The sequence below is a fragment of the Oryctolagus cuniculus genome, chromosome 5 (genome assembly GCF_051225735.1).
Source record: "Oryctolagus cuniculus isolate XC-2025 breed Fujian yellow rabbit chromosome 5, ASM5122573v1, whole genome shotgun sequence".
In the NCBI taxonomy this organism is placed as follows: Eukaryota; Metazoa; Chordata; class Mammalia; order Lagomorpha; family Leporidae; genus Oryctolagus; species Oryctolagus cuniculus.
Window position 1 is genome coordinate 53277957 of NC_142871.1, and position 144179 is coordinate 53422135.

Genomic DNA, 144179 nt, shown 5'->3' on the forward strand with positions numbered 1-144179 from the left:
CCGAATTGCTTCAGTGCTGAATTCTTCCAGACTTTTAAAGAACTAATTCCAATTATTCTCAAGCTATTCAAAAACAACTGAAAGGGAAGGAATACTTCCAAACTCCATCTATGAAGCCAGCATCACCTAATTCCTAAAACAGAGAAACAGAACTATAGACCAATATACCTGATGAACATAAATGCAAAATTCTTCAACAAAATATTACCTAATTGAATCCAACAACACATCAGAAAGATCATCCACCCAGACCAAGTGAGATTTATCTCTTGTATTCAGGAATGGCTCAAAATTCACAAATCAATAAATGTAATTCACCACATTAACAAACTCAAGAACAAAGCTATATATTATTTCAATAGATGCTGAGAAAGTATTTGATAAAATATCCTTTCATAATGAAAACCAGAAGCAAATTGGGTGTAGAAGAAACATTCATTAATACAATCAAGGCAATTTATGAAAAACCCACCACCAGCAACTTATTGAATGGGAAAATGTTGGAATAACTTCACTAAGATCCAGAACCAGACAAGGATATCCACTTTCATCAGTGCTATTCAATATAGTCCTGGAAGTTTTAGACAGGACCATTAGTCAAGAAAAAGAATTCAAAGGGTAGCAAGTTAGAAAGGAAGTCAAGGGACCGGTGCCATTGTTCACTTGGTTAATCCTTTGCCTGTGGCGCCAGCATCCCATATGGGTGCCAGGTTCTAGTCCTTGTTTCTCCTCTTCCAGTCCAGCTCTCTGCTGTGGCCCGGTAGGGCAGTGGAGGATGGCCCAAATGCTTGGGCCCCTGTACTCGCATGGGAGACCAGGAGGAAGCACCTGGCTCCTGGCTTCGGATCTGCACAGTGCCAGCTGTAGTGGCCATTTGGGGAATGAACCAATGGAAGGAATACCTTTCTCTCTGTCTCTGTCTCTCTCTCACTATATATAGTCTATAACTCTACCTGTCAAATAAAAAATAAATTAAAAAAATGAGGAATTCAAATTATCCCTATTTTCAGATGACATGATTCTTTATATATGTGAACCAAAAGGTTCCACTAAGAGATTATTAAAATTTATAAAAGAGTTTAGTAAAGTAGGAAGATATAAAATTAACATACAAAAGTCAATAGCCTTTTTATATACAGATGGTGCCATGGCTAAGAGAAAGCTTCTAATATCAATCCCATTCACAATAGATACAGAAAAAAAAATACCTCTGAATACATTTAAACAAAGAGGTAAATGATCTCTGTAATGAAAATTACAAAACAAACATTAAAGAAATAGATGACACAAAAATAGAAAAATCCATCCATAATGGGAAGAATTAATATCATCAAAATGTTCATACTACCAAAAAGAATTTGCTGATTCAATGCTATTCCAAACAAAATACTAACGACATTCTTCTCAGCTCTAGAAAAAATGATGCTCAAATTCGTATGGAAACACAATAACCCCTGAATAGTTGAAGCACTCTTTTTAAAAATATTTATTTATTTATTTGAAAGGCAGAATTACAGAGACAGAGTCAGAGAGAGCAAGAAGTCTTCCATCTGCTGGTTCACTCCCTAAATGACCAAAATGGCTGGAGCTGATCTGCAGCCAGGAGCAGGGAGCTTCTTCTAGATCCCCCAAGTGGGTGCAGAGGCCCAAGAACTTGGGCCATCTTCTACTGATTTCTCAGGCTATAGAAGAGAGCTGGATTGGAAGTGAAGTAGCTGAAACTCAAACTGGTGCCCATACAGGATGCCAGCACTGCAGGCAGCAGCTTTACATGCTATGCCACAGCGCTGACCCCTAGATAAAGCAATTTTATACCACAAAAGCATAGCCAGACACAGCACAATACTAGATTTCAACAAATATTACAGGGATTTTATAATCAAAACAGCCTGAAACTGGCACAAAAATAGACATGTAGACCAATGGAACAGAATAGAAACTCCAGAAATCAATGCATACATCTATGACCAACTAATCTATGACAAGGAGCTAAAAGCATTCCCTGGAGCAAGGACAGTTTCTTCAACAAATGGTGCTGGGAAAATGGGATCTCCACGAGCAGAAGTATGAAACAAGAGACCTACTTTACACTTCATACACAAATCAACTCAAAATGGATCAAGGATCTAAATCCAAGACTTGATACCATCAAATTACTAAAAGGGAATAGTGGGGAAACTCTGCAATATGATGGCATAGACAAGGAGTTCTTGGGAAGGGCCCCAGAAGCATAGGAGATCAAAGCCAAAATAGACAAATGGGATTATGTCAAGCTGAGAAGCTTCTGCACTGAAAATAAACACTAAACAAAGTGAAGAGGCACCTGACAGAATGGGAGAAACTGTTTCCAAACTATGGAACTGATAAAACTGACACATAGAATATATGAAGAGGTCAATAAACTCAACAACAACAAAACAAACAACTCAGTTAAGAAATGGGCAAAAGACTTGAACAGGAATTTTTCAAAAGAGGAAATTCAAAGGGCCAACAGACACATGAAAATACACTCAGGATCACTAGCCATCTGGGAAAAGCAAATAACCACAATGAGGTTTCACCTCTTTCCAGTTAGAATGATTGCCATATAGAAATCAACAAGTAATAAGTGCTGTTGAGGATATGGGGAAAATGGTTCTTAATCCACTAACAGTGGGAATGTAAACTACTACAAACATTCTGGAATACAGTATGGGGATACCTCAGAAAGTTGAAAATAGACCTACCATATATCCCAGCAATCTTACTCCTGGGAATTTACCCAAGGGAAATGAAATCATCATATAAAACATTTGTCTGTACCTCCATGGTTATTGTAGCTCAATTAAAAATATGTAAGATTGGAATCAACCCAGATGTCCATCAACTGATGACAGGATAAAGAAATTATGGTATGCATACACTATGGGATACTACTCAGCCATAAAAAAGAATGAAATCCTGTCTTTTGCGACAAAATGTATGCAACTGGAAACCATTATACTTAATGGAACGAAATATGCCAGTCCCCAAAAGACAAATACCATGTGTTTTCCCTGCTCTGTGGTAACTGAGTACTAAAAATTTGATATAGCACAATGAAATTGACATTTTGTGCATTTATGATTTGTGGTCATGAACAGTGTCTTTTTTTCTTCCTACTATTGTTGAACTCTTTACTTAGTGTAGGGTTAATCTTTTGAGTATAAAGTAAAGCAAAGGTAGGTCATTAAACAAACAACCAAAAAAAGAGAATTGCATTGGCATAAAAAAATCCATAGAGCAAGGTACCAGAATGGAGACCCTAGAAGTAATCCATATATAGCCAACTGATGTTTGGCATAGGTATACTGGAAAAGAATAGTCTTTTTAAAAAATATTGACATGCACATGCAGAAGAATGATACTAGACCCATACTTATCCTCATGTACAAAAACAACACCGAGTGTATTCGACATAAATGTGAGACCTGAAACTTTGAAACTAACAGAAAACAGAAAAAAAAACACTTAATAACATTGAAATGGGCAAGAATTTTTAATAGCAGACTCCAAAAAACAGGGAATGATAATAAAAATACACAAGTGAGATTTCATTAAACTAAGACCTTTTCCACAGTAAATAAAATAACCAGCAGAATGAATAGATGACCTACGGAATGGAAGAAAATATCTGCAAACACTACATCTAACAAATAGTTAATATTCAGAATATACAATAAATTCAATTCAATAGCAAAAAATCTAAATCATCAATTAAAAATTGTACAGATCTAAAGAAAAATTTCTCAAAGACCTACAAATTGCCAGCAGGTATATGAAAAAAATGTTCAACCTCACTAATCATCAGGGAAATTCAAGTTCAAACCACAATGAGATATCACCTCATTCCAGCAAAGATGGCTATTATAAAATAGTCAAAAGGTAACAAGTGATGGCCAAGACTGGAGAAAAGAGAAACTTTCCACACTGTTGATGGGAATGTAAATTGGCACAGCCATTGTGGAAAACAGTATTGAGGTTCATCACAAAATTAAAAATAGAACTACCGTATGATCCAGCATTCTAACTTCCAAGTACTTATCCAAGGGAAATGAAATCCATCGGTGGAAGAGACATCTGCACTCCCATGTGTATTGCAGCACAATTCACAGTAGCCAAGAAGTGCAAACAACTTAGGTATCCCTCTACTGATTAATGGATGAAGAAAATATGGCACATATATACAATGGAATAAGAAATATACACCTAACCATAAAAAGGTTCAAAACAAGTCATTTGCAACAACATGGATGGAATTGGAGATCATTATATTAAGTAAGATATGATGAGCACACCAAGACTAGTATCACATGATCTCATTCGTATGTGGAGTCTAATAAACAGAGATATCATAGAAGTTAAGCACATAATAATGATCACCAGAAGCTAGGGATGAGGCAATCGGAGAAGGTTAACTCAGAGTTATAACTAGATAGGAGTTATAGCTAGAGTTATAGCTAGATAGGAATAAGAAATTCTAGAGTTCTTTTACACAGTAGACTGACAATAGCTACTATTAATATTCAGTTTATTTTTCTATTACAAAGGAGAAGACAAAGGGAAATTAAAAATTAATTGAAAGGAAATGAAACTACAGCACATCAAAATTTGTGGGATGAAGTTAACACAGTATTCACAAGGAATGTTAAAGTACTAAAAATTTATTTTGGTGAAAAGCAGAGATCTCACGTAAATGTCCTCAGATTTATCTTAAGAAACAGGGAAAAGAAGGACAAATGAAATTCTGAATAAGTTTTTAATTATTTTTACTCTTTTCCATCCTCATGAAATATTTTCAATCTCATTGTCATCACCATATTAATTATATACAAGTTTGGAAAATCTGCTTTTTCCTTTATTGAAGAACCAAATGGCCGGCACCTTGGCTCAGTAGGCTAATCCTCTGCCTTGTGGGGCCGGCACACTGGGTTCTAGTCCCGGTGGGGGCACCGGATTCTGTCCCGGTTGCCCCTCTTCCAGGCCAGCTCTCTGCTGTGTCCAGGGAGTGCAGTGGAGGATGGCCCAAGTGCTTGGGCCCTGCACCCCATGGGAGACCAGGAGAAGCACCTGGCTCCTGCCTTCGGATAGGCGCTGTGCGCCAGCTGCAGCGCGCAGGCCGCGGCGGCCATTGGAGGGTGAACAAACGGCAAAGGAAGACTTTTCTCTCTCTCACTGGCCACTCTGCCTGTAAAACAAAACAAAACAAAACAAAACAAAAAAGAACCAAACACTTAAATTTACATACTGAAAAACATGACACATTATTAAATATTTAAAATTTTAAATTTTTATTAAATTTTAACCACCTCCTCTTTCTCTTTCTCCTCCAATTAGCACAGCTATGTAGTGATTTCATTTTATAGCAATATCATTGATGTCTCATGTAATTTTAGTTTACTGATTTTTCTCAAAATATGTTTAATAGTCTTTTAGTTTCCATTCTGAAATCAAAAATGTTATTTAGAAATGCCTATTTCAGCAGGTAATTTTCTGGTGATGATTTTAAGTAGGAAATTAGTCCCACTCATTTTTGGTTCATTCCTCATAACATATATTTTATGAAATTATCTTAACAGCTTTTTTGAATTATAATTGACACTCAATAAGTGCACATACTTAAAGTATACAATTTGATAAGTTTCCATACTGCTATATTCCAGACACTATGTTGAGCACTTTGAATGTGTTATTTGCCACAAAAATCTTCTAAATGGACAATATTACTATTATCATTATGATATTATATGACATTATATTATATGGATTATCAATGCTAATATTAACAAGTGCTAAAGAAAAATACCCTTAACATAAATTGCCTTTATAATATAACTCATTTTTATATATTCACTATTTGTGGTTTGACATAATTTATGCCCTAATAAGATAATTCTTATAAATTCTATGTTATGAGATTCTTATGAAATGAGGAAAAATGTAGTGAAATTTTAATGCTCTGTACTGCATAACTCAACATAAGGGAGTAACTTCTTTTTGATTGTTAGTGGAAATTGAAAACTTCAGTTGCAGTTTCACATATGAGATAAGAGGAAAATTTTTCCACATACTGTGTTCTAGTTCTAACAACTGAGACCTTGTTTCTCCTGTACCATGAACCACACACTCAATGGCATCGAAGGACATACAGATTTGTTTCCTGAAAGCAGGTGGTTCGGTTTGAAATTTCCTCTGTTCTTGGCCCTTTGTATCACAAGCATATAGGCATAAAACACAGAGTATCACTATAACTTAGCTATACTCAAAAATGGCTGCAAATCATATTACCTGCCTCTTACTAAAACAAAGCTAAATATGTCAGGGCGGCGCCGTGGCACAGTAGGTTAATCCTCTGCTTGCAGTGCTGGCATCCCACATGGGTGCCACTTCTAGTCCTGGCTGCTCCCCTTCCAATTCAGCTCTCTGCTGGGCCTGGGGAAGCAATAGAAGATGGCCCAGGTGCTCGGGCCCCTGCACTCACATGGTAGACCAGGAAGAAGCACCTGGCTCTTGGCTTTGGATTGGCATAGCTCTGGCCATTGCAGCCATTTGAGGATTGAACCAATGGAAGGAAAACCTTTCTCTCGGTCTCTCCCTCTCACTGTCACTCTACTTCTCAAATAAATAAATAAAATCATTTTAAAAAACTAAATATGTCCTCAAAATAACTGCCTTTCACCCAAATGCCAAAAATGCTCAGATACCCCAATGACCTGCAACATGAAGGGAAGTATGACCAAGAAAAAGCAGAGTGGAAAAGCATGGCTATCTTATCCATTGTTATTAAAATGTCTTACTTTTGCTAAAATACAGATGAGATGTGCACATTATTAGTTTACCCGCTGATCCTGGAAGGGATCTGAGTAAGTGAGGGACCCTGAGGTTTAAGCTCATGTAGCTTGCAGCACATCTACCTATGGTCCCAAAGAGGCTTTGGAATAGTAACCACTATTCATGCACACAAGCCATTCTGTTACCAAAACTTTGTGTTCTTTTCTTCAAACTACCATGTCACACAACTATTTTTCTCTTGCTCTTTTGTTGGTTTATCTATATTTACAGAGCACTTGCTATATACTGGGTTCTGTGTTCAGCCCTAGAAATATAACTATGCATGAGAAATGCATGCTGCCCCTATTCACAGAGTCAAAGGCAATGCCTACCACTTGTGGGCTAGACCACCTCAGGCTTGAAACCAGCTGTCAGGCTTCCTAAGCTCTGTCCCACTGTGACTAAATCATCAGGCTATCTTCAGCCTAAGTCTTGGCCTGTGTCTTAGTTCATTGAGCTGCTATCATAAACAAAACATTTATTCCTCACAGCCTGGAGACTGGGAATTCCAGCATCAAGACATGCACAAATTTGGTATCTGGTAAAACCCTGATTCCTGACTCACAGAAGGCTATCTTCTCACTGTACCCTCATTTGGCAGAAGGGGCAGGACCCTTGCTGGGGCTGCCTTTACAAGAGCATTGGTCCCATCTATGAGGGCCCCTCCATTGTGATCTAAACATCTACAGAAGGATTAGGTCTCAATATATGACTTTAAGAGTTAGGGGACATAAACCTCAGTTCACCAGAGTTCCAATTTTCAGACCCAGCTATGGCTTCACACCACAATGGGCCCCAAGGTCAGATTCCCTACCCACACTTACAGGATCCTATCACATTCTCCTGGGGCCCATTTCATTGTTCCCATTCCCCTGACTCCCATTCAACTCATGAGAACATTCCTCTGTTGTTTGCTCTTTCTTCCCAGTTACCTCTCTTCCAGACTTCACTGCCTAACCTGACATTTTATGTCAAATGCTCCTCACACACAATGCAATTGCTTCATTAAAAACTACCCATAACTTGCACAAAATTCTTCCTGGGTCAAGTAAGGGTTTATGCCATCCCTTATCACAATCATTTGGGGACAAGCTACAAGTTTAGCTTTATACATGAAATCAGATTACTTATGTTCATTTAATCTTGAACATGAACACAATACTATAAAGCATGCTATTTTAAAAAATATACATTGTTTTAAGTAATTCTTTAAATATCAATATCAGTTCAGGATCCACTAATTCTTTCATTGGGAATTTGGAGGATAAAAACTTAGAAATGATGATATTTGGTAGCATTCATACACAATGCCAAATTTATTTTGTGATTCAAAGCTAGAACACATTTAGGTGGTGTATGGCTGGCAATGGTAGGCCTGCTTCCCAAATTAACTTTGCTTTTGATCCAGATGTAAATACGTGAGATGATCATCAGCCAAATGCAGAAGCACACACCAGTTGGCTGTAAAACATGATGACCTATCCAGTGGAAAGACGAAACCTGACAGATACCTGGAGATGGGCTCACATTCCACCTTGGGATGCTTAGGAATCTGGGAAGAAGCACATTCAAATCTTGAAAAAGGGAAATGGCAAACATAAAAATGCACTGGCTCAAAGTTATAAAAGAGTCAACCCTACCTTCTTTGGAAAGGTAATCCCATCCTTGAGAATTTCATGGAGCTAATCTACTATCCCAGTCATGAAACATCAGTGCCAATATAGCCTTGCTAATGACAATTTAGTCTCACATGGTCTGAGCCATAATCAATTATGCAAAAATCAAATATTCCAAGCATATAAACAATTTGTGTGAATTGATGTGATATGTGTTGTTCTGATGATAAGGGGATAACAGGTGTATAGTTGCTGTTTTCTCTGAGCTAGTCACATGAAAGGAGACAGCAGTGATGCCCACAGCTTTATTTATATCCTGTATTCAATTATGGAAAAAGCAGCATTCAAAATCATTATCCATTCAATTGAAAGGAAGTCTGGAGTAGTTCTTTGGGGGATCTCACAGGTTATCTGGACACAGAATTCAGTCTTTAACAATGTGTCAACTCTGCAGTTTTAAAATGTATATACTGGGGATAGGAGCTATGTGGGATTTCTCTGAGTCTTCCTCTTAATTTTGCTGTGAATTTAAAGTGTCCCTTTAAAGTCTTCAATAATAAATGTACATTTATACAATATATATTATGTATGTAATATATATCATTTTCAATTAAATTTGGATCAGAAAATGTGTTTTAAAATTTTTAAAGCCCAGGTACTTAAGATGTATGTTTTGTGAGTCTCTTAGAAATAGTGGCGCCATCCTATCAGAGCAGGCACAATGCCTCTTTCAACAGATGGCTGGAAGAGAAGGCAGCCAAAAGACCATGTATGAACAACAAATGTGCTTGTCGAGGGCAGATGTCCAAATAGCGCATGTTGAAATTTTTTTTCCATCTTACATTCACAGGCTTGTGGCAAAGGTACTGGGGAGTCAGTTGACTCTTGTGTGCTAAAGCCAAACTGCCAAATAGCTCCCATGACTATAGGAAAGACCGCAGGGTGGCGCAGAGTGTTCCAAACATGGAATTAAAATGCTCATTGTTCTTGGACCCTTATGTTGAAGTTCCCCTGGTATCTGTTAACATTGTATTTTATCTTTTTTTCATTTGTTCAAGCTAAAGTGTGATGTCATATGTACACAGAGTGGCAATTTAACTTCTTTAGAGACAGAAAATATTTCCACCATGGAGATCAAGTACAAACTTACTTTGCTTGAGAGGAGAGATTTTGTAAGAGGAAAGTTGTCTTTGACCTTTGCTGCCTTTCTACTGTGCTTTAAACAAGTTTCAACTTGTTGGTAAATATGACCAACAAGTTCTCTAAAGATGTTGTGAAATTTCTTGTTCATATAAAGCCCAGTGGCACTGGGTAGTGAGTGCATATCAGTGTGTGTGAGGGTGGGTTCTATTATATGCAAATGACCATGTACAGAAACTGTTGATTTTGATAAGCTTAGCTGCAACAGTTCAACTAGATTTACTTAATACCCAAAGCAACAAAACACATTATAAGTCCCATTGTAAAATAAGGCCCTTGATTTTTAGACTGCTCTTGTGGGACATTTCAATTCTCAGAAGAGAGCCTATTAAACTATTATATATTCACAAGTGAAGGTAATAGAGAAGGAAGACCTCCTCAGTGTGATAAATCCTTGTAGGTAAGCCTAATGATATGTCTCCAATAGCACTCCAAGTCGACACCCGTGTCCCCTCTTCCCTGAGAAGATTTGGGGAATAAAATGCTTAACTTAATTTTTATCAACTCAACTATATTATTAAGGACCCCACTCACATAAAATACAGCCTGGTAGCAAAACCATTAAAGTATTTTTTTTTGTATTTAAATAAATGAAAATATTTGTATAAAATCAGACTATTGACTAAACTATTCTTTCATTTACTGAATCATGAGTATAGTAGACTTTGTTTGTGAAATACATTTTTAGCTATTATATCCTGATTTTTTGCATAATTTTGTACTTTGAGACCCTGCTGACAACATAGATTATTTAAAACATTTTAAAGGGGCCAGTGCTGTGGCTTAGCAGGTAAAGCCACTGCCTAAAGCACCAGTATCTCATCTGGGAACCAGTTCAAGCCCTGATTGCTCCATTTCTGATCCATCTCCCTGGTGGAGGATGGCCCAAGTGCTTGGGCCCATGCACCCATGTGGCAGACCTGAAAGAAGCACTTGCCTCCTGGCTTTGGCTTGGCCCAACCCTAGCCATTGCGGCCTTTTGGGAAGTAAACCAGTGGATGGAAGGTCTCTCTTTTTCCTAGATTCTGCTTTTCAAGTAAATAAAATAAATCTTAAAAAATTTATGACTTGCCAAATGTAGAAATATTTCCGGTTATTTTCATCAAAAATTAAATGTCATGGAAATATTTTTTGAGTGGTTTATCTGTAGTTTCAAATAATATTGGTTAAAAGTTATATACTTTAGTGAAAGTGCTGGACTATCAGTCTATATTAAACCTTTGATTTTAATAACTCAAAAGGTATAGATATATAAAAATAGAGTTAAAGCTTATATAGCCCTGGAACCCAAACCAGAGTTTTGCAAAAATACATTTATTTTAAAATGAAGAAATAATTATATCAGGTTAGTGCAATTAGACATTAGTGTTTTAATTTTTGAATTTTTGGGGCAGTGCTGCCCTCTAATGTTAGTGTTGAAGAACTCACTTTATTTGATTGTTACCATGGATTACCACAAAGCCTGTGTAATTTATATTTGCATTTGCAATTTTGGTTGCACATTAGAATCACCTAGTCCTCATTATCATCATTTGGTGATTCTGATGTTTGCATCAGTAGTTTTGTAAGATTCTTTGGAGATTCAAATGTGCATCCTTAAGAATTATTAACTTAGGAAGTGAAATAAAATGTAAACAATACCAAAGGCTGAGGCCAATCCCCAGAACATCTGAAACACCAGTGATCACTAGTCTCTGTCATCTCTTCTGCAATGAAAGTTTCAGAAATATGACTTTTGGGCCCCAAATTCCTGATTAACCACTGGTCACGTTACCACCCATGGGTCACAGTCTATATAAACAGATACACAAAAACATGTATGCATTCACAATCTCAGAAACCAGCTCTTCTTCTACTTTTCCACATTCCAATCTTCTGTCAAATTCCAATAAAAAATCAACCAAATTATGACAAATCATAAGGCCCTAAAACTGATGCTGACCCTGATGAGAAGAAGGGCAATTGAGAAAGGAAGGTAGCATTGAAAACAGGATGAAAGATTTTTTTTCACTTGTGCTTGGTTTTCCTGATTTCCTCATTCAAATGTGATTCCGAGAATAAATTTCTTGTCTGTTTTCAGACAATGTACATCATGTATATCGATATACATCATTTAGAACATCAATGCCCTCAATAGGCATTGCTAAATGAATGAATTTATGAAGGAATAGACTCATGTGAAAGAGCAGGTGAGAGAGAATCTGAGCATCATCATCCTTTAAGGTTATGTAAGAGAGTGTGGGTAACTCCAAGCTGAGAGAAAGAAGGAGCCTATCCAAATGAAAGATTGAAAATATATGTCATTGGAAGAAAACAGAAGATGACAGAATGAGAATAATGAAATTTGTAGAATCTGAGTGGTGTCAAAATGAAACCATTCTAAAACTGGCCTCGAGGTTATTTAAGAGCAAATAACTAGAAACAGAACAAATTGGTCAATTTTGAAGGAGTTTAGGGGACCAACTTATTATTTTATTTATTTTTTTAAAGATCTATTTATTTACTTTGAAAGTCAGAGTTACACACAGAGAGGAGAGGCAGAGGCAGAGAGAGAGAGAGAGAGAGAGAGAGAGAGAGAGAGAGTGAGAGTCTTCCATCCACTGACTCACTCTCCAATTGGCTATAACGGATGGAGCTGTAATAATCTGAAGCTAAGAGCTAGGAACTTCCTCCAGATCTCCCACGCGGGTGCAGTAGCCCAAGGGCTTGAGCAATCTTATACTGCTTTCCCAGGTCATACAGAGAGCTGGATTGGAAGTAGAGCAGCCAGGACTTCAATAGGCACCCATATGGGATGCCGTCACTGCAGGCAGCAGCCTTACCCACTGTGCCACAGCACCAGCCCCCCAACTTATTATTTTAATAACTAGTAAACAAATTCAAAGTTTTAATCATTTAGCCCTTCCTTCACAAACCAAGTCATCATTAGAAAACGAAGTACAAGGAATTTTTTATGGGAGTATCCCAGTTAAAATGTGAATAAAAGATATAGAACCAGAGCATCATTCCTCTCCAACCCACAATGCATTAATTATTTAGTCATTAAGCATCAAGAGCAGGTAAAAAGACAAAGGAATGAGAATAAAGCAGTGGAAGCTTCTAAATGTAAGAAAACACCATTGCTTATGGTCTTCAAAAAATAAAAATAATAAACCTACATCTGGCAAAGCTTTAGGCCCAATACCATGTACAATACTAACATACAAGTATACAGAAGACAAAACACTCCAACTTATTAGAATATTCCACAGAGATTCAATTAGGAAAGTCAACAATGATGGAAATTCTATATAGCAAACAACTTGGTATCTTCAAAAATAAACTATAAAAGAGTGTTGCAGAAGAAGTTTGTAGATTAAAACAAAAGACATGCTAATCAAGCACAATGTATGTATTTTATTTGGAAATTAACTCAAACAAATTATCAAAAATGAATGAGACGTATGGGGTAATTGTTATTAAGGACTTGTGTTAATTTTATGTATAATAATAATATTATAGTTTTGTTCAAACATAGTCTTAATCTTTCAGAATGAATACTATAACATTTACTAATGAAATAATATAGGGTAGACACTTCTGTTGTCCCTGTGTTGAAACCAGCGAGTACTTGGAGGGGAATACTGTACTTTTCTGTAGGTTTGAAACTATCCATCATAAAAATTTTTTAAATTACCTCATGAAGAAATGGTTCCAAACTAACTTTGGATGGGAGCACAGAGAGTAATGTCTATCACAAATTTTCAGAAAAGGAAAACAGATAAGAGTGAAAATTTTCAATTGATTATACTTTCCCATGGTGAATTGCACATTCTTCTTATTATATTTTTGTGAAAGTCTTTTAAATAATACCTATCATTGAAGCTAGCATGACAAGAGCATTTTCTTTCACCAAGACAGGGTAGCACTTCCTGTCCTTGCTGTAGGGTTTGTGGAAAGAAAAAGGGGAGAGTAAGCTGCCCAAATGTTGCTGTCTGGCACATGAAGATACTTGTTGTCTATTTCTAGGAAAAATTTTACATATTTGTTACTCTTTTACATTTTTTTTATTTGACAGGTAGAGTTATAGACAGTGAGAAAGAGACACAGAGAGAGGTCTTTCTTCCGTTGATTCACTCCCCAAATGGCCGCTATGGCCGGTGCTGCTCTGATCCGAAGCCAGGAGCCAGGTGCTTCTTCCGGGTCTCCCGTGCGGGTGCAGGGGCCCAAGCACTTGGGCCATCCTCCACTGCCCTCCCGGGCCACAGCAGAGAGCTGGACTGGAAGAGGAGCAACCGGGACTAGAACCCAGGGCCAATATGGAATGCCAGTGCTGCAGGCGGAGGATTAACCAAGTGAGCCATGGCACCGGCCCCTCTTTTACTTTTTTGTATCTAGGGATATTTTGCATAGTCTCCACTGTGGACCTTTTGTTTCTATTTTTTTTCTCCTGTGAAAAACAAGTGATGTTGGACTTACTTTTTCATAGAGGAAAAAAACTGTTAGGAATGTAAATTGGCTTTTCTCCACTCTTCTCACCAAAAGGTCACTTGGAGAACAGGTGTTCAGCGCAGGGATTAAGATACTGCTTGAGATGCCAGGATCCCCTATGCCTTTGTTCAAGTCATGGCTCTGCTTCCTATTCCAGATTCTGCTAATGCACACACACCCCAGGAGGCAACAGGTGATGGATCTAGTACTTGGAACTCTCCAACTCGGTGAAGAAACCCAGACTGAGTTCCTGGTTCCTGACAAGTTTGGGTTCTTGAGGATATTTGGGGAGCAGATGAAAACTGTCTCTGCTTCTAAAGGAAAAATACTTTTTAAAGTGTGTTCTTTACTTCACAGTAGATGTTTAGTTTATAGAGGACCAATGAAATGATTTGTTTATCCATCTGGTAATTTATTTTTTGTAGATCCAGCAGAGGGAGCAGTGAGCACAGATTTTCCGACCTCAAAATGCGTAAGGCTACAGCAATCAGATTGTATTTAGACAAACGGCTCTTTAGAGAACCTTTCTTGCTTCACCTCTACTTTGTGTTACCTGGAGCTCAGGGTTGATAAGTGAGTATATGCAAGCAGATGCGAATTCTTCCTTACCTCAGAGTGATGTAACAATTCTTGTGATAACATGGAGGCAGGGGCATGAAGTCAAGATTCTCCTTTCTGTGAATTTGTCCCTTTTCAAAGCTAGAAACTTCCTTTTAATTTTCTCTTTTTATTTAATTCACCCATATTCTGATACTCTTCTCCCATTTTCTCTTTTTAATATTTATTTGAAAATCAGAGTTACAGACAGAGAAGGAAATACACAGATAGATTTTCTATCCTCTGGGTCACTCCCCAAGTGGCTACAATGGCCACGCCTGAGCCAGGACAATGCCAGGAGCCAGGAGCTTCATCCAGGTATCCCAATAGGTGGCTTGGGCCATCTTCCACTGCTTTACCCAGGCCATTAGCAGGGAGCTGGATCGGAAGTGGAGCAGCTGGTACACGAATGGCACCCACGTGGGATGCTAATGTGGCAGACAGCTTTACCCATTATGTTATTATATTGATACCTCTTCTATTCTCTACTTCCATTCCTTCAAAGCCTGCAGATAGTGAAGTAGGAACAGTTCTATTATTTCTGTACTGCCTACATTAGATTAAAGACAGAGGTTTAGAGCCTTTTCTGTTTTCAATTCTGGTGTCCTTTTACATGCCCCCACAATAAAGATTGGGGGTATAAATCTTTTCCAGAAAGACCTGGAGACAATTGTCAGTGATTCCTTTAAAGGACTCAGGCAACAAGGTGGAAGAGGTGTCAGAAGGGGTGGTTTTTTCACTCAGAGCTGAAGGACAATAGGCTTGGATGGATTGGCAGAGGCCCTACACAGACTCTTCTTCTACTTGCTGTCTTTGAGGACGAACCAGGTCACAGCTGGTCCACCCTTGCCTAGCAGATAACATTCTAAGTACACAGCTGTACAGCTGTACCAAATCCTCCTTCTATAAAAAGCTAGGGACACAGGCATCAGCTTAGCTACCTGAGTACAAGTGAGAGCCCCTCCCAAGTACTGGCTGCCTTCTGAATTGACCATTCATCCTGTAGAACACAAAGGGGAAGGAACTCCAGACAGTATGCCCCATTCAAAGCATCTTCTGTTGTCATTTACAGCAACGTAAATTTATCTTCACAGATTGCCTCACAGAAAAGACGCTCCCACTTGGGTCAGAGAATATGCATTCTAGTTTTGTGTTTCTCACACCATAATATGCATGGGGTTCACTTGGAGATCTTGTTGAATTCTAGTTAAGAAGGAGGACCAGAGATTCTGAAAGTGTTTAAAGTTGACCTCTGAAAATTAGCTCCATGGAACAGTCCCATCAACATCACCTAGGAGCCTATTGGAAATACAAAAGTAGTGCTACCATATATTCTTTTTATATATGTCCTAAGATCCTTAATACTGGGATATAGTAATAATAATGATAGTAATTTTAAAATACCATTCTTTGAGTGTTTATTGCATGTCAGCAACTAAATACCTATTAATTCTAATAAAAATGTTCTATTTTACACATTAAAAATAAGTTGAAACTCACAGAGAATGGGTAACTTATCCAAAATCAGAGTCGGAAATGCCCAATCCTAATTATTCAATTGCAAAGCTATAGCTAATGAGATCCTTATTGCACCACTACCTCCCCCCAAAAAGACTCCCTATTTCTTCAAACTCACGCAATGCTTGATCTTCTCACAGATTTTTTTCATTGTACTTATTTTGTTTGCAATGTTTCAATAGATCTTGTGAACACATGTGGTTAACACGGTCATTCATTCTTAGGGCAATTTCTCTGTATTTCCTTAAGTTGGGAAAAATCATTGTGTCTTATTGAGTTTACCGGCAGTCTAACCTCTATTTTGGGGGGAATAAGATTCTCCAGTATTTTAATAAAGTATTTAATTTCATTCTATTCATGCCATATTACCCTCTATTTGTATTGTCCTTTATAAATGGAGATTTTCATCTTGTAATATCTGATTTAAGATAATTTTCCTGTAATCTAATTGTTAAAATTGTATTTAAATTTTTGGAAAAATTAGACAAATAAATTGCCTGACTGAAGACTTACAGATTTTTAGGAGTTGACTACAATAGTCTATCTCAAGAAGCCTATACACATTTATCCAATAAACACATTTTTGATGCATACTATGTGCCAGTCTTAGAAATAGTTTTAGTAAAATATCTAAGGTCCTACCTCTATGGAGCTTTCTTAGGGCTGGTCTGATGGTAAACTGGCTTCTTCTGTTCCTGTGAACCTTTTCGTATGACAGTAGAATTATAATATCAAGGGTGAAGTCTAAAAACTACAGTAGAGTAGTTTACATGGAGCATGATATCATAAAAAGAATTGATTGAGGGCTTAGCGATTTATCTATCTCTCTGTTTTCCTTACTTCCTTTCCTTCTTTGTATTCATCTCATTACTCTTCACTGCCCTGACTCCATTTTCTCATCAAATATATGCTCAACCTTAGGCTTCAGCAGAAATAAGACATAAGAGGTCCCAGGAATCTTCAGAGTTGAGTTCAATGTGGACAACAGACTTGGTCACTTTAGTTGCTCTACACTGGATGAAGAAGTGTAATGTGATATAAGGACAAATGATAAGTGGGCCTGCCTTAGAAAAGACAAAACCTGATTCTGCTCTCAGAAAACTGTATGAGAAGTCATTCATTTTCTCTAGGCCATTTTTTTTCTGTAAAATTGTGTATGTGTGTGCATCTGTGTCTGTGTATATGTGTATGTATATATGTATTTATCAGAGTCCTTAGGTTCAAACCCCAAGTCTGCTTCCTATTCCAGCCTCTTGCTAATGCATACTGTGGGAACAACAGGTGATGGCCTAATTGCTTGGCTCTCTGCCACCCACATGGGAAACCCAGATGAAGTTTCAGCCTCCTACCTTCAGGCCTGGTGCAGACTGGCTGTTGTGGGCATCTGGGGTTGAACCAGCAGAAAAGATGTCTTTCTCAATCTCTTTCTTTCTTCCTCGTTCTTGAATAAAATGATAATAAATAAAATTGAAAAGATCTTAGAGCACTGAAAGTTTGTGTCAATGCAGTTTGTTTTCTATGTTATTGAATTACAAAGTTTTAAATAAAGGGGAAAGTCAGACGTCAAATCAGGACTGTAAGATGGATGCCTAATGATTTCCCATTAAAACTATTGCAAAATTGGCCTTATTTTATAAAAGGAGTGAGTAGGATCCTTTTCATAGCAAATGACTGTAAGGAAGCCATCATTTTACTGTTCTCCAGCCGTTCAGAAAGTCAACAAGTGAAATGGGTTGAGCATCTCCAATAACTGATGCCATGACCTGTGCTCTGGATTGATCAGCTTTTACTTTTACTGCAACACTTTCCACCTTATAGAGTCCATTGCTTTGATAATGCTTTGTCTTAGGATTGTAAAGTCATGTTCCATTTCCTATCCATCTGCAAAATGCTTCAAGATCTTAATACTACTTACTTGATCCTTCTTTACTCTCATCTGCAGTTGCCTTGGGCATAATAGTTTTGACACTTTGCATAGAAAATTTTCTCAACTTTAATTTTTCAGCCAGAATGTGTAAACTGAACAAATTTAAACTTTTCCTGTTGCTAATTATTGGTTCTATTAACTTATGGCATAAAGAAGATAATTATTTTCCTTGCCCATTGCTGTGAATGATCTGCTGCAGCAGAATTCATCATCAAATGGATAATCCATTTGAAAACTGCTGATACCCTTGGGGTATTTTCCCCATGAACTTTTTGTGTAGATATAAAACATCAATGATTTCACCATTCTTTGACCCAAGTTGCAGCATAATTTGATGTTTGGGGGTGGGCCTTTGGTGCAGCTTTTGATGCATGCATCCCATGTGGAAGTGTTTCGCTTTGAGTTTCTGCTCCACTCCCAATTTCAACTTCCTGCTAATGCACACCCTGGGAGGCATCAAGTGACGGCTCAAGTCACTGAGTCCTTGCTACTTACATGAGAGATCCAGAGTGAATTCCAGACTCTTAACTTTAGCCTTTCCCAGCCCCAGCTGCAGCTAGTATTTGGAGAGTGAGCCAGCATATACGAGATCTGTCTGTCTGCCACTGTCTCTGTCTTGCTCTGCCTTTCAAATAAAATAAAAATAAAATTTAACATTTGTATGTTCTTGCTTCAATTTTAGTGGGTCACGTTGCTCTGACAAGGGTTGTTTTCAAACTGGTGTCTTATCCTCCTTAGTGCCAGAGCTAGATCTTATTTCAGACATGTTTTAATAACTTAGTATGAATTTATTTGGGGGCAAAAATGTTTGAAATCCATGATAGTATTTTCCTGATATGCTCTTTCCTTGGACATTTTTAAGGCCCTTCATAGATTGTTTATTGTAAACAAAAATATTATAATGTTTTAATTCATATATAAACTTTAAAAATATGTAACATAATAAGATACTTGAATTCTTGTAGCAAAGAATTGCTCAGAATAGAGGATGGTTCCTATGAAACTAGATAATCTCTCATTCCAATTCAGATTTTTTTAGATTATGGTTCTCTAAGTAACTCCACTCTCTTCTCTCAATTATTATCACTGCAAGGGAATCACTTGTCCTGTGAAGCACAGTAATCAAAGAACTGAAACAACAGAGTTGCACATTGAAATGTGAATAGATAGAAAAATATTCTCAAGTAATGTTACCTTGAATTGATTTTATAATAATGTTGTTTGTATATACAAAGTCACAAAACTAGATAAAAACTTATTTAATAAAATGAAATTTCAAATTATATGCTCCGATAACAAAACTACAAAACCAATACCCTTCATACTATTATCTAACATAATGTTACACATGGTTTTATTTTGCTGAAATTAATATGAAGGGATGCTGACTGCTGGAATCTGGGCACACCCTCACACTGAATGCAGCATGATGACTCACTTTCCCAGAACATTTTGGTTTTTGATCTACTGTGATAATGTCATTTATACAGCATGTACACATTATTTGGTCTTCACTTGGCACCAGTGAATAAGCCAGCGCTCATCCACACCACTCAGCTTCTGCAGGAGGCATTCTTTTACTTTAAACAAGACAAGACCAACTAATGGGTACCAGCATCAAAAACAGAATATTTCACTTTCCCCCCAGTAGGATCTCAAAGTGTCTGCAAGTCTATTTTCTCAAGATGGGATAGGTGTCATAAGACCTTAGTTGGTTATAATTATTCCAGAACCACTGGTGAATGAGGAAACAACAAGAGGACAGCTATTCCTACCCACAAGAACACCACCCAGATGAAGTGTCAAGGTCAGGATGGATTCCATTGTACCCCACCTCTGATCTTGGATTCAGTGAGGCAAAAGTCAGCAGCAGGAACATGGGCTACATAAGTTTGGAGGTTAAAGTGGACAGCCTTGCTCTTGCTCATCAATAAGTTTTTGATCTTCTATCTGACCTGAACTTCCTTAAGCTGTATCTTAACCAGGCCTGTGTTCCCCTTCATGATAATTTTTCCTTCTGTCTTTCAGCAATTGAAACTGTTGTTCCTTTCATTGCAGTCATAATTCCCTAAACTATAGGGGCATCAATTCTACCCAGGATGAACCTTACTCAACTTATTTGGGATTTCTTATAGGGGAAAAACCCACTGATCTCTGTTAAGACAGCTTTCCACTTTAATTTTAGTTTATAGCTACTTTATCAGCGTCATCTCTGGTTTATGTTTTTGGGAAAATACTGACTTCCTCTTCTCAGCTTACTTTGTAGCTTCTAATAAATTCCTTTGCTCTAGACCACATTTTCTTTTTTATACCTCTATTCTTTTTATGTCCAACTTTTGGAGTGCAATAGTGAATAGAACCCTCAGAGGGAATCCCCATCCAAAGTTATGGCCCCTGTTCTGCCACTTGCCCGTCTGTCTTGTGATCCTGAGAAAGGCTCTTCCTGAGCCCCATGTATCATGTGCCAAATGAGGAAAACTTGAGCAAGCCTACATCAGGGATTTTTCTACTGTGGTGTACAGGAAATCATCCAAAGGGTTGATTTTAAAAATGTGAATTCTCTAGATCATGATCTATATATTTTTAAACAAGCACAAAACAAATCTAGTAAAAATTGACCATTAAACCTCCTGGAGTAACAGATTGTAAAGTTGCCTGTGACCATAGAAGAACTCCTGCATTCTACCCCAAGCTTAAGTACTTTCAAATTCCCCATATTTAAATCTCATTGCTTTCTTTCCCTTCCTTCCTCTTGAGGACAGTCTTTACAGCTGCACACCAAAATGTGCATAGCTTTTTAAATTCTTATGGATTTTTTTTTGGTAGAGTTGACCTAAGTCTAAGATTCTATGAAGAATGTCATGTAGTAATATCATGATCGGCACTCCTTAAGCTACTGCTTGACACAGTAGACTCTTAAGTGTATTTTATTAAATCAGTTATCAACTTAATAAACAGAAATTATGGGAGAGAGAGCATTTTAAAAAGGAGGATGCATTTTCATTAATATTGATCTCTATGTGGGAAAATTTTGGGTATAAAACTAAATGAAGATATTCAGACATTTATGAGTGAGATAATTTGGTAGGATCAGTTCATGGTCATACTAGGAAATAAGAAATCATGGCTCTGAGTCTTCTCATGCTACTAAGAGCACTGCATATTTTTTTTTGACAGGCAGAGTGGACAGTGAGAGAGAGAGACAGAGAGAAAAGTCTTCCTTCCAGGACTTCCTGGCCTCCAATGGCCACCGCGGCAGGCGCGCTGCGGCTGGCGCAACGCGCTGATCTGAAGGCAGAAGCCAGGTACTTCTCCTGGTCTCCCATGGGGTGCAGGGCCCAAGTACTCGGGCCATCTTCCACTGCACTCCCTGGCCACAGCAGAGAGCTGGCCTGGAAGAGGGGCAACTGGGACAGAATCTGGTGCCCCGACTGGGACTAGAACCCGGTGTGCCGGAGCCGCAAGGCAGAGGATTAGCCTAGTGAGTCGCGGCGCTGGCCCTGCATATTGTTTTATACATACCACTTCCATTTCTTCACTTGTTATATTATAAAAGTTTTCAACTATACTTGATACAATTTCCTCTGGTTCATAGCTGATTCAAATTCTTTCCTGTGGTCCATAAGACCCTTCATTATCTAGCTTCTACTCATCTCTCTAGTCTATGTTCTGTCCTGTACCCTTCCAAACATTCTGACAGCCATATGAAATGAATGGCAATGTCTTTCTGATTTTCTTACTCTTTTTTTCCCATTGCCTGAACTGTTCTTCTCATCCATCATGCCTAGCAAAATCCTAATTAATTTGGAAGATGTAGGTTAGGCATTTCTTCTATTACAGGCAGAGTAATGTTTTCCCAAATATATCCATGCCCTAATCCTCCAAAAGCTGTGAATATTTTATGTGTTACTTGTCTAAACAGATTCATCAGATAGAATTTTTAAATACAACAACAAAATCATCCTGGGTTGTCCAAGTGGACCCAATATCCTCATGTGGTTTATTATAAGGAGACAAATTTTCTAGATAGAGCCAGAAGAGAGATACAGCAGAGGGAAGTAATAAGGACTTGCAACATGACAGAGACTTGACCCACCAATACTTAGGTGGATTGTGTGGAAAGCTTGAGAAGAAATGTGAGTGGTATCTAGTAGCAAAGATTGGCCCCTAGCTCAGGACTGGCAAGGAATGGAGACCTCAGTCCTATTATACCCTCTTCTAGAAGGCCTTTTCCCAAACTTTCTACAGCCACCACAGGTTGTGTGTTACATGTCCCAACAGCATGCTGACATGGTTCCTGTGTGCACCTCATCAAGGATTTAGCTCACTGTGCTCGACTTCTCTTTTTATTTGACTGTTTCTTGCATTACATTTTGAGTGCACTGAAAGTAGAAGCCACGTTTTATTAGATGCTATTTCCAGCATATATTCAGGGCCCATATAAAAATGGTGCCCAATAATTGCTTGTTAAGTTAGTAAATATAGTAGACATTCAATTCAGTCAACTGTTATTTTTTGAGTAGGTACTATGGGTCAGACATTGCTTTAAATTCTAGAGTTACAGCAGAATTTTTATTAGTAAAGTCCCTGATTCAAATTGGGAGTAGAGGAGGCAAACACTAAAAGTGAAAGTACATAAATGAATATTTTCTGATGGTTATAGTTTCTAATGATTTAATAAAACAGATATTGGAACAGAGGGCTATAGAGTGGGAGGTGAAAGTACCTCAGTTATAGTGGTCAGGGAAGTTCTCTTGAAAAAGAAGCATTGAGCTTTGACTTGAGTGACAAAAAGGAGACATCATTTAATGATTTGAAAGAAGACTGTTCAGGCATTTAATGGAGAAGTCCTTGAGATGCCCTGCAACAATATAGTATACAAGAACATGCAGGAGACAAATTAGAAAATTTGGACAAATTAGAAGTCTTGCAGACTATCAGGAGAAGAGTTTCTGTTACATTATAATGTAGTGAGTATTCTTTTTTTTTTTTTTTTTTTGGTGAGAAGTCATGGAGGAATTTAGTTGACATGATCTTACTTATGTTTCTTTATAACTTACTTTGATATCAACGTGAAGAAGAGACAGAGGGGAAAGATTGAAAGCTGGAAGACTACCAGTCTAAACCAAAGGTGGTGGTAGTTTGTACTAGTTTTGAGCAGCAGACGTGGCATCAAGAGGTCATACATGAGATATTCTTTGCAGGTAGAGGTTACTGGCCTTACTGAAGGATGAGGTATGAGACATGAAGTATTGAGAGTAATTGAAGTTGATTTCTAGATATTTATCCTAATCGTCTTGGAAAAAAATTGGAGGTATATACATATTTTGGAAGATATGGAAGAAAATCCAGAATTTTATACTGGACATGTTAAATTTTTTCTTAAAGATTTATTTAACTGAAAGTAAGAATTACACAGAGAAGGAGAGACAGAGAGAGGTATTCCATCCATTGCTTCACTCTCTAATTAGCTGCAATGGCTGGAGATGCTCTGATCCAAAGCCAGGAGCCAAGAGCTTCTTCCAGGTTTCCCAGGTGGGTGCAGGGGGCCAAGAAATTGGGATATCTTCCACTGCTTTTCCAAGCCATGGCAGAGAGTTAGATCGGAAGTGGAGCAGCTGAGACTCAAATTGGCACGCATATGGGATGCCGGCATTGCAGGCTGCAGCTTTACCCCCTGTGCTACAGTGCCAGCCCTAACATGTTAAATTTGAGATTACAATTGGTTATCCTTAAAGGCAAATGGATAGGTTAGTAGAAATCTTAAAGGCAAGTGAATATATGAGCTTAGAATTTGGAGATGTAAACATGAGATTGATGGAATAGCAGTGATATTTTTTGTCAGCAGATAAAACATTAACTAGGAAGACTAAGTTGGCAGGGTACAGATTTAAAAAGAGAATTCTAGGATGTTCTGGAATTTAGGGGTGTACAGAGTAAGAGGGGTCAGAAAATGAGATGAAGGAATTTTTGCTAACATGGGAAAAGGAGAATATGATGTTCCCCAAACTTATTGGGAAATACTTCAGTAAGGAGAGTGAAATGATGCCACGAGGTCCCAAATATGGAGATAAAAATAAGTAGCCATAGAATTTTACAAGAGATCAGTTATTGTATTTTTTTTGACAGGTAGAGTTATAGACAGTGAAAAAGGTCTTCCCTCCGTTGGTTCACTCCCCAAATGGCCGCCATGGCCGGCGCTGTGCTGATCTGAAGCCAGGAGCCAGGTGCTTCTTCCTGGTCTCCCATGCGGGTGCAGGGGTCCAAGTACTTGGGCCATCCTCCCTTGCCCTCCTGGGCCACAGCAGAGAGCTGGACTGGAAGAGGAGCAACTGGGACTAGAACTCCAAGCCCATATGGGATGCCGGTGCCACAGGCGGAGGATTAACCAAGTGAGCCACGGTGCCAGCCCCTATTTTTGTTGTTAATATAATGATGTTCTTAGCCAGGTCTCTTCAGTAGCCTATTCAATTTAATTCACTTTAGTTTTTCAAAACACTGTGTTGAGTTCTGTAAGGAATGAAGAAGAGATGAAACAAGAATTTTTTCTTCAAAAAATTTTACAACTCAGTTAAAATGACAGATACCAGAAGTTAAAAATGTATTATAAGAGACATAGTTAACAAGCAATTAGTTCTGAGAAAGAAGAAATGGAAATCTCCAGAGAAAATATGATCAGTTGAGTCTTGAAGACAAGTAGTATTTCAGCCTGCATAAAGAAAGGAAAGTTCTTGTATTTTTGTTTATTTTTAAAATTAACTTAAAAATAACAATATAGTTAAGTTTATAAACTAGAATAGTGACATTGGGAATTGGAAGAGAGATTCAGAAAGTTAACAGACAATGTTATAATCCTTGCCTTTGTATTCATGCTTCAGGCTACATTTTGTTTCCATTTTATGCCTACAATCAATTAATTATATAACTTAGGTAACATTATCCTCATTTTTTTTTTACAGAGAAGGAAACTAAGTTATTCACCAAACCTCCAAGAAAGTAAATATAGTTCATTGTCAGGAAAGCCAAAGACTTTTTACATCATTTTACAGTAAGAATGTGAAAGAGATGCCTTTCATAGCTTTACAATGGTAAACCAGTCAATTATTAAACCTAGGTCCAAGACATATCTCTGAGTCATAATATTGAGGCAGATGTCCGACCATACAGCTTCCTAGTATCTAATAGATGGTACTACATAAAGAAGAGATAGACGGCATTGCTTTGTGGAGCTAAGCAGGACTAGTTTAAGGGTGACCACATATCTATGTGTGTGGAACTACAGAAGCAGTTGCACAGAAAAATTTAACATGGCTGAGGATGTTCTTTTTAAACACAGGAACATAATTCAATACATTTGTTCATTCCATGAACATTAATAAACCTCAAATGGCCAAACTAGAAAAAGAACACTTTACAGAGGAACTGAAAAGTGACATTCAGATCCTTAGACCCTTTGCAGCACCTTTGCCAATTTGGCGAATCTCTTTAGTAAAGTTTATTTGTATACAAAGAAGTCATAATATAGGGGAGCCCAGAGCTAGCAAACAAAGAAACCTGAATTTGTTGCAGAGTTGAAAACATGCTGTCTCTTGATAAGCATGTTTCATGCAAGACAAAGGATGAGTGGACCATAAACCAAGATAGCCAACTGTCTTTTCAGGAGAGAATTTTCTGTTCCTCTGTTTGAACTCTGTAAATCTGAGGAGCTCTCAAAAGAAACTTTGTCACATACTTTTTCCATGAAAGAAGAATCAATTCAGGCTTGGAATTAGGGGAAAATGGAGACATCTTTCTGTAAGATACGATTTATTCTGTTCAGCTCCCTAAGATCCACTGGAATTCTCTCAGCTGAATAACATGATTATACCAACTCTACTTGCTTTCACCTCCATATTCTCTTTTAAGGACTTCCTTTCATGGCAACCGTAACACAGCTAGCTTGAGATGCTAAGTGACATTTAACCCTTGTCACTTTCTTATTGGCATTTGATTTTTGCTGTAAGCAGGTCTTTTTTTGTCTCAGTGATAACTGGCTGGCACTTATGTTCCACTTAATGCAGTAGTAAAAGATTTAAAAGAAGTGGAACATGATTGCGACAGTATATTTTCAGGTACTAAAGTTCGAGCAAAATGGAATAAGGGCCAGGTGGCAGTATCTACAAACTGTGCTAATGGCCCCATCAACAGATGTTTAATGTACTTAGAGTTATTCTCCACATCCTACTGTTGCTAATACATTTCCTCCCATACCTCCTCTCAACACAAAAATTTTGAGAGGAAAGGAAACATTAATAGCCTCAAAGTGTTTAATTTTAAAGGATATTTAAATCTTAATACTCGTCATAAGGTGACCAATTTGACCACTGGATAGCTTATTGCTGGCTCCAATAATTTTGTTGCCATCATCAGAACAAGTTGTTAACCAAGAGAAGCCTTAAAAATGCTTGGCTCTTCTCCTTTATTTACGCTTGGATGGCATACTGCTTCCAAACTATTTTTCAAAGGATCAAAAATACAGAGACACTATGTAGCCATGTTTTTGCTTTAAAAGCAGGTGAGTCTAGATAGCTGCCTCACTGTGTGAAAAAGGCACCGGTTTTCTCATAATAGACTTTGCTTTATGTCCAGAGTTTAAATTTCTACAGTGAGTCCATCAAGTCAGATGGCCAAGGTGGATCAGACCACATTGCACATATGTCAACAATGAATATCAAGGCATGTGCTTTAGCCACATGGAAGAAAAGAATGAAGAGGTGACTTTGATGTACAGAAATATCTTCTCCAAGGAATATGTTGGGAGATTTCTTTATATGATGACCCAGCCTCCAGGTTGCTAGAGAACAGGGAACAGGGTAGTGAAGGGATGAGGTGCAGACCAGAAAAGTTTCTGTGGCAGAGAAAGGTAAGCAGGCAGAACAGTATAAGAAAATGGTGGTTGTGGATTTCTGAGAAATCCCTAGAACAATCTCAAGGGCATGAGGCAGGATGGGCTATTAATCAATGTGGATCAGCCCAAGAGAAGGACTCTCATCCATGAAGCTTTGGGGACAGATTGTTCTTGTCATATCCCTCATTACCATTTCTCCATTTCATTTCCTGTGTCTTTTTTTCTCTATTGTATTGAACTTTTAAACTTGCCAGATTTTTTATGCAAGAAGGGGAAGATGAAAAGTGCCTTAGACCCTTTGAAGTCATGCTGCAGCCCTGCTTATGTATTCTCATTTGAGGGATTTTAATTTGTTCAGTGATTAAAGTAGTCTCACTGTGGGTTGCTTATAATAATTTGAACAATAACAAGAAAAGCCACTTGTTTTTGAATAGCAGTTATTTACTTTTAGTTAAAAGGAGGGAAGGAGAGATTTTGATTTCTCATCCTGTTTCACTCCCAAATACACACAGCAGTCAGATTTGGGCCAAGCTGAAATCAGGAGCCTGGAAGTCAATCCAGGTCTCCCACATGGGTGACAGAGATCCAGTTACCTGAGCCATCACCTGCAACCTCCCAGCATGTGCTTTACCAGGAAACTAGAATCAAGTGGAGCTGGCATTAGGAACCAGGCATTCCTCTATGGGATGCAGGAATCCCAAGTGGCAGCTTAATTTCTATGCCAAATGGCTGCCTGAGGAAAAGCGTCTTAAATAAAAGTTATAGAATATGGATTTATATAATAATGAAAGGCCGGTGTTGTGGCATAGCAGGTTAAGCTGCAGCCTGTGATGACAGCATCCCTTATGGGTGCCAGTTGCTGCCCTGGCTGCTCCACTATCTATCCAACTCCCTGCCAATGCTCCTAGGAGATCAGCAGAGGATAATCCAAGTATTTGGTGTCCTGAACCCAACTGGGAGACCTGGAGGAAGCTGCTAGCTCCGGGTTTCAGGCTGGCCCAATCCCAGGCCATTGCATCCATTTTGGGACTGAACCAGCAGATGTAAGATGTCTCTTTCTCCCTCCTCTCTTTGTCTCTGTGCTTTTTAAATAAAAGGCTACAAATCTTTTTTGAAAGATGTTCTTTGATTCTAAAGTGTTGACTTCTTGTTTGAGGGAAAGTCTACTCTCATTTTCATTTATAGCCAAGAACAAAGAACAGGTTCAAGTAGAAACAATAAGAAATCTATCTTATGTGACAGCTTGTTTCTATTTAGTAAAATTAACAATTATATTTAAATATTCTCCATGCAGTTGATATAATAATTCATTAAAAATAAACTTTAGAAGAGGAAAGACATCTTAACACAAAATTACAGGACATAGATTTTCTTTTATATGCTCAATAACATGAAAAAATCAACTCAGTTTTGAAGAGATATAGCTGTTCCCTTGAGAACAGAAAGCTATGCTACCTTCTGGTAGGTCTCTTTAATGAAGAATGGGGAAAAGTAGAAGGTACCAAATAGAGAGGAAGGATGAAGACTTTACAACAAGGTACTAAAAGGGGTGATGAGAATGATGACCTGCTATGATTATGAATAGCGACTATAAAAACAATATGATGTATAATGAGAAAACACTTGATCATGATATTAAAAAGAATACTATTAATTCACACAGAGACAGTAATCTATTTTATATCTTGTAGGCTACATATTTCTTTTTTTAATTTGTCTTTTCTTGGTTGTAATTGTCCTTGAAAAATGAGGATTCTGTAGAAAATGTGTGGAAAGTGGAATTAAAAGATAATACTAGGGCGAGTGTTTGTCACAGAGGTTAAGATTCACATGAGATGCCTGCTTTCCATATCTCCAATCATACGTTGAAGTCTGGAATCCGCTTCTGATTCTGGCTTCCTGCTAATGTGCATCCTGGTAGGCAACAGGTGATCATCCAAAAAGTTGCCTCCATGTCACTCACATGAGAGTCTCAGACAGAGTTGCTGGCCCCTGGCTTTGGCCTGGCCCAGCTGTATCTGTTGCAGGAATTTGAGGAATGAATCAGATGATGGGAGATATCTCTGTCTCTGTTTCTCTCTCTCTCTTATTCAAATAAAATGAAATGATATTTTAAAAAGATAATGCAATTTTCCATAAGCTTTTTGAAGACCCCATGCACAGCAAAATATAAAGAAAAGGAAGTCAGCCTAAATCCAATACTGTTGTAACTAATATTGATATCTGCTGTGTTTCTTTCCAGATACATATATTTAAAAACTAATTTTGTATCATACTTGATAGTTTATATCTCCTTTTTACAAATATTAATTTTCACAAATATTTTCTCATAGCATCAAATAATCTTTAAAATTGTGAATTTAAATCAGCCTATGGATGTAATGATTCTCCTATTGTTATGTTTTATATTATTAAAAATGTCCTAATCCATTATATGGTAGCTAAAATTAACAGACTTGGTATTCATATAGAATACACAGATCATATATATTCAATTCTGGTGAGAAGAAAGTAGAGAACAGAATGAAATGTCGTATAACATAAACCATTAATGTAGATAAAATTATGTTCATGCAAAACAAAAATTCACATTGTACAAGAACATAAAAGCAAAGGACTCAGCACACACTTTTGACCAACCTGTGACCATGTCAACTAAAGGAGAGCATATAATATACCCTGTGATTTAAATCTCTCATTCCTAGGTGTACACCTGACAGAGATAGGGGCATGTGTTCAACCAAAGGCGAAACAGAAGCTTCCTAGCAATGCTGTTAGCAAGAGCAAAACTGGAGCTCCAAAACTGAATTACCAGTAGAATGGAAATAAATATGGTGTTTTCACAAAATGAGTTATTGTACAGCAGTAAGAATAGGCAGTCTTCGAGTGCACACAAAACTTTATCTTAACCTAGTACTTTAAAACTGTACCCTTTAAACTTATTTCATTTTTAGAACACAGCATTTCTTCCCTCAATTTTCTCCACATTTTAACCTCAACTCCAACCTTTCCAAATTTTGTTGAATATAGTTCCAACTATATCCTGCTTAAATTAGGCAGTTTCCTTTTAAGAGAAATCTAAATGTATTAGAAATTTAATTCACTTCTGATTTTTTAATTCCCTCCAGAGAGCTGCTTAGAAGAGTTCTTTTAGGTTATCCTGGTGACATTTATTAAGATCAGAAGGCACAGAGATAAGACCATCAGAAATGTTTGCTTTCCTTAACTATTTAGATCCTCCCACATCTGCTTAGCCCAGTGACCCTAACTATCTTGTAATTGCTGGTATTGCATCTACAGAGAATATGAGGCAAGAATACTTTAAGGAAAGTGCACATGCTTTTCTTGCACATCAGTTTACACAGTTTAAAATTTTATGCAAAGAACAAACTGGAAAAAAAGTACTAACCAAGTTATTTGAACTATTGGATATATTGTTAAGCATGTAGAAACATTTTTACCAGAAACTCAAATTTTTTTCAGCATTGAAAATTTGATTAGAATCAAGGTTTAATCTATTATTGAATTTTTGTATCTGCTCATTCTTCTGTTTTAGAAAAAGATAATTTTTATAAAGAAAACCAATTTAAATTTTGTAGGTTACATGATTAAAAAGGCATATTTACAAGGGCCCAACCATTGAATTTTTTCTAAGTAAGTTAATTTTATTTTGGGTTTTAAGCAAAAACTATTCCTTAATAATTTCAGGGGTTGGCCCTAATGGCATAGTGGGCTAAGCCTCTGCCTGCGGCACCGGCATCCCATATTTGCTCTGGTCCATATCCCAGCTGCTCCTCTTCCCGTCCATTCTCTGCTATGGCCTGGGAAAGCAGTAGAAGGTGGCCCAAGTACTTGGGCCCCTGCACCCATGTGGGAGATCCAGAAGCTCCTTGCTCCTGGCTTCAGATGGGCTCAGTACTGGACTTGGTGGCCATTTGGGGAATGAAACAGTGGATGGAAGATCTCTCTCTGTCTCTTCCTCTCCCTGTCTGTATTTATACCTTGCAAATAAATAAATAATCTTTTTTTAAAAAAGAATAATTCAGGATGATATCCTTTTATCCTTTTTAAATAAACTGCAAATACATTCCTATGACAAGCTTTTTTTTTTCACATCTTTAACTTTTCCTAATTGCTCATTTTGGCTGATACTGAAGCTTGTCTCATAATACTGGGTTCCAGTAAACCTCATCAGACTTGTTTATGTACCTACATATATTGCATAGTAGAATACACGTGTGGACGCATCTTTAATTCTTGGCGCTGAGGTCATTTGATGAATAGGAACCCAAAATCATGTGCTGTGTAGTTTGCTAAAGCCCCATGGAAAACCCTACTGCAGTAGCAATACAAAGTTCTGGTTAAACATTGTCTTGGCGTTTGCACTGCTCCACTGCTCCGTCTGTTGTTTTTACGCTAAAGACTCAGCCCAGGTTGGAGGCAGTATTGACTTTGTAATTAAACCATTTTACCTTCAGAATTTTGTAATCACTGCATTTAAAACCATCTGTTGTGGAGAGAAGGTAAACTCTTTTCCTCTCAAGGTACAGAAAAAATTCTACAATGGCCTTTCTTTCTAGGGTCCTTCTTTTTTAGGGCTTGAATTTACTAACACATCAGTAGAGAAAAAGGGGGAAATTCTCTCTAAGACATGGAAAATGAAAGCTGTCATAGAATTCAAAATAAATGCAGATAAAAGGGCTTTTTACCTGCTGCTCCTTTTTAAAGGTGTTTTGTTTCCTCTTGTATATATAGAGCTTTCACAGTTTAACAGAGAATCAAAGTGGGGACATTAAAGACAGGATTTTTTTTTTTTTTGATTTATTTTGTTTATTTGAAAGGCAGAATTACAGAGAGAGAGAGAGAGAGAGAGAGAGAGAGAATCTTCTTCAACCTATTCATTCCCCAGTTGGCCACAATGGCCATGGCTAGCCACACAGAAACCAGGAGCCTGGAACTCCCTCCATATCTCCTACCCAGGTGCCAGGAGCCAAAGTTTTTGGCCATCTTCTTCTGCTTTCTCAGACACATTATTACAGAGCAGGATCAAAAGAGGAGCAGCTGTGACTTGAATTAGCACTCTGATGTGGGATGCCAGTGTCACAAGCAGTAGCTTAATCTGCTATGCCACAACTTAAACCCCCTAAAGTCAGGTATTGATATGATTCCCAATATTGGATAATTTCCTGCCAACTTGTCATGTATTACCACGGATCTCAGAGTATGCCTTTGAGACGGGTGCTATAGTGCTTATTACAGAGTTGAGGGGGCTCATGGAACATGAGCAGAATGTTCAGCAAAGGGAATAGTGTCCTCTGAACTGGATTGACTGTACTGTTGTAAAATCCCCAGTCCTTGCCTTTCTTGTCGCAGAAACAAAAGATAGGGAAAGAGTGGCCAGATTCGTACCTCTGTTAAAGTTCTTCAGACATCTTACTTCTACAATGACAGATTGATTTAACTGAAAACAAATTTTTGAGGAGTTTCACATTTAAATCTCAATGGATCAACAAAAATAATTGAATATGTGGTTTAATAGTGGGCTTTTAAAGCAATTTCATAGTTCTCTTTGTCTGATATCTATTACATATTTCGAATTTTATAAAAGTGGGGAAATAAATAACCCCCAACTATTTCAAACCTCATTGAAGGTATTCTCTTTTTCTTTCTTTTTCTATTTCTTTCTCTTAGTCTTTTTCCTGTCCTCCTCTTTCTTTCCTTTCTTCCTTCCTTCCTTCCTTCCTTCCTTCCTTCCTTCCTTCCTTCCTTCCTTCCTCCTTCCCTCCCTCCCTCCCTCCCTCCCTCCTTTCTTTCTTTCTTTCTTTCTTTCTTTCTTTCTTTCTTTCTTTCTTTCTTTCTTTCTTTCTTTCTTTCTTTCTTTCCCACTCTCTCCCTCCCCCCTCACTCTCTTTTTCTTCCCTCCTTTCTTCCTTCTACCTTTCAAATAATTTAAAGACTTTGAGCAAAAGTTCAAATTCAGAGATGTCTCCTAAACAGCCTTAGCAAGCTATTAATAGCTGATTCTAATATGGGACAGGAGTGATCTGGGTCAAGGAGAAGGGAGGGTGGGTGGAAGCAAACCACGATGTCAATCCCAGGCAGAACTGTCATAGTTCAGAAAGAGATCTTCAATCTCAAGGTGCTGAACTCTTAGCTTATGCTGCTTACTGGCTAAGTATATTTGGGAAACCCGTATGTCTTTATTGTATAGTTTCCGCATCTGAAAATGGAGATAACATACCTACTTCATGGGGCTGATATGAGAGTTTACAAGGGTAATGGATATAACACACTTAACGTGGTGCCTGACACATAGCAGGCACTCAGAAAATTTACTATTTATTACATAGTACTTTAATTAAAATGTGGTAGCTGTTTATTTTACATTGGAATTCAAGAGAGATGTCTTTGATGTTATGCAGATTCAGTAACAGTTAAGAGGGGCTGATGTTGTGGCATAGTGGGATACGACACCATCCGACAAGCTAGCATCCTGTATCAGAATTCCAGTTCAAGTTTTGGCTGCTTCACTTCCCAATGCAGCTTCCTGCTAACGTGCTAGGAAAAGAAGCAGAAGATGGCCCAAGTACTTGGGTCCCTGCCACTCATGTGGGAGACCCAGATGGAGTTTCAGGCTCTTGGTTTTGGCCTTGTCCAATCCCAGTGGTTGTGGTCTTTTGGGGAGTGAACTAGCACATAGATCTCTTTCTCTTTGTCTCTTCCTCCCTCTCTATCAACATTGCCTTTCAAATAAATATAATCTTTAAGAAAAGAAATAGTTAAGAGCATCCAGTTTCTATAACAAGTTTACTTATCACATGCCAAACTGAAGAATTATTATTTTTTTCTTTTATGGAGTTATTGTAACCAGATTAATAAGAACTGTTATTGAAACCATGTTTATATCAGGAAAAATGGATAAATAATCCTTTTTAGCTGTATTGAAAGATGAAGAGTAATTGTCTTTTAAAAGCACACACACTGTCCTAGGCAATTATAGTCATAAAGCTTACCTAGTGAGCATTCATTAAGTTAAGTTTTGTCAGTGATGTATGTTTTCCTGAAACCATTAATGTGAGAGTATATATGTACACTAGTTTTGACTAAACATGGTATGAAAAGACAAGCAAAGCCTTCATAAAATTCTACCCTATTTAGGAAAACAAAACATGTATAGTTCTATTTTTTAAATGAGCACATGAATTTGAAAGCATTTATAATAATTCCATACGTTTTCTATAACAAGTATCACATAAATGTAGAATCCCGGAGCATGTTAGGTTATAAAATTGTTACAACTGGGAGAAAAAGTATAGAAGTTGTACAGAAAACATAAAAGCATGTAGGCTTATAAAAGAACAAAAGGTAGCTTGAGATAAAGAGTTTCGAAAGAATGGTGACTATTTTCTAATGTAGGACTTCCTATTCATTGCTTAGCTATTACATAAAACAGAAAATTCTGTTTCATAGTCAGAACTGAAAGCAATATATTCAAAAATTCTGAATATCACAGGAAACTTTCTTTCATACATCTTCATCTGGCTTACAATCCCATGAGATAAGAAATTCCTGTTGGTGGAGAAATTAGGTGCTTTTATGAGCCAATGTCTAGCTTCCTACCATGACTTAGTACCAGAAGTGGTGGATCACTAGCGCATCCTTGATCTATGAACAAATTCCTTCTTTTTGGACATAAGAGGTGGGAAGAAGTGGGATAGAAGCCTTAAAATCCCCCTGGATAGGGAACTGTGGTAAACATAATTCACAACTGAGCAATAAACCTGATACTGCTTAGGGAGTTCTAATTATTACTTTAGATTTTATATGAATACAAATATATTAATAATATCCTGTCATTAGCCTTTGTCCAATTCAGATACTTTTCTCAATCTTATCAGCATAGATAAAATGAGGGAAATCAGTTGTTACAAAAAGCACTGGGAACCCATCAGCTGTGCATGGGCCACCCAATTGTTCTCCTCTGGCTGTGTTCATCTTGCCAGTCAACCAGCTCACAAAGGCTTCAGCTTTGATCTCAATCTGACTCTGTTTGACAAAGCCAGTTGCAGATGCTGTTTATGGAGACAGCAGATTACAGACAATAATGCTAAAGAAACACTATCTTCTTGCCATGTATACACTGAATGCTATCTCTTTATTTGGGGATATGTCTGTTTCAAGGAGTCCCAGAAATGAGGCAACTGTGGAATTGGAGGTATCTGTTTATCCGAGTTACAATCTCCCTGAGAAAGACGAAATCTAACAACAACTAAGAGACAATTATATATGATGTAAAATCGTATCAATTCATTTTAAACGAGTTATTAACAAAATGAATGATACATTTCAGCAGCTGAAAATGCTCCTCCTTATCCCAGAACACCTTCAGCTTTTGAAATTGGACAATAACATAACCACATTGAGAGTTAACATGCAAGAGTGTGATACAAGTCTTTAAAATTCATTAGGGAGATTCTGATTTCTGAAAGAAGGACGCCATTTAACAATTTAGCTTAAAATAATATTCAGGCTTTCAAGTGGCAATGGAACTTTGTTGATACCCAATGAGTGGAGTTTGAGTTTTAGACTCATGTTTCAATTGGTGAATTGCTCAGTGAAAAGTCTCTCTTTAATCTCCATAGCCCTAAAAACATAAAATTATGTTGCTTCTAATCACTTATTTTTCATAGCTAGACTTGAAAATTTTAGTCTTTAATCTTTTATGGTTAATAAATAGAACTGAAGCTCTTATTCAGCTTTACTTTGCTTGAAAAATTGAAAGAAGATACACTTATCTTCAAGACCCACTCAATCTTGTGCTCAGAGTGACATCACTCTAAGCTGTAGTGGTGCTTTTTATGTCCTCTCATCATTCCAACTATTCTTATCATTCAAACGTGAGAGCTTCCCACATTCTGAGTCTATTCATTTACCTCCACCAAACACATTCTTCAAAAACTTTTCCTTTTTCAGATTAAACAGCTATTGTTTAAATTCTTGTTTGTTTGTAAAAAGTACAAGTTGTCTGCTCTATATCTCTATATTGTTTTTTATCTTGCCTTGAGCAATTGCAGCAATATTTTTAAATTTACTGTGTGGTTATCTGTCATTAACCAATACAAAGCCTATTATTTCCCCTTGGGTTTAAACCAATAAAATGGGACAATGTGAAGAAGTTCCTTCAAAACAATGCAAGTATGGAGCCGGCGCCGTGGCTCAATAGGCTAATCCTCCACCTTGCGGCGCCGGCACACCGGGTTCTAGTCCCGGTCGGGGCACCGGATTCTGTCCCGGTAGCCCCTCTTCCAGGCCAGCTCTCTGCTATGGCCAGGGAGTGCAGTGGAGGATGGCCCAGGTGCTCGGGCCCTGCACCCCATGGGAGACCAGGAAAAGCACCTGGCTCCTGGCTCCTGCCAGGATCAGCGCGGTGCGCCGGCTGCAGCGGCGGCCATTGGAGGGTGAACCAACGGCAAAAGGAAGACCTTTCTCTCTCTGTCTCTCTCTCACTGTCCACTCTGCCTGTCAAAAAAAAAAAAACAATGCAAGTATGAAGACTTATATCTGTCTACAAATCTGGCTTATCAAATTCAAACAGGGCCTGCTCAGAAGCAGAGACAATACTCAAGAACACACAGACTAGCTCCTGGTCATTAACAAAATATTGAACACTTTCTGGGATATACCACTCTAATTAACAAATCTTAATACAGCCTTTAATACAAGATAGTTCAGATTTTTTAAACTATAATATAGTTACTGATTTTAATGATTACAGAAAATCATTAAACAGAAAGCCCTTATAACTTCCCTACCCTGAAAAGTTATTACTAATAATTTTAGGTCTAATTCCCTTCCCTAAAATTTCTTATTTACACTGATATCAAAAAATGTAAATGCCTAATAAAACCATAATATTATGTATACTAATTTATAATCCATTTCCATGCTTCCATACACTCTCTTACCATGTTGAGATATACTTCTTTTTTTTGAGATATGCTTCTAAGTGTTTAGGAAGAACACTAAGTTTTAACTTCATTATTGGAAAACATTGAAAGATAAACTTATTTTGAAGAGAGTTGGCTTTCAAAAATGTATGTGAGGGATTTTCAAAATATTCATGGACAAGGCAGTCATTTGGTATAAAGGTTAAGAAACTGCTTGAGATTCTGGAATCCCATATATAAGGTGTTATCAGTACTTACTCTATTCCAGCTTCCTGCTAATATACACCCTTGGAGGTACCAACTGGTGACTCAGGTGCTTAGGTCCCTACCATGTGAGTGGGAGACCTGGACTGAATTCTGGCCCCTAAACTCCAGACCCAACTGTTGCAGACATTTGGGGAATGAACCAGTAGATGAGAATTCTCACCATCTGTCCATCTGCCTGTTTCTCTGTCTCTGAATTAATTTTTTAAAACATGCTCATGGAAAATGCACATTATCATCTTTTCAATTGATTACTGTTTATAGCCCTTTCTTGTATACTCGCTGAACTGTGGTATTTTAAATGTTTATTTGTCAAACTCTTTAGAGATGCATTCAACCTTTTACTGTCATGGAAATTAAAAATTTGTTATCTATAAAACATAAAAAAGAAAAAATGAAAATGTATATCTTCATGTAATTTCATTTCTCCATGAAGTTTTCTGAAGTCCTATTGTATATCCAAATATTTACCAAATGTGATGAGCTCAAATGGAAAACAAGAAGGTATTACTCACTGCTTATCTGAAGTTCCTTAAATGACAGCATTTCCAAAGGTCCAAAGAACACTGAGAAAACTAAAAATCACATCCTCATTTCTTCAAATGAGCAAACTGTAAAGGTGGTTGTATGGATCTCTGGATATCTATCCTACAAGGGTTTCATATGAAGCTGTGAAGAGTAATTACTTTCTGGCTCTCTCTATATATCCTTTCTTTTCACCACTCACCTTTTTTTCACACCTAAGCCAGCATCCAGATCTGTCTCTAATTTTAATGGCCCAATATATTACAAGAGATAATTTCTACTTCAGAAGATCAAATGATTTATTGTGAGCCATTTTCCTACTGTTTAAATATTCTTTTGGAAAAAAAATGAAGAATTTGTACACATATAACATTCTTGTGTTCAAGATGATATGGTATATATATTTATGTAATATATACCTTGTCTTAAGTTTTCTTTCTGTTTCTCTCCCTTCTTTTCCCACTGCAGTAACCAGGGCATAAGGGCAGCTGGAACATGTGGTCTTTTATTTGATCAAAGGTAATGATCAACTAAACTCGAGGAAGGTAGGTCAACTTTCCCAATTCACCTGTTAAATAGAATCTTTTTACGTTTTCTCTGATTGTGAGTCCATCTGTGCCACCATCAAGATGGAAAAATCTATAGAAATAAAGGGATGGGCTGCAACAGGAACTGAACATTTAAAGTTGCTTTGAATATACATATGTAGGAGTTGCCATTTTGTGGATAGAAAGGCATACTTTGCTCATTTCTGTGAATCAACAGATCCCTAGAGTGGTTGCTTTTGTTGTTTGTTAGCTTATTTTATTTTTATCTTCTTATACTACCTCACCATTTCTGTTTTTGTAGGTTTTTATTTCTTATTTAAATAGTAATCAGAGGGCACAAATTTCAGGTTAATTGAAAAAAAATGCTAAACATGCGTATGTACTCTACAATATTTTTGTCAATAATAGTTTCCAGAACAAATGCTATTCATTTGTGAAGATGAAGGACAAAGAGGGAAATTTATTCCAGGACTACATAGATATATGTTATATTAATATTTCATTTAGCACTTGAGGAAAATGTATATAATGTTTTAGAGGTTCTATAAATCTGTTTTTGTTATAAGTTATTCAAATGATGATAATACATGAGATCTCCCACGTTTCTGATTTATTTGCCCTGTTTCTGGGGCTCAAGACTCATATTTTAATTAATAGTATTCTCTACACAGAAAAGCAACAAAAAGCAAAATTATGCATATCTGCCAATGGCCCTTGGCTCTCCAAACCCTGTATTCCCATTCTCCAGGATCACATACCCTGATGCTTAACAATGCTTGGTTGATACAGGCACTTGACATTTCAGAAAAAGATTCTAGAAGTGCTGTGGGAAAGTAGTTGTAGTTGTTTGTAGGGTGAGGGTGGTGGGCAAAGAATTTGTATCAGTTATACTTCATAAGGGAAAGATGGAAAAAGAAAAGCTGGAAATTGCTATTGGTATAAGGAGAATGGAAAAGGAAATGGTGATTTATAGAAAAGATTATGTGAGGAATGAAGAAAAGTCAGAAAGAGGAATCTAAGAAAGTCACATGCCCTATGACAAGTCTGTTTTGATGTTGCTATTCTCACATGGTAACCATATTACATATACTCACAGAGCTAAAAAAAATCAATCTCTTCTTGTAAGAAATGACTACATAAATAAGATGGCAGGACACATACACATTTCTAAACCCCATTTTGTCCTCCAGGTTACACAAGGGGTATAGATTGAGCTTGAGAAACAGGTTATAAGTCAATAAATGGAGTAAGAGTGTCTACTGTGCATTTTACTGGGTAATTGAAAAACTGAATGAATGTGTCTGTGGCTTGTCATTTCTATATCAGAATTTCCTGCTTCACCAGCAAGATAACATATCTTTGAATGCTATTTGTATACATATTTGTGCAGTGTAGTGGCTTAAAACATCCTAATAATATGCAGGAGGTCAGAAAATTTCATGAGATGCCCATTAACTTGCATTTTGTATAAATCTTCACCTTATCATGAAGATTCTATGATTGAATTGCTTTGATAATGAAGCTTATCTTTTAGATGAGAAATACTGGATCATGAGAGAGACGCACAGACTGGGTGGTTTATTGTTGATGTAGCAATTAAGATAGAAGTATGCAACCAAACAGAAATATTTGGGGTTAATTATGCTTATGCTTTTTTTTGGCCAGTCTCCAGGGCTATCTTATTTTCTTATTTTAGGATTTTGAGGTAGAGTTTGGAAGAATAAGGCTTGTATAAGAATGGGTCATGTTGCAGATCATGCATGTGAATAGAGAACATTTGATAGGGCAGTGAGAACAACAATAAGCAATAACAAGTGCCATGAATGTAGCTAGGCCTGCATAAGGGCACCTGTCTGCCCATTACCTTCTTTTCTCTTAAATTTTCCATGACTTCCTTTCTGCCAGTTGTTTCTCTGTCTGTATTTAAATTTCTCCTAGTCAAATCAAAACAAGGTGAAAATTCTTCTGTTAAATATGTAGTCCCACATTCTCAAGTTCAGGGAGTCCAGCTAAAGTTTGTAAAGAGTGTTCTATACTTATTGTCTACGTTTTCTGACTTCTCATCTATAACTCAATCTGAACTCACACAAGCTGGCTTTTGCTCAAATCACTACCCTCAAACTGCCCAAACAAAGCTAATCAATCACCATATTACCAAACTCAGTAGATATTTCCCAAACCTTCTGTACTTTGCCACAATCGACCATATTAGATTCTTAAACTTTTCCACTTCTTTGACTCCGAGTTGCTTCTGTCCACCATCCTCCTTTATGAATGACTTCTCTTTAAACAGGGTAACTTTTCAGTGACCTTCTTCTGCCCCATTGCTATGCCCAGTTTATGTGCTCTCCTTGGACAGAAACTTTGTCACTTATTGTTTTAATTAGCATTTTATATTAGTGACAGTAAGTGTATATTTCTGAACCTTATAAGCTATAGCTCTCCTGAGTTTCAGACTGGAAATAAAACAGTCCAGGAAGATGCCAAAGGGATATCAAAACCAATTGTTTTCCCTGTTGAACAGAATATTCCTCACAGAAGCACAACCCATAATCTTATAATTCTTAATCAATTATTGGCATGATCACATATCCAGTCTCCCAAATCAGCCTTTCTCTCTCATCTCTTAACCATCACCCGTTCCCTATATCCAATTAATCAAGTAGTCTTTTTTATCACCTATCAAATTCATCATAGGAGTTGAGACTTCAACTACATTTTACCTGCAATACTGCAGTATTTTCATTGCTGATTACAAAAAATATAGTTGCCCAAGAAATTCCAAGCCCAAAAAAGTACATCTTTTAAAAAACGATTTATTTATTTGAAAGAGTTACAGAGGGAGAGGAAGAGAGAGAGATCTTCCATCTCCTGGTTCACTCCTCAAATGGCTACAACCATAGGCCTGGACTCCATCCAGGTCTCTTTCATGGGTCACAAGGGCCCAAGTACTTAGGTCATCTTCCATTGCTTTCCCAGATGCATTAGCAGGGAGCTGGATCAGAAGTGGAGCTGATGGGATTTGAACTGCTCCCATAGAAATCCAGCTTTTATGTGACACATGGTGTTGCTTTTACTTTACTAGAAACACAAATACACAGATTTGCCTCTGAAAAACCGGTCCAAGAAGGAATTAATCTCTTCATATAACTTAATGATTATTAGACATTATTTGCACTGAACTTTGGGCAGAAATTTGGATTTTATTCCTTGGTAATGGATTTGTGGAAGATGTGTCTGAGTCATTCCGTTTATCTAATGGAATGCATGATATATCTAGCCTTGAAAGCAGAAGGGAGATGAGTTGCTAGGCTATTGAGAGGTGTGTTTGCATGGAGAAATAATTCCAAGGCAGGAAGCCATGTGTTCATAACCTCATCAATATTAACTGAACTTGAAAAAATGAATTGTTACATTGCCATTGACAGATCAAATCATGATGTCCATAGTGCCTGAATTTTGCTCAACATGGTTGCTTAATGGTATTTACCTTCAAATAGAATTTATTTTCTCATATGTTCTACTGTGTATTGTGCTCTTCATCTCTTACCTAGACTATTTCAATACCCTCATGTATCTCCCAATCTCCAAAGATATCCCTATAACTGATTTGAATGCAAATAGATGTTCATACTTCAAGAGGTCACTTTGACATTTAGGCTACCAAGGCTATTTTCTTTTCTTTTTTTTTTTTTTTTTTTTTTTTTTTTGACAGGCAGAGTGGACAGTGAGAGAGAGAGACAGAGAGAAAGGTCTTCCTTTGCCATTGGTTCACCCTCCAATGGCCACCATGGCTGGCGCGCTGCAGCCTGTGCACCGTGCTGATCCGATGGCAGGAGCCAGGTACTTATCCTGGTCTCCCATGGGGTGCAGGGCCCAAGCACTTGGGCCATCCTCCACTGCACTCCCTGGCCACAGCAGAGAGCTGGCCTGGAAGAGGGGCAACCGGGACAGAATCCGGCGCCCCGACCGGGACTAGAACCCGTCGCATGGCGGAGGATTAGCCTAGTGAGCCACGGTGCCGGCCCGGCTATTTTCTAATAATCTGTCCTACAGGTGTCATAAAGCAGTTTCTTCTGACTTTCAGCAGGAGTAGAAATGTTATAAAGATGTTGTGTGTGGATTAAAAGAATGCACCCATTGAGCAGCATATTAATGGTTTATACAGAAATCTCTCTTAAGAATATTTAATTATTTTAGTCTTCCTCTAGGAATTTAAAGAGTTTTTAGTGTGAAATCCTTTTTCTCTGCCTCTAAAGTATACAAGTAAAAATCATTATGGGTATATAATCCATACTCTAAAAATGTCAACCCCCAGACATAATAATAGCTGACTGGTATGTTTTAAGTGTTTTTGTCTCTGCAACATAAGACATGCTTAAAATACCTGGGAAATATATTTTACCATCTGGATGATTCCTTACTTAAAAAAAAAAACTTCTATATATTGGTATTCAAAATTGGGATTGTAATATATTCTAGATCTCATTATTTCTAATGAACTAAGAAATCACTGACTTTCTTTTTGTAAATCTAGGAATCACTTAAATATGACACAGTAGGGAATTGTTTGAGTGAATTATAACACATTCATAATAAGTAAGCTAAAAATATCTAAGAAACTCTGCAGAGCTATTAAAACTATTTTGTGAAAAGAAACTAAATAACAGAAAAAAGTTCACATATGCCATAATACAATACAAAATACAAATCAGCATGCTCAGAATGATGTTGGTAAATTATATATGCATGAGGGCAGATGTGTATATGTATGTAAAACTTGTAGATTTTATTTATTAGATGGGCTTGTTCCACTAATGTGGGCCTTCTTTTTCACACAATATGAACTTTTCAAGGTTTATTCATATGAACATTTGTAGATTTTTATTAAAATTTATTAATAAAAATTTTTGCCTGAAGGATGGTTTTCCTTCCAGTACTATATATTTTTTAAAAAAAATTAATCAATTTATTGATGGTCATTAGTGTTATAAATTTTTTTGCTATAATGAACATCCTACTAACTGTCTCCTTGAACACACGTATAAGCATTTACTTAAGATGTATACCTGAATCTCATGGCTTACAAAGGCATCTTCTAGTCCTCCTCAATCAATCAATCAGTACATTAGTCAATATTTGCTGAAGGTCTAGTCTATTAAAATAAATAGCTAGATCTTAGTTCTTAGAATTCACTTGTGTTTTAACCCTATTATTCAGAACAAAATAAAATAAAATCCAAAGACAAAAAAGTATAGTCCAAATGTTTTTCCCAAAGAAAGTTTCAGATGGTGAGTATACCACGGCAAGTTCAGCCTCAGTAAGTTTCCATAATTTGTGCCATTCTGGCAACTGTTAGACAACAATGATTGTTTGTCCAGCTGTCTCTAAGAGCTTCAAGAAGTTATTTGGTGCACAGCATCTTCAGCAATAAACCCGAAAATGATTATTCATTCTGTATTTAATATGTCCATTGCATGTACTTTAATTAAATATGTATTACCCTGGGAATGATATTTGACTTAGTCATTCCACAATTTATAATCCAGTTCAGTTTACAGAAAAAAATAGCACAATGTGTGTCGTGTTGGGGGCGTGAAGGACTTGAATAGAGCATGTGAGAGGGACACTACTCTGCACTTTGGAGGGTCAGAAGAGATTCCTGGGAAAGCACCATCTCTGCTTGAAGGCCAAATAAGAATGAGCTAAGCATGGGGTAGCATAGGGAAGAGACAGTTTATAGAGTTTATTAAATTCCTGTGCATTAACTTTTATCTGCAGCTTCAGCCTCAATTATACCTCTATATCCCTGCATGTCATGGGTATGTATCAAGCCTTTCCTCAGCCTTTCAAAATCATTTTGTCACACATTGAAATTGCTGACAATTGAGCCAAATTATTTGTGTCAAATGTTAATATCCTGAATATTTAGAGCCATTAAAACTATTGATTTTTGTAAGCATTTTCATCTACATTGGTCATTTATCATTTTTATTCCTATGCTTTCTACTCTGACCACAAAACATAAAGCAAGTCCCAATACCTGCACAGTGATTACTTTTTCCATAAAAATTCTGCAAATGTTCCAATTGTAGACAATGTCCCAGAGTGTACATATTCTATTGATTAATACTAGCTTCAAGCAGGAAAAGGAAAAAAGCCTTAGCTCCATGCAGACTAATGTGAGCCTTCCTATGAAGCCAAAGAGGAATCAGCAAAGTATTTTGAGCAGAGGTACAGTGTGTATTTTTTTTTTTTTTTTGACAGGCAGAGTGGACTGCGAGAGAGACAGAGAGAAAGGTCTTCCTTTTTCCGTTGGTTCACCAGAAAATGGCTGCTGCGGCTGGCGTGCTGCGGCCGGCATACCACGCTGATCCGAAGCCAGGAGCCAGGTGCTTCTCCTGGTCTCCCATGGGGTGCAGGGCCCAAGCACTTGGGCCATCCTCCACTGCACTCCCTGGCCACAGCAGAGAGCTGGACTGGAAGAGGAGCAACCGGGACAGAATCCGGCGCCGCTACCGGGACTAGAACCCAGGGTGCCGGTGCTGCAGGCGGAGGATTAGCCTATTCAGCCGCGGTGCTGGCCAGCAGTGTGCATTTTTTAAGAACAGGTATTTCAGGGTGGGCCTTGGCATAGTGGTGCCTGGATTCAAGTGCCTGCACTGCTCCTGATTCAGCTTCCTGGTAATGTGCAGTCTGCGAGGCAGCAGGTGATGGTTCATGTAATTCGGTCCTCGCCACCCACATGAAAAGACCTGGATTGAATTCCCAGCTCCAGGCTTTGGACTATCTCAGCTCTGGCTATTGTGGGCATTTGGGGAGCAAACCAGCAGTTTGGAGCTCTCTCTCTCTCTCCCTCTCTGTCTCTCACTCTCCCCCCTCATCTCTGCCTCTGTCTCTCTCTCATCTCTATCTCTATCTCTATCTCTATCTCTATCTCTATCTCTATCTCTATCTCTATCTCTATCATCTCTATCTCTATCTCTATCTGTAACTCTCTATCTTTAAGATAAAATAAATAAATTTAGAAAAGAAATACTTTCTAGTCACGACAGAAAAACTGACAGAATTGGGGCTCATTTCATAATCTTAACAAGAGATGAGAGTTTGCATTGGGTTGTACATACGAAGATGACAGAGCTCAGAGACATAATGAAGAGGAATTGAGCAGCCAGGAGATGTGAAGGAGGAGGGCGTAGAGTTTAGGAGGATTTCCATGTTTCTGGATTCCATTGCAGAGCTACCTTCAGGAGAGGAAAACAGAGAGAATGCAATCTGAGCTCAAGGCGCTTGTGAAACAGCTTTGCAGAGGTTGTCAATAACTGACATTTGAGTGTTGAATGTAGCGGCGTGAAAAAGTGTTTTTGGTTAGGTTAAAGATTTTTCTTAAAAAACAGAAAGTACTTTGTTCTAGGGGCCAGCGCTGTGGCATAGCAGGTTAAACTATCTCTTGCAATGCTGACATCCCAAATGGGCACTGGTTTGAGTGCTGGCTGCTCCACCTCCCATCCAACTCTCTGCTAATGCTCCTGGGAAAGCAGTGAAAGATGACCCAAGTGCTTAGGCCTCTGCATTCACCTGAGAAACTTGGAAGAAACTCCTCATTCCTGGCTTTGGCCTGGCCCAGCCCCAGCTGTTGCAGCCATTTGGGGAGTGAACCAGTTGATGGAAGACCTCTCTCTCTGTACCCCCTGCCCCGTAACTCTGCCTTTCAAATAAAAAAATTTTGTTTTAAAAAAAGAAAGTACTTTGTTCCTAACCTTACAGTTGTCAAGCCATGATGATTTTACACACCGATAATTTGTGATGATGGACTTAGTCAACTGTATTTTTAAAAAATTGACATTTAAGGAAGGAAAAACCAATAAAAATACTGTCCTTTTAATAGAAATTTTCACAGAAAAATCTCAAATTCTTATTCTTGGACTGCAGGTCTGTAAAAACAAAGAGAATCAGACTGAAATAGACACTGACAGTTCCCTTCCTAGAATTATTGATTAACAGAGAAGCAATTTATATTTTTATACAAAGTCAGTAAAAAAAAAAACAAATTATTTGATAATATCATTGTAATCTTGTTTTCATAACTAATAGCTAGACCATCTTGTGGCCTACACGAGTTGTCTTTAGGATAACATATTGGAGTAGTTAATTATTTACTACATTTTGCTTTTTTCCCTTTACTTTTACTTAATACATTCTTATTTAATTAACTAGGTTATCTTACTAGACAACTGTAGCTATATAGCAAGTCTACATTACACATAAAGAGACAAAATAACAGTTGGCATTGCTTTTAATATAACTACTAATCCAAGGAATTTGAATAAAAATAATAATTAATAATAATTACATTTATTGATCCTGAACAACTTGTCAAGAACCAATATGCTAAATAACTCAATTAACAATCACAAAAACCAGGACAGACATTTGGCACAGCAGTTAGAATGCCGCTTGGGATGACTGCATCCTATCTTGGAGTGCCTGGGTTTGAGTCCCTGCTCTGCTCTGGATTCCAGTTTCCTGCTAATGTACATCCTGGGGGGCAGCTGGTGTTGGCTCAAATAGGTGGGTCCCTGCCATCCACATGGGAGACCTGGATTGAGTTTCTGGTTTCTGGCTTTGGCCTGGCCCAGCCCTCTCTGTTGCTGCATACATTTTGGGAATAAACCAGCAGATGGGACATCAATCCCTTTTTCCCTTTCTCTCTCTATCTTTCTTTCTCCCCCCATACCTTACAAGTAAATAAAGGTTTTTTTTAATTATAAAAGTCAGGTGTTTGTCACAGAGGTTAGGTTGCCATTTGTGAATCCTGCCTCTCATATTGAGATTGTTTGAACCTAATCCAGGCTACTCAACTTCCAATCCAGCTAATGTACACCATGAGAGGTGGCAGATGATGGTGCAGGTACTTGGGTCCCTGCTAGCACGTGGGAGACCCAAATGGAGTTCCTGACTTCAGCTGGTCTAGCCCTGGCTTTTGCAAGAATTTGGGGAGTGAAGAGCAGAAGGAAGATATCTTTCTCTATATATTTCTGTTTGACTCTCTACCTTTCAAATGAAAGGAAAATAAATAAATAACTTCTAAAATTTCATCCTCACAAGGCCTTTTGTGGGCAATCCTATTATTAAACTAATTTTACAGGTAAGAAATATATGTCTCTGAGAAGTTAACTAATTCATCACACAATAAATGTGGTTTCAAACAGATCTAACTCTTTGAAATCACACTTTATGGTAATTCTGACTTTATATTTTAGTGGAAACTTCAATAAGCACTATAATGCTATTAAATGAAGGTGAGTATGGGAATCTGAAGGAGTGACCTTTCCTAGGCGAGCCTGAGACTTTACCGCATCATTCTGATACATCTTAGTCCCTGCTGCACCTACTGGATTTAGAAATGCAAGGAACCCAGGAAAAGCTATGCAGAAGTTTTCACTAAGTCAGGTCATTCAGCACATGCCAAAGACAAGGGACTCTTTTGGATTTCTAGGGTTCACTAGTCAGTTCTCGGCCAATTTTTCCTTGCTCCCTAAAGAGTGTTTAGCATGTGAGAAAATCACTAATATGCTAAGGGGTTATCGTTGACCCCAGGTTCAATGTGCCCTCAGAGGCTTTATCTGCTGATTTGATATCCAAGTCACCCTAATCCTCTAGTCAACAGGATATTCAGCTCCTGTGAAAACACAGCAGATACCACTGTCAGGTACACTTTCCAGGTGACATTTCTTGGAGGAACAGAGTGAAAACGGACACTATATATTATATCCAGACAATGAGGGATGCAAGAAACAGTGTGTGAGGAGAGGAATAGGGAGGGTGGCAAAGAGAATGAACACATCCCCTCCAAAGTTGGAAGGCAAGAAATCAAGTACAAAATGTGGAAGCAGTTTTGTTTTTTGTGGGGTTATATGTGAAACATTAATAAGCTAAAGCACACAAAGCCAAATGACAAATCTTGATTAACAAACTGCCCATGAAACTCATATTTGCCTCTGTGTGTTTAAAGATGCTTGAAGGCTGTAAATCTCCAAGCCTCATTCTTACTATTGATTAGTAGGAACACCACCCTTGTTTTTCACTAATAAAAACAATGGTTTCTCTTTACTTTAGAGCAAGTATCATATTGAGTAGTTAATTTTTCACCTTTGTAAATGTGCTCCTCACCGAATTCTTACTTGGAGATTCTACAGCATCTATTTTAGGAAAAGAGGTAAAAAGTCATCACATCACACTGACAAGTCTTTGTTTTAACCTCTTCACCTTTTGTTCCCTTAAACTTTAGGGTGAAAATCCATCACACCAACACAACAGAAAATGTCCTTTAAAAGTATTAGCATATGTTTCCCTTTCTTGTTATTTAAGTATATTTTTCAAGATTTTCTAGAGAACCAGTTTGGAAGTTGTGGAAAAAGAATAGAGCTGTACTAAAACTTGTTTATATTGAACGAAATCATCAGTTTTAAAAGAAATCTCAATTAAAACCTAAATAATGAATTCCATGAAAATAATCCTATGATAATGTGTTGTTATAGAACACATAGAGGTGGTTTACCATCTGTAAAATAATTTTGATTGTGGAAACTAGGAAGACAAGACTGTTCTCATGATAATGCTTCAGTATTTCAGAGCTTCTGAAAATCTCCGCTTGATATGCTTAGCAGCTTTTTCTAATTCTTTATAGACCTTCCCAATCATATAAAAGCTTCAGACCTTTTATCAGTAAATCCTTAAGATCACCGTTGAAAGTGAAAGCCTCAGGAATTTTTCTCCAGCCTCATTCTGGTAACTCACACTCTCCTTGTTTTGTCACATCTTGTTGTTTCCCATTGTCCAGCTGTAGGCCTTCCATGGTAGATCCTTACTACTTATTCTGCTGCTCACAACTGTTCCCCCACCCAACAATCCCATCCACTTAGCATTCATTCTTTAGGTTCAGTCTGCATGTCACTACTTCCAAGAAGCTGCTTTGACTAGCCTTCCCCACCCCATCTTTGCCATGAGCACACCTCCTGGAGGCTAATTCTTGCTACAATTTCTCTCAGTAGCTTTCACTTTTCACACTTGTAATGAATTCTTAATTATAATCAGTTGTGTAATTGTTTAGCTTAATTTCTTCTCTCCTTCATAAACTATGAACTCAATGAGGGCAGGGACCTTGATTCTCTTGTTATCACTAGTGTGAGCAGGCATGTTTAAAATGTGAGATTACACATACTATCCCCTGGAACTTTCAACACACTAACTCCTGAACAAAACCTAATCAAGCAAAGAATGTCATCAAGATATTTCATTATAAATACTCAAGCAATAAATGTAATTTTTGAGTTGAATTGAAATAGTTGTAAATAATGATATCAAAACTTGGGGGGGATCAGGAATCTGGGGATAATCTTTTTATATACCAAACACTCCCCATGCTACTGAATGGACAAAAAACTTTCTTACAGCCTTATGATATGAAAAGTAAAAGGGCAAAATGAATGAGTAGTCAATTTTATCCTCATGAGCTTCTGCATTAGTATGATGGAAAATACAGACATTTAAAGAAGATAAATTAGAACTTTCCAGCTGGATTAGGTTTCACACACACACACACACACACACCCTAAGTAAAAATTTATTCTGCTCAATACTGGAAAATAATTGTTTTTATAACAGGAAACATTTCTACCCCTACATTATTTAGCCAGATCAGTTAGAGTTAAATATGACTTATAGGATTTTGATGTTAGAAAACTAATTTAAAACCTCTTCTCAATGTGGAAAGAGAGCAATAACTTATTTTCTGGTTCAATATCTCAACATTAGTAAATAAATCATTCACCAGAGTCCACTTACATCTCCCGATCTTTTCTAGCTATTGCTAATACCTATAATCAAGGAATAACTGTAATTTATTTTCTTTTCATCTAATCAGTGTGCTTTTGGAACAGGCAGTTTATGTTCTATGTCATTGACAAACTCAAGACTTAATTTAGAATTCAATAATTGAATGAGATGGCACAATAACCTTTTATATAAATTCATCTTTCTTATCTTTCCCAAAGAACAAAATGTCCTGTATGCCATAATCACTATTGTTTACTTTTCTGGAAGGTTTTTGTTTAAATTTCTATAACTCATCCTGGATTGTAAATCTGCCCTCAAAATACAGGGGGAACAGTTTACTACTCCAGCCTTTCTAAAGGCTCATAGCTGCTATTGTGACACTTGTATGGTGGTTAGGTTCAGTCCTTGTGATATAGAAACCCACGTCTCTGTGTTATCCCCTTCCAGAGAGTTCAGACACATCATGATCATTTGCCGCCTTCTTTTTTAAAAAGTTGAAACTTGAGTTTCAGAATTTATTTCAAAGATTCACTTTCTCTTTCTTTTCTCTCTCATTCTCTTTCTTTTTCATTCTTTCTTTTTCTAGGCCCCCATCCCATTTTTTTTAACTTTTATTTAATGAATATAAATTTCCAAAGTACGATTTATGGATTACAATGGCTTCCCCCCCATACCGTCCCTCCCACCCACAACCCTCCCCTTTCCCACTCCCTCTCCCCTTCCATTCACATCAAGATTCATTTTCGATTATCTTAATATACAGAAGATCAGCTTAGTATACATTAAGTAAGGATTTCAACAGTTTGCTCCCACACAGAAACATAAAGGGATGTGGTAGGGAAGGAAATGTACTACTGAGGTTGACTTCGAGTTGACAGCATTCTTTATCTTATTTTTGTGGACTGAATTGGCCTAAAAATAGATTCAGTCCATGAAAAATAAAATCAGTGCATCTCAAGTTTTCTGTGTATTAAGTTTTTCTGCAGAAAGGGAAACACCTATTGTTGGGAACCTGGCAGTGCCATTAAAGCAGTTTTATTTTAGTGGCTCCATGGAGACTGCATCCATCAAAGGCTCCAGGAGCACATTCAAGTGGGCAAAAGAGAATTGTGCATTATTCCTCACCAGTCAGGACAGCATGGCTGCAACTCTGTGATCCTGTCATGCCAGAGTCCCATAGCAAAGATCCAATCACGGCTGCCCTGGGGGTCCCTCTGACAACTCCATGTCTCTCTACTACTTCCTCCCCACCTCTCCTTTTAGCTCTACCTCCTCTGCCTGTGTCTCTAGGCTGCATATGAATATTGGAGCCCTGAAGAGATGATCTGAGAGAATTATATGCTATCTAACTCTGTCCCACACATTTAAGCATTTTCATACTCCTGGTCCTAGCACAGAAGCCAGTGCACCTGCCTTCTTTAGGCATTGTGGGCACCAAAAATACCACTCCCTCTCCATTTCCAAAACAGGATTTCTAATACAAATATCACATTTTCTCCCTAATAAATGGAAGTTAAATTATACAAAGAAAGACCTTTCTGTATCAGTATCACTATAAATAAAGTTTTATAAAACTTTTATACATTTGTCAAACCAGTGGTTAAGAATGCTATACTACTATGGTTTTAATGATTCATGATTGCTTTAAAATTTACTGTATATGTATGCTAAACTGATCTTCTGTATATAAAGAGAAATGAAAATGAATCTTGATGTGAATGGAAGGGGAGAGGGAGTGGGAAAGGGGAGGGTTGCGGGTGGGAGGGACGTTATGGGGGGGGGGAAGCCATTGTAATCCATAAGATGTACTTTGGAAATCTATATTCATTAAATAAAAGTTTAAAAAAAATTTACTGTATATGAGTGAAATGGTTATTTTTCCATTGAATTATTATCAATAGCTGTTATCTACATTCCCACCGAACTATAACTTTTTGCTTTTTACTTGTTAAACTTCTAATTTGGTGAAGGATTAAGTCTTTTTTACAGTAATGTAAATTTAAAATATGTTATCTCAAAAACTAAAAAGAAAAGAAAGGGAGAAGAAAGCAGGGTGAAAGGGAGGATGTGGGAGGGAGAAGATAGGGAAGGAGGAAAGGAATGTCATTATCTTGGGATTCTATCTACAAAACTATATTGAATCTGTAAAAAACCAGTTAAAATTTTTTAGAAATAAATGTATTTTTAGAAAAATAGGCTTTCCGTGTGTGAGACCTCAAGTGTCTCATAGATTGTTCTTTCTAGAGGCAGAATCAGAACAGTTTTTAAATCATAACTGGAACTGGAACTTAGCTTACATATTAAACAACAACAATAACAAATTCTCTGACCTGAAAGAATACTTGGGAATATGAAACTAAGGAGAGCCTTAACTTTTCTCAGTGCAACACTGTCTGGAGAGAAAAAAAAAATAAGGTGAGTCCTTTTTCACCTGTGATTCTATGTTAATGATATAGATGGCTTTAAGGTGTTATAAAACAGGTGTCTGGTCTCTAAATTGTATTAAGAATCTACTGAATTAATTGTAATGTTCATTTGTCATCATGTCTTTTATCCAGAGTAAGCACCATAATCTAAATTTGAAAAAGTAGCTTAAACAAGTATTTTAGAACTTTGATTTCTAATCTTAATTTTATATTTTACACAAACAGTAGCTTGAACAGTTACTTCCTGACACTCCACAACCTCCAAAAGCCACTTGCAAACAATTTACAAAAAGCTATGCAACAACCTTTGACTATATAAAATTAGCAAAAAGAATATCTGAAAATGTCCTGAGAATCTAGGCTTTAAATCCAGAAATTAAACAATTCTTAAGTTATGAGTGTAGCTGAAGCTCAGCAAGATCTTTCGTTGTCTCATTCTCCTTTCATTTATGCAGGACTAGCATTGTCTTTCCAGGGCAAATTTAGAAAATATGAAGTTTTCTGGTTGTCACAATGACTGGGAACGGGGATTCTATTGACAGAGTTTGAGGACCAGCAACACTAAATATTGTGTAATACATAGAATAGTCAAACACAATCAAGAATGGTCTTGACTGAAAGTTAATTGTGTCTGCATTGAGAAACACTGTTATACACTTGACAAGACAAACTCAAGTCCCATTGTTTGGGAAGATCTAGTTAGCCATTTGCCCTCTTGTGATGTCAAGACTGAGTACCTTGTAATCAGCCAGGTATACATGAATCCCAGAGATGCAGCTTACCATCTTTTGAGCTTTTCTTTGCTTCACACCATTTCCCCTCACTTATAAAAGAGCTATCAATACAGAGTCAATTATTTACACTCTGATGTCTTGCAAATAGAGTAGGGGAAATTTTGTAGCTAGGATGAGGGGGAAATCCTTCATAGTATTTTTTTTAATGACACTCATGCTTCTTCCTCTATCTACAGTCTCTTTCTTTCTGCTTTCTTTTTTTTAAGATTTATTTATTTATTTGAAAGTCAGAATTACACAGAGAGAGAGGAGAGGCAGAGAGTGAGAGAGAGTTCTTCCATCTGATGGTTCACTCTCCAATTGGCCACAATGGCAGGAGCTGGGCCTATCTGAAGCCAGGAGCCAGGAGCTTCTTCCGGGTCTCCCACGTAGGTGCAGGGGCCCAAGAAGTTGGGCCATCTTCTACTGCTTTCCCAGGGCACAGCAGAGAGCTGGATTGGAAGTGGAGCTGCCGGGACTTGAACTGGCTCCCATATGGGATGCTGGCACACCAGGCGGCGGCTTTACCTGCCACGCCATAGCGCCGGTCCTTTTGCTTTTATGCCTTCTCTGTATTTGCTGCACGTCTAGAGGAGAGAAACAGCCTCCCAAATAGTACCTGTTCAGGCTAATTCCTCCTCCTCCCTCCTCGCTCCAACTGCTACTAGACATTCCCTAAACACTGCTTCCCTCATATTGCTTGTCTACCAAATCTCTTTATTGAATTTCTTTGTCATTACATCAAAACATACGTAAAGTGCACCAGTATGTTTTCTATCTTTATATTTTCCACTTTGTCTAATAAAGTGTCTGACACAAAACAGATACTGAGAATATATTTAATCACTATACATTCAAATTTTAATTCTTAGTCTTCAAGACTTATTGCCAAATACTTCTTCGAACTCTTTCATTTACTATTTCATTCCAAGCCTTTATTAATTTCACCCTTTACTCCTACAACTTTACTACAGTACATGACATTTGGTGTGCTATGATTGCAAACTTTCCCTGCTTAATTAATCAGATAATGAACTACGTATTACTGGGCACACTACTCGGCAAATGGTAGCAGTACTCCAAAATTTCCATAGGTAATTGTTTTTGGCTTGCTGCAACCAATTTCATAGTTTGTTTTTACCACATTACACTGTGATTTGTAATGGGTATTTGGGGCTTACAGATCCTTTCATCATGCACATGTGGTTTACAGTATAAGCTACTCCTTAACAAAGATATCATGGTTCTGTCATAAGACAGGTAAAGCCTGTAAAGTTAATAGAAGTCTCAATTATAGGACTTGAATCTTACAACAGATCTTTCAGACAGTACATATGCAAAGCAAAAAGATGAAAAGCTAGATTGATGGTATTGTCACCTTGTGGTAATCTATATAATGGAAAGAATCCTTCACTTCTGAATCAGCCTTTGCATCCAGATGATGCCTGAACATTCAATCAATAAGCAAAGTATTTGATAAAAGACCGCTTCCAAATCTGAAGAGATTCCAACAGTAGAATAGTCATCATTTTTTATATTTATATGCATGGATCTGATATGCAAACATTTGTACAAGCAGCTTTACCATTTAATTTTATATCCAGCGGAGTCCTGCCTTTGTCAGAAATGGTACCAGCCCGGAGAGCAACCAAACCTTTAAAAACATTTCCATACGTTATTTATTTTACTTCTTATCTCTTTTAAATAAAGAGAGGAAAGCATTTGTCAACTATAATTAGTTACATAGATTTGGAATACTGCTATGTAACAAAAATCATCATGCTAATGCACAGGAATTGAAAGTCAAGCAACTTTGGTCTAGACTGAACTGAAGTGAAGTCTTGACTTTGTAAACATTTCCATAGGAGGTAGAACACACACATTTGACTTCTTGTCAAATAAAGGGTAGTAAACAATGATTCTGAGATCCTAATAAATTAAAGATATTGTAAAGGCATTAAATATGCTTTTGCTTTTATAAACCAAAGATGAAGGAAACACAGATCGACAATAAATTAAAAAGTGAAATATTAATTTTTCATAGTTGAAATATTTATATCTTCAAATCCCTGTTAGTTCCATTTGATAATGTTTGAAACTATGATTAATCACAAGATCACATTTTAAACTATTTGTGTGCAAGGCAAACTCTGTAACTGTTTCCATTCACTATGGAGTTATCCATAGTACCAGTGACTTGAAAAATAATGTCACTGAATATTTCATTTTCCTTAGTCTGATGATAGTCTGAGTGAATATTTTGTGCAGTAGAAATTTTTAGTGTCAACTTCCTCCCATTGTTGTTGGTTTAAGTGCCTCCAGCTGCTGTTCCCATGAACACAGTGTTGATGGGTGGTAAAGAAGACACCATTTCTCTACTGCTAGATCCATGGGAGTCCAGGGTTTCTTGAGCTGGATATTGATTAGAAGTCCCATACATACACTGGGATGAGGAAGAAGAAATTGGTGTTTGCAAACTGGAAGCTGTAAGGAAAAACATAATAAACAATTGAAAATGATTGACATTTTCTTTCCTCTGCAAGTACCACTTTAAGAGACTTTAAGCATCAGTTCTTTACTTTTGCATTTAACACGATATTTCTTTGAAACTTGAGTACACATGATCTGTAAGAGCAATCATCTTTTCAATTTTTTTGACTTACAGTTCTCTCAAAATTATTTCTTCTATATATAAAGGAAACTCGATTTCAACTGAAGTTCTACTGCAAAATATATCTCCTAATCTACCTCTTCTTGCCATCTGCACTTCTCTGATTATAGTTCAAACCACCATATTCTCTTAACTGGACCAACATAACAACCTCCCAACTGATCTTATGACCCTCAACTTGTCTTACCCTTTCATCTCCAAAGACCACCCAGAACTTTCTGAAGTGTAAATCAAAATTTCACTTTTGTCCTCAAATTCTACAATGACTCCCCAAAGTTTTGGAATAAAATCCAAGCTTCTTGCTCTGGTTCATAAAACACCATGTGAATTGATCTCTGACTTTTGGTTTATTTTGCTCAACTCTCTCCATCATTCACCATGTTCAGTCCACACTGGCTTGTCTCTGCCCATTCATGGTTACAAACTTGTTCCAACTTCAGAGGCTCTGCACTTGCTCTTTCTTTTGCTATAACTCCACCATCAGATCTTCATCTTATTATCATTCAACTTTATACTCAAGTTTCTATACCTCGGGATTCCTTTCCTAACTACCCTACCAGATCTTCTGTTACTATCTTCTTTTTTACTCTAACTGAATATGCCTGAAATTATCTTTTTAATCCATTTGTTTAAATACATACTGTCTTAGTCTCTCTTTTCTAGATTGTAAACTTCTTTCAGACAGGAACTATGGTCTGACTACTACAATATCCTCTCACCTAATATGCATATGGCACATTGTAGGTTCCCAAAAATATTCACTAACTAGCTCACCAGCTGTGGTTGATGACTTTTCATTGCTTTATAAACAGTTTTATAACTAAGGAAGCCTTTTGGCTCTCCCTGTTCGACTTACCCACTTACTCCATTCCCTCTTTATACCCTGAAGTCCACTCTGAATCTACTTAGTAAGTGATCTCTGACAACTAAAGCTTAGAATCCACCCTATTCCCTACCTATGTTCCATCAAAGCTTCCACTATCTCTACAAGTAAATAGAACTAATAGTAACAATAGCAACACGGTACATTTTAGTCTCATAATGAGGAAACTTCCTGAAGTGGAATTTTCTGCTTCATTAGAGTAACCTAGAAGCAATGACCATTTGCAGAAAGCAGGAGATGAGCCGCTCGACTGTGCTCAGAGAGCATCTGTGATGGGCACAGGAAGGAAAGAAGTGCTTCCTATTGAATTATTGGAAAAGTACACTGAGGGACGAGAGGGCATTTACCTCATTTTTCCTTATGCTTTGCCCTTTATTGACGTTAGTTTGAAATAAATTCCATTGGAATATATCAATCATCTCATATAAATGTTAATAGTCTTTATTGAATTTAATGAATATATACTTGCCATAAAATGCCTTATCAGTATGAATCTATTCATAGATTTATTCACAAATCTGTTATTAGCAATGATGTATAACTAATTATTTACAGACTAAATCTATGTGCAGATTTAGTTTTTACTTCTATTTTGATTCCTAGATTTTTTTTTTTAGTTCCTACTGTGTGGTAGACATTTAACTAGCATAACTTGCAGAATTTCTCCATAGATGTGACTTAGGCATTGCATCATAGTTGGAAAATATGGTAGGAGACTTTCTGACAAGCACATGATTTTCTCATTTTCACGTGAATTTTGTGCTATAGAACAATAAAAATAGCAACATTTCCTACAAAGGTGCACATGTGACGTGTTCAGCCTCCATCTCATGACACCATTTTTTAAAACTTGGAGCCGTTTTTGGGTACTGAAGGATATTATGGATTACAAAGATACTCCTTGGCACTGCTGTTAAGCCCACCAGTTATAAAGAAACAGTGATAAACAGACATCATTATTGATCCCATAAAATTTATTGCCTTTTAGTCTGCATTTGATAGGTTATATTAAATTTTAGCATATATAATAGATGCCAGCTATTCTTTTGTAATGCATAATAGATCTAACCGCAGCTTTCATCCTACAAGGAATGAGAAAGTGAACACTTACTAACTACAGATTCAGATATAAAAATATAATTCTGGATTCAGAGTGATACATCAGCTGTGGAAACATGCATGCCCAGGTCACTTCAACACATCTCCCTAGAGTTATGCTGCATAACGAAGGTTAAAGACTGAAAATGTTTTCAAGAACTACTAAGATAATTTACCTACTACTGGAGTCCGACATGCAACTGGAGATGATGTGTCTGCAAAAAAGGAGCTGGTTTGCTTCCTGCTAGTGTCATCTAATATGTTAAGCGGATCATGGATATCATTGTAGGGAGGCAGTGAGCGAACACTGCTGATGACAGAAACGTGTTGATTCACCATTGACCCGAGTCTGTGAGACTCTGGGTAAGTCATATTGTTTCCATAGTATCCTATAACAAAAAAGTATTGAGAATTTGATACTAACTTATTTCAAGGAACATATCAGGGGAAAAATAGACAATATAATTAGATAGACTCCTAAAGGTATCATACTGTAAATATTATATTTGTATCTACATTCAATATTGAGTTGGGTTTGTGCTTATGTACATTAGTAGGGTTTTTTAAGAATACATTCAATTATAAGACCTGCCCATGAAGAAAGTAAAAAACACAGTATTAGCCTCTGACAAAGACTGCACTACTTTTCAACTATTATCTTATTTATAGATCTATATTTATGGAAAAAAGATAGACCCACTTGATACAGAAGCATCAAAGAAGCTGATACATAGGGCCTATTTTGGTGGCTAAAGGAGTCCACAGATCTTTCCAATTGCTTGGACTTCAAGTTTTTTTCAACTTAACCGAGTCACTGTTTGGTTTTCAATCTTTAAAATATGCTTTTAGCTTTCCAGAAGAAACATTATCCACTAAAAAACATTCTTCATTAGGGGCTATTAAGGTTTATCTCAAGCATATGGCTTGACTTCATATGTATTATATAAAACATGTATGGTTTTTACAAAAGCAACCTTAATAAATCCACAGAATTAGGGAATATTATTCATATGTAGCAGGAATCAGCTCCAAATAGCTAAAGCTCTCATAATATTTAGAAGCCTCACACAGGATGACATTCTATTCAGCAGAGGTGGAACTCAGTCCTGATTTTACCTTATGACCATCTCAAAAGTCAGAAAAAACTATTTAACAATTTGATTACCATTAGGTGAATTAGGAGGCAATGTTGCTCCCTGGCAGCTGGTGGTCCCTGTATTGCTTAAGAAATTGAAGCTTCCTGTATTTAGAAACTGCATGTTGTGTGAATCTTGGGCATGTGGGGACAGTCCATAGCCAGAAGGTGGCCGGGAGTTATATGGTGATCCAGCACAACTGCCACTGAAGAGGTCTCTAGAAAGCTGCTGTTCAGTCCAGGCCATGCATCGACCATGCTCAGCACGATGAGAATAGAGGCCAGAAGGGGGATGGGGCTGTGCCCTAAACACAGTCTGATAGTTAGGACTGGTCCCATAGAAGTCATGGTTGGCTGCAGGAAGAGTAGGATAAATGGCCTCTGGGTATGTTGAGCAGTGTGATGGAGCTGAGAGTACTGGGCCCACACTTGGGGGTCTCCCTGCCATTGGCCCCTGGTTAATGACACTTCCTCGGCTTGCCATGGCTGGAGAAATGGGTGGTGTCATCAGATTACCAGCACTCTGTGGAAGTTCCATTTGACCTGGAAAAAAAGTTCCCAGAACATTCACTTAGAGTGGCACACAAAAGGAGATGAGCTATCATTTTTAAAATATATATTCAAAAGATTTCTCGTTTTAATCCTTTGTGTTTAATTATTTAATTCATTACTATAACATTTTCCCCCAACTTGTTCATTGCTATCCTCCAAAAGCAACTGAACTAAGGGAATCCAGGATATCTAGACTTAAATATATCTTTACAATACATATAAATTTCAGAATAGTGGAGACTTAGGGTTGGTGACTTTAGAGAAAAGTCTAAGGTGGCTTCATTCCTCCACAGATATGAAGGTGGTTAGAAGTCATGCTTAAAAGTCTGCAGTTCATATTTATCCATAATTTAAAAATAAGCTGGAAGTTTGATATTTTTAGGGTAAAATAAAAAGGCACTAAGGTCAAAATGGTCATAGCTTCAAAGCAGTCAATTCAAAACAGCATGCAAATATCATGTCAATACGTGAATGCCACCAACTAACTCCCCCGGCTTCTGATAATCCATAGGTGAAATCTCAACTCTTGAACTGTAAGGTCCTTCTAGGTTTTCTTTATGTTCAGTGAAATAATGTACATGACAGGATTTAAAAAAAAAAGATACAAGGCATAAAGGGGGTAATTATTATATTGGTTATCCTAATATGGCCAAATATTAGGATATTTTAATTTAATAAATTAAAAATATTATAATGAGGAAGAAATAAAGTTTCTTCAAAAGTCAAAAATAAATAAGCAAACTGTTTTTTGATCTTCAAAGATTTTAAGGATTTTATATACACCTAATCGATTTTTTACCCCACTAAAAATGATAATTATTCATACTTCTATTTTTTCCTCCAATAGTTATTCATACTTATCACAATGTGATACCTATGTTAATAATGATGTTAATACAATGTGAATCATCGGTGAGATGTGTTGCAGACTAAGTGGCTCTCTTTGTACCTGCGAGCAGCATGTTGTCTGTGTTTCCTGTAGGGAATGGGTGCAGAGCAGAGGGCAAGCCTCCACCTTGACTAGCTGACAGAGGAAGATAGGTGGTCTCCACTTGGCTTTCATTTTTCATGCTGTCACTCGAGACTGAGCTCCCTTTATTACGGTTGGCCAGAAAGCACGAACTTGGAGAAGCAGTGAAGGCAGCTTTACTTGCATCTGGAAAGATTTTTTTGAAGTGGGAAAACAGATTATTCCCATATTCCTAGGAGAGAAGTCCTAATAAAAGAAACTGAAAATGTTTTGTGGTTGAACAATTAACCTGGAAACTCCTAAGCAATATTTTCTCTCATGCAAGTACTAATCAGGCCCTGACCCAGCTTAGCTTCTGAGATCAGAGGAGATCTGGAGCACTCAAGGCTGTGTGGCTATAGCCCTAAGCAATGTTTTCCATGGGAATCAAAGCTGGAAGAATTTTGTTCTTGACAGGGGTTTTGGCTTTTATTAGCTGTATGCTTACAGGTGTAGATATTTTCTCACGAACTCTAAAGAATTTACCCTGGAGTGAACAGTTGCTTTCTCCAATAGATGTGTTCCTTTCCTTTCCTAAATTTCTATAGGTCTTACATACAATATATGCATGTAGTAAACCACATGAGTTTTCTTTAATATATAGTTATCTCTTATATTATAGTGACTTCTCCAGTTTCTTAATTCTCAGAAGTTAAGAACACTGATTTATATCCTTCAAAGTTTCCTATAAAGTCCTTTACTCCATGTATATAAATGGAAAAAAGGAAAAAATACTGCTCTAAGAGTGAGAATATTCTGTTTGTAGTTACATGTTTGAGGGAAAACTCAGACTACTATAAACTCAACAGGTGCACTTAACAAACTCTTGAACTTAGATTTAAACAAGAAAATATGTAAAGCAAGGTATTTCTTTTAAAGTACCTGAATTCTTCATATACTTGTCCAGTAAATTCTGTAACTCTTGCTCTTTGTCATTATTAAACTGTGTCTCCATGGCCAGGAGAATGTATTCATCAAGGAGCATTCGGATCAAATGGAAAGACCCTTGTTTATGAATGGGGAACGGAGAAAGGACATTGTGCGATGAAAAAAAAGGAGAGGGAAAAAAGAGAAGTCAATTATCTTTGTGACCATCTCACTACACTTTACAAGGAGCAACTGAAATAAGCAAATACTTGTTGGACTTTAAATGACCTGCAAAGACCAACATGCTTCCCCTGGGTCTCTAATCTTTCTGTGTACCGCCTGCCCCGCTCACTGTGTGTACTGGCCTGCCAGCTCTTTGGCCACTAATTACATCAAAGGAAAATACGGATGAAAGTGAGACATACTTTATGCTTTAAGAGGGCACACACTGGAGTATGATAAGCTTTAACCTGAGTAGAATGAGCTCTACTCTGCTCTATTTCTGTTTACTTTGTACTCAATAATTAGACAATAGCCAATATGGTCTCAAAAATGTATCAAGTAAGGTGTCTTTCTGCCCTGAAACAGTATGTCTATGAGTCAGAAAAAAATACCAAAAGAATAATTTTTGAGTGAAAGATGAACTGGAAAAATTAAAAATTCTTTTAACTACTCAACAGGCTTCACAGCAAACCCTTCTTTTCCCAATAAAATTTGTTTTTTTTTTGTTTTTTTTTTTTTTTTTGACAGGCAGAGTGGACAGTGAGAGAGAGAGACAGGTTTTCCTTTGCCGTTGGTTCACCCTCCAATGGCCGCCGCGGCCAGCGCGCTGCGGCCAGCGCACCGCGCTGATCCGAAGCCAGGAGCCAGGAGCCAGGTGCTTTTCCTGGTCTCCCACGGGGTGCAGGGCCCAAGCACCTGGGCCATCCTCCACTGCACTCCCTGGCCACAGCAGAGAGCTGGCCTGGAAGAGGGGCAACCGGGACAGAATCTGGCACCCCAACCGGGACTAGAACCCAGTGTGCCGGCGCCGCTAGGCGGAGGATTACCCTAGTGAGCCGCGGCGCTGGCCTAAATGTTGTATATTTTAAGAAAAGTTAAATATGAGCAAGTCTATTTCAAACAACATAAAATGCATTCGATTCATCCTTCAGTACAAGTGAACTGATTTCTTGAAATGTAATTATTAAATGCAATTACTGCCTACGTGTTTGTCATCATAAATATAAAATTAGGAATTTCAGAGTTTCTAGGAAAAAGAAGACATTCAAGCTGGAAAAAGCTATTTTGACCCAACTTGTTTCACAAGTTATACAAATCAGGAATGATAACTCTAATCTATAAGAGTGTGAATTCTAAGCTGTTCTTTGTTTTCTGGAGGTCAGCTATGTGGGTGCAGAAAAGATGCAAAATGTTTCCATATTGCAATTAGTAAGGTTTGGAAAATAATGTTTATTATTGTTATTTGTTGAACAATTCATATTTATCCAAATCTAATAAAACGTAGTCATTAAGTGTTTATTGGATGCTAGAAAATGTGTTTTTATGTATGGTAACTCATTAAAGTACCTCTACAACCTTACGAAAATAATATTCTTCCCTTTCTTCAATGAGTAGAGCGCTTCTCTCAGCCAGAGAAAAGCAGTGTTGAGGTTGAAACCTGAATGTGGTCTGAATCCAAAACCCCGGCTCATAATTATCAACCTCTATCAGCTCAATATTCAAATGTGGTTTGAGAAGTGATAATGTAACATGTCTAAACACTGGCAGGAGATGTGACTGGGCACTGAATAATATAATTCACTTAAGAAGAGTTGTATAATGCACATAGAGTACCAAAACTGGATGCATTGTTCAAGGTGAGATTATGCATTACTCGAGCACCAAAAAAGCTCCACTTCAGCAGAAAATCTTGAGCCCTCTTCTTTAACGATCTTCCATTTTGTTTGCTGGTCTAAAAGTAAAGGAACAAATGAAACTATAAAACCATAAAATCAAGCATCCTAATAGATCAAGAAGTAGATAAAATGACAAATGGCACAACACTTATTTCATCAAGTAAAATGATCTGTCTAGGGATTTTAATTTTATCTGGTCTGTACTGTCATTTTAGAGATAATAATGCCTATTCTATATTTGCTTGTGTCTCAATATTTAACACAACAAAAGGAAATACTTCTAAAATATTTTTCTCTTTTAATTTTCTTTGACATAATATTAAAAGAACAGAAGGCAAAATGTGAAGGGATGGTTATATATTTCTGGAAATTATTGACTTTGACTTTTCTGTTCCTAAATAATAATTTGTTTTCCTTCCAGAAGGAAAAAAAATCTCCAAACTGTAACTGGTTCTTCGATATGGAAAGACTAACACAGATCATGAAGGATATATCTGTCCTTATTGCCTTGATTCATGATGGACGACTTGAAGTTAACTGAAAGAGTTGAAGAAACTACATTAAAAAAATAAAAGTACTAAGGTTTTAGAATTTAGAAATTCAAATGCTTAAAACCGTATTTTCTGCAAGTATTTATGAAAGCTTCCTACTTAGCAAAAGGTGAGATCTTTCCACTTTTATAAGTTTATCTTTCATGACTGATATTACTTAATTCTAAGTTTATTGACTGATATTGAGGTATATAACATCTTGTACTCCTAGATGTTGGTCAAGAAAGGAGAAACAGAACTGATTCCATGCTTATTTTTCTCAAATGTGTATATTCCTAATTTTTATATTTGGACTGCCTTATTTGTGGGGCCTCAAAAGTTTTTCAAAGTATTTATACACGAAGCCTGCCACAAGGACCCCAATTCTACCTCCACTCAAAATTACAGAAAGTTTAACATTTACTCATAAACACAAAATACGTTTTCTGAATCTGTCATTAAAAAGTACCTTAATAACTCTCTGTTCTACCACAGTGTCCAACCATTCAATAAAAGCCTCTACAGTGGCATTCTTCTTAAGGAGATCCTTCAGCTCTTGAAACACAGTGATCGAATCATCTACCAAGTTTAAAAAAAAAAAAAGGAAAGAAATGAAGCAGAATATTATCTTCTATTCTATTCTGAAGATACAAGACAACCTAAAACTGGAAAAGTAATAAATAATTTCATGGCATTTTTACTTCTGCTCCCAGCATCTGGTGGATAGAGGCCATAGAAGGTGCCAAATGTCCTAAATGCACACGGACTGCCCCCCACACCCCCAAAGGCCTGTCCATTCCAAGATGTCAAAGCACCAAGGTCGGGCAAGCTATTCTAAACTAAGGCAGAAGACTTACATTCAGTGTAGCTGTCAGAATCAGTGTCTGCACTGCCCGAAATGGTAAGAAGGGCCTGAGATCCAATACTATTTAAATCAACCTTTTCAATATCAGATACCATAGAATTCACAACATGCTGGTCAAAGAGAGCTGGTCTGGCAATCTGCAGAGACAGCAGAAAAAGACACTACAGTACAGCATTTGTAGTCCATCTAAAAGAAAATGCTAGCTTTAAGAAAAATAGATTCTTAAGGGTAAAATATTATCAGTTAACTTTTTTTCCTTTATTTTAAAATTAAAAGCAGTAGCTGAGACTCATTGTCTTCTCTGTTAAAGGTATGACAATTATTTTGGGATTTATAAGATGATTTTTTTTGTCTCATAGTTACAAAATAAGGATTTAAAAGTTATATTTTGGTCTGGAATTATACCATGCTGTTCTTTTAAAATTTAGGGGCTAGAAAACTTCATAAAGCAAACAATCACTTAGGGTGAGGTAAAATATTTCTTACTAACATATAAGTACGGCTTTCCTAATTTAAGAATTACTTTGGTCCTTTCCTTGTTAAGAGATTCATCATAAGTGTGTAGATGTAAATGTGTTCAATTGGTAGGTTTTACAACATTAAACATCACATAAACTCATTATACACAATCTTAATATGTACCAGTCAGATTCAAATAGCAAATAAGTGTCTACACTTTGATTGCATTCAGATTCTTTTTCTTTTAAAATAATTTTAAATCATAGAAAAGTGGCAATGGTAGTGCAGAATATTTCTATGCCTTCCCCATCCAGCTTTGTACTGTCTTATATACCTATCACATATTACCAATAGTAATAAATTAACATTGGTACAATACTATCAAACTAAACTATAGACATAATTCAAATTGTACCAGTTTTCTCACTAATATTTTTCTTCAGTTCTAGCATTCACTCAGTATATCACATTGCACTTAATTTTTGTCTACTCAGTTTCCTTCAACCCATGAAAGTTCCTCAGTCTTTCCTTCAAAATATCCATTTATGATGATGATTCAAATACTCTAGGCTTACCAACATACCTGAGCTAGATGCAGGAAAGATGTTTGCCGTTTCAGAGAAGATACAAATCTTCGCACAATAGGTATTTTCTTGTCAGTAAGGGCTTCTGGCAAGTTTTCCAAAGATGAAACAACCCACTGTTCCCAGTTTTTTGCAAAATTCCTTATGTCTGCCAACAAGCTACAAGGAAAACTATGTGTTAAATGACACATTGCGCAAAAATGCATTGAGGAAGTGTAAAATGGAGATAAACTCTCATCTGTGCTTCCCAAGAACACTACTTTGAAAGTCAGACAGATTCAGCCTAGGTCCACTTCTCATAATTGTGCTCAAAATCTTCAATATCCTGAAGCTCCAATGTTGTCGTTTATTAAATAGGAATAAGAATAGTTCTAGTACCTTTTTTTCAGGTGCTGTTAGCATTATCTAAAAATAATTTATGGAAAATGGTCAAGTTCAAGACTGGTATGCACAGAGTACTCAAAAAACAATACTTTATTATAAACATTAACTCATTCAATAATTTCTGTAAAATATCTTTCTGGGAGAATGTAAGAGTACATTTGATTTTATATATCAATTTCTTGAGAGATAGCTCATCGGGATTATAACATCACTTTAGTTATTAAATATTAGTTTCTGGTAATACACTTTTTAATCCAAATATAATTTATGGATGAATTATCAAAAGCATACTAATTATAGGTACAAATATTGTTTGTGTATAAGGGATCTTCAAAAAAGTTCATGGAAAATGTGCATTAGGAAAAATATATATGGACTTCAAAAGCCTTTTCACCAAAATAAACATGTCTTAATTATAGTTTCCACAAACTTTTTGAAATACCCCACATATATTATAAAAACATAAAAATTTTTAAAAGTCAGTTTAACTGCTCCACATTTTTATCACAAAAAAACAACTCTGTATTTGGAAAAGTGCATATGCTGGGGAATGATAATATGGCAAAAAAAAAAGTAGGCATAATTTGAAGTTAAAAAGAATTTGATCAAAATCTTATGTTCTTCTTCTCACTAATTAGCTGCCTTTAGGAAAATAAATTAACATCTTTATGTACCTAGTTTCCTCACTTGTGAATTTTGGAATCTGAGTAGCTACTTGGGAATACTGTGACAGACTATATTTTTAAAAAAAGTCTGCTTATTCAATGATAAGGAGTTGGTTAACTGAACTACAGTATTCTCTAGAATCTGGAAATTCATGAAACCACTAAAAACATGTTAATGGAATATGGAAAATATTTCAAAATATTCTTCTATAGCAGCTATTCGTGTGTATACTTACAGATATTTTTAGAAAAAAGTCTGGGAGATAATTGAAGATATTAAAATTGGGGTGAGAGTCGGATTTTTTTTTAAATACACTTATGTATGTTTTTCATTTCCTTCAAGGAACAAGTCAGGCTTGTAGGGAAATGAAATAACATGTGGAAAGTCTCAAGGGCTGTGCTATTTTTAATAAAAGTCAGCTATTAGTGCCACTTTCAAAACTCACGTGACTGATGCCTGCTGCTAGGTAAGCACAGCCACTTTCCTATTACATGGAAATGTCAGATCTACCTGACTCAGAGTACAGATTAGAGACGTAGAGACTCAAATCGATAATCACAAGAAAGTTGACCAGGCCAACATCAACTGTTACACAAATCAACAAAGCGATCTAGGGGAAAATAGGAATTTAAAAATTCCATTTGTCAATCAATATATATTTACTGAGCACTATGAGCAGCTATACATGATCTATGCCCCTCATATACTAAAATAAATTTCACTAGATTTTGTTTTCAAAGGAAAATTAGGTCTTTTTTCAGGTTTTGATTGTTTTGTAAAAATCTTCAGGTATGATATTAATAAACTGAGACATAATTTCTTTTTTTAAATTTTTTATTTGACAGGTAGAGTTATAGACAGTGAGAGAGAGACAGGGAGAAAGGTCTCCCTTCTGTTGGTTCACTCCCCAAATGTCCGCTATGGCTGGCACTGCGCCGATCTGAAGCCAGGAGCCAGGTGCTTCCTCCTGGTCTCCCATGCGAGTGCAGGGGCCCAAGTACTTGGGCCATCCTCCACTGCCCTCCCAGGCCACAGCAGAGAGCTGGACTGGAAGAGGAGCAACTGGGACTAGAATCCGGTGCCCATATGGGATGCTGGCACCGCAGGCAGAGGATTAACCAAGTGAGCCACAACGCCAGCTCCCTAATTTCTTTGTTAAAAGGCACAGTTTCATTACACCACCTTTATTTCTGAAAACAGGACCAAAAATAATAATAAAAGCAAAATAATTTTCCTTATATCTTTTATTATTAAAGTTATTTTCTATCAATTATCCCCATATATCTTCTTCCAATTTCTCAGTATCTTGAAGGTAAACATATTGGAGTATCTATTTTTCCTTTGGATAGCTAGCTCTCTTATTGAAGAGATCTGAAGGTCGTCCCACCCATTTTGTTGATGGAGATCCAGAAGTAGGAAAATAATCTTCCTAATAAATTAATAAATACTACCAAATGTTTTACTTTAATACAATGTAAAGGCAAAACCCCATCCTAAGAAATGATCATGTTTTGAGCCGGCGCCGTGGCTCAATAGGCTAATCCTCCACCTTGCGGCGCCGGCACACCGGGTTCTAGTCCCGGTCGGGGCGCCGGATTCTGTCCCAGTTGCCCCTCTTCCAGGCCAGCTCTCTGCTGTGGCCAGGGAGTGCAGTGGAGGATGGCCCAGGTGCTTGGGCCCTGCACCCCATGGGAGACCAGGAAAAGCACCTGGCTCCTGGCTCCTGCCATCGGATCAGCGCGGTGCGCCCGCTGCAGCGGCGGCCATTGGAGGGTGAACCAACGGCAAAGGAAGACCTTTCTCTCTCTGTCTCTCTCTCTCACTGTCCACTCTGCCTCTGTCCACTCTGCCTGTCAAAAATAAAATAAAAAAAAAATAATAAAAAAAGAAATGATCATGTTTTAATAACCGAACATACCTTTCAGGCATTTCTTGCATTGTTGCAGGAATAAGTACATCTGTAAGAACCTTAATCATACCAAAAGAGAGATAAAATAAAGCTTTACTGAGTATTCCTATAGAAAGACATGTTATTTATAAATTACTTTTCCTGCTAGCTTTCTAGAGGAAAACATGCCAAATTATTCCTGAAGTTTACAATTTTATATGCAAAATGAATCTATAAACTGCATGTGTGTACAAGGAGTAAAATAAGGAGACAGTTTTGTATATGTCCAGGATCAGAATTATCAATGGAATAGCCTTGGTAATCTTGTAATTTGTTATGATTGAAGAGCTGATCACTCTCTCTAGGTGGGATGAGGGTCTTGCAGAAGCTCATTTTACATGTTCTGCTGATAGTACTCTGTGGGCCTCCCTGGGTCTACCATAAAGGAGGAGAAACTATGTTCATTTGAAGTTACTAAAATTCAGGATTTTTATGCTGGACTTAAAAATAGATCATTTATGGGGAAAAGTACATTTTAAGGGTATTTCTTTTTTTTTTTTTTTTTTGAAATTGATTCTCTATTTATTTGAAAGGCAGAATTACATACAGAGAAGGAAAGACAGAGAGATCTTCCATCTACTGGTTCACTCCCCAAATGGTCACAATGGCTGGAACTAGGCCAGGCCAAAGAAAGGAGCCTGGACCTCCATTTGGGTCTTCAATATGGGTGCAGGGGCCCAAGGACTTGGGCCATCTTCCACTACTTTCCCAGGTGTGTCAGCAGGGAGTGGAGCAGCAAAGAGGCAAACTTTCTCCCATGTGGGATGCTCACATCGTAGGCGGTTGCTTAATCCACTTCACCGCAACGTGGGCCCCAAGGGTATTTCTTGGAAGAGCTAAATGAGAGCCTAAACAGCTTTGGCACAATGGTGGTAAGTGTGTGTTCATGAATCCCAGGTATGTTTTACACCCAATTTTGTGCTACTTCCTTTCACTCTTCTTGGTTGCTTCCTCAACCATTAAGCATTTTAATCAGTGCAATTTGAACTTTTTCTCTCAAAATAATGGCATTCTCTTTCCACACAGAAAGACAAGCCAATTCTTGCTCTCCTTTGCCTTTCCTCAACTCTCACTTGAACTACTGGCAGAGAATATACTGCACTCACCCCTCTAGTCTCTCATCCTGTGATGTGAGACACAGAGGACAGGATGAAAATATGGGCTCCTTCCTTCTGGCTCAAACTCCTCAGGACTTGGTCTGCAAATTCGCCTCTGGACAGTGTTGATTTAGTTTTTGCTTTGCTTTTTTGCATAGCTAAGAACCTGATAATGACAATTCACTTAAAGAGATTTTATTTCCCAAAAGTTTAATAGTGTCCAGCTTGAGTTTTCTCCTCAACTCGGACTATTTTTTTTTTTTTTTAGCTGATAGGAAAAAAAAGGGAGAGAATGATTCAACATGGGAAGTGAGATACACAGCAGACCCATAGAATGGCAGATGTCCTAAATAGCACTCTGGCCTCAGAATCAGCTCTTAAGGATCTGGCTGAAAAGCCCATGAGAGTATTTCAGCCATGGAAAGCCAAGACACTCTGGGGGAAAAAAAACCTAAATGAAAGATCTCTGCGAGTGAGATCCCAGTGGAAAGAACGGGTCATCAAAGAAGGAGGTACCTTTCTCTGAAGGGAGGAGAGAACTTCCACTTTGACCATGACCTTGTCTAAATATGATCAGAGTCAGTGAACTCAGGGGGCTTCCATACCCTTGGCAGCTCATGACAAGAGCCTAGGATGATTACTGATGCCATAAACAAGAGTGTCAACACAGGAGTCACTGTGCACTTACTCCTCATGTAGGATCTCTGTCCTTAGTGTGCTGTACATTGAGATTTAATGCTATAACTAGTACTCAAACAGTATTTTTCACTTTATGTTTCTGTGTGGGAGCAAACTGTTGAAATCTTTACTTGATGTATGCTAAACTGATCTTCTGTATATAAAGAGAATCGAAAATGAATCTTGATGTGAATGGAAGGGGAGAAGGAGTGGGAAAGGGGAGGGTTGCGGGTGGGAGGGATGTTATGGGGGGGAAGCCATTGTAATCCATAAGCTGTACTTTGGAAATTTATATTCATTAAATAAAAGTTTAAAAAATGAAAAAAAAGGAAAGCTTTTGTTTTTCTTCATGACAATTTAGTAGGTAAATGTAGTCAAACACTTCGAAATGCCCAGATTTCAATAAAGTTTATCATTTGGCTTGGGATATGCTGCTGCTCTAACCAGAGAAGAGACTATTGGGAATTAGTCTTCCTTCCCCACTAAACATTTTGGCTAGAACATTTGGCTATAACAGCCCTTTGACTCATGATGTCTTCACGGACTTTCTGCAGACACTTCAGGATTCTTAATTTGGTTTGAGAACAGAACTGGATATTAATTCATAAAGCTGGAGGGTTTTAAGATTTTCAATTTGTTAATCCCATAAAGATGCCAATTCTGTACCCTCCCAAACCAAACACTGACATGGTAGGGAAAATTAATGTGCTATTTTAATCTGAAAGTTAACAAACAGTAACTATATATTCATATGTCACATTTAGAATACTTCTTACTTATAAACAAAAATGGATTTTGTTTTAGTGTAAGTTTATGTTAAAGTCCACAGACTGTTGAAAATGCACTACTATGTTGCTTGCTTTCTCATAAGAAAAAATATGGATAGTATAGCTCTATCCAGGAATAACAAATTTATTAAAGATTTATTGCAAGAATTGAGATAGAATTCTATTTAAAGAAATAAATATTTCATATGTAAGACACCCCAAAGATCTTACCTTATAAAGAATTGAGTCGCAAACACAGAAAATGTCAATGATAACAGGATTTTCAAGCAGGGGAAGAAGATGATCAGGCATTCCTTGCCAAAAGTGTAATAAGAAATGCTGGATCTAGTTGCAGAGAAAAGAGTATGCATGTTAAGAATTTCCCTTAAGAACAAGACATGAAGGTCCATAGGGCATGCTTTGTCACCCTTACCTCTTCAAAGTTTCCATTAATTGCATTGTCCAAGATGCACTGGCAGTGAGTTTTGTACATCATTATGAGAGTATCAACCTATATGAGGGAAGAAAAATGTAAATAAAGTATCCTTTTAACACAGATTTCATTTGTTCATTCACTCAAAAAACATTTCTAAAACTCCTTTCATATACCCGGCATTTCATTTATTGCTAAAGACCCAGAAGTAAAGTCCCAAAACCTAACCAAGGAGCTTACTGTCTTATACCGGAAGAAAGGCAAACAAATCTACAATCACAGTAAAGCATGAAAAGAACAATGGAAAATATAAGTGTGCAGCAAGCTGCGGGCCAAACCGACATCATATCTTTCTGTTTAATAAGACAATTACCTTTGATCAGAGAAATAAACATAAAATGTAATATACATCAACCCTTCACTCAGTTTTATTAAGTGGATACTTAATACAGTGTGGCTTGGTGGTTTCAAGTTTGATTCTGGAGTCAGCTGAATCTGAAAGCCCAGCTCCACTGTACTACTTACCAAGTGTGGTTGCACAAATAGCTTTGTTTGTGAGCACAAAGCTTTTTATCTCCAAGTAAGTATTTATAACATATTAGTCATTTGGTATCAAGAAAATCAAATAAAATAAATGTGACACACATAGCAATACCTGGCACAAAGTGAGAGCTTACTAAATATTATCTAGAATTAATATCAAATGACATATTTACCAAAAAGGATTCAAACATTCAGTGTCTGTTATTAAATGTCTCTATTTGTGCAATATCATCAAAATTCAATTGCATAATTTTTAAAGGATTCAACATATTCTAAAATTTGCAGTGAATAAGAATTAGGTAATATTCTAGCAAGTCAACAATATTTAAACTAAAATCTTTATCCCATATACTATAAATGTCCCTATGTGTTACAAGTTGCGTGCTCCATGTGAGAGGGAGTACAGCTTAGAGGTTAAAATTGTCAACTGTGCATTCAACTTAGCTTGATTTGAGTTCCAGCTCTGATCTACCACTTACTAGCTAAGTGACTCTGGGCAAATTGTTTAATTTTTATGTGCTTCAATTTTCTCATCTGGAAATTGGCATAATTATAACACTAAACTATATAATAAATTGTTATAAGGACTAAATAAATAAACACATATAAAAGTGACTGGAGTACTCTATAGTGTATATAAAGAAATTGATGGATGCTAGCTATTTTGATCCAAAACACCACCTATAATGGTGGTGGTGGTAACCTTCTGCATTCTTTTCTTTATTCCTGTAAATCACTAGCAGTACACAACTTAGCGGGCCTGGATCACAGTAGCATACTGATGACATACAAATTACCAATTGCCTTCCAAGGAATATGCTAACCAATTGAGGGAGACTTCTAGCAGTATATGACACCATCAATACAAGTAATACTTGCTCTATACTTTAGACAAAGCTATTATATTTTAGACAGGTCATCAAGACATATCTTTAAAACATGAAAAGGCAAAATTAAAGATGGAAGGCAAATCTTAAGTGTTTTTAAAAGTTAATCCTTTGAACCCTGAAACCGTCTAAAGTACATGTAAGCTTTTGTCTTCACAAACATTTCTACTTACTTGTGTAAGAATGTATTGCTTTATACACAGATCATCAAAAATTAATCTTATAATTACTATTTCATTGTTTATTAATATTTGCCTGTCATAGGTAATAAATTTTAATTATGGTATACTTTGCATACTTTGTAAACAAAATTTTACTCAATTTTCTAAGAATAGACATCATATTAGGGAAGGCAGGAGTAGAGGCAAAGCTTGGCTGCATTAAAGACAATTTGATGGAAGTGGCAACTGCCTTGGGTGACAGTATCAAGAGCCCCTCAACTTCAACTACCGTGTCTTGCTGGAGTCAGCTTCTCATTCACTAGTCTCCATTCTTTTTGTCTTACAGAAACAGGTGCTTCAGGTGCTTAGTCATGGCCCCATCCTTCTTTCTAGGGAATGACAGGTTACTTGAAGAACTTGGCTACTGGTTAAGAAGGTGAAAGGGCTAATCTGTCCTCAAGGGACAAAGAAGAGTGTCAGTTCCTGGTACTCATAATGGAGTCCATTGGAATGAACTTAGAAACCAGGGGTTATATAAGCACCTTTTTACCTGAGTGAGACATGATCAACAGACCACACTTTCAAGTCAGCAGGTAAGGAATTTCTTACAGTCAGGAGAGCAACTGAAATAAACCACTGGAGCATGTAACTGACCTCTCTTTTTTTCTTTGTTTCTCACTCTCGCTCCCCACTTCTACCCTCATCAGGTATATTTACGCAGTAAACATCTTTGTGACCTGTTTGCATGCAAGCAATCCTTTCCACAAAGCTGATCCAATAATACCCTCTCCCAGAGATCTGAGGTCCTGCTGGTTTTCACAGCTTTCCTCACAAAGTACCTCACATGCCCACTTGCTGGCAATTTTTTAAACAGGAAGTCATAATATCACACATTATATCTATAATGTAAAAAATGTAATAAGCTTTAGAAATGGAATAGAGAGAGAATAGTAGGAAGTGGACATACTTCAGGAGACTCCCCCTGGATTCAGCATGTAGAGCCTATGTTCAATACTTTGCCTGTTCTTAAATGCAGAGTATGTTTGTCATTAAAGCAAATCCTATAAATCACTATGTATCTCTACTTATCTAGCAATAAGATTTTGATCAATGAGATATATTTATTTCCTGTTTCTACAAAAAGTCCATTACTAAATCAATGCATCTGGACATTAGTTAATCAAATTCCTCTACCTTTACAACTCAAAAATATAAACTGGCAGGGCCAGTGCTGTGGCATAGTGGGTAAAGCCACTGCCTACCATGCCAGTACCCCATATGGGTACCAGTCTGAGTCCCGGCTGCTCCACTTCCAATCCAGCTCTCTACTGTGGCCTGGGAAAGCAGTGGAAAATGGCCCAAACATTTGGGCCCTTACACCCTCGTGGGAGAACCTGGAGAAGCTCCTGGCTTCTGGCTTTGGATCAGCCCAGCCCTGGCCATTGCAGCCATTTAGGGAGTGAACAGGTAGATGGAAGATTCTCTCTCTCTCTTTGCTTCTGCCTCTGCCTCTGCCTCTCTGTAACTCTGCCTTTCAAATAAATAAATAAATTTATACAATACAAATATATATATATATATATAAAACCTGGCTGAATTAAAGTTGTTTTCCTCATGCCAATGTAAATTGAAATTTAGTTGAAAGAAAAAAGTAGTAATCATTATGCTCTGCTTTAATAATGATTTATATAATAAATAGCCAATAGGTCTCCAACAAATGACTGCTCTACAGAAATAAAAGTTTTAGCTTTAAACTTCATTACATAAGCATTGACAAGTCATATTGAAGATTATTTTATAAGTTGAATGCAATGGAAGCGTATCTTCCTTAACTTAAAAAAATTCAAATGTAATAGAACATAGAAATTTAGAATTGAAAGGAAGCTTTATGATCCTCTAGCTAAGTATTTGCATTCATCTAAGGACCTTCTCGGTGCTGGGAACAGATTAATGGCTACTTCCTGAAAAAATAAATGGAGCTAACAGAAAACATAAACCTTATAATTAAGGGAGCTGCATGTGAAAGATACGTTATAGTATTTTCTTCCTCAATAAAGAGTTTTAAATAAAAATGATCTTTAGTTCTTCACGGTTTATTTTACCACCTTCTGATTGCATACTATCATGGAGATAGTAAATAATTAATTGGAAAGTGCTTAATCAATGTTAGTAAACATTTGTCTCTCCTATGAATCAGTCAATTATGTTTGATTATGCAGATTTCTGAGTGTTTCCTACAAGTACCATGAGATTCCCAGGAAATCGAGATATGGAACAAACATATCTGCAAATCAATAGTGAAGTATCTTTAACTGATACCTTGTCCTTAGAAATGCATCCTTGGTACACAAGGTGTTGAGCGCTGGGGAATTCTGGAAGAAGTGTTCCAGTTTTTGAGCTAAGTGAATATTTTCGAGTGAAGCCACCCTATAATTCAAAACAATAAAAAAAAACTTATCAACTACATGATTCCAAAATATAACTCATAAAACAGAAATCCCCCAAATTTGATTCTTCATTATGTGAACCATGAGAAATTAGATTTGCATAGACTATTTTTGTAACTGAATGAATTAGATATGTCAGTAAAATTATTTCCAAATCTTAAGTAGTTTCAGAGACAATATATTTTTCCTATTGCTTTGGATTTGAGTTTTAATAATCTGTCAATTTTCACAGCTTCTGGAGATTTAAGTTTGTACTTGCTGACGCCATAAGTTTTTGGAAAAGCTACCTTTGAAACAATCAGAACTATTTTAAATAGAAGAGGAGCAACAATTTACAAATCCAACGTCCTAATTTACAGATTAGATAAATGAGATGATGAGAACTAAATTTATTCACTCAGGCTCTGAGTACCTACTGGCAGAATTTTGATTAGAGTCTAAGTCTTCTGGTTACAAAATTAGTACTCCATATTTTCCCATATCAATCTTCCCCCCACCTTACATTCTGATATTTGTTATACTTCTACATCTCTTTGAGAAAGCACATCTTTAGCAGTTTCCAGAAATTTTTAAAAGCTGACATATATTTATATAAAATATGTAACGCTACAGTGCTGATATACCTACAAAAAATAACACAGAATTAATGAATGCACATTCATGACAAATAGGATCCACAGCAAATCAATCACACTGGCACAAAGAGTATATATTTTAAATTATCTCAGTTGATGCTACATTCTCTCTTTCTCCCCCTTTCTATATCTCTCTATCTTTCTCTCTCAGATAAAAGCAGAGGAGAATACACTTAATCTTTGCACAAATAATATATATCAAATCGGCATCAAATATCTTATTCAACAGTAAAACACTAAAGATCCTCTTGAAAATCACAGAGTGGCCAGGGTTTTGGCACAGAAGGTTAAGCCTCCACTTACAACACTGGCATCCTATTATCAGTGTGCTGGTTTGAATCCCAGCTACTCTGCTTCTGATACAGCTTCTTGCTAATGCACACTCTGGGAAAGCAGTGGAAGATGGTCCGAGTATTTGAACCCCTGCCACTCACATGGGAGACCCATATAGAATTTCTCTCTACTGGCTTCGGCATGCCCCACCATGGATGTAGCAGCTATTTGGGGAATGAACAAGCAGATGGAATAATTTCTCTCTAACTCTCTCTCTTTCTGCCACTCTGCCTTCAAACAAATAAATGAATCTTTTTAAAAAGAAAACCACAAATCAGACAAAGCTACCCACTCTCAAATCTTTTATTTAATACTCCACTAGAGCTCATAGCCAGAGCAGTAAAACAACAAAAGTAGTCAAAGTACTGAAAATGAAAAAAACAAAACTAACTTGGTCACCAGTAGTTGTTATATTGAAAAACTAAAACCACAGAAAGATTGTTACAATTAATAATAAAATGTTTGTTTCAGAATTGTTGGATTCAAGTTCAATTTAAAAGTCAACTGAATTTCTAACAGGAGAGAATATTAATAACATGCAAAAGGATGTTGTATGAAATAAAAACAGATAGAAGATGTCTAAGAATAATTAAAAAGTGCAAATTACAAAATGATTAAATTTTATCAAAAGGTATTAAGTGAGTTATAAATAAGATTCAATGCTGAGAAAATTTCAGCTGAACAAAAATTGATCTTTTCATTCCATACAATTATAAGGACAATCTAATCAGTGTTTGCTATGAAATTTAACAAGGTGGTTCTAAAATGTATGTGGAGATACAAAACACCATGAATACACACAACACTTTTGATAAAGAAGTATCTGGCAGGAGGGTTTCAGGTTTATGAAGGTATATTATATAAAGTGTTAATGAATTAAATAGCAATAGTGGCAGAATAATCTACCCAACAACAGCGAAACACATATTTTTCTCAAGTATATATGGGGCATTTTTCAGGACAGACCACATTTAGGTCACAGACTAAGCCTCAATGAATTTAAAAAGATGTACATCATACAAAGTCTCTTCTACAAGATGAAGCTAGAAATCAGTAACAGAAAGAAAGCTGGAAAATTCACCAAGTTGTTGAAATTAGACAATACAAACAATGGATGAAAGATGAAACAAGATAATTTAGAAAATTGTTAAGAAACAAAAACACAAACACAGCACACCAAAACTTATTAGACATAGCAGAAACAGTGTTAAGTAGGAAAAACTTATTTGGTGAAGTATTAAGACTTTTTACTGTAATGTAAATTTAAAATATGTTATCTTAAAGACTTAAAAAAAAAGAAAGAAGGAAAAAAAGGGAGGAGGAGGCAAAAATCATTATGTTCTTAAACATGTATCTACAAATCATATTGAATCAGTTACAAATCAATTAAAATGGAAACAAAAAGGAGGAAATTAACAACTATAAAAGCACTCAACATCCAAAGTCAACAAGATCTCCACGAGTGAGATCCCAATGGAAAGAACGGGTCATCAAAGAAGGAGGTACCTTTCTCTGAAGGGAGGAGAGAACTTCCACTTTGACCATGACCTTGTCTAAATATGATCAGAGTCAGTGAACTCAGGGGGCTTCCATACCCTTGGCAGCTCATGACAAGAGCCTAGGATGATTACTGATGCCATAAACAAGAGTGTCAACACAGGAGTCACTGTGCACTTACTCCTCATGTAGGATCTCTGTCCTTAGTGTGCTGTACATTGAGATTTAATGCTATAACTAGTACTCAAACAGTATTTTTCACTTTATGTTTCTGTGTGGGAGCAAACTGTTGAAATCTTTACTTGATGTATGCTAAACTGATCTTCTGTATATAAAGAGAATTGAAAATGAATCTTGATGTGAATGGAAGGGGAGAGGGAGTAGATAAGGGGAGGGTTGCGGGTTGGAGGGACGTTATGGGGGGGAAGCCATTGTAATCAATATTCTGTACTTTGGAAATTTATATTCATTAAATGAAAGTTAAAAAAAAAAAAGAAATTCAATGTGATCTCAAAAAAAAAAAATTCCAAAGTCAACAAGCTAACTTTACAACTTAAGGAGCTAGAGAAACAACAAACTGAATCCAAATAAACAGAAAGAGGAAAATAATAAAACTGGAGCAGAGACAAATGAAACAGAGAATAGAAAAACAAAAAAAAATCAGCAAAACCAACAATTGATGCTTTTAAAAGATCAACAAAATTGACAAACCTTTAGCCAGATTGGCTTAAAAATAAATGACTAAAATCAGAAATGACAATGAGGAAATTATTAATGATTCTAAAGGGATAAAATGTGTCGTGAGAGAGTTCCATGAACAATTATATATCAAAAAACTTCGACAATTTAAATGAAATGAGCAACTTTCTGCAAACAGAAAATCTCACCATTATTGAATCATGAATAAATTGAAAATATGAATTTACCTACAATTAGTAAAGAGATTAAAGCAGTAATCAATGATCACAAGACAAAGAAATGTCCTGGATTTGATACCTATACTGGTGAGTTCTGTCCAAAAATTAAAGGAATATCAATACTTCTGAATGTTTTCCAGAAAGCTGAAAAGAACACTTTGCAATTCATTCTGTGAAGCTAGCATTGACTTGATACTATAGCCAGACATAGACACTAAAGCTATAGACTAATTTTCCTTATGAACTTTGACACACAAGTACTCAACAAAATACTAGCAGAGCAAATTTAGCAGCGTAGTAAAATGATTATACACCAGGGCCAGTTTGTACTTATTTCTGGAATAAAAGGATAGTTCAAAATGTGAAAATCAGTATGATTTACCACATTACAGAATAAAAGAGAAAGTCATATGTTTAATTCAATTGATTCAGAAAAACGACTTGACAAAATTTGACATATTTTCATGCTAAAACATTCGACAAATTAGGAAAAAAAGGAAACTACTTCAGCAAAATAAAGAACATATATGAAAAACGCACAACAAGCAGTAGACTTAACAGTGGAAATTTTTCCCCTAAGACCAGAAATAAAACAAGGGTATACCTTTTAAACATTTCTACTCAACAAAGAACTAGAAGTCCTAGCAGAACAATTAGGCAAGAAAAAGAGAGGAAAAAAACAGTATCTAAATTGAAAATGAAAAGTAAAGTAATCTCTATTCATAGATGATAAACTTTACATAGAAAACCCTCAGGTGGACAATGTGGTGCAGCGGGTTAAAGCCCTGGCCTGTAGCACCAACATCCCAGATGGGTGCCAGTTCGAGTCTTGGCTGTTCCACTTCTGGTCCAGCTCCCTGCTAATGTGCCTGGGAAAATGGCAGTGGATGGCCCAAATTCTTGGGCCCCTGCACCCACATAAGAGACCTAGAAGAAGCTCCTGGCCCCTGACTTAGGATCGGCTCGGCTCTGGCTGTTGCAGGAGTGAACCAGAGGATGGAAGACATCTCCCTGTGTCTCTACCTCTCTCTGTAACTCTGCTTTCAAATAAATAAAATAAGCCTTTTTAAAAAAATAAAAGCCTAAAGATTACACATACACACAATTAGAATTAAAAAATTCAGCAGAGTAGCAGGATTAAAAATCAACCTGCGAAAGTCAGTTATGTTTCTATACATGAAAATAAACACCCAGAAAAGGAAATTAAGAAAACAATTCCATTTACAATAGTACAAGAAATAATAAAATATTTAGCAATTAATCAAGATGAAAGATTTGTACAATGAAAGCTGCAAAATAGCACCTAAAGACGCAAAAGAAGACATAAATAAATGAAGAGACATCCCATGTTCATGAATTAGAAGATAACATTGTTAAGATGCCAATACTACCTAAAACTATCAATAGAATCAATGCAAAATCCCAGTGATGTTTTTTTACAGAGATGGAAAAATACATTCTTAAATTCATACAAAATCTCAAGGGTCTCTCATTAGCCAATCAATGTTGAGGAAAAACACAATCAGAGGACTCATACATCCTGAGTTCAAAATTTACTGCAAAGTTACAGTAAAAACAAGTGTGGTATAATATACAGTTGGTATATTGACCTATGTAACTAAATAGAGACCCCAGAAACAAACTTCCATATATATGGTCAAATTATTTTTGATAATTTGTTAGTTTGATTATTTTTGATAATATGTCAAGATCATGCAATGGGTAAAAGGACATTCTTTACTATCAAACAGTGGTGGTAAAACTGGATATTCACATGCAGAAGAATGATGTCAAGATTCTTACTGGACACCATATACAAAAGTTAACTACAACTGGATCAAAGAGCTACATGTAAAAGCTAGAATTATAAAAGCTGTAGAATAAAACATGAAGTAAAGGATTCATTATATTTGATTTGGCAATGAATTCTTGCATGTGAAACCAAAACACATGCAACAAAGTAAAAAAAAAAATTGAGCTTCATAAAAGAAAATTTCTGTACATTAAGGGAAACCATAAACTGAGTAACAAGAAAACCTAGGAATGATATAAAATATTTTCAAACAAATACATATGATCAGATATTACCCAGAATACACATAGAACTCCTAAAAATCAACCACAAAAATACAATAACTTAATTTGAAAGTGGACATAGAATTTGATAAACATTTCTCCAAAGGAGCTATCTGAATGGCCAATAAATATATAAAAGATGTTCAATGCTACCAATCATCAGGAAAACACAAACCAAGACCACAATAGAATATCATCTTATAATCAATAGGATGGCTATTATTAAACACACACACACACACACACACACAAATAACAAATGCTGATCAGGGAGTGGAGAAAAATTGAAATCTTTGTCCACTGTATGTAGGGTTGTAAAATATATTTGTTGTGTAATAATATAGTATTTCCTCAAAAAAATTAAAGAATAGAATTATTACATGATCTAGTAATTCCAATTCGGAGTGTGTATATGAAAGAAATGAAAGTAGGGTCTTCCAGAGGTATCTGTGCATCACAATCGCTTGTGCATAAAAGCAAGCCATGTTTTCATCAACAGATGAATGAATAAGCCAAATGTGGTTTCTATATATAAAGGAGTATTATGAAGCCTTAAAAAGGAGGAAATTCTGGGGCCAGCACTGTGGCATAGCGTGTAAAGCTGCCACCTGCAGTGCTGGCATCCCATATGGGTGCCAGTTTGAGTCCCCGCTGTTCCACTTCCAATCCAGCTCTCTGCTATGGCCTGGGAAAGCAGTGGAAGGTGGCTCAAGTGCTTGCACCCACATGGGAGACCCAGAAGAAGCTCCTGGCTCCTGGCGTTGTATCAGCTCAGCTCTGGCCATTGCAGCCATTTGGGGAGAGAACCAGTGGATGGCAGACATCTCTTTCTCTGCCTCTGCTTCTGCCTCTGTAACTCCACTTTTCAAATAAAATCAATAAACCTTTAAATAAAAAAGGAGGAAAATCTAACATATGCTACAACATGAAGAACTTTGAGAACATTACACTTCATTAAATAAGCCAGTCACAGATATACAGTACCTATGATTCCATATAAAAGAAGTACATAGAACGGTAAAAGTCCTAGCGATAGAAATGATAATGGAGGTTGCCAGGAATTGGAGGGAGGTGAAATGGGGAGTTAGTGTTTAATTAGTGAAGAGTTCTAGTTTACAAAATGGAAGAGCTCTGAACATACTGGTGATAGTTGCACAACTACATGAAAGTACTTAATACTAGAGAACTGAAAATTTCATATGTATTTAATAATAAATATTATATAATTATATAAATAAATAACATATTTTGATCATTTACACATGAAATAGCTTAAATGTTTATAGCAATTGTATCTTTTTTAAATAATTTATAGAGAACATTTTTATGATTTGGAATATATACAACTTCAAGGAAAACAAAATACAAAAAGATTATTTGGCTAAACTCTATACTGAATCATATAACCAACAGGAGTAGGTTGTATACAACATGTACCCTACAGGAAACTAGTATCCAGAATGTTTAAAGGACTCCTAACATTTAATTTTTTAAATTAAAAAGTGTGATCTGAAACAAACATCTTGCACAAGAGAACTGGAAAGTAAACTATCCAAAAAAGGGGCAGGCATTATGATGTAGCAAGGTAAGCCATGGCTTGGGACACCTGCTTCCTACAAATTCTGGAGACTCCACTTTTGATCCAGCTCCCTGCTAATGCCCTTGGGAAGGTAGTAGATGATGGCCCAAGTATTTGTATTGCTGTATTTGTGTTGCTGCCTTGCACATGAAAGATTGGTATGGAATTTTGGGCTCCTGACTTCAGTCTAGCTCGTCCTGGGCTGTTGTAGGCATTTGGGGAGAGAGCCAACAGACAGAATATCTCCCCCTTTACCTCTGTCATTATGCTTTTCAAATAAATAAATAAGTAAATAAATCTCAGAAATAAAATGCACAAAATGATATTCAGTTTATAAGTTGTCATAACTTTCAAGTGAAAACCAAAGATACCATCCTCCACTCACAGGATTGGCAAAAACTAAGATTTCATGTGGTGCAAAAGGAATGATCACACAGAAAGATATAAGCTGACACAACCACCTGAGAAAACAACTTTACCTTAACTGGTAAAATTACACGAGTGTATGTAGGATCTTGAATTTTTCTCATATATATATACATATATATATATGGACAATGCTCACATTAATTTTTTTCTAAGCAAAATAGTTCCATCAACAGTGGCATAAGTAGGTTGCATTGTGATATTTTCATTCAATGAAAAACTGTACAACAGCAAAATGAAAAAACAGAACTTAAAACATTAGAGAAACAGGGCAAATAATAAGCAAGCATTATTTAGGGGTATACTCAAATCTTTAAGAAAAACAAAGAAGTAAGTAACACCAAATTCCAGAGAGCAACATTTTTGGTAAGCTGGAAGGAAAAGTGATTGTGGTGTATGCACAGAGGAATTCTCTCTTTAAGCTATGGAGTGCATTTTATGGTTATTTTAAAAACAGTGTTTATCAGCACTCTGGCCTCAGAATCAGCCTTTAAGGCATTTTGATCTGGCTAAAAATCCCATGAGAGTTTCTCAGGCATGGAAAACCAAGACACTGTGGCAAAAATGACCTAAATGAAAGATCTCTGTGAATGAGATCCCAGTAGAAGGAATGGGCCATCAAAGAAGGAGATACCTTTCTCTGAAGGGAGGAGAGAACTTCTACTTTGATTATGGCATTGTCTAAATAAGGTCGGAGTTTGTGAACTCAAGAGGCTTCCATAGCCTTGGCAGCTCAAGACAAGAACCTCGAGTGATTACTGACATCATAAATAAGAGTGTCAATTGTTAAATCAACAACAGGAGTCACTGTGCACTCACTCCACATGTAGGATCTCTGTACTTAATGTGTTGTACTATGCAAATTAACAGTAAAACTAGCATTCAAGCAGTACTTTATACTTTGTGTTTCTGTGTGGGTGCAAACTTTTGAAATCTTTACTTAGTATACACTAAATTGATCTTCTGTATATAAAGATAATTGAAAATGAATCTTAATGAAGAATGGGATGGGAGAGGGAGTAGGAGATGGGATGTTTTGTGGGTGGGAGGGTGGTTATGGGAGGAAAACTGCTATAATCCAAAAGTTGTACTTACAAAATTTATATTTATTAAATAAAAGTTTTCTAAAAAGAAGAAATTCAATAAATCTATAGCAGACTATTTAAAAAAAAAATTTATGCTTGGCAGGTGGGCAAAGACTACAAATAATGCATTTCCCAATAAAAAGTGTTATCAGGAGAAGATCCAAGATGGGTGATAGGGTCTAAATTCACCTCCACAACAGAGAGGAACCATAAAAATGAAGGATCATATTTCCAAGATATTGACTAAGGGAAATTTTTAATAAAGAAGTGATAGAAACTCTTAACAGCACACAGGGACTTGGAATCCCAGCACACAGAAACAAAGCACATACTCAGCTCTTACTAAGCTTTCCAGCTTGAGATAGAAAGGAGCAGGTGATGCATCCTGCTGGGAAGATATTAAGTGCAAGGCTCTGTGACCCCCACTATCCTCACAGACCTGCAGCTCTAATTCAGGTGAATCCAACAGTCCTCACTGGTTTTTTTTTTTTTTTTTTTTTTTTTTTTTTTTTTTTTTTTTTTTTTTTTGACAGGCAGAGTGGACAGTGAGAGAGAGAGACAGAGAGAGAAAGGTCTTCCTTTTGCCGTTGGTTCACTCTCCAATGGCCGCCGCTGCAGCCGGCGCACCGCGCTGATCCTGGCAGGAGCCAGGAGCCAGGTGCTTTTCCTGGTCTCCCATGGGGTGCAGGGCCCAAGCACCTGGGCCATCCTCCACTGCACTCCCTGGCCATAGCAGAGAGCTGGCCTGGAAGAGGGGCAACCGGGACAGAATCCGGCGCCCCAACCGGGACTAGAACCCGGTGTGCCGGCGCCGCAAGGTGGAGGATTAGCCTATTGAGCCACGGCGCCGGCCCTCACTGGTTTTAAATCCAGTCTAGAAATCTAACTGTGGTTCTAGTGACTGCTTTGCTCCTAAAAAGGAACCCACATTGCCCTACCCACTCACCTCCCAGTCCCCAAAGTCCCAGACCTAAGCTGCTCTGGCAAAGCTATAATAAAAGCGCATTCGTTATTAGGGACAGCAAGGAGTGCTGTTGCCTCCAGAACTCTCTATCCTGCCCACTTGACTCAGGGTGCGTCACAAGACGGAAATCAGGCCCCTCCTCCTGTACCTGCAGGATTTCTGGGCACAAGCCCCTGAGCCATGCTTTTTCTTTCTGTGCCACCTATGGAAATTGCCTTCCTTGTCTTGGGACTCACCACCAGAAGCAGCTGATACATAAGTCCAAACCATCAGAAAAGACCCCTTCAGTATCTCTTAGTACATGCTACTGGGTATCCAAATCATAATGCCTAGAATCACCCTTGAAAGCCCTGTGGGAACTGGGAGGAGGGGGCAATCTCATCTGTGTCATTCAGCTCTGAGAATGTGGCTGTTGGTGCCACAAGCCCTGGAGTAACTTGTGAGCATTGGTGGGACCTGGGCAGGCCTATTTTTATTCTTCTGCTTTAGGCTGGTAGCTACAGGTCCACAATCCCCAGCATCTGAACTCATCCTGTGAAGCCTGGGTAAGGACTTCACTGTATCCTGAGGCTTTGGGGATGATACTGTTGGTTCTACAAACCCTAGAGATAGCTACACTCCTCTGTGGGGCTACAGGAATCACCTCCTCCCTGCATTTTTCTGCTCCATGTCTGCACCTTCTAGTGTACAATCCCCAGTATAACCTGCAGTCATCATGTGGAACCTGGGTAAGTTACCTTCCTAGAACTGAAGCTATGGGACTGTGACTGCTGGAGCTATATTCCAGAGTAACTTGAGTTCACCTTGAGGGACCTGGGTCTGTGAGTGTTTGCTCTATACGTTCCAGGAGCACCTGTGCACACACATGGAGTGAGGAAAATGCTATATCTGCATCCCACTATCCCAGGCTTACACATAATCCCAACATAACTGTTCATCAGTGTGGGATGAGTAAGGTACCCTTTGAGTCTTGCAGCTCTGGGACCAAGACTGTTGAAGCTTTATTCCACAGAGACACCTGAGTTCACTCCCCTTGGACTTGAGCAAGGTACCTTTCCTGTGCTGCAGCTCCAATACTGTGACTATTAGTACTATATTTCCTACAGTCATCTAAGCCCAATCAGTGGGACCTGGGAAGCCTTTCTGGGGCCTGAAGTCACACACTTTTGGAAGCGCACATCCATGCTCTGACCTCCACAAACTGATGCATACTAGACAACTGTGGCACTTAGAGACTTCTGACCTTGATTACAAATCAAGATATCATCAAGGGCTGGCACTGTGGCATAGCATCCCCTATGGGTACCGGTTGGAGTCCTGGCTGTTCTACTGCTGGTTCAGCTATCTGCTATGGCCTGGGAAAGCAGTAGAAGATGGCCCAAGTTCTTGGGCCCCTGCACCAGTGTGGGAGACCCAGAAGAAGCTCCAGGCTCCTGGCTTCGGATTGGCGCAGTTCTGGCTGTTGTGGCCATCTGGGGAGTGAACCAGTGGATGAAAGACCTCTCTCTCTCTCTCTCTCTCTCTCTCTCTCTCTCTTTCTGCCTCTGCCTCTCTATAACTCTGCCTTTTAAATGACAAAATAAATCTTAAAAAAAAAAGATATAATTAAGAGTTACAATTCTGGGCTTACTCAGAACCAAAGCTAAAGCAATCACCCAACTGAAATCCTGCATTACTTCTAAACAAAAAAACTTTTCCAATGAAAGCTACTCCATTCAGAATGACCCCTTTCCCAGATGTGCAGATACCAATAAGGAACATAGTAAACATAAAGAAGCAAGGAAGCATGAGACCTCCAAAAGAACACCATAGCTCTCTCAAAATAGATCACATTTTAAATGAAATTTATGAAATGTCTGGAAAAGAATTAAAATTAATGATCCTAAGGAAACTCAATGAGACACAGGAGAAAACAGACAACTCAAGTAAATGAAGACAACTCATGATATGAATGAGGAATTCAACAAAGATAGAAATTAACTAAAAAGAGTTAATCAGGGGGTTGGCTCAGTGGGTTAATCCTCTACCTGCAGCACCAGCTTCCTGTATGGGCACTGGTTATAATTCCGGCTGCTCCTCTTTGGATCTAGCTCTCTGCTATGGCCTGGAGAAGCAGTGGAAGATGGCCCAGATGCTTGGGCTCTTGTCTCACGTGGGAGACCTGGTAGAAGTTCCTGGCTCCTGGCTTTGGTTTGGCACAGCTCCAGCCATTGCAGCCATCTGGGGAGTGAACCAGCAGATGGAAGACCTTTTTCTCTGTCTCTCCCTCTCACTGTCTATAACTCTTTCAAATAAGTAAGTAAAATCTTTAAAAAAAAAAAAAAAGTCAATAAGAACTTTTGGAGATGAAAACTTCAATCATTGAGATAAAAAATTCAATTGAGTGGCCCACATTGTGGTGTAGCAAGTAAAGCTGCCAACTGATATGACAGCACCCCCTACTGGTGCTGGTTTGATACCCAGCTGCTCCACTTCCCATCCAGCTCCCTGCTAAGGTGACTGAGAAGGCAGCAGAGGATTGCCCAATTGCTTGGTCCCTGCATCCATATGGAAGCCTAGAAGAAGCTCCTGGCTCCTGGCTTTGAACCTGCCCAGTCCCAGCCATTTTGGCCATTTGGAGAGTGAACTAGCAGATGGAATATACCCCTCTCTCTCTTTCTCTCTCCCACAACTCTGCCTTTCAAATAAATAAATAAATAAGTATTTTTAAATAATGCAATTGAGAGCTTCAACAACAGAATAGATGAAGCATAAAAAGAATTTCTAATCTTTAGGACAAGATTTTTGAAGTAACACAACCAGACAAAAATAAACAGAAAACAAGAAGAATGAGAAACTCTAGGAAACATATAGGATATAGAAAAGCAAACAAATTTTATATTACAGGGATACCTGAAGGAGCAGAGAATAAAAAATAAATTGAGATTCTGTGAGATTCTGTGTAATGAAATAATATTTGAAATTCTTGAAGAAGATAGGAACATATAAATACAGGAAGCTCAAAGGACCCCAAGCAGATTCAATCAAAAAAGACCCTAACCAAAACATACTATAGTTAAATCATCAAAAGCTAAGAACAACGTGAGAATCCTAAAGATAGTGACAGAAAAACGTTGTTACATATTAAGGAAAACCCATTAAACTAACAGAAGACTTCACAACATAAACTGTGCAAACCATAAGAGAACAGGATGATACATTTTAGCTTTTCAGAAAAAAAAAGGCAAAACAACAACAAAAAACTCTTCTAACCAAGAATACTATATCCAGTAAAGTTATTTTTTAAAAGTGAAGGGGAGGAGCTGGTGCTGTGGCACAGCGGGTTAACGCCCTGGCCTGAAGTGCCGGCATCCCATATGGGTGCTGGTTCAACACCCGGCTGCTCCACTTTCAATCCAGCTCTCTGCTGTGGCCTGGGAAAGCAGTGGAGGATGGCTCAAGTCCTTGGGCCCCTGCACCCATGTTGGAAACCAGGAAGAAGCTCCTGGATCCTGGCTTCGGATCAGTGCAGCTTCAGCCATTGCGGCCATTTGGGGAGTGAACCAGCAGATTGAAGACCTCACTGTCTTTCCTTTGTCTCTCCTCTCTCTGTGTAACTTTGACGTTCAAATAAATAAATAAATCTTCTTTTTAAAAAAAGTGGTAACTATTAACAAAAAAATAAAAAATAAAAGCAAAGGGGAAATAAAGTCTTTCACACACAAACAAAAACTGTGAGAAGTCACCACCACCAGACCATTCATACAAGAAGTACTGAAAGGAGTCCAATGTTGAAAATAAAAGGATTGTAGCACCATGAAAACACATGACAGTAAAAAATTCATGCACAGGGCGGACAGTCAAAAGTAAAAAAAAAAAGAGAGAGAGAAGAGTATTTGATCGTATCATCATAGAAATCTTCCAAAACACAAAGATAAATAATAATAAAGAATGAAGAAACATAACATATAAAATAATCAATAAAATAACTGGAGTTAGTTCTTTATCAAAATTAACATTGAATATAAAAGGATTAAATTCTCCAGTTAGATGATATAATCAAGTGGATACACACACACACACACACACACACACACACACACACTAATTGCCCCCTACAAGAAACTCACCTCTCAGGAAAAGATGCACATAGACTAAATGTGAAGGGTTGGGAAAATAGATACCAAGCAAATGGAAATAAAAAATGAATAGGAGTAGCTATACTAAAGTCAGATAAAACAGATTTTAAATCAAAAATTGCAAAAAGAGGCAAAGAAGGACATTATATATTGATAAGAAGATCAATTGAGCAACAAGATAACAATCATAAATACATATATTCACCCAACGCAAAACCACTGAAATACATAAAGCAACATTATTAGACCAAAAGGGAGATATGGAACCTCAATACATGTTGTGGGAACTCAACACCCTACTGTCATCAATGGGCAGATCATCTGGAGAGAATATCAACAAAGCTACATTAGAGTTGAATCAAACTGTAGTGCAAATGTACCTAAAAGACATTTATAGAACATTTCCTTTTTTTTTTTTTTTTTTTGACAGGCAGAATTAGACAGTGAGAGACAGAGACAGAGAGAAAGGTCTTCCTTTGCCATTGGTTCCCCCCCAAATAGCCTCTGCAGCCGGCGCTGCACTGATCTGAAGCCAGGAGCCAGGTGCTTCCTCCTGGTCTCCCATGCAGGTGCAGAGCCCAAGCACTTGGGCCATCCTGCACTGCATCCCTGGCCACAGCAGAGAGCTGGACTGGAAGAGGAGCAACCGGGACAGAATCTGGCACCCCGACCGGGACTAGAACCCGGTGTGCCGGCGCCGCAGGCAGAGGATTAGCCTAGTGAGCCTCGGCGCCGGCCTATAGAACATTTCATTCAATAGCCACAGAATGCATAATCTTCTCATCAGCAGAAGGAACAGTTTCCAGGATAGAGCATATATTAGGTTATAAATAATATTTCAGTGCATTAAAAATTGAAATCATACTAGGTGTTTTTCAGACCAGAAAGGAATAAAGCTAACAATCAACAGAAAGAACAATAGATAATTCACAAATACATGGAAATTGAAAAAATGCTCCTGAATGACCAATGTACTATTGAAGAAATGAAAAATAAGTTAGTAAATTTCTTGAAACAAATGAAAACGAAAATAGAATATATCAAAAGCTGTGGAATGTAGCAAAAGCAGTTTTAAGTGGAAAATATGTAGCAATTAAGTGCATAGATTTAAAAAAAAAATCAAGTAAAAACTATAATGATGCATTTTAAGAACTTAGAAAAGCAAGAACAAAGCAAAGCCCAATGTAGCAAGATTGAAGAAATAAGGGACAGAGCAGAAAAAAAATTGAAATTGATTCTTGAAACAAAATAAAATATCAATAAATCAAAAAGCTAGTTTTCTGAAAGGATAAACAGATAAACTTTAGACAAACTAACAAGGGAAAAAAAGAGAAAATATTCAAATAAATAGAATTAGAAATGAAAAAGGAGACATTACAACTGATACAATGGACCATAACAAACTACGATGAAAACTACAAAATAAGGATAAAAGCAAATATCAAGGAGACAAAAATGGAAATATATTTCCTTCACTGATTGCAAGAACTCATATTATTTAAGTGTTCATACTACTAAAGCAATCTACAGATTCAATGATTTTTTTAAAAATTGATATTTTCTGGAGAAATTATTTGCTCTATTTCTTTCTTTTTCTTTTTGTTTTTGTTCATTTGTTTGTTTGCTTGACAGGTAGAGTTATAGATAGTGAGAGAGAGAGAGACAGAGAGAAAGGTCTTCTTTCCCTTGGTTCACTCCCCAGATGGCCACTATGGCCGGCACTGTGCTGATCTGAAGCCAGGAGCCAGGTGCTTCTTCCTGGTCTCCCATGCGGGTACAGGGGCCCAAGCACTTGGGCCATCCTCCACTGCCCTCCTGGGCCACAGCAGAGAGCTGGACTGGAAGAGGAGCAACCAGGACTAGAACTGGTGCCCATATGGGATGCCGGCGCCACAGGCAGAGTATTAACCAAGTGAGGCACGACACTGTCCCCCCAGATTCAATGATTCAATGCAATCCCTATAGAAAGGTCAATGGAATTTCTTACAGAATCAGAAAAAAATTTCTAAAAATTCTTATCGTACCACAAAAGACCCAGGAGGAAGGAAGAAAGGAAAGAAAGAAAGGAGAGGCCTGCGCTGCAGCTCACTAGGCTAATCCTCCAACTGCGGTGCCGGCACCCTGGGTTCTAGTCCCGGTCAGGGTGCTGGATTCTGTCCCTGTTGCTCCTCTTCTAGTCCAGCTCTCTGCTGTGGCCAGGGAGTGCAGTGGAAGATGGCCCAAGTGCTTGGGCCCTGCACCTGCATGGGAGACCAGGAGAAGCACCTGGCTCCTGGCTTCGGATCAGCGCAGTGTGCTGGCAGCAGCGCGCCGGCCGCAGCGGCCATTGTAGGGTGAACCAATGGCAAAGGAAGACCTTTCTCTCTGTCTCTGTCTCTCTCTCTCACTGTCCACTCTGCCTGTCAAAAAAATAAAAATAAAATAAAAAAATAAAAAACTATTGGATGCTTATTTTAATTCCCCTAAATGTCTGCATTATAATTATGTTAAAATAAGTGCCAGATCATAGGCTGGCTACAGAGGTCTAGGTTTGTTGTTGCTTCTCTTTTCCTTCTTCAGCTGAAGATTTCAATATTTTGGGGTGAACTGTTAAGAATTCTAAGACAAAATAAGAATGAACCTAAAGAAAAGAAACAAATATGATTAGAAGGCAAGAGGGTCTGATTTATGAGGAAAGATTAAAGGAGTTAAGCAGCATAGTTTGGCTAAGTGATGACAAAGGAGAGCGAGATAACAGTCTACAAATATTTGAAAAGCATACACCCAGCAGGGAGGATTTGATATTTATCTTGGTACAAAGTTGTTCAACTGGGCATGAATGGTCAATGTGAAGGAGAAGGGAACTCAAGCTATCAGAGAAACTTCCTGGTTGAAATGTGTGACATCAAGGGACTTATTCTTAGGAAAAATGGCAACTTCCTTACTTAAACTGGTTAAAACAAAGTTTGGCCCACAATGGAAAATAAACTCTTTCTTTGACCAGAACAAAGAAAAAGAATTAGATTGTGTTTCTTTGATTTGAGGGAATTTAAGGACTTTGGGAGATTCTCTGATGTTTATGAAATTAAAAATACTACATTTATGAATAAAATATTTCAAACTATCAAAATTCTTACCAACAAATGGTAACTGTTCTTGTCATCCTCTTCCTATTTGTGTGTGGGTGTGTGAGTGTGTGTAGTGCTTTTGTTGTTGTCACTGGCTTTATTTGTTTCTCTACATTGAACTATTTAAAATTTACTAAAAAAAAGGCATGCAGAAAAAAAAAAAAAAACACTCACGCACTCGTGTACTTGCCATCCTGATGAAGTTATCAGGCATTTCCAATGTTAAATCAGCTTTTGTATCCTTCCCTAGTTTTATTTCCTTCCTTCTTTACAAAAAAAAAATAATGTTCTGAATGTGGCTTAGATCATTTCTATTCAGGTCTTTAATAGTTTACCTCATATGTAAGTTTTCTTAAGCAATACATAGTATTGTTCTAAACTGGTACCTTACAATATGTATTCTACATTTAACACTTTTTTTGCTCAACTTTAGCTTTTTGACATAATTCCAGTGTTTTTCTTAGACTTGTAGTTCACTCATATATAGCAGTATAGTATTTCATTGTATAAATATATAAAAAGTTTCCTTCATTGCATCGTAGTGAGTATTTAGATTCTTCCATTCATAAACAATACTGCAATGAACATCCTCATACTGGTTTCCTTGTGCAGAGTGTGAGGACCTCTCCAGGATTGCAGTCATAAAGTGTTTGTATCTCAACTGTACTCAATATTGTTTCTTCTATCATTCACAAGAGTTCCTTTGTACCGCATTCCTAAGATATTTCTTCAGGGGCTGGTACTGTGGCATAGTAGGCTAAACCTCTGCCTGTGGCACTGGCATCGTATATGGCTGCTCCCCTTCTGATCCAGCTCTCTGCTATGGTCTGGGAAGGCAGTAGAGGATGGCCCATGTACTTAGGCCCTTGCAACTGCATCAGGGACCTAGAAGAAGCTCCTGGCTCCTGACTTCAAATCATCTCAGCTCTGGCTTTTGTGGCCATTTGGGCAGTGAACCAGAGGATGGAAGACCTTTCTCTCTCTATCTCTCCCTCTCTCTGTATACAACTCCACCTCTCAAATAAATAAATAAAATTATTAAAAAAAAAGAATATGTGTCTTCAGACTTTTCAATTGTTGCTAATCCAACGATAATGAAAAACTCACTCATTATGGTTTGAATTTGCCTTTCCCTGATTAATATTTATAATGAACAATTTTACTGGAAATGATGCCATTTAAAATATTTATTGACCATGTGCTATGGACTCTTATGCAACAGAATGGGTGCCATGACCACCAGCATGATTTATTTGTTATTCTTTTTTTCACTTTTGTGAACTGCCTGTTAATGTATTTTGTTATATTTCTGTTGGATTGTCTTTTCATTATTGAGTTGAATTCTTTATATGCTTCATGGCAGTGCTGTCTAATATATCTTTATGTTATGATGGAAATGTTCTAAAGCTATATTGTCCAGTACAGTTGCCACTAGACACATATGGCTTTTAAGCACTTCAGGTGTAAGTAGTGTAACTGAGAAACTGAAAATTATCTGGCACATTTACAGTGTTTAGGATTACAATCAAGGCATATGGTATATCTTTGCACTGAAAATTTCCTTTTATACCTGCATTGTTTTCAAATGGAGTATGCATTTCTTATTATGTCTGCTCCTTAAAATTTTACATTTCTGCCATTTAAATTTGACAATTTCCTAATTCTTGCTTTTCACAAAACTGTTCCCATCTCTCAACAAAAAAATCTGTGAGAAAGTAAGTGCCACAGAAAACCTGTTGAGTGTTTTCTCAGTTCTTCCAAGGATGGCCCTTAGATAGTATTAGTCTATATGCATAGAAGATTGCATCCCTTTCCTGCAATGGGTACCTCACAGTGTTAGGGCTGCATTCTCCCTGGGAATCCTGGAACTCTTTGACCTCTTCAAATTTCTACTTTCTCCCCATGGCATTCACTCACAGAAGATGACCTGAATTCTATCTCTGAGGGAAGTCTGAAATCTCCAACAAGTTGTTTCAACCTCCTGCCAAAAAATCAAGTTTCCCGTTCCCCTTCCCAGTTTTGGTGGAAACAGTGCTCCTTCTCTCTAGGGCCAGTTTCTGCAGACTGAAACTCTTCTCTCCCCACCTTCTCGCTGACCTTCTCCTCTTAACTTTCCCCTCTTCCATCTCTTTATAGGATCTATTTTACCAGCACTGGAACACTAGCTTTACTATTCTTCCAAACTAAATTCCAAATCCTCTTTCAATGATTACCCTCAACTTGACCAAAGTTCTCTACACTTGGTACCATTTCCCACTCATTTCATAATTGAAGCCAACCCCAGCTCACCTCTGAAAAGGCTCTCCCTGAGGTCATCAAATTGTCTCCCTTTTCAGTCCTTATATTGAGAACCTTTTGCATTTGACATTTGTGAGCATTCCCTTCTGCTGGAGGCACATTTTATTTCCTCCTAGCTTCTCTGACACACTATTCTTCCCGTTTTACTTCTCCATTACTCCTCAGATATTTCACTGACCTTCCCACTCTCCACAACTCTTTTCTGGTAACCTCCTCTCTTTACATTCATCCCCCACCCTGCCATTTCAGCATTCTTATCTATTCAATCGTCATCCAAAGGAATCTCTCAATCTTTTCCAGACACAACTTCCCTCTTAAAATGTATAGTTTTACAAACAAATCAAATAAATATGACAAGTCACAAACTGAAACTGCTACTTTTCTGATCTTTTCACCTGGTTTTCCTTCAATGTTTCCTAACTAAAATCAATCACTTCTACCTACACCTAAGGCTATGATCCTAATCAAGATCTTCTCCGGGTCTACCAGCTTCCCTTCTTACTCTCTTTTAACTGGCTCTCCATAACATAGCTAGAAAAATTTTATAATACTGAAGTTAGATGACATCATCTGCTTCTGCTGCCTTTCCATTCTAGAATTCTTAACCTAATATTACCATGTTTAATCCAGCACCGACCTGTTACATAGCTCTACTCTCCACCTTAACTACTCTATAGCCATTCTGAAATTGTTTTATTTATTTATTTTTTCAGCAGGATCCTCTTGCTTTGCCTCAATGTATGCCAGTAGTTAATTTTTGGCAAATTCAGAAACATTTTGGGTTGTCACAAGGTCAGGGTGGGCAGTGGGCAGTAATTGCTGGGATCTAGGAGACAGAATCTAGGGATACTGACACTATGAGGCTTCCTATAATGTGCAAGATGTCGCCTACAAACAGAGGTATCTGGGTGCAAATGTACATAGCACCAAGGCTATACATGTGCTATTCCATGTGCCTGCACCACTTTTCCTTCATCTTCCTCTATTCCATTCCTCCTTACTTACTCTCAGTTCTTTTTGAAACATCATTACCTTAAACATGTGGGAAATTTCCTAAATGCCCTCATTTGATCCCCATGAAAGCCTTTATAATTTCTTAAATCACTCGTTCAAGATGTTTTCTTGCTATACTATCAAGCTCTGTGAGGACAGGATCAAATACATACATTTACTGTATTGTCCTCTAGTACCTATTCTCTAAAACACTATGGATATGTTAATAATTTAAACCATGGGTTTAAAATAATAAAACTTTACTCTGAATCTTTTAAAAAGAAAATACATCCTTGAGCCTCATTTTCCCTAGCTGTAAATTAGCAAAGTAAACACCTATTTTTTTCTACTTCATAAATATTAATATGCAAATGAACTAAATCATATGAAGGGTTGCACTGAAAATTTTGTGTTCTGAATAAATCAGATGTTCAGTCAACCTAAAATATTTTTAATTTCAGTTTTGTTATGCAAATATTTTATTGTCATTTTTGAAAGTATTTAGAGTAGCTCTGAACACTTAGAAACCTCTTAATCATGTTAGTTCTTATAATCATCATCATAATATACTATTATTGCTTCAAGAATTTACAGAAAATTCATGGCTAAAGAGCCTAAACAGAATATTTTTATTTTACTAACAAAATCCACAATGGAATTTATAACTGTATTTTTCAAAACAGTAAAAAGTTGACATAAGAAATGATTTTTTCTTTTATTCTATCAACCAAGACTTGACATACATGATGTATCAACTGACCTCTCACAAGTACCACCAGGCTCATCAAACTGGCAGGAAGGACCTGAGAGAAATTATTAATATTCCCTATTGACATAAACTTTTGTTAACCAAAGTGTATTTCTAAGTCAATATTTTTACAGTTTCACAACTGTTTATCAAACAAAAAGCTACTATTTCTTTGATAAAAAGGGCGATGTGGAAGATTTTATTATGTGATTAGTAACTGCATTAAAAGTAGTGGTAAAAAGAAATCAGTCATTTCAGAAGGTTGGGGACTTTTATATTTTTTAAGATAATATGTTTGCATCATTTCACCAAACTAATGGAGTTACACTTTACCTCAGGTCCGGCTTTAGCACACAGTACATTGTCTCAGCCCTCAGTCCTGTGGCACCCTTTTTAATGATTAGTTAACCTGAGGATAATGAAGGCCTTATCATGTGCCTAATTAGCCATGCAGCCCCTAATGGGAGTCTAACTCATTTAGATAATGTCAGTTTGCTGATCTGTTCTTTAAGAAGTGGGTGGAGAGGAAACCTAGAGAGAACGATTATACACGTGTGTGTATGTGTGTGTGTGTACACAAAGTAGTAAAACAAACCATAATACAACACGGCATTTGAGCTTCTTTTCTAAATGGTGTAGTCCAAATATCAATTCTTTCCATATCTTTAGCTTAGGCTTTTGGTTTATATTAAGTGGAAGCTTCTTCCATAAATGAGTCTTTTTGTCCCCCTCAATATCCCAAATATCTGCTATTGATAAGAATCATCAAAAAAGCATCCCTCCTATGTCAATTGGAGCTGTTTAGCAGATTCATGTAAATTCCTTAATTGCCTTAAATATAACTTAGCTGTATCTAAGTCCATAGTCTTCAATGGGCTCTGAACAAATGACATTTATTTCTATATCCCCCAGTGGGAATGATTAACTTGCATTTTTTGGCTTGTAAGACGTATTGTGGCAGGTAAAAAATAGAAATAAAATAATTCTTACCTCATTCTTCAGCTTGCTTCCAGAAAACCTTAAAAATCAGTACATTTTCCATTAGTTAAAAAGTTTCTGCTGCAGCATTCAAGGAAATGCAAAGGACCTTAACAGGTAGTCACTTCATACCACGGTTAGTGAAATAACGTAGAGAAACATGTTTTTCAAAACAAAACATAACAAAACCAAGAATCTATCTCAAATTAAAAAAAAAAAAAAGATAGCTATAGCTATCCTTTAGAAGGTAGTAAAATGAGGACTATTGAGGGAAGCCAGACACCACTTACGGCATGCAAAAAGCAGTTGATGTTACACACTTGTGCCTATTACAGCCTGATGGCTAGTGAGCTGCCATTATTGCTCCTTGTAATATCTGAATTTATTGTTGTATGACCCTGGGGAGTATGTTTTCCACAGGATGCTTTACTTCAAAAAATAATTTCTTTTTCTATGAGCAGTTCCTGGTAAATCATAAAACAGTCTTAGATGCAGTTTTAATTATTCAGAGTTTCTATGTATTTCCATTAGTTTCATTCATTGTCACCCACTTATTAATAACCCCCTTCTGTTGGTTAATGATGGCTTAGAGCAATGGGCTCTTTCTAGTCATGTATGTCTTTCTTTTCACAATGATGTAAACAACTCAGTAGCTTCGCCTTCTCAGGTAAGATGAGTCAAATAGGCATGATTACAGGTGGTTGTAATAAGCTTTTCATTTTGGTAAGCTACTAGTCAAGCACATAGATGTTTACAACAAGCTTTCTCTTAGAAAAAAACACATTTACATTTTCTGCCTTTATTTTATTGAATATAATATGAAAAATGGACTCAGCCTTACAAATACATACTACTTTAAGAACAATTCAGCTCCCTTGATTTCTCCTTTTCATCTTTTTGCACACTTAGTTTAGCATCTATTTCCCTTTATGTATTAAATTGTATAAATTACCTAGTAATTTCACTATATAATTGCAAATGTCCACACACAAAGTTGACACTAATGTCTAATGTTTAAAATAAAACATTTCATCAGAAAAATTAGAAAGATATTTTATTCAATAGATATCATGCATTTTTAAAGAAACAGAATTTGTCTTGAAGATGATGTAAGTCTACCTGGTCAGGCCCTTTCCTGAATAAACGGAGTGGTAATATGCGCTGCTCTCTTTGATGCCAATCCCATAGTAATGATACCTAGGGCAAGGACAGGAACAAGCTCTGTGTTAATAAAGGAATTTACGATAGATAAAAGAGACTAATGTATAATTGAAGTGACACAAGTAGAAATGCAACCCTGGATGACATTGCTTTCCTGATTCTTTTCAATTAGCATCTTAATGCACTTCATCCTACTTTGTGGGTCACTAATCCTACTTATGCTTGTACTTCTGACTCTAGGCCTCCAAAACACAAGATTCTCTTACTGCTAATCCTCTTCAGCCCCTAAAAGCCTTGGTTCCAAACTCTAAAATATGTATATGTAGGCATAGGTCTATGTCAACCATATTCATTAGCAAATTGATTGCTTCAACTTGAGCTTACTAGACTGAACAAGAAGATGGTATGGTTTCCTTTACAGTATATCTATGGGATAGAGAAAAATATGTGCCACTTTATGTGAAGAACACGGATGTCATGATTGGGAATATGTATGAAGCATGTGACACTTTGAACATTATTTTCCACATGAGGAATGAAAAGCCCAATTGTTATTTTCACTTCCAACTTTTGTGCAACAATGGAGAAAAATATAACACAAATCAAACGGAAATTACACATGCAAAGTAAGTATTGTGGATATTCTGCCATGTCAGGGAGAAGTTGGCACTATGCCAGTGGGTTAAGCCACCACTTGAGATACCCACACTCCCCATCACAGCACCAGTTTGAGTCCTGTATACTCTGCTTCAGGTCAAGCTCCATGTTAATGAATTCTAGGAGGAAGATGATAGCTCAAGTGCTTGCACCTTTGCTGGATTCCTGGCTTTTGCCTGATCTAGTCCTGGCTGTGGTAGGCATCTGGGGAGTAAGCCAGTGGAAAGGAGCTTGCTCACTCACTCACTCTCTCTCTCTATCACTCTGTCCTTGAAGTAGATGAAAATAAATACATAAACATTTAAGGAAATATGTCAGTGATTCATGAGCCACAGTCAAGCATAAAATCCCACTGATTCTAAAATTATAGCTCTTTCTCCTAAGCTGTAGACACATGACATATTATACACCCATTACAAACACTACAAATATTGTACAAAAGCTAGTCAAATAACGGGTGTGTAATGATGGAGGCCAAAATCCTCTAACTTTTGCTGTCTTTTGTCATCTCCCACCTACCTCCACTCCTCCCCCACAAAACTCCACTATCCACTTGTCTGCCTATCTTTTCAGTTTGCATTCATCGAAGATCAGGAAAGATAAGAGAATGAAGGGGTTTACAACTTAACTCTATTTCAATATGTTATTTCTTGGCATCATCTTCTGCATTTACAGTGAACAAGACAATGAAGGATCGAAGTTTCAAGGCCTCATGAACATAGGATTTGAGCCAGCAGTTCCACCCCTACACATTTTTACTTTCCAGGACAAGAGTACAAATGGAAGCCTAAACATCACATATCTAAATATTTCAAAAATATACACTAAGCTAACAAACTGCTAAGGAAAATATTCCTGCCATCCTGCACTGACAATGTACCTCTACAGTGGTCTAGTAGACAGATTTGAATTTAGAATTCTTAGACTCCTGGATTTTCACATGGGAACAGGGAGGTAGGGAAGACCCGCCTCTCCCCACTGCTCAGCCCTTGCTCCTCTGCCTACATAACTCTTCAATCTAGGGCTATGTGCACTGGTGGAGCCCTGTAGCCTCCTGAGGATGGATTGGGGCAAACAACAGAGTCCCAGGAGGCACACACTGGGGCTATTTGGACAGGGAATTCCAGAGTCCCAGGGAACTAACTATAGGCATCTGCTCTCTGGGTGAACACATTCACTCAGACTACAGACTCCTTGCTTCCAACAGGGGGTGTGTCTGGGGACAACCAGAACAGAGGCTTCCAATGTGTGAGGTCAGGAGAAGGGCTCTCTCTTGTCATGTTCCAAGAGCAGGACTGGGACAGCAAAGTTACCTCTGCTGACACAGGTTCACTTGAGACAGAAAGGATCTTTAAACATAAAAAAAAAAAAATACACACCTATATTATAACACAAAGTATTTCAAGAAATAATTACTATATTTGGAAACAGTAATGTGGAGTGACTAAGGTAAATGAAGATATTCTATGATTGTGGCAGGCGAGAAAGTAGTTTTCAAGTCCTCAATCTTGGTAAAAAGCCAATGTGAGTCTGTTCATCTGAAGAGAGGAAGCTCAAAGCTGCTCAGTGTCTGCAGGAAAGAAACAAAGTCCCCTGGTAGACGGGACAAAGAACTTTTGAGATATATAGAAAAAGGAGAAGGGGGAAATAAAAAACTTATGAAAACTCCAAAATATGGAACTAATGTATGTCTTTAATTAGAAACTAAAAGAAAGAAATGTTCATGTCATACAGAATCTACTGAAAGAGTCATATTAATAGAATTAGGTAAGAGAAATACATGAAAACCATGAACGAATTAGCAAATTTAAATGATATTTAGGCAATTACATAAGAAGATTAAATGAGCCTGGCAGTTTGGAATAGATATTAACGTTTCCTTTATAAGAAGAACTACATTACTAAAGGAAATGTTTGTATATTGGAAGAAATAAAATAGATGATGATGATGATCTGTTACAATGGAAAGATACTGTGATTTCATTTCCTTTGCAAAGGTTGTTGTTTGTGCTACAAATTTTATAGTTAAATGACTACATTTTAGATGCTTGCTGATGCAGTATGTTAAGCATTGCTTTAAAAGTTGATAAACATAATAATTTTGATATTCTTGTTTCTCATTTCTAACCCTTTTTTCAACATGTTAATAATATTGCACCATGGATGAGTGGTTTGCCATGTATACTAAGAATCTGCTTTGCCTTCAGAGATGGTAGACAAAAATCCCAAGAAAAGTCAAAGTGATCACCAGAAGTTCAAAACATGCCAGAGTATACATTGTGTTCTGACTGCTACTTCAGGGCAACAATGATCAATACAGGTCAAAAAATATGGTCAGTAACATTCATGTTTCCAAAATTCCATGGCTTCCTGAGATCGACAAACAGTAGCCAGACTGACCAACACTGAGGTACAGTTTATTTTGGATTTTAAAAACACTAGATGATCACATTTTTTAAAAGTTGCAATATTCTTTAGGGCTCAATATATACTAATATAGGTCTGTAATTTTTTTTCTTATTACTTTTAAGAAAATATTTTCATGACAATTTATTTGGCTCTTATCTTTATAAAATGACTATTGTTTTGCTATCCGTTCCCAATAGTTAGGGGAGAAGATGTTTACAAACAGAAATAGTTAATGCCTCTACCTACATTCAGAGTTATCTTTCAGTAATGTATGAATTTTATTCAAGATCCAATGAAAATGGCATTGTCAATCTAGACATGGACTGAAACCTGAGGAAAGTAACTTGCTCAGACACATTCAGCTCTGCAAATAAGAAACAGCTTATCCATTTCTCATTACCAATTACATTTAGATACATTGATTTGGCAAAGTATGTTCTGCAAGGCAATCTTATAAACATGCCGGTTATAGGGATGTATAAAAGAGTGCATTCTTTCTTTCTTCAAACATGTATTCAGTGCTTACTAGGCACTAAGTGCTGAGATTTCAAAGAGAGGTAGAGGAAGATCTCTACCTTATAGGAGTGTCTAGTGAAGGAGAAAAGTAAGCAAAGAAAGGATTAGAATATCAAATTAATTTGTGCTACAATCAGAGCAGGTGATAGTAGACAATAAAAGCAATAATCATTTATTAAGCACCTGCAATAAATTTTATATTTTTATCTATAATATATTTTAAAAAGTTATGCATGTATGATACCAAATTTCTATATCAACCTGCAAAAACAGAGGTTCAAATATTATCTGATTTGTTCCAAAAGTTTACATAAAAAAGTAATGAGTTTGAAGGCAAAATTCGCACTCACATCTCCACATAACATTCTTTCAACAGATCATGTTGTCTCCACATTTAAGGTGCAAAATATTTATCAAATCTTGAATATCAATTTTATTTACAATTAGAAATTCTTAACAGAAATGCAGTTTGAATATGTATGCACACAAATACACTCTCTTCTGGTTGAGTATGGAGACAGAGTAAACACAGATAATTAAAATGAATCATTAAGACCTGTACCACTAATCTGAATATTTCATATTTGTCATTCATATATAAATAAAGATTTCTTCTAGACTGTAAACTTCCTTTTTTTTTTATTTGACAGGTAAAATTATAGATAGTGAGAGAGAGAGAGACAGAGAGAAAGGTCTTCCTTCCCTTGGTTCACTCCCCAAATGGCCGCTATGGCCGGCACTGTGCTGATCTGAAGCCAGGAGCCAGGTACTTCTTCCTGGTCTCCCATGTTGGGAGCAGGGGCCCAAGCATTTGGGCCATCCTCCACTGCCCTCCTGGGCCACAGAAGAGAGCTGGACTGAAAGAGGAGCAACCAGGACTAGAACCTGGTGCCCATATGTGATGCCGGCGCCACAGGCAGAGGATTAACCAAGTGAGCCACGGTGCCAGGCTAGACTGTAAGCTTATTATAATAGGAATTCAATAAACATTTGTGGAATAAATGAATGACTAACATGAAAAAAAGTGAAAAAATAACAATGTGTCATTAAAAAACTATAAACAAGAACTTCTGTCAAGGGCAGCAGAATTTTAAATTTGGTAGAGAGTAAAGATTCTCTTATCTAACACAATACAAGAAACTCTACCAACTCATTTACTATGTAAACTTATTTATTACTATTAGGATTAGTTGCTCTCCATAAATAGCTTGTGTCTTCTACCTTGGTGCCTTTGTTTTGTTGAGCTCTCCATTGGAAATATTCTTCTCTCTTTTCAAACTCATTTCTTACTCATATCTCGAGTCCAACCTTTAACTCACAAAGCTTCTTTTGTTCTTTCAGACAAAACTAATCTATGTCCTGATCTCTCTGGGTAATTTATCCCATGAGGCATATCTTTTGCATCACTGACATTTGTGCACGTGGTTTACCTCCACTACCAATCTCTAACATTTGGAGGTAAAGAACTAGATCCTTACATTTGTTGTATCCTGTATTAGAATTTGCTGTAATGAGGGACTGGCACTGTGGCACAGCGAGTTAACATCCTGGCCTGAAGCGCTGGTATCCCATATGGGCGCCAGTTCGAGACCTGGCTGCTCCATTTCTGATCCAGCTGTCTGGTATGGCCTGGGAAAGCAGTAGAGGATGTCCCAAGTCCTTGGGCCCCTGCACCCAAGTGGGAGACCCAGAAGAAGCTCCTGGCTTTGGCATGGCTCCAGCCATTGCAGCCAACTGGAGAGTGAACCATCAGAAGGAAGACCTCTCTCTCTCTCTGCCTCTCCTCTCTCTGTGTAACTCTGACTTTCAAATAAATAAATCTTAAAAAAAAAAATTTGCTGTAATGAAAAATCTTCAAACATCTATTAGATGAGTAAATATTTTCTTCTGAGATATTGAAATCAATAAAGCAGTTTCCAATGACTCATGAACATGCATTTCCTTATTCACAGTGAAATATTAAAATTGGGCAAAAATTTGTACCTTAATATTTAAAATATGTTAGTATATTTTAAAATATTTCTATTTAGGTAGAAAGATTGTTGTTACAATATACATCTCAATATTTGGCAAAATCATTGTAGTGTTTTAACACTGTCATACCCAGTTTCTTATGAAATCAATAAAATAATCTCTCCTCTTTAATCTTTTTTTCTAGTCTAACTAGGTATGTTTTATAATCTAAATAATCATTTAGTGTCTTGGAGAAGAGAGAAGAGAGAACAAATGAGCAGCTCTCTGCCTTTCTAACAGCAAAAGATAAACCTCATAAAATGAAGAGAGTGGGTTCATGCAAAGTACACATGGATTTTTTCATCTTCCTTGCAATATTTTATTGCATTATTTTGCTGTTTATAGATGTCCTTAAAATAGATCCTACTAGGAAACATTTACCAGGAATATTCTAACATAACAGGAACATATGCTGGTGATTGTTAAATAAAAAGTGAGGCCTATCTCACTGTGGAACAACTAGTTTTTTTGTTGTTGTTGTTTTGTTTGTTGTTGTTTTTTGACAGGCAGAGTTAGACAGAGAGACAGACAGAAAGGTCTTCCTTCCATTGGTTCACCCCTCAAATGGCCGCTAAGGCCGGGCACTGCGCCGATCCAAAGCCAAGAGCCAGGTGCTTCCTCCTGGTCTCCCATGCGGATGCAGGGGCCCAAGCTCTTGGGCCATCCTCCACTGCCTTCCTGGTCCCCAGCAGAGAGCTAGACTGGAAGAGGAGCAACCAGGACTAGAACCCGGTGCCCATATGGGATGCTGGCACCGCAGGCGGAGGATTAACCAAGTCAGCCACGGCGCTGGTCTGGAACAACTAGTTTTAATTTATATACTACTGTCTGGTGCTTTTCTTACAGGTTACTCTGAATAAAGATTTCCAAACCCTTGTATTATTTCCCCCCTATATGACTGCTGTCCGTTTTTATTAAAGTAGATACATGAATAATGCTCAAAAATACTGGACACAATTAATTAATTCTCTAAGAAAATGTATGCATCACAAAAGTAGCCTTTATGTCTGTGTAACAGAATTATTTTCATTCATTAGTAGTAACTATCCTTTGCCTTTGGCCTTATTTCAAGTGATGGATATCATTTAGAATTTATAAATAAGGAATAATTAATTAATGCTTGTGTCCACATTTTAAAGTGAACATATTATGAAATATAAGAGATTTTTAACAGGACACATGAAATTACTGTTGTTCCTTTTTACTACTAAAATATTTACATTATATCTAATGTTTTTCTTCATTTGTTGATCAATTTATGCCTGCACTTATATTTCTTCTTTCCCATTTCAGTCCTTATATAGAATTCCTGAAACATATGTTCCCACTGAGTTAGTAGCCCCGATGTTAGTTTACACTACACAAATGATAACTGATAAGGAAATGATGGGATTAGGCTGTTCAGGGACTTGCAATAACTTGCTATGATAAGGGCAGCTGCCATATCAGTTTTATTAACCCACTAAATCACTACTAATAAATAAGATGATAGCATTTGTCGATCATGTCTGAAAACCAAGATTTGACTGATCAAAGTCTACAAGAAATTAAAATGTAACTTCAAATCAAACAGTCTGTCATGTGCATGAAATCTATTTGAGAGTTCAAGTATGTTCTCCTTTACTTTGCTGAGCCATTCTGAGCAATGGTGGGATTCAGGCTCTGTTTGCTCACCACTGTACTACTCAGGCCTACTTAGCACTGAGAACTTCAGTAGAATGCTTGCTAAATAAGTTAATATTAACAGTGAAAATTCTTTGAAAGTGTGTATCCTATTATAAACCTCAAAAACCTTTTAACATCTTGCATTGTCCATCAATATAAATATGTATAGATTGCTTATTCATGGCATAAAACATTCATAACCATAAAACATGAAGAATTACTCTTCATTACTCTTGCATCAACAGAATTTTATTTCAACTTAAACAAAATCTGAATTTAGACATATTACAGAGGATAAAACCAGGTGTATAGTTTGGACACTGGTGGTCAAACCACGTAAGATAAATAAAACATGAACATGAGATTAGTTTTATCTTGCAGAAAATGTGCAGTCTGCCTTTAGGGGTGCTAGTGTTCTTCACTGGGAGGAGATTTTTAAAGGGAGGGAATGGATGGAGGACTGAGCTCTTAATACTGCGAGCATACTGACTGTCTGTTAAAAAAGCAGGTTTGGTAGGTGCTCTAGGGTGAGGCTTTCTGACCCACGTTAAGCTTTAGAGAGATTTTCCCCCTTAAGCCACCGGCAGTGGTTTCCTATGTGGAGCACATGACTTGTCACTGGAAACAAATTACTCTTCCATTTTTGATTATTTCAAATGTTGACACTGGGGGCCAGCATTGTGGCCTAGAGGGTAAAGCCATCACCTGCCATGCCAGCATTCCATATGGGCATTGGTTTGAGTCTCGGCTGCTCTGCTTCTGAGCCAGCTTCCCAGCTAATGCTCCTGGGAAAGCAGCTGAGGATGACCCAAGTGTCTGGGCCCCTGTATCCACGTGGGAGACCCAGAAGAAGCTCTTGGCTTCTGGCTTTGGGCTGGCCCAGCTCAGCCCATTGTAGCCACTTGGGGAGTGAATCAGCAGATGGAAGATTTCTCTGTCTCTCCCTCTCTCTCTTTGTAAACCACTCTTTCCAATAAATAAAAATAAATCTTAAAAAAAGTCAACACTGAATGATACCTGAGCCTACACTGTGATTCTGTAATTTCAGATTTTATGCTTGTTTTTATATATCACTTTTTAAAACTATTTTATCTCTTCCTTTCAATTGAATAAATTTGGTTTATTTTACTAAATTTTTTTCACCTTTCACTTTTTAATGAGGGAAAGAAATAGTACCTAAACAAAGTTGAGAGCTTTGAGGACTGGTCACACTGATACCTGGTTATTTCAGAACTTTGAAAAACAGAACTTAGGGGCCTGCCTTGTGGCACAGCAGGTAAAGCCACATCCTGCAACACCAGCACCCCATATGGGTGTTAGTTTGAATCCTGGCTGCTCCACTTCTGATCCAGATCCCAGCTAATGTGCCTGGGAAAGCAGCGCAAGTGGCTACAGTGCTCAGGCCTCCGCACCCACAGAGGAGACACAAATGGAGTTTCTGGCACTTGGCTTAGGCCTGGCCTAGCCCTGGCCTGTTGCAGACATTTGGAGAGTGAAGCAGTTGATGTAGGATATCTCTCTCTCCTTCTCTCTCTCCCTCTCTTTCTCTCTCTCTCTCTCACTCTGCCTTTCAAGAAAATAAATAAATCCTTCAAAATTTAAGAAAAATTATTCTATTATTACTTAATAATAGATACAGAATTCACTCACAATTCTCAGACTGTACTAACCATGTGCTTGTCCTGTCCATCAATGTTTCCCAAACTTTGAATTTCATAAATGAACCAGTAACATTGGGAGGGTGATATTGCTCCATGAATCTCAGACAACTAAGGACAGTTTTAGAAACAGTAGTACTACCTTGTTCCTGGAATACAGAATCTTTTGAGTTAATCATGATCTAATATAAATGATGAAGCTCTAAATGAAATGATTGAACACATTCTGGGTATTTTATGAGACTATGGTAAAAATTAAGAATATTTTAAGGCAGTTGTCATCAGAAGAGGTACATAATATTAATATGTTTTAACATGTAATCCAATGGAATTAGAATAAATTAATATCATTTTTATATCATAATAATTTAATAAACACAAGACTACTTCAAAAAGTTTATGAAAAATTAATCTTACAAAAAATCCATGAAATTCGAAATACACATTTTCAGCGAACTATTAAAAATATTTATTTTTATTTATTTGAAAGGCAGAGCAAGGGAGAGAGACAGACAGACAGACATCTTCTCTAAATGCCTACAACAGCCTGTGCTTGTCCAGGCTGAAACCAGGAGCCACAAACTCCATTAGGATCTCATACATCGGTGGCAGGGAACAAAGCATTTGAGCCACCATCTTCTGTCTCTCAGGCTGTGGGTCAGTAAGAAGCTGGATTGGAAGTATTGGCAGGACTCAAACTCAGGTACTTCGTTTTGGGATGTAGGCATCCTAAGATACAACCTATCCTGCTACTCCACAATAACCATTAATTTAATAAACTCTTTGTAGAACTGTCATACATATCAATTTCAAAATGTTTATTCCTAAAATAATCTCTTAATTCCATTGTCCACAAACTTTTTGAAGTACCCTCATATTAACTGCAGTATGTTTAGAGAACTATATTAAACATGACAATGACAATAAAATAAGTTTGCAAAATTACTAATAAAATTGGGAGAAACTATTTCTTGATTTTCTAAGATATTCTTAACATATTTATATTTCTGTTTTGTTCAATTGTTCATAGTTTATAGATAAAAATATTTTATATAAATTTATGCTATACTAAACAGACATTAGAAATTACAGCTGTGAAAATAATACCATAGAGAAATACTTAGGACAAAAATTCCAAGTCAGAAAGTAAACTTGTATTTGTACTACAAATTCATTTTTATATAGAATATAAATATCTCTAAATAAAATGCTTTATGACTGAGGCTTGTTGAATTGTTGTTGGCACTTTGAGGAAGAATCCAATACATTAATAAATTTTAAGAACTGTTAGATCAGTAAAAAAAATCTTAATAAGACATTTTAAATACCAAAAATTTCAATTGAAATTGTTTGCTGATATGACTGATATCTGAAAAAGTGTAGGCTTCACTAAATTACTATATGATAAAAGCACAAACTTTAAATTCAGGTAAGCCTGATTTAAATGCCAACAGTATTACTGTGTTGTATCTGTGCGGCCCTTGGCAAGTCAATAACCTTTGAACTGTAGTTTTCTCATTTCTTCATTTATAAAATAGCAATTCCTATTTTGTGTCATTATTGGATGGATCAGAGATAATGAGAGACTCAATAAATAATAATACAATTGTATTGCTGATTTTTGATGCATTGAGTCATTAATTTCATATTATTAAGGATATGTTAGATTGAAAGAATATTCACTCCTTCCTTCATTCTTATACTTTACCTCATTTAATCCTCTACAACAATAGTATGAGATATAGCATACCCACTTTACTATTGAAAAGCTGAGTGATCTATTCAGTGTCATATAACTATATATGGAATTAGGAGTGACATTAATGCTTGGATTTGGGCAAATTAAAACCCCATGTTCATAATCACTATGTGGATACATTATCTTCCAAGATAAAGTTTAAGGATATTCACAGTTCTTGGAAATAAAGACAGAAAAACTTTCTGGCTAAGAATAATTAGATCAAAACATTGCCATTTATAAGATTTATAAAATAAAGATCTACATCTAGGTATATCTTTCAATATAAATTAGTAAGATAGGAAAAAATTTAAATTGTTAATGCTTTCTCTTTAGTACATCTAGAGCTCATAGATATCAAATAAATTGCCAGAAGTCACCACATGTTCTATCCAGCTAAGAAGTAGAGCCTCACATGTCACAATGTCAGGGTTAATGATTCATCCCTAATCCTGAAGGCTCCTTCTAGGATTAATTGGCTTTCTCTCTAGTCTGCCTACCCACTCGCTTGTAGATCCTGTCAAGAAGATTTCTCTGCATTGCTTTGCTTCTTTCTTTCCTATCTATCTAAGTCAACACTGTCTCCTCTTTACTTCACCTACACAATTCAACAGGAATCAAATTCAGTAGGAGACAGATCGAGTCTGTTTAGGAGAGGAGATAAGTTCATTTCACATTAAGATAGGTACCAACAAACTGCTATAAGGGCACAAATAAAGTGCTTACAATAATCAATAAGTTAGGAAAAGAGTCAAAAGAGGAAATTCATGAGGTTCTTTTAAATGGGTAAGATTTATATATATATATATATATATATATATATATATATATGGGGGGGGAAAGGACATTGTTTTGGGGCAGTGGCGAGACAGCATAAAAAGAGCAACAGATCGGAGTGAAGAGTATTGGGAGTAATAATTTAGTGAGAGTATAATTTCCATGATGAAAAATGAGAAGTAGATGATAAGATAGGAAAGCGAGTTGCTACTAAATCATACTGGATCTTGGATGTCAAAGTGAAAAAAAGTTTTGTCTTCAATGGTAGAAATTATGAATCGGTGAAAGTCTCTGAGCACAGGAACTTTAAGATTTAATTGGTACCATAGAAGGTCAGGTTGAGAAAGTTGCATTGAATGGACTAGAAAGACAGAGCCAAGACCAGGTTATGAAGGTGGGAATGAGGAGAGACAAAGTTATGGGCAAGTGACTTGAGTAATCAACAAGGCAAACTCCTATCTATATCAGTGAATTGAGAACTTAAAATGTGGCTAGTCTAAACTGAGTCATGTTATAAATGTGAAATACACAAGGAATTTCCAAAACTTACTATGAAAAAATGTGAAATATACTATTAGCAATTTTATACTGATTACATGGTAAAATGACAATATTTTAGATATACTGGGTTAAATAAAATATTATTATTGTTAATTTCATCTGTTCTGTTTTACTTTTTTAAGGTACTAGAAGCTTGTGAATCAAGTATGTTGTTACATTATATTTCCATTGATTAGTACAGGGCTAGATGTCAGGGCAGGAAGAGACAGTGGAGAAGCTAGAAAAGAAGTGGTAGAAGAGGAAAGAGGACCCCATGCTGTGATGGAGAAGCCACGGGAGACTTTTTCTGTTTTCTAAGTTTCCTGTATATATTTCTTTAATTTCCAAGACAGATCATGTCAGTATCTGCTTTTGCTTGATGTTACTACCACAGTAATTATTCCTATGTTTATGTACCAATGCTCAAATTATAGACAGGAGTCAAAAAAGATTAGTAACAGTAATAACTATCCTGTAGGGTTTTGTCCAGATGAAGAAATGGACTAAAACAGAAAAATAAGATCAGGTGTAGGGCAAGTGAACAAATAGCTACACTTTCAAGAATTAGAAAACAGAAAGAAAATAGCAGAGCAAGGTGAAGGGGATAGCAAGTCTGAGGTGACTTTTTTTTATCTCACATAAAAGAGATCTGGATATTCTTGTATGCAGAAGAAAAAGATAAATGAAAATACAGTGAACAGAGGATATAAGATAAACAAAAGCTTGTAGCTGGGAGTTGTACAGAGATGGCCATAAACCAGAAGAAAAGTGAAAGACACTGAGAGGGGATATATGTGATAGCTTATTTTCTTTATATTTACATGAAGAGACAACCAAAGAGGTGATCTGTGCACGCCATTTGTCTTGAATGGAAAAGAAGAATATGCTAAGAAATTATTTTCTTGGAAAGAAAACTGAAAAGAAAAAAAGCTCTGAACCTCGTCAAGGCATTTCTTTCTATTCACAGTTTCCTGCTCCCTGGTTTTGGACTGGCTCTTTAGGAGTGTTGTTGATTGCTCCTGGTCGTGTATTTAGTCTTTCACATTCATCTTTCTTCACACTGATGCTTTCAGTAATGGCTTCAGGATTTGTATATGTTTCATTATTTTTCTCAGAGGGAACCTATACTTGTAACAAGTAGACAGAAGGAAGGTATGGCTCCCAACAAGAAATCACCGCATAATTTAAGTTATTGCAGCAGAAAGAGTAATAGCTGATGATTTTTCTGTGTCATTTTGCTTTCAAAGCATTATACTAAAATCTAAATACTAAATCTAAATACTAAACTAAATACTAATCTAAATACTAAATCTAAAACAAAAATAGTTTTAGTTCTTATAGTTGGTAAATGTCTACTTCATCAAGAAGGGCATACCCAGTGCTAGTCACTGATAAAGGCAATACTTGTTTCACATTTGTGTTAATCCTCACATACAAGCGAAGAATCTGATATTTGTTCATTGATATGTCTTACTTTGAATGACCTCTTGTTCCAAGCCGCCGGGTTGTTAGGAGGGGAAATTTCTGGCGAATTGTCTGAAAAGAAAGACAACTACTTCAGTTTTTAGAAAATGTGTGGCTCTAATGCAAGACACTCACTCCCAATTCCTTTGATCAAGTAAATGCTGAACTTTAAATGAGCTGTGAATTGAAAGAGTTACTATGGAAAATGTATTTAATAGTGCAAATTGGAAAGAAATATATCAGCAGAGGCAGGGAGATACTTTTCAGGTTGCAATATTCTCTATGTCTAAGGCAGATGATATCTGCACCTACCTTTGCTTGATAGTAATACCAAAGCAATTTTTACTTTATTTATGTACAAGTGAGATTTGGGTTTCTCAGTAATAATTCCACTCACAGATTTATCCATAATTAAATATCCTTCCCCCACTTTGGAAGATCCCATGAAACTTCCACTGTCTTACTTGATAGTAGCATTACAAAAGTTTTCTTTTGTATGCTCCTTTCCCTAAATTTGCTAAAATGAAGAAAAGGTTATAAAGATTAAAAAAAAAAAAAACATGTTCTACATAATACAGGAGTTTTAACTTGGATTTTATATTCTATACATGAACCTCACAGCACTCCCTCACAAATTTATGATCTGTTAATTTCTTGGGGGGCTAAATCTATAGTTTTTATCAGATTCTCAAGGTGCTTCAGCAGTCAACAGTTAAGAATATTGTCATATGGCAGGCACAAAATGTGATGCGAACATGAACGTAAGTTGTCCTACCCAACTTCCTCATTTTATAGAATGGGTCAACTGAGTTTTGAAGAGATTATATGCTTTGCAGAGGGTCTCAAAAGGAATTGGATACAGTCCAAGCTAGAAGCAGGTCATTTGATGATCATGTTTTATATCTCACTATCCACACAAACAGATAAACTTCCAAAATAGAAAAACTAAGCTAAAAAAAAAAAAAAAAAAAAAAAAAAACAGGAGGCTTGACCACAGAATTCATTATTTTATGAACAATGAGTCCCTCTACAGGTTACTATTTAGATTTCAGTTTACATGAGATACAATAGTTGAGACCCACACTTCCTAGAATTTCTGAGATATCCCAGGTTCTTAAACAAAGCATGACAAGAATATCAAAAATCAAAGCTTTCCCAAAAAAATAACATTATTTCCTGATTCTTCAAAAAATTTAATTAGTATGATAATGCCATATTTATAGATTCCTATCCTAACCATACAGGTTGGGAAGAAAGGAAGATTATTCAATGACAACAATTTAACCAATCCAAACATAAAATCTTGGAGTTTGGAATATAAACATATTGAGGATGAAGTAGAGAATTAGGAGACCTATTTAGTTAACATTAAAAACTTACTAAGAACAAACATACTTGAGCCACCTACGTAGTAAGAATAGCCACTAACAGTATTAACAAGAAACTTGTCACCTCATTTAATTTTGCCCCTCCTCACAACCCATATCGGAGTCCTTAATGCTGTTTGAAGGGAAATGCTACTCCTTAAATGAAACTTGTTTTAAGTTCATATTAGATCTTCTGATAGCCAGGGTTCTAATATTCCAAATCAACATAGAAACACATTATAGTTTCAAACACAGTCCTTACAAGATTTCATTTCTGCCTGCAAAATGAATGTACTACTATTTGTTAAGAGAACTATCTTGGATGAACTTGTTTCCATTCTGCTTGCCTGATATGACTTTAGTTATTAAGTAATAGTAGTTACAAAGCAGTAGGCAGTATGTCATTTACCTTTCCAAATGTGGCTGCACAGGCTGGCTCCAGCTTCTCTTTCCTGCAGAAATCTAAGTAGTGTGCATAAAGGATGCACCTTGGCAAGCAAACTCCTTCACATACAATGTAATTTTCTTCAAGCCTAAGGGAAAAAGAGGTCAAAAATTAAGTCAAGTCTTTTCTTTCTCCTTTTATTTCCACTTGCTCATTGACTTAATACCCATTTTGAATACAGACACATTTGTACAGATGAGTTAATAAGTAGACTTGAATGGACTTTTACAATTATGGATATTATTAAAAATAATATCACAAGAATTAATGCTAGAAGAGCAAATGGCCCAATGAATATCTGCTAGTGAAATTAAAGTAACACAGCTAAAGTAAAATCACTCTGTGTGGTCTAATTTCCCAATAGTATGTCTTACTCTATATGAATCCTCACTGTATATCATGGCTTGTTCCATGAAATATAAATAGGAATGGTGAAATTAAAGATAGCTGTTTTAGTTAAAAGAATATTTACAACACAAAAGGGCTCACAGGTTCCAGCTTGGCAAATGCTCCCATTCCTTTACTTTTATTCACACACTAGTTCTGAACCCTAAGTAGTTAGGAAAAGATGGTGATATATTCATTTGCAAATACATAATGGCAAACTCATATATTTAAGTCTGAAATAATATTAATCTATTTCTATCCTTATACCTTTTATTATGAACAGTACTATAATTATCTGAAATATCCTATACAACTGAGACACAATATAATTCCTTATAAGTGCCTTCACCCATTTTTTACAAATGTAACTATATAAAATTTGAAAATCTGAAGATAATTTCATTTGCCATTCAGTTAAGTGCAGCAAATATATATTCATATTGCAACTATATATTGCAGCAAATATATATTCATATTGCAACATATTGCAACTATGTAAGGAGAAAAAAAAGTACAAGACCCAGAATTGCTCTAGTGTTGCAAAACAAAACATAAAATAAATTTGCATACAATAAATCAAACACCTGGTTGACAATGAAAATTGAAGATAATTTTTTCACTTCAATTTTCAATTTTAATTTTTAACACTTCCAAGATAATCCTATATCTTAAGGATAATTCTCAAAAATGGGAATGACTCAAATCTTTAACACTCATTTGTTTTAGGAGAAGGTATGGAAAATTCATACAAAATTGACTGTAATAGTTTCAAAAACTGGAAATTTTTATCAGAAACATTTAGCTGTTTAAAATTAGATATTAATGACACACATATGTCCACTTTTCATCTGGCTAATTTTGATATTGTTGTCGGCTTTGTTTTAGTTTTCAAAACACAGAGTAATCCTACACATAGCTGCAATGTTCAATTTGGATAAATCTAAGGTTGCTTCCACTCATTCAATTTGAACTGAAAAATGGGAGAGATCTTCCAATATACCTGAAATCAAAAACATTTTTGACCCAATTATCTTAATGAAAATAGTTGGACCCAAATATTCCAGATAATTAGTTCATTTACTGCTTTAGTGTATTCTTAAGCAGTAATCATGACACCAATTTCAATAATTTAACTAGCTTTTGAGGAATATTTGGTTTATGTTTCAAATATTTGAAAAGGTTCAAGTATTTGCACAAAAATATAGTATGTATAAATTGTATTTTAATTTTTAAATGAATAAAAATAAAATTTGATAGTTTCTGATTCTATATTTTGCTGTATTTTTCTAATGTTTAGATTATTCTTTATACATAAGCAGATTACATAACTAATTAGTAAATACATAGCCTTTTTATCTATTTGCTTGTTTATTATTTGGAATTTGGGAGGAAATTTGTACTACTATTTCTTCATACTAGGTAGTAAAGCTTTATATTACATTTTTACTTAAGATCTTTCTTCCTTTTATGATAAATATTACAAAATGCTCTGTATACGTATAACACCTACTGATAAACTAAGTTTTAAATAATTTTCACAAAATCAAATTTATGATATTCCACTATAATAAATCATATATGACAGGTGTCATAAAAATAGCCAAGCATTTTCTTAAGCTAATAATGATATCTTGACTAATTTTGTATGTCTTTGATTTCAAACACATTTCATCTTACAATCAACACATTATTTTTTATTTGTCCTCTGGATAAAGGCAGTCGTTAAGACTGCTTCTCCTTTTAAATTATTTTAATGCCTTGTTTTATGAACACAAAAATACCAAATAACAAATACTAACTTGATTGCATGTTCAGCAAATAAACCATAAAACGTTCATTATATTGCTTACACGGAAAGAAATTGTAATTTTTATCAATGATGAACAAAATAGTATAGCTTTTATTTGTATTGCAGATTATTTTTCATTTTTCTCAGAATGCCTGTATACTAAATAATCAGCAAAAATGAATGTTTTGGGTAAATTCATAACTCATCTTCTAAACTTCCCCAGAAAGTTTGAGGGAGAATCAAAGTGTGGAAAGCAAAGCTCCTACAACCGCAGACTTTCACGGCGCGGGCAGGTGCTTGCTGGTACCCCCGTGGGCGAGTCTTACCACTGCAGCGTGAGCTGGGTCTGCTTCTTTTTGTCCTTCATAATCTGCGTGATGGTTTTTTTCTGAGACAGGTGTTGATCGTCTGCTTTGGTTTTGCTGTCATGGTTGTCCGAATCCTCCTCTTCAGAGGAAAAGCTACCGTTATTTAAATGCATTTCTGATCGCAGGTCGAAGGGATGATAAAGAAAAATACGATATAAAATCAATGAAGTAGCCTGTAAGCGTCCTCAGGTGGCCTATCCGGGGAGGAGGGCCCGAGCGCTAAGCGAAACCCCCTAGAACTCATCTCATTTGTCAAACACAATCTTTCGGAAAGAACATTCTCCCTATGTGCATATTTGGGAAGTGTTTATTTTGATTACCGACGCCCTGCTTACAACACCTCCTCCTCCCGCTCACATCCCCGGAGGGAGAAAGGCACTCACCTGATTTAACTCCAACCCGCAGCTCCGCGTCTTCCCCGATCAGCCCGCCGCCCGGAGCGCCCCTGGGCTGCGCTTCAGCCGCCAAGTACCGTCGCTCCTCCGGGTAGCCGAGCAAGCCCTTGCCCAGGAGCTGCAAGCAACAGTCCTGCTGGGTCTCCGGGGAAAGTTTGGGCGAAGCCTGCGCCTGCGAGAAGGCGTCTCCCAACTCTGGGACCCTGGCCATCGTCCTGGCCGTCAGAAACCTCCGCACCCGTCGCTCGGCCCGCACCCCCGCGGAGTCCCGAGCCCGGGATTGGGCGGGGCGGGGCGGGGCGGAGGACCCGGGGCCGCAGGGACGGGGGAGGAGACCGCAGCTGCAGGGGCCCCCGGACTGGGCAGAGAAAGGACGAGGTAGGTGCACAGGTGCAGCTCTGACTGCCCAGAGGCAGGCCGAGAGGGCACTGCCTTTCCCCACTGTCTGCTGTCCGAGCAGATGCTCTGCAAGGAACTCACTTCCTCACCTGCGCCCGTCACGCCCTTAGCAATGGAGTCCGGGTCCCCACACCCTTTCCTCTTTCTCTTCCTTCTCTTCTTGCCCAGGACACCAGTAACACGTTTCACACCTCAAACTCCCAGGAAGGTATGAGAAAACTTCACTCTCCTCTATGCAGGCGTAAGTTGGCCCCAGCCACGCGTGAGGAAGAGAGTACCCGAGTCTTTGCGGACTTAATTACTCCTGGAATAACCCGAGGGGTTGTGAGGGCACTCCTCAGTGGCTGGTGGACAATCCTACAGCATCACACACTGCTGTGCGCAGAGGCACTCAGACTGGGATTCCTGAGCCTTGCAGCACTACCGGATGTGGCCCTCACCTGGCATTTACGCCCATCTACAGTATTTTGTAATTTAAATGCATCCCTGGTGATCCCTCTTCTCTAATACCTAGCTGCAGTGAGATGGGCGTTCGCTTGAATGAAAATAAAATTGCAATCGTTTTCCAAACCAAAATGGTAAGTCATGAGTGGTGGAAAAATCAGAGCTGTGCTCTCTTTAAGCACGAGTCCTTGGTGGATACTTGAGGTATCCACCTCAAGTGGATGGCCACATAATCCTCCCATTGTGAGGTGCCTTTATATGCCTACTGCTCTGCAGGAAAACCAAGGTTCCTGCTTGGGCCCACATTGCCTTATCACCACCTACAGCCTGTTGCCCCCTCTTGGAGCATTAGAGAGAGAAATCACCTTTGAGCTTTCATTAATATTAATCTACACTGCATTAAAATTAATATAGGAAACCCGAAGTGGGACCCATGGTGGTGGTTGACTGATGGGTAAATTAATAGGAAGAGTAATACAGTCTATGAGCAATATCTTGCCTAGGCAGATGAAACTCTGTGTTTGAACCTCCCCCATTTTATAGCACTACTTGTGGGAAAGGCGTCCTTGCTCTGTCCAAGGGTTTCTCTTTACTTGGTACCTCCAGCTGTTGAATTCAGGCTGAGTCCACCCACTTACCCACACACCCAGAGCTCTGGGGTTGTTACCCCACAGGATGACTTTGCACGGCATCTTCTCTGCCAGTTCACTGAGTGCCTGGGAACCTGCTCAGTCCACGGGGTTTAGCTCCACAACACTGAAGGTCAGGATACTGTCACCCTCAGACCCAACCTATAAAGGGAGTCCTTGTGGTCAACTGTGTATGCTCTGCTCACTTATATCACATAGCCAGAAGAAAAATGTTCAGAAAAATTACTGGAATTTCTTTTTACATTTTTTAAAAATACTGAACATTTGACATCCAAGGTGTGTGTGTAAGTCATACAGACACTAAGTGAATTTCTGGCAGTTTTTCAATTGAATTGATCAGTGGGAAAGCACAAGATCATTTAAAATCCTACATGAACTTGTTGCCTTAGTTTAAAGTAAACTGTCTGCCTAGCAATATAATGTTAAAGTATTTTGTTATTCTAGTGTTTATTTATTTATTTTATGTATTTGAAAAATATGTAGACACATGCACAGAGAGATCAAGAGACAGAGAGATTCCATTTAACATTCCCCAAATAGTCATAATAGCGAGGGGTAGGCCAGGCAGAAGGCATGATCCAGTTACTCAATCTAGGTGTCCCACATAGGTGGCAGGGACCCAAGCCCAAAGCTGCATATTGGCAAGAAGCTGGAATGGAAAGCAAGAGCAGGATCAAACACACGCTCTCCAGTGTGGAACATGAGTATCCCAAGTGACATCTTAACTTCTATACCAAACATCCACCCTTGTTTTTGTGATTCTCTTCTGAAATGAATAGATCTATTACAAGTAAGTAGATTGAATCAGTAGTGAAAAAAAATTTGACATTAAAGAGCCCAGGACAAGCTGACCTTACTGACAAATTACACAATATCTGAAGAATTAAAATCAACCTTTGTCAAACCTGCGTTGTGGTGCACACAGTGCTCTGGAGAGCCAGGGAAAGCTGTTATCCCAATTTGTGGTTATTATGATTGATTTGAGCTCTAGGGACTGATCTTTTAGTGAAGTAATAGTGCTAAACAAGCCATAAGGTCCTGGGCAAAAAAATACATAAATAAGGAGAATGGTCTTTCAAAATAGTGATTCTTAAGATTGTGTTTTAAATATTCTTTTAAAGAAAATTTATGTGAGCTATAAACTCCTCAGGGAGAATAACACACACACACACACACACACACAAATATATATATGAACAAAATTCTGTAAACAGAATAATAAGTCCCAAGTAAAAAATACCTGAAAATTTGATCCATTTTAAGGGAAAAAAAAACCAGGATATCTGAAAGAGGAGATTGGTGGAAGTTCCTACATAATAGTACCTTCATAAGAGGGGGCACTACATTAAAGAAAAGGAATTTGGAATTAGATGTGTTTGTAGTTATTTTCTTTGTAACTCTGGACACTTAACCTTTCTGAACCTGTTTTCTTCTTCCTAAATTGGAAGAATAGTTCCTGCCTACAGTAGGCCTTGTAGGTACTCTGTCCAGATCCCTTGTATCCCTTTCACATTTTCTGAACACTGCTTTCCCAGCTTCAGCCTCTGCTTGTTTCCAGTAACCAGTCCTAGGCTACCACCTGAGTTTCTTTGGAGGAAGTTTCCTTGGCCACCAGAGCATCATTGCCCATAGGCAGAGACAGCCCAGGTACCTGGATACTTACATGCCCAGCTCCTTGAATTCATGCCTGATAAATCCAAGCTGGAGTTTCTGAAGCCATCCTCCACCAGACCATCCTGACATCTCCCCCCTTGTTTGACTTCATTTCCTTCTCTGTCCTGCCACAGCGACTTCTAGAAACACTTCTGCAAAATCACTTCTGCAGATGAATACTTGACTCTCACTCTGTGACTTAAGACATCTTATTGTAGAATTGATCTAAGAATTAAATGGAATATTAGAAAGAAAAATCTCGTACTGTGCCTGGAACTAAGTAAGCCCTCAATAAAAGGTACCTGGATTTCTTTTCTGAAACATTAGATCCTTTTACTTCTCACGGGCAAGAGAAAATGTTTTCTCGGGGCCAGTGCTGTGGCACAGCAGGTTAATACCCTGGCCTGAAGTGCCAGCATCCCATATGGGTGCCGGTTCAAGTCCCGGCTACTCCATTTTCTATCCATCTCTCTGCTATGGCCTGGAAAAGCAGTAGAAGACAGCCCAAGTCCTTGGACCCCTGCACTCTTGTGTGAGACCTGAAAGAAGCTCCTGGCTCCTGGCTTCGGATCAGCACAGGCCATTGCAGCCAATTGGGGAATGAACCATTGGATGGAAGACCTCTCTCTCTCTCTCTCTCTCTCTCTCTCTCCTCTCTCTCTGTGGAACTCTGACTTGCAAATAAATAAATGAATCTTTTTTAAAAAGATGTTTTTTTTCTTTCATTTCAGAAGGTTTCTCAGAAACACCTTTCTCCTGAAAGTTTTGTGAAAGTTCATGTACCCCTTTCTCTCTGTCTCTCTCTCTCTGTCTCTCTCTCTCTCTTTCTTTGATGCACTGAGATTACTTTGTGAATACAGAAAGCACTTCAGATTCTTCCTTCTATGGTATAAATTCAGGTTTATGTTGATTTCAAATCAAAGTTAAGGCAAGTCATAAACCTAACAATAGAGCTGCAAAATACATAACACACATTCGATTTTAAATAAAGATGTGAAATTAATTCAAGAGGAAAGGAATAGCCTTTTCAATAAATGCTACTGAAGCCACTGGGTGTCCATCCACATGCAAAAGAATGAATCTGAAACCCTACTTCACACAGCATATGAAAATTTAAGTCAATCAAAGTCCTGGATATGGAACTGAAGACACCAGGTCTTAAAGGAAAACTGTGCAAATTAACGGTATAACTAGTACTCAAACAGTGCTTTATACTTTGTGTGTCTGTGTGGGTGCAAACTGTTGAAATCTTTACTTAGCATATACTAAATTGATCTTCTATAAATAAAGATAATTGAAAATGAATCTTGATGAAGAATGGGATGGGAGAGGGAGTGTGAGATGGGATGGTTGCGGGTGGGAGGGAGGTTATGGGGAAAAAAGCCGCTATAATCCAAAAGTTGTACTTTGGAAATTTATATTTATTAAATAAGAGTTTAAAAAAAGGAAACTGTGGTAAATCCTCATGGCTTTGTTTTATATGTATTTTTCTTAAATATGATAGAAAAATACAAGCAACAAAAGAAAAATTAGATGAATTGAACTCCACCAAAATATCTGCATCAAAAACACCATCAAGAAAATGATAGTGAAAGTTTGGGAGGGAGGGGGTTGGGCAAGTGCAGCACTGTGGTGTAGCAGGTCAAGCCGATGCCTGCTGCACTGGCGTCCAGTGTGGGCACAATGTTGGAGTCCCTGCTGCTCCACTTCCAGTCCAGCTCACTACCAATGGCCTGAGAAAGCAGTAGAAGATGATGCAAGCGCTTGGCCTACTTCCACGTGGGAGACCCTGATGAAGCTCTAGGCTCCTGGCTTCTGCCTGGCCCAGCCCTGAGTGTTGAGACCATCTGGGAGGGAACTAGCAGATGAAATATCTCTCTGTGTGTGTTTCTCCCTCTCTCTCTGTAACTCTGACTTTCAAATAAATATTCTTTTTTAAAAAATATTAAAATTTTGACTTTGTAACAAAATGGATGCAACTGGAGATCACTATGCTTACTGAATTAAGCCATACCCGAAGACAAATATTACATGTTTTCTCTGATTAGTAGTAGCTAATATACAGAATATTGAAAAAAAATTATAGCTGATTAATATTCCTTTGAACTTCTTCTGAGTCTTCCTCATGGGTGCATGGGCCCAAGTACTTGGGCGATCTCCTGCTGCTTTGTCCAGGCCATCAGTAGGGGGTTGTATCAGAAGTGGAGAAGTTGGGACATGAACCAGCTGGGACATGAACTTCCCAGGCAGCAGTTTTACCTGCTTCCCCACAACACCAGCCCCTGGATTTCATTCTTTTTGTGGCTGAATAGCATGTCATTCTATGTGTATGCCACATTTTTTTTTTAAACTTTTATTTAATGAAAATAAATTTCCAAAGTACAGCTTATGGACTACAATGGCTTCCCCCCCATAACATACCTCCCACCCGCAACCCTCCCCTTTCCACTCCCTCTCCCCTTCCATTCACATCAAGATTCATTTTCGATTCTCTTTATATACAGAAGATCAGTTTAGCATACATCAAGTAAAGATTTCAACAGTTTGCTCCCACACAGAAACATAAAGTGAAAAATACTGTTTGAGTACTAGTTATAGCATTAAATCTCAATGTACAGCACACTAAGGACAAAGATCCTACATGAGGAGTAAGTGCACAGTGACGCCTGTTGTTGACTTAACAAATTGACACTCCTGTTTATGGCATCAGTAATCACCCTAGGCTCTTGTCATGAGCTGCCAAGGCTATGGAAGCCCCCTGAGTTCACTGACTCTGATAATTTTTAGACAAGGCCATGGTCAAAGTGGAAGTTCTTTCCTCCCTTCAGAGAAAGGTACCTCCTTCTTTGATGACCCATTCTTTCCACTGGGATCTCACTTGTGGAGAACTTTCATTTAGGTTTTTTTTTTTTCCCCCAGAGTGTCTTGGCTTTCCATGCCTGAAATACTCTCATGGACTTTTCAGCCGGATCCACATGCCTTAAGGGCTGATTCTGAGGCCAGAGTGCTGTTTAGGACATCTGCCATTCTATGGGTCTGCTGTGTATCTCACTTCCCATGTTGGATCATTCTCTCCCTTTTTGATTCTATCAGCTAGTATTTGCAGACACTATTCTTGTTTAGGTGATCCCTTTGGTTCTTAGTCCTATCATTATGATCAATTGTGAACAGAAATTGATCACTGGGACTAGTGAGCTGGCATTGGTACATGCCACCTTGATGGGATTGAATTGGAATCCCCTGGTATGTTTCTAACTCTACCATTTGAGGTAAGTCAGCTTGAGCATGTCCCGAATTGCACATCTCTTCCCTCTTTTATTCCCACTCTTAATATATTCATCAGCTGATGGACATCTAGGTTGATTCCATATCTTAGCTATAAATATGGGGGTACAGGTAACTTTTACATGCTGATTTCTTTTTTTTAAAAAAAATTATTTTATTTATTTGAAAGACAGAGTTACAGAGAGACATAGAGCTAGAGAGAAAGGGAGCAAGATCTTCCATTCTGCTGGTTTACTTCCCAAATGACTGTAATGGCCAGAGCTGAGTTGAACTGAAGACAGGAGAGAGGAGATTCTTCCTGGTCTCCCACACAGGTGCTGGGGTGCAAGGAGTTATCTTCTACTGTTTTCCCAGGCCATAGCAGAGAGCTGGATAAGAAGAGGAGCAGCCAGGACTTGAACTGGCGCCCATATGGGATGCCTGCATTGTAGGCTGGGGCTTTAACTTGCTGTGCCACAGCACCGACCCTTCACATGTGTTCATTCTCTTTGTTTATATTTCTGGTAATTGGATAGCTGAGTAATAATGTACACCTATTTTTTGTTTTCTGATGAATCTTCTTATCTTCATAATAGTTGCACTAGTTTGCATTCCCACCAACAGTGTATACCCACCAGAATTAAATGTGTATTCACATACCAAAAACAGAAACAAATTGTTTACAAATGTTTATAGTAATAGTCAAAAAGTCAGCACAACCTAAAATTCTTTCAGCTGTTGAATAGATAAATATGATGTGTTATTTCATTCAAAGGAATATTATTCCACTACAAAAAGTAATGATGTGGGGGCTGGCATTGCGGCATAGGTGGTTATGCTGCCGTCTGCAGTGCTGGCATCCCATATGGGTACCATTTTGAGTCCCGGCTGCTGCATTTCAAATCCAGCTCCCTACTAATGTTCCTGGGAAAGCAGCAGAATATGGCCCAAGGCCTTGGGCCTCTGTGCCCACATAGGAGACTCGCATGAAGCTCCTGGCTCCTGGCTTTAGCCTGGCCCATTGCTGCCATTTGGGGTGTAAACCAGTGGAAGGAAGACTGATATATCTCTCATGCACTCTCTCTCCCTCTCTCTCTGAAACTCTGTCTTTCAAATAAATAATAAATAAAACAAATCTTTTTTAGAAAAATAATGAAGTACAGATAACATGCTGCAGTATAGATAAATCTTAAAAATCATGTGCTAAGTAAAATAAGTCATATATAAAGGTCATATATTATATGATTGCACTTATATGAAATGTCCAGAATAAATAAAGTTAGAGACAAAAGTAACTTAATGGAGTTTTCAGGGGCTGGAGGTAGGGCATTAGGGTATGGGTTTCTTTTTAGGGCCATGAAAATATTCTGGAATTAGTGACAACAGTTATACAACACTGTGAATGTACTAAAAACCACTGAATTTTATATTTGTGGTAAGTTTTATCACAATAAAGAAAAATGTTTTACAATAAGGAAGTTCAAGTTAAAAGGAAATGACTTTAGGAATCTTCTGCTTTCTTAGCAGGTGAGAAGTACTGCTTATGCCAGACGTTGTGGGAAGGGAATTGACAAAATTTGGGCAAACCTCCTAGGCTCATTTTCAAAAGATGAGCTACAAGTTTTGCTATGGTTCCATAAACATCAATTGCTTATATCTCCATTCCTTTTTTAAGTCTGATTTCTTCCTTCTTCCATCTTAACTATACCATATGTTAATTTGAGGGAAGGGGACCTTAATGCATGTCAGATGAGAGAAGATTGAGAGGAGAGCACAAAGCAGAGAGAGAAAGAACGGTCAAGGAATGGCTAAGAAGATTGCAGGAGTCCATAAAGAATAAAGGTAGAGATTAAAATTGTACAGCAAGTGAGAATTTAGGAGAATTAGTTGGGGTCCAGTTAATGGTTAGAACAGTTGTTTCGTCCAAAACTGTAAGTCAGTGTAAAAGATAAATTAATTTGGAGAAAATCAAGACGGATATTTTCTAGGAAGCCATAGCTAGATTCCAGTTGTGCCACAATCAGGGCCAGGAAATGAAGTATGTGATTGGTAATGGGGTAGATAACTAATATTATTTAAAGGACAAATCAACACTGTCTGGTGACAAGCTGGCAAGTTTTGTGTGGGAAGGAAGAGTGATTTCCCAGATTACAGTCTTTAGGAAACATAAAGGAAAGTAAGTGCTTTCTTTTTTAATTTTCATGCTTTAAAGTTGCATAAATTTATTTCAGAATGGAAAAAATATTAAATACAGTTTTATGACAAATATGGATTTTGAAAAGGCATTTACAGAAACATTAGTGATACAAATAAAATTACTCTATATTTTTTAACTTTTATTTAATAAATATAAATTTCCAAAGTACAACTTTTGGATTATAGTGGCTTCCCCCCCCCATAACCTCCCTCCTACCTGCAGCCATCCCATCTCCCACTCCCTCTCTCATCCCATTCATATCAAGATTCATTTTCAATTATCTTTATTTATAGAAGATCAATTTAGTATATACTAAGTAAAGATTTCAACAGTTTGCACCCGCACAGACACACAAAGTATAAAGTACTGTTTGAGTACTAGTTATACTGTTAATTCACATAGTACAACACATTAAGGACAGAGATCCTACATGGGGAGTAAGTGCACAGTGACTCCTGTTGTTGATTTAACAATTGACACTCTTATTTATGACTTCAGTAATCACCCGAGGCTCTTGTCACGAGCTGCCAAGGCTATGGAAGCCTCTTGAGTTCACTAACTTTAATCTTATTTATACAAGGCCATAATCAAAGTGGAAGTTCTCTCCTCCCTTCAGAGAAAGGTACCTCCTTCTTTGATGGCTCATTCTTTCTTCTGGGGTCTCACTCACAGAGATCTTTCATTTAGGGAAATGGCTCTATTTTTTTAAGATTATTCTCTGCCAGCATTATGGCATAGCAGGTTAAGCTGTCGCTTGTGCTGTTGGCATCCCAGCCATCCCACTTCTGATCTAGCTCCCTGCTGATGTGCCTGAGAAAGCAGCAGAATGTGGCTTAAGTGCAACCCACATGAGAGACAAGGCTGGGAATTCCAGTATGCTGTAGCATCCATTTGGGGAGTGAACGAATGGATGGAAAATCTCTTTCTCTGTGTCTCCCTCTCTCTCTGTAATTCTGCCTTGTAAGTAAATAAATAAATCATTAAAAAATAATTCTCTTGAAACAGCCAATAAGTTACAATGAATAAAAGAAAATTTCACAGTGAAATATTTCATTTACTTTCATGACGAGGGAAATGTGAATTACCCTGATTTGATCAGTACACACACACATACACATCATACATATATGTCCCCATAAATATGTACAATTATTGTTAATCATCAATCAACACTTTCTTAAAGAATTTTTTTGTTCTATATAGAGCTCTGTGGTTTTTTTTTATTTAATTCTCTGAAAGGCACAGTTACAGTGAAAGAGACAAAAAGAAAGATGCTTCACCCACTGGTTCACTCCCCAAATAGCCACAACAGCCGGGTCTGGGACAGGCTGAAGCAGGAACAAGAAACTCCATCTGGATCTCTCATGTGGGTGGCAGGGGCCCTTTGCACTTGGGCCATCCTTTGCTGTCCTTCCCAGGCTATTAGCAGGGAGCTGGATCTGAAGTGGGGCATCCCCAATCTGAACTGACACCCATATGGGACTCCAGTGTTGCAGGCTTTACCTCCTATCTCACAATGCCAGTCCCTAATCAACACTTTTTAATCAATACATTTTAAAACTTCAAAAATTTTAATTAAAATTAAAAAAAAACCTTTCATATATGTGATTTCTCAGCTAGTTTTTGTGATTAACATCAGAAATCTTACAGCAGCTAACAAAAACAGTTACCAGACAATTTAATGAAAATAAAAACCTATCTCTTGTACCATCATCATTAGAAAGATAGACATGTATCTTAAATCCAGGATAGAAATTTCAGCTTGACTTGAGGTCCAGAAAGGATAGTTCAGCCAAGGAGCCAGGCATGGCTGATAGAACGTGCTATTGACATTCATTTCAAGAGTTGAGGAATTTCATTAGGTTTTCCTAAATGGTATAATCAGAAATTCTTCCTTTGTAATCCTGCATACTATAATCCCTCATAAGTGACTGATTCTAATATTCTGATTTCTTATTTGATAAATCATTTAGAAAAGTAAAATTGTCAGGATAGAAAGTTTAATAGGTGCTTGTTATATTACTTTCTTTACTTTTCTCTGGTTTAAAATCATTTCAATGTAAGATTTTAAAAGCTTAGTGAGGTTTTGTTTATTCATATTTATCAAAAGTTGCCCTGTGGCTCCTTGTAAACAGAAGATATTTAGGGCCAGAGCCGTGGCTCACTTGGTTAATCCTCCACCTGCAGTGCCGGCATCCAATATGGGTGTTGGGTTCTAGTCCTGGTTCCTCCTCTTCCAGTCCAGCTCTCTGCTGTGGCCCAGGAAGGCAGTGGAGGATGGTCCAAGTGCTTGGGACCCTGCACCCGCATGGGAGACCAGGAGAAAGCACCTGGCTCCTGGCTTCAGATAGGCGTAGCTCATTTGGGAGATGAACCAACGGAAGGGAGACCTTTCTCTTTGTCTCTCTCTCTCACTGTCTAACTCTGTCAAGTTAAAAAAAATAAAAAAGAAGATATTTACCCAATTCTAGGGATTTTATTTATACATAAAATATGTGAAAGCTTGGGAAAGATTTTTTAAAAATATAAATTTTGCTGTTAAAGTGGAGAAAGTATACTTAAAATATTTTAAAATTCACATTTTTAGTTAAAATAAAGTCACTCTACTTGTTATTGAAAGTTAATTTGTTGAATCTTGGCATCCATTGTTTCCAACAACCTTTGTCCCTCATATGGATAAACACCTACATTTCTTTCCAATTTCAATAAATGATAGGCTAATGCTCTTCTTTAGATTAATATAAAAGTAATTATATGTTTGCTATAGGAAAGAAAAGAAAATAGATTGTCAGTCAGTGCATAAAAGTAAATAATGTACTGCTTTATGTGTATTTGAGAATGACTTCTATGAATACATGTAACTAATGGGAAAAATATTAGTTGCAAATCAAATTAAATACAAAACGTATATGTCAAACAGCAGCTGGCACATAATAGATACCTACTAAATACATGTTACAAAGGTGAATGGGAAGGGTAGCAGCCCTCCATCCTCTCCTTTATTCCACAAGAAAAGTTTAACATGACCTGATGGAACAAAAATAAGTAAGACATGATTACTCTCCTTTCAAAATCATTCTAGTGGAGTAGGTATGTATAATAGAATACAACATGGAAAACAGCATGATGGTTTGTAACAGTGTTCTGGAATCACAAGGCAAGGCTGACCAACTCAGTCAAAGACAACCTTAACCTTAATTGATAAATAGCAAGCAGAAGGTGTCACAGAGAATGTAACATTTAACTGGCTAGGAGAATTTGTATGCACTCACAGGTGGAATTGTGGGGAAAATAAATTCCAGACAGAGGTAATAGACTGTGCAGAGACACAAGGCAGGAAAGAGTACAGCTAGCTAGAGGTGTCAGTATGTGCAGTTGGATGATAAGGAACATCACAGGACATGGAGGATCATGAGATGAGGTCAGATCTTGGAGGGCTTTGTTCAAGTTAAGAAATGTATGCTTTGTTAAAATTGCCAATAACAAATAATTAAAGAGTTTTAGGAAAAAATTGGGAAAAAAAATCTTAAAGAATGAGCTAATTGTAGGGAAGGAAAGCTATGAAGACCAAGTAATAAAGTGAAGGTTGGATGAGACCATGCCAGTGAAAAAAGAAAAGAAAAGCATGATTAAAGAACTTCTGAGATTGCATACATGGTGATTGTGGTAGACCACTGGTGGGCTGGCCTCTAGCGATACGTGCATTCTCTATCTGTGCCCTTCCGTGCCATCCTTTCAGGACTTTGTACTCATCTTTTAGCAAACATGCAAGCAGAGGCTTGAAAAACACTTCTATGCTGGGATTTCATTTCCCTTGCTGATGCTGGAAACCTTGGCATCACTGTCATGTGGCCAAGACCAGTCATGCCAGCATATTATGGCACTCAAGTTGCTTCTCCCCCAAATGGAGTGCATTTGTTTATGTCTACATGTGTAAACCCACTTGTGTGAATTCCATTAAGAATAAAATATAAAGTAAAGCACACGTAATGAACATATATACAGACATAAGATAAAATTGCTTTTCATTTGGTGTTTGTGTATTATTGCATTTAACTTTTACATGAACTCTTTAAGTTTTACTTTCCAAATTGTATCTCAATTTTGAATATTCTTCTCATTTCTAAATTGAAGCAGACACAACCAAAAGCAAACAGAAAACAGAAAAAACTTAAAAAGTAAGCAAGCAAGCAAGAAAGTCAACCAACTTTCTGTGACATACGATGTTACAGCCAATCCTCTATTGTAACAGTTGGTTTGACTATGTAACACACCGTCCCAAGTTTTAGTGGGTTAAAATTGCAATCATTTATTAACTTTTTTTTAATACTTTTGTTCCTATCACTAACACATCTCAAAATTGGGTCTGGCTAGTGGCTAATTCTGGATATCAGCTAGAATAATGAGCTTGACAAGTTTCCTAGGGCATTAATCAGGGAGCAGGATAAGAAATGGAGAAGCTGGGACATGAACTGGTGCCAATAAGGGATGCCTGTTGCAGGTGGTGGCTTTTTTACCCATTATGCCACAATGCTGTCACCCATACCCTAAATTTCTGGCTACAGGTGGGATGTATTTTTTTGCAGGTAAATCTCTCCTTCTACCCCTAAAATAAGAGAACTCTGCAGTTGCTCCTCCAAAATTGTGTCCTCACAGCAACATGCTCAATGGGTATAAACAGTTCAAGTATGAACCCTAAAGCCTCTAAAGAAATTAAACATGGCTGAGGGCTAAACAACACTTCACTCTCAAACTGTTTAATTACAGTATTTAGCTACTACATATTTTTCTAGTAGATTTGGGACTAAAGTATCTATTATTTCACATAATAAACTTTTCAATAAGATATGCTATTTTATCCATCATTTAATTTCAAAACATAATGGATGGTCTAAGAGATAAAGACAATAAATTGCTTAATACAAAAGAAATCGAGTCATCAAAAATTTAAGACAGTACACATTATTTATGATAAATTTGTACGTTTGACTTACTATAAAAGAGCAGTTAATATTTTTAAGAATAAATTGATGAATCCAAGTATTCTCAATAAACTTCTCTGTGTCATTGCTCCATTATGAAATATACTGTAAATGGCTCCTTTACTCATAATACCTGTTTTATGAATATTTAAGATTACAGCATTTATTTTTTCAACATTCTTTTTATATTTTTAAAAATATGTTAGTATGCTAATTTTAATCATTTTTTACATTACATAATTTGACTAATAATCATAAGTAAGTTTGATGAGATCTATTGTTTTTTAAATATGAATTGAAATCAATAACTCTTTTCAGAACCCAGGTAATTTCCCCAAGCTAAACAAATTAGTTTTGTTTAAATTACTAGTTTTGTACTGTGTCACTAAGGGAAATGGATAATTATGTCTATTACCTTTAGGTTGTAGTTCTAAAGTTGTGTACAATGAATTTATTCCTTATTTCTCACTTTGTTTGAAAGCTTTTGATCCCAGCATATCATTTTTATATAACAATTTATCAAATGGAAGAGCTAAGTAAATGCTACTTTTCCATAGTATATTGCCTTTGTGTGCCAGTGGAAGATAGATAAATAACAATACAATAACATAATAAGTAAGTAATCATCAGATCAAGATGAGGTAGTTGGCTATATAAATATCCCAAGGATTATAACAATTTTTCTTTTTAACCTTTATTTTTTTATTTGAAAGAGTAACAGAGAGATCAATCTTCCATCCACTGATTCACTCCCTACATGACCACAACAGCAAGGTCTGTACCAGATTAAAGTTAGGAGTCAGGATCTTCATCCTGGTCTCCTCTATGAGTGGCAGGGCACCAAGTATGTGGGTAATCTGCGGCCTTCTTAGGCACATGAGAAGGAATCTGGATTGTCAGGAGAGTAGCCTGGACTTGAACTGGCAATCTGATATGGGATGCTGGTGCTATAATTGGCAACTTAACTTGATGGACCAAACTTCCAGCCCCCAACAGTGTTCTTTCTTTTTTAAAAGATTTATTTATTTGAAAGTCAGAGTTACAGAGAGAAAGGCAGAAACAGAGACGGGGGTTGGGGGGATCCTCCATCCACTGGTTCACTACCAAAGTGGCTGCAATGGTCAAGGCTGGGCCAGTCCAAAACCAAGCGCCTGGAATCTTATCTGTGTCTCCCACATGAGTGGCAAGGGCCATCCTCTGCTGCTTTCCCAGGAGCATTAGCAGGGAACTGGATTGGAAGTGCATCAATAGGGAACTGGGTTGGAAGTGGAGCAGCTAGGACTGGAACAGGAGCCCATATGAGATGCCAGCATTGCAGGCAGAAGCTTAATCCTGTGCCACAATGCCAACCCCCAACAGTGTTTCTTGAAGTCAGACCACCTGTATGATAATTACCTGAAGAAATGTGAAACATGCAGATTTTAGCCTCAGAACCACAGCAAATCAATGCATGAAATGATATTTGTTAATACATAGCACCATATTTTATACATTTCTCACATTAAGATGAAGACATTAGGATTTTAGAAGTTATGAAGGAGAAAAAAGTCCCAGCCTGAAACATGGTCTAGAATCTTAAAAGATATGAAAGAAGATACTTTCAACCAAACTACAATTCAGCATTGGCTCATTCAGAAGGGCAGAGTGGAGAGAATTGTAGAAGGAAAGAGGGGTAGATTGAAGACTGCGCCAATGAGAATAAGTGCGCTTCCCCAATTGTTCAAGCAGACATTCCCGGTGTTTAATATCATGACATGTAAAAAGTATATCCAGATCACAAGGATAAGCAGATGGGTCTGGTCAGAAATAGAGACAGGCAGACCCAAGACTCTGGACACTCCAAAAGAGACTGAAGGGATCAGTGACACGCCTTTGGGCATTCCCCTGCTGGGACATTGCTCCAGGAATTACTCATCACTTTCTTTATAAATATGCTCATCTCTACATTGCCTTGGCAATCCTAAGCAATGGTTTTGCCTTCTCTACTTTGTAGAACAGGGTGACTAATAGCAAGAATATGTGCTGGGATAATTTTCCAACACTTTTTAAAAAATGATATGTGATAGTTTCTCCACTTTGACTGCCAACTCATAATTAAACAAATATGACATTACATAGAAAATATTTTTCTTAATTATTATATTTCATTCACATTTGAATGAAATATAATAATTATTTCATCAGAAAACATATACAATGTACCTGTATTATTTTTTCCATTAATGATCAATGATGTTGTGAAGTGATTTTTTTTTTTTTTTTTTGACAGGCAGAGTGGACAGTGAGAGAGAGAGACAGAGAGAAAGGTCTTCCTTTTCCGTTGGTTCACCCCCCCAATGGCTGCTATGGCCGGCGCACCGCGCTGATCGGAAACCAGGAGCCAGGTGATGTTTTAAGAGAATTTTGGTTATGCACAAAGGAATAAAGTGCGAAATCCACAGAAAAGCATTAGATCGAATCTATTTTACTTATCCTTAAATGTCCACTATTTGTTGATCATGCTTGCATCTTTAAAAAAATAAAAAACATGCATTCCATATTAAAATAAAAGTAAGGGAAGGAATGATTTAGAAATAGAAAAGTCAAAAAATGGCTTTGACATTAACTTTTATGAAATCAAAATACCTAAAAATTGTGACTTAATGGGTTAAGCCCACATCCCATATCAGAGAGCCTAGTTTGAGTCCCAGCTACTGTGCTTTTGAGCCAGCTTCCTGATAATGCACTTTAGAGGCAGAAGATGATGGCTGAAGTATTTGAGTCCTTCTGCCTACTTGGAAAATCTGGATGGAGATCCAGACTCCTGGCATCAGCCTGGCCCAGCCTCAGCTATTGGGAGGACTGGGGAGTGAATAAGCAGACAGAATATGTCTCTCTCTTTCTCTGTACCTCTACCTTCCAAGTGAATTAACATTTAAAAATAACTAAAAATACTACATGATTAATATTTCAAATAAGGGGGCTAGCACTGTGGTACAGCAGGTAAAGTCACTGCCTGAAGTGCCAGCATCTCATATGGGTGTGAGTTCAAGTCCCAGATGCTCCACTTCCCACCAAGATCCCTGCTAATGTATCTGGGAAGATAGCATAGGATGGCCCAAGTGCTTAGGCCCCTGTACCTACGTAGGACACCCAAAGGAAACTCCTGGCTCCTCTAGGGAGTGAACCAGTGGATGGAAGAGCTCTCTCCCTCTCTGTGTGTAACTCTTTCAAATAAATAAATCTTTAAAAAATTTCAAATAAAATGACTTATTGATCATCTTCCTATATTCTGTAGTACTAAAAATGTAGGTTTTCATATATAACTCAGACTTTGTTGAACTTTAACAATATATCTTTCAGCATTAACTGATTCATCAAAGCATTGCACAATATTTTAGAATATTGATATATATGAAAATCCATATGTACAATTAAAAATTAAATGGCACAAGAAGTAAAAATAAACTAGAATAACATTTACACTAACATGGAAAGCAAATAATTACATATGATTTCATATTTTAGGTTATTCTGTTTGTAATTTCTATTGGCTCACACTTTCAAAAACTTAAAACACTGACAAATAAGTAACAAAAAAATGTAAAACCAAAGTGCAAGAGTGGGTATTTACCCCAGCAGTTAAGATGCCCATGTTCCTTGTCTCAGTGCCTGGGTTTGATTCCAGCTCTAGCTCCTGACTTGAGCTTCCTCCTAATATAAGTCCTGGGAAGCTGTGGTATTGGCTCAAGCTTTGCCCTCCCCCAAAAATCCCTCCACCCCTATCCTTGACCAAACTGCTGTGGACATCTGGAGAGTGAACCAGAGGATTGGCACTCTAGCTCTCTGACTCAGAAATAAGTAAATAAAAAAATCTTTAAATGATAAAATATGCACAATGAGATTCAAAAAAAATTTTAAAAAGCTCATATGAAGTATATTCATGAGCTTGCAGTAAATGTGAACTAAGATTCAATTTTATAAGGTGAATATTCACCCATTTCATCCTTTAAAGCTCAGTTATCATAACTATTAAATTAGAACTTAAATCACATAAAGTATGATTATGTTTATAACTATGAGTTAATTTTGAAGGGACACATCAGAGATGTAAGTCAATTAGTCGCTACAGAGGTAGTAGGTAAATTAACAATGTTATTGTAGGATTTGCTGGTTGACCATATAAGCAAAATTAACATAATGGAAAGTTCTCCGATGGCAAGTTTCCATTAAAAGCTCTATGGATTGCCAGCTGCCTTCAGCATTCACTTAGTGTTAGAAATCAGAGATGGAAGAAGACCATTAAAAAAAGGAAATTGCAATAGTTGAGACAGGAAGTGATTAAAGTAAAAAATGAGGATTTTAATACAGTCAAGGTCAAGGTAAGGGTGATTTCTGCTCTGACTCTATTCTGGTGTATTAAGTATAGGCTTACAGAGAGAAAAATAATTCTAAGGTGCCAATAATAGGCATATATTGGAATTTCAATTATTTCATCATCACTTCGATGTGATGAATCCAAAAGGTTTGAACTAAAACAAGTGATACTCATAAAACTTATAGAATTATGAATGTATGTTATAGATAAAGAAATTTTGAGTTTTAACTTAAAAATTTAGATTGTAAAATGACATTTTCAAATTTGTGACTTTACCATATTTTATTAAGATTCTTTCACAGAGTGAAAGGATACAATGTCTTCACTGCTTTATTCAGTGAGGGGCCGGAATGGAGGACTTTCTGTGTGAACAGCTTTGTAGAAATTCCTTCAGAAAGTAAAGCTCCCTGTCAGGGATGTCAGGGGCTTGCAGTGTAAGGACACACCCAGACTTGCTAGGAAATCAAGCTTCCTGTAGTCTCACTGAACAAAATTAGCTCCTCCACACGGTGGACTTATGACATCCAAACAAGATCTGAAAACTCATATACAACTGTGTGCAATCCTGAGATCTAGCAGAGAAACAAGAAGTGCTGATAAGCACATGGAGAAGAGATAAAAGAAATAGAAAAAAGTAGAAACACTCTCTGATATATTTGAATGCGAATTTAAAATCTGGAGGAAATAAACAAGACAATTGAAAGGAGTAGAATTCAGCATAATTAGAAAAACCATGGTAGAACTCATAGTAACACACTAGTCCTATGACTGAGTAAGAAAAGATGTATTATAAAGATTTATAAAATTGACTCACAGAATTATGGATGCTAGCAAGTTTCAAGTGATGATATTGTAATTCCAGTCCAAATCTTAAAAAGTGGGAGCAAAGAGACAATGATATAATTAGAATCCAAATTCTAGGAAGCTGAAGACAAAAAATTTCAGTGTTTCAATTCAAGTCTGAAGACAAGAAAGAAACAATGTCTCAGCTCAAAGCAGGAAAAATATTTTCTTAATCTCCTGGGATCCACATTTTTGTTCTTATAAGGACTTTAGTAACTAGATAAAGCCCACTCACATGGGGAAGGCAATATTCTGTCCTCAGTCTAGCCATTCAAATGTTAATCTCATTCAGAAATACTTTCACAGACACACACTGAACAGTGTTTTGTCAAATATCTAGAAACTTACAACCCAGTCTACACATAAATTAATTATCACAGGCATCTAGAGTATAGAGTTAGAAATATTGTCATTGAAGAGGAAGGGAGAGGTGAACTGAATAAATAACAGTATTTGGAAATATATGAGGATTTTCTTACTTTAACAAAAGATATAAAACCACAAATTCAAGAAATTTGAATAAAATAAATTGGATAAATAAGAAAATCTAAATTTATATATTTCAAGAACAATTCAGGAGAAAGATGGAGTGGTTTAGCTTAAAATGAAGGAGAATTCAGATCTAGGAATATTCTCACAGTTAAAGAAAACCATTTCATTTTAACCCATTACAAATTGACCCTTTTAGGAGTCAGTTCTTTAAGGCAATATGCACGTACCTAATAACAAAATTTCAAAATCCATAAAGCAAAAACTGATAAAACTAAATTGTAAGACAGAAAATCAATAATCATATTTAGAGATTTTGACACTCATATCTTAATAACTGGTAGAATAAGTGTACAAAATTAGTATAAATATAGCAGATCAGAAAAATTATTAGGCAATGAGATCATATTGATATTTACAAACACTAAGTAATTACATATGTGTCCTTTCATGCACATGTGAAACATTAAACAAAAATACTGAGTCATTAAGATACAAATCTCAAGATCAGTATTGAGTGGTGGGGGTAAAGCTGCCACCTGCGACGCAGGCATCCAATTTGGGTGCTTGTTCCAGTCCTGGCTGCTCCACTTCCAATCCAGCTACCTTCTATTGTACCTGGGAAAGCAGTAGAATATGGCCCAAGTCCTTGGGCACCTGCATCCCACATGGGAGACCTAGAAGAAGCTCCTGTCTCCCAGCTTTGGTCTGGCCCATCCCTGGCCATCATGACCATATGAGTAGTGAACCAGCAGGTAGAAGATATCTCAGTCTCTCTGTCACTCTCTCTCTCTCTCTCTCTCTCTCTCTTTCTGTAACTGCCTTTGCAACAAATAAAACAAATCTTAAAAAAAAGATAAAAGTTTCAGTGTATATCAAAAGACTGAAATATTAGTGTGTTCTCTTGATAGAATTACACCTGAACTTGAAAACAATAAGATATCTTGAAAATCTCCACATATCTGCAAATTAAGTAACACACTTTTAGGTAATATATTAGTCAACAAAAAATCACAACATTTTAAATGACTGATAATTACAATAATCAAATTTGATTTTTGACCAAGATTTATGATAGTCAGAAAAAGCAGTACTATGAGAGAAATTTGGAGTTTTAAAATATACAATCAGAAAAAAAAGGTTTAAATTAATGATCCAACAATACAATAGCTTAACAGCATGATACATATGACAAAAAAGTTTATTCCAGGAAAGCAAGGATATTTCAAGTGTCGGAAGTTAATCAATATAATTCATAATATTAACGCAATAAAGGAAAGCAAATATCTCATTAGATTTAGAAAAGACATGAATGTACTCAACAAACTAGGGAAAGAAGGCAAACTCAATTAGATTTAAAAAAGAAAACTATTACAGAAAAGAATGAATAAAAATAAGTTGAGATAACATTTTGGCTGTTGCCTCACAGAACGAATTACATTAGTGAAGTTTATTCTTGCTTTTCACTTTGGTTTGAAAGCAGTCAGAAAGATGATGATGGCAATAGTAAGGACTACAAGGATATTTCTTGTTTTCTACTTAGAAAATTGTTTCAGGATACCTCTTACTGACTGGAGTATTCTGGTCTGAATTAATACAGCAAAGAAGATATCTCCACATTCGGGAAACATACAAGCTTAATTTAACATATTTTTATGTTTAAAATTAAAGTAAACTTATTTCACAAGACCCCATATCTGCTTAGGAATGGGTAACACAAAATTATTATTTCAAGCTAAAGTCATTCATACAAATATTCAACAAATATTTACTGAGTACATAGAACATGCCACATACTTAAGATTTACCAGTGAGCAAAACAAACAAACAAAAAGACTCTACCCTTGAGAGTCTTATATTCTAGCTAAGAAGGTAGACATAGCATTATTAATGAATAAATTATGTAATAGATTTAAAGGGTATAAATATGGAAAAATGTCGAAATAATATAGATTAGAGGGCTTAAAAGTGCTGGGAGGCACGGGGAGCTTAGGGATAAGGACATTTGGGCTGGGAATGAGTTGGGAAGGAATCTTCCGGTTACCATTGCTGGATAACAATTTACCCTATCATAAAACAACAAATTTTTTTTATATATCTTGATTTCATGAGTCAAAATCTCAGACAAGACTCAGCTGAGCAATTTATGTATTCCATGTAGCAATAACAGAGATCAATTCATGGTATTTTGCTGGTATAAGGGATGTTTTGGAGAGTCCATGTGGCGTTCAGTGCTTTTGAAGGTTAGACTGACACTGTCAGCTGGAGCTCTTACACATGGCCTCCACACCATAGTGTTCTTTTTTTTTTTTTTTAAAGATTTATTTATTTATTTGAAAGTCAGAGTTACACAGAAAAAGAGGAGAGGCAGAGAGAGAGAAAGAGAGAGATCTTCCATCCGATGGTTCACTCCCCAATTGGCCGCAACGGCGGGAACTGTGCTGATCCAAAGCCAGGAGCCAGGAGCTTCTTCCAGGTCTCCAATGTGGGTGCAAGGCCCAAGGAGTTGGGCCATCTTCTACTGCTTTCCCAGGCCATAGCAGAGAGCTGGATTGGAAGTGGAGCAGCCGGGACTAAAACCGGTGCCCATATGGGATGCTGGCGCTTCAGGCCAGGGCATTAACCAACTGTGCCACAGCGCCGGTCTCCACCATATTGTTCTAAGGGGAGTTGGAGTCATACACAGAGAGCCTCAGGATTTCCAGAGAGTGTCCCAAGAGCCAAGAAGAGTAAATGGCCCATTTCTTAAGACCTTTGCCTGGAAAGTGGCACAATGTCGCTTCTGTGATACCATATGTGTTAAGGTTGCCCCAGAACCCAACAAAATTTAACTAGAAGGGTCATAGACCTTAATCTCTCAATGGGAAGAAGGTCAAGGAATTTATGGCAAATTCTACAATCCATTCTCCAGGGATGAATTACTTACAGTGCTTCACCTTATAAAATAAACTCACTTTCTCCCCAAGTCCCTAAAATGTCATCCCTTATGGCATCACACTCAGGCTTAAAGATTAGAATGTCATTATCTAGATTACATCCTTTTACAAACTCCCACTTCTCCCAGACTGTGAGACCTTTAATGGAGTAAAGAACTCGCTTTGAGATCACCATTTTTTTTTTCAAGTTAACTTTTTAGAGCAAACATTTCATATTCAATGGCGTTCAGGGCTTCACATTTGACTCTTTTTGTTTGACAAGTCCAACTCTATCAAATGAAGGGTCTCGGTTTTGAAGACTATTGCCTCTGCTAGGAAAATTCTTTTAACATTTCATAATAATCTATTCAGAAACATACTTCATTTTTTGTTTTATCACTGTGAGTAAATTAATGTCATAATGCAGAATGGACTGGCTTGGGAAGAAACTGCAGACAGAAAAGTCGTTTAGGGGGCTGCATTGGGGAGGATTACAATCCTCTTTTGACATGAGATATTGTGGATCCAACTCCCTGCTAGTGCCCAATATTCTGTCTGTGTGGAGTAGTTGACTTGTTCTTCAGCTCAACAATGATAAAAAATTTTTCTTCATTAGGTTATATTGATATAACTCCCAAAATAGTTTTACTATTCTATGATTTGCCATATTTTAAAGCTCTTAAAAAGGTCTCCAACTCAGTGTAAGTGGTCAATACACATAAATCATATTTGTATATTCACAGTACTTGCTATCTTTAAAACCAGATGTTTTCAGTTATTCATTTATTGAATAATATTGTGTAGAGTTACCAGTAGGTGGGGATGTTGAATAATATTTTCGGGGTTATCACATCCTGGTTCCTGACAAAAGAAAAGTAGGCCCCATGAATAAATATCTGTTCTATTTTATTACATAATCCAATCTTTGTAATAAAAGTTTTCAAAAATTATATTTTAAAAGGTTTCACAATGAATAAAAATGACTAAGTTCAATGTACAGTGTGAACTCTGAGGCTCTAAGACAGGGACTCTTCACTGCACAGGGTCAATACTTCAGCCTTTTGCCTCTACATTCTCTCATGGACTTTAAATCAAAATCATCTTTAAAACTTTGCATCCAAGGCTTTAAGAATGGATTATGAAATATGAATGATGTATAAATGCCAGTGTTTGACCCACGTGCTGAAAATACAATGATAGAGTCTCACTCTTGTTATTTTCCTTCAGTTAATGATTGTTATTCAGTAAGTTCAGTAAGTACAACCTGGTATCAAGTACTAAATTAAGTGCTTCCCATACTTAGTCTAACTTAATCCTCACAGCAGTCACAGAAGGTCAGTGTTGTTATTCATATTTAATAGACACTGAATGATAATGATGCAGTTGCTTGGCTTTGATTACTAAACAACGAACACAGATTTTGAACACAGCCTTGCCTGACCCTCCTGTTTTATTTTTCATCTACCTAATAAGATAACAAATTATATTTGTTGAATTTTATTTTTAATAAAGATTTATTTATTTATTTGAAAGTCAGAGTTACACAGAGAGAGGAGAGGCAGAGAGAGAGAGAGAGAGAGAGAGAGAGAGGTCTTCCATCTGATGGTTCACTCCCAATTCACACTGGTTCATGTCCTGGCTGCTCCACTTCTGATCCAGCTTGCTGCTATGGCCTGGGAAAGCAATAGAAGATGGCTCAACCCCTTAGGCCCCTGCACCCTCATAGGAGACCCGGGAGAAGCTCCTGGTTCCTGGCTTCGGATCAGCTCAGCTCTGGCCATTGTGATCATTTGGGGAGTGAACCAGCAGAATGGAAGACCTCTCTCTCTCTCTGGCTCTACATCTCTCTGTAACTCTGTCCTTCAAATAAATACATAAATAATAATTCTTTAAAAAATTATTTATTTCACAGGCAGAGAGTGACAGTGAGAGCAAGAGCAAGAGTGAGAGCGATAGAGAGAGAGAATTCTCATCAAATACTCCACTCCCCCAAATGCTTGTAATAAGCCAGGGGCCTGGATATCAATCCAGGTGTCCCATTTAGAGGACCCAATCAAGCCACCAGCACTGTTTCCCTAGATATGAAACTAAAGTCAGGAGCTAGTAGATATGAAACTAAAGTCAGGAGATAGAGACAGGTATGAAACCCAGATATATTCCTATATGTGACTGGAGCATCCTAACCATTGGTTCAAATCCCCACCCCAAATCTTTAAGGAATAACAAAAGGGAGGAAGTCTGAAGAAACAACATACAGAGTGTTAAAAACAAAGAGGCAATATGAGTCTCTGTTTTTAACTAGGAAAACACATAGAACAGGCACCTCACAAAAGTTAATTGCAAGTTAATTCCTGCAATATATGGGTGCCAGTTCAAGTCCTCACTGCCCCACTTCTGATCCAATTCCCTGCTAATGCACCTGGGAAGGCACTTAAAGATGGCACAAGTCCTTAGGTCCCTGAACCCATGTGGAAGACTCACATGTAGTTCTGGACTCCTGACTTCAGCTTGATCCACTCCTGGACATTGGAATGAACCAGCAAATAGAAGACCTCTTCCCCCCACTCCCCCACCACCGATTCTGCTTCCTTCTGTAATATTGCCTTTAAAATATGTAGATAAAATTTTTAAGATAATTCTTTTTTTTAAACTTTTATTTAATGAATATAAATTTCCAAAGTACAGCTTATGGATTACAATGGCTTCCCCCTCATAACGTTCCTCCCACCCGCAACCCTCCCCTTTCACACTCCCTCTCCCCTTCCATTCACATCAAGATTCATTTTCGTTTCTCTTTCTATACAGAAGATCAGTTTAGCATACATTAAGTAAAGATTTCAACAGTTTGCTCCCACACAGAAACATAAAGTGACAAATACTGTTTGAGTACTAGTTATAGCATTAAATCTCAATGTACAGCACACTAAGGACAAAGATCCTACATGAGGAGTAAGTGCACAGTGACGCCTGTTGTTGACTTAACAAATTGACACTCTTGTTGATGGCATCAGTAATCACCCTAGGCTCTTGTCATGAGCTGCCAAGGCTATGGAAGCCCCCTGAGTTCACTGACTCTGATAATTTTTAGACAAGGCCATGGTCAAAGTGGAAGTTCTCTCCTCCCTTCAGAGAAAGGTACCTCCTTCTTTGATGACCCATTCTTTCCACTGGGATCTCACTTGCAGAGATCTTTCATTTAGGTTTTTTTTTTTTTTTTTTTTTCCCAGAGTGTCTTGGCTTTCCATGCCTGAAATACTCTCATGGGCTTTTCAGCCAGATCCGCATGCCTTAAGGGTTGATTCTGAGGCCAGAGTGCTGTTTAGGACTTCTGCCATTCTATGGGTCTGCTGTGTATCTCACTTCCCATGTTGGACCATTCTCTCCCTTTTTGATTCTATCAGCTAGTATTTGCAGACACTATTCTTGTTTAGGTGATCCCTTTGGTTCTTAGTCCTATCATTATGATCAATTGTGAACAGAAATTGATCACTGGGACTAGTGAGCTGGCATTGGTACATACCACCTTGATGGGATTGAATTGGAATCCCCTGGTATGTTTCTAACTCTACCGTTTGAGGTAAGTCAGCTTGAGCATATCCCGAATTGCACATCTCTTCCCTCTCTTATTCGCACTCTTATATTTAACAGTGATCACTTTTCAGTTAAGTTTCAGCACTTAAGAAGAATTGTGTATTGATTACAGTATTCAACCAAAAGTATTAAGTAGAACAAACAAAAAAAATACTAAGAGGGATAACATATCAAGTTGCTCATCAACAGTCAGGGTGAGGGCTGATCAAGTCACCGTTTCTCATAGTGTTCATTTCACTTTAACAGGTTTCCTTTTTGGTGCTCAGTTAGTTGTCACCTATCAAGGAGAACAAGTAGTGTTTGTCCTTTTGGGATTGGCTTATTTCACTCAGCATAATGTTTTCCAAATTCCTAACAGGGATCACTTTTCAGTTAAAATTTAAACACCTAAGAATAATTGTGTATTAATTACAGAGTTCAACCACGGTACTAGAACAAAAAAAAATACTAAAATGGATAAAGTATTACATTGTACATCAACTGTCAGGACAAGAGCTGATCAAGTCACTGTTTCTCATAGTGTCCATTTCATTTCAACAAGTTTCCCCTTTGTCACAGATCAGGGAGAATATATGATATTTGTCCCTTTGGGACTGGCTTAATTCACTCAGCATGATGTTTTCCAAATTCCTCCATCTTGTTGCAAATGACCGAGTTTCATTGTTTTTGACTGCTGTATAGTATTCTATAGAGTACATGTCCCATCATTTCTTTATCCAGTCTACTGTTGATGGGCATTTGGGTTGGTTCCAGGTCTTAGCTATTGTGAATTGAGCTGCAATAAACATTAATGTGCAGACAGCTTGTTTGTTTGCCAATTTAATTTCCTTTGGGTAAATTCCAAGTAGTGGGATGGCTGGGTTGAATGGTAGGGTTATATTCAGGTTTCTGAGGAATCTCCAAACTGAATTCCATAGCAGCTTAACCAATTTGCATTCCCACCAACAGTGGGTTAGTGTCCCTTTTTCCCCACATCCTCTCCAGCATCTATTGTTGGTAGATTTCTTAATGTGAGCCATTCTAACCGGGGTGAGGTGAAACCTCATTGTGGTTTTGATTTGCATTTCCCTGATTGCTGGTGATCTTGAACATGTTTTCATGTGTCTGTTGGCCCTTTGGATTTCCTCTTTTGAAAAATGTCTATTGAGGTCCTTGGCCCATCTCTTAATTGGGTTGTTTGTTTTGATCTTGTGGAGTTTCCTGATTTCTTTGTAGATTCTGGTTATCAATCCTTTATCAGTTGCATAGTTTGCAAATATATTTTCCCATTCTGTTGGTTGTCTCTTCACTTTCCTGACTGTTTCTTTTGCAGTACAGAAACTTCTCAATTTGATGCAATCCCAAA

General features: G+C 37.2%; 1 protein-coding gene across 1 annotated transcript; it reads right to left on the reverse strand.

The window, feature by feature from the left end:
* Window positions 1–54286: 54286 nt before the first annotated feature.
* On the reverse strand, window positions 54287–117314 carry RFX6 (regulatory factor X6). The gene is made up of 19 exons (XM_002714772.4): window positions 117039–117314; window positions 116614–116770; window positions 114076–114199; window positions 112310–112371; window positions 98821–98898; window positions 97714–97741; window positions 75820–75927; window positions 71910–71987; window positions 71708–71821; window positions 68905–68954; window positions 65936–66095; window positions 64886–65030; window positions 64498–64607; window positions 63437–63554; window positions 61616–61738; window positions 60674–60880; window positions 59203–59715; window positions 58214–58426; window positions 54287–55869 (listed from the first exon to the last, which is right to left on the reverse strand). The coding sequence occupies exons 1-19, from the start codon at window positions 117259–117261 to the stop codon at window positions 55694–55696; spliced, it is 2787 nt and encodes a 928-aa protein (XP_002714818.1). The 5' UTR covers window positions 117262–117314; the 3' UTR covers window positions 54287–55693.
* Between the last annotated feature and the right edge of the window lie 26865 nt (window positions 117315–144179).

Coding starts and splice junctions, on each gene's coding strand:
- RFX6 (XM_002714772.4), bottom strand. CDS start 117,261: ATGGCCAGGGTCCCAGAGTTGGGAGACGCCTTCTCGCAGGCGCAGGCT. Junction 60,881..61,615: donor CAAGTATATGAAGAATTCAG/GTACTTTAAAAG, acceptor AAATCTTTCCAG/ATGCAAGTAAAGCTGCCTTC. Junction 59,716..60,673: donor AGACAACATGCTGCTCGCAG/GTACAAAGAGAG, acceptor CTTTTTTTCCAG/GTCAAATGGAACTTCCACAG.